General features: G+C 43.3%; 5 protein-coding genes and 1 pseudogene across 7 annotated transcripts; 4 read left to right on the top strand and 2 right to left on the bottom strand.

Annotated features, from left to right (window-relative positions):
* Positions 1–11,938: 11,938 nt before the first annotated feature.
* On the bottom strand, positions 11,939–19,109 carry LOC123995180 (terminal nucleotidyltransferase 5A-like). Its single transcript, XM_046298593.1, has 2 exons — positions 17,849–19,109; positions 11,939–15,128 (listed from the first exon to the last, which is right to left on the bottom strand). The coding sequence occupies exons 1-2, from the start codon at positions 18,284–18,286 to the stop codon at positions 14,262–14,264; spliced, it is 1,305 nt and encodes a 434-aa protein (XP_046154549.1). The 5' UTR covers positions 18,287–19,109; the 3' UTR covers positions 11,939–14,261.
* A 46,492-nt stretch (positions 19,110–65,601) lies between these two features.
* On the top strand, positions 65,602–69,548 carry LOC123995179 (inactive serine protease 35-like). Its single transcript, XM_046298592.1, has 3 exons — positions 65,602–65,857; positions 66,599–67,313; positions 67,486–69,548. The coding sequence occupies exons 2-3, from the start codon at positions 66,860–66,862 to the stop codon at positions 68,151–68,153; spliced, it is 1,122 nt and encodes a 373-aa protein (XP_046154548.1). The 5' UTR covers positions 65,602–65,857; positions 66,599–66,859; the 3' UTR covers positions 68,154–69,548.
* LOC123995177 lies at positions 68,701–112,371 on the bottom strand (annotated as a pseudogene). Its single transcript, XR_006831787.1, has 27 exons — positions 111,500–112,371; positions 111,106–111,274; positions 88,389–88,531; positions 87,991–88,066; positions 85,268–85,370; positions 84,978–85,071; positions 84,508–84,619; positions 84,172–84,278; positions 83,973–84,014; positions 83,343–83,404; positions 83,090–83,095; positions 82,927–82,939; positions 82,735–82,829; positions 82,459–82,535; positions 82,309–82,323; positions 81,747–81,926; positions 80,460–80,552; positions 78,057–78,230; positions 77,656–77,730; positions 75,288–75,353; positions 72,226–72,345; positions 71,952–71,976; positions 71,698–71,764; positions 70,767–70,820; positions 70,543–70,623; positions 70,246–70,354; positions 68,701–70,128 (listed from the first exon to the last, which is right to left on the bottom strand). The product of XR_006831787.1 is annotated as a clathrin coat assembly protein AP180-like (transcript).
* A 436-nt stretch (positions 112,372–112,807) lies between these two features.
* On the top strand, positions 112,808–120,236 carry pgm3 (phosphoglucomutase 3). Its single transcript, XM_046298591.1, has 13 exons — positions 112,808–112,963; positions 113,459–113,667; positions 113,989–114,173; positions 114,646–114,713; positions 114,859–114,992; positions 115,220–115,415; positions 116,153–116,310; positions 116,807–116,890; positions 116,964–117,062; positions 117,156–117,275; positions 119,102–119,224; positions 119,370–119,543; positions 119,696–120,236. Exons 2-13 carry the CDS (start codon positions 113,461–113,463, stop codon positions 119,780–119,782), a joined length of 1,635 nt encoding a protein of 544 aa, XP_046154547.1. The 5' UTR covers positions 112,808–112,963; positions 113,459–113,460; the 3' UTR covers positions 119,783–120,236.
* Positions 120,237–122,782: 2,546 nt separating this feature from the next.
* On the top strand, positions 122,783–130,131 carry LOC123995176 (cyclin-C). Of its 2 annotated transcripts, none has more exons than XM_046298590.1 (12): positions 122,783–123,099; positions 125,321–125,427; positions 125,684–125,768; positions 126,146–126,215; positions 126,965–127,016; positions 127,172–127,227; positions 127,902–127,937; positions 128,033–128,124; positions 128,210–128,277; positions 128,382–128,461; positions 128,583–128,701; positions 128,810–130,131. In XM_046298590.1, the coding sequence occupies exons 2-12, from the start codon at positions 125,352–125,354 to the stop codon at positions 128,862–128,864; spliced, it is 789 nt and encodes a 262-aa protein (XP_046154546.1). In that variant the 5' UTR covers positions 122,783–123,099; positions 125,321–125,351; the 3' UTR covers positions 128,865–130,131. The 2 variants fall into 2 exon arrangements, with proteins under 2 accessions (XP_046154546.1, XP_046154545.1); XM_046298589.1 differs by lacking the exon at positions 122,783–123,099 and adding an exon at positions 124,725–124,881.
* A 591-nt stretch (positions 130,132–130,722) lies between these two features.
* LOC123995678 (failed axon connections homolog) lies at positions 130,723–137,197 on the top strand. The gene is made up of 6 exons (XM_046299337.1): positions 130,723–131,236; positions 132,795–132,930; positions 133,078–133,274; positions 133,913–134,130; positions 134,659–134,775; positions 135,024–137,197. Exons 1-6 carry the CDS (start codon positions 130,980–130,982, stop codon positions 135,320–135,322), a joined length of 1,224 nt encoding a protein of 407 aa, XP_046155293.1. The 5' UTR covers positions 130,723–130,979; the 3' UTR covers positions 135,323–137,197.
* The last annotated feature ends 6,982 nt before the right edge of the window (positions 137,198–144,179 follow it).

Raw genomic sequence — 144,179 nt, 5'->3', positions numbered from 1 at the left:
ACACACAATTATCAATATTCCTTGGGTGTCCCTCTCCTTGAAGATTTCACACATGCACGCACGCACGCACGCACGCACGCACGCACACACACACACACACACACACACGAGCGTAACTTGTGAGGGAGACGGAGGTGTCATGACCCCCTCAATATTAGGTACAGGCCAATTTGACCCCCTCAATAATATACCATGATGGATTTGATTGATTGGAAATTCTTTCCCCACCATAAAGCACCAGGCATCTGTGGCTTTGCACCACACAGTGATACTCAATCTCCAGCTACCCCAGTTTCGGAGCACAGCTTGGGAGAATGGAGAAACACAATCGCTCCTCTCTTTCCCTTTTGTGAATGTGACCAGAAGTAAATAATATGGTACTGTAGGAGAGTCAAAAAGGTTATTCCATCAAACTTCAAATGATTAGAATAGTACACAACGCAGAACAGAACAACCAGGTTAAGGGTCAGTGGCCCAAGCCCATGAACAGGAGTCAGACCGCTATGAACGCCAGGAACTTTACTTTTGGTGTCTATTTTAATTGTTGCACAACTAGTGCTGCCTGTTCCAAAAGGACCTGCGAGAGGCTGTCAGGATCTCTCAGGCCAACACCACTAAAGCTCAGAAAAAGCAAGCAAGGCAGTATAAAAAGAGAGTCAAAGGTTGGAGAGTCCCTGGAGATTGGAGACCAAGTTTTTTTTAAAGGAAAGAGGAAAATGTCAACTTTCCGAGTTGTGGGATTCAACCGTCTATATGATCACATGGAAAGATCCGTCTGTGCACATCTATAGTCAAATATCCTACTACCTACTATCCTACTAGAAGAGTAAGGTAGTTCATTGAAACTTCATACTGCCAGTGAACTTCCTGCCGGTGGGACAGACAGACGAGATGTCCACAGTAGTCGCTACTGCTTCAGAGGAGGACATAAATGCAGATAGCAGTGACGAAAGACCGGTATTCGATGTGGATGAGGATTCAGAGGATCGGAGAACTGCTGTCTGGATTCTTGAGGGCCAGAACCCTGAGGGGCCCACGGAAGCTGAAGCTCAAAAATCTTCGGGACTGGAAGATGGGGTAAACATGAGAGAAGCTGATCCTCAAAGCCCACGGAAGGACATGATCTCTGGAGAAGCAGCTAGCTCAAGCACAGGAAGCTCCTCAAGGATGCCTAGTGATGATTCAAGTGATCCTTCTGAAGATGACACAAGTAGAAAAGCAACATCAGTGAGCAGTCTAGATGGCATCAGCAGTAGAAGTTCATCAGTCAGTGGCTCTGGATGCATAAGATCTACTAAGAAGAGAATGAGTAACCAGAGAGAGGTAGAGATCAGAAACAGCCAGGTCTGAGTTCACTGATACAGTCCTGAGACCCAGTGAAGGCACCTTGAGAACTCGAACTGGAAAGGTTGTGAAGCCTGTCAGAATACTTTTAGAGTCAATGAGTCAAGTGATTACTGAGCTGGACAAAAGAGAGCATCTAGCTGCCCTGATTCAAGCCCTATCAACTTTTGTTGAAGTGACAGTACCCCAGTGAAACAGAGGCAAGAGGATAGATTAAGGAAATGAGAAACACTTTATTAGGGGGTCATAGGTTGTATGTATATCAGCATATTTCTACCTGGCAAAGTCTCTTTGCTGTCCTTCTGGACGACTCTTGGTCAAGGTTACCCCTGTGGAGGAAGAACACTTACCTTATGTCTTAAAGTTTGCTGAAATAAAGAAGGGGTGTGTAGGAGAGTTAAAACGGTTATTCCAACAAACTTCAAATGATTATAATAGTACACAACGCAGAACAGAACAACCTTCTTATGGCTGCAGGGGCACTATTGAGTAGCTTGGATGAAAGATGCCCAGAGATGGCCAGAGTAAGCGGCCTGCTCCTCAGTCTCAGTTGCTAATATATATTATTTATTATTATTATTATTATATGAAAATTAATAGTATTGGATAGAAAACACTCTGAAGTTTCTAAAACTGTTTGAATGATGTCTGTGAGTATAACAGAACTCATATGGCAGGCAAAACCTGAGAAGAACTCCAAACAGGAAGTGAGAAATCTGAGGTTGGTGGATTTTCAAACCAGGCCCAATTGAATTCACATTGGGATATGAATGAAGTTGCACTTCCTAGGGCTTCCACTCGATGTCAACCGTCTTTAGAAACTTGAATGAGGCTTCTGCTGTGTTGTGGGACTGAATAAGAGCTGAATGAGTCAGCTTACTGGCAGAGAGCCATTTCCTGGTCACACGCATTCCACATGATATCGACTTGCATTCCATTCCTCCTTAAGACACAAAGGAATTCTCCGGTTGGAACTTTATTGAAGATGTATGATAAAAACATACCAATGATTGATTCTGTACTTAGTTTGAAATGTTTCTTCGAACTGTAATATAACTTTTTGAAGTTTTTGGTTTTTGTCCGAAGAAATACACAAGCGTTTGGATATGTATACCAAACGAGCTAACATAAGTAGCTAATTGGACATAAATAACTGACATTATCGAACAAACCAAGCATTTATTGTGGACCTGGGATTCCTGGGGGTGCATTCTGATGAAGATCATCAAAGGTAAGGGAATATTTATCATGAAATTTCTGGTTTCTGTTGACTCCAACATGGTGGCTAATTGTATTATATTTCTGAGCGCCGTGTCAGATTATTGCATGGTATGCTTTTTCCGTAAAGTTTATTTAACAAACTGACACAGCGGTGGCATTAACAGCTTCTACACCCAAGCCATAAGACTCCTGAACAGCTAATCAAATGGCTACCCGGACGATTTGCATTGTACCCCCACTTTTACGCTGCTACTACTCTCTGTTTAATATCCATGCATAGTCACTTTACCTCTACGTACATATACATATTACCTCAATTACCTCGACTAACCGGTTCCCCCTGTACAGTATATCGCCTCACTACTGTTATTTTATTGTTGCTCCTTAATTATTAGTTATTTTTCTATTTTCTTATTTCTTATTTTATTTTTAATTTAATTCGTTTTTTTACTTCAGTTTATTTTAGTAAATACTTTCTTAACACTTCTTAAAACTGCGTTGTTGGTTAAGGGCTTGTAAGTAAGCATTTCACTGTAAGGTCTACACCTGTTGTATTCGGCGTATGTGACAAATACAATTTGATTTGATTGCAACATGCTGCAGGCCAGTAGTTCACAATCTTTTTTGTTTACTGAATTTGTCTCTGCCCAGAGTACCCCTCATACTCATTTTACCAGTAGGCCTATGGTCTCTTGCATCTTCTCAAGTACCCCCTGTGGGTAGGCCAAGTACCCCCAGGGGTCCTAGTATCCTTTGGGAACACTACTGTAGGCTATGTCTGAAGAAACACTTACCACTCTTCACTAATGTTAAAATTGTACTTCTTAGTTCCTGATATCTATAAATCTATCAGTGCATGAAGAGACATTGCCAATCATATACGACTGATCTCATTGCTGATGTATAGTTTTTCCCCACTGTTGTTTGAGTGTTATTTTGACCTATTCTCTGAATTTCTCCTTTAAAGTCAATCCACAGAAGTGAGAGTTTCCAGTGCAATGGAATCTTCTTGTCTCTGTTTTATTTTCTCAGACACGTAAATCAAAGCATCTCTGAATCGGTCTATCCTGCATCCCGATACAGGAACTGAAAGTCCCAGCCGCGAATAGGGAGGCTCAGTTCTACTGCCGAGCATCTGGTAAGAGTTCATCCTGGCGAGTGAACATGAAACTGGCAGGCAGAAGCCTGTTCCCCCCACTGTTCTTGAGGAGTATACATGCCCACGGAAATATGATGAACTGCTTAGAAGTATTTAAGAAGCAGCCTCTAATAGTCATCATATATGGTCAGTTCTGAATAGGAAACCTCACAATAGATTCACAATTGGTTGACTCCATTAATGAAATCGCAATAAAGTACCCTCATTATTGTCTTTGTGTCAGCACAATATATTTTGAGGCAAACAAATGAGGCAATCTAATCACCGTCTTTGCGACCTCAAAATGAGGTATTATCATTACGGTCTTTGTGACATCACAATAAGGTATGCCCTCTTACTCCGGTCTTTGTGACATCACAATAAGGTATGCCCTCTTACTCCGGTCTTTGTGACATCACAATAGGTTACACATATCTCTCTGTAAAATCATAATCCACTTAAAATACTGTCTTCAAAAACTCTAATCAAATTTTATTTGTCACATACGCCATATAAAACAGTTGTAGACCTTACCGTGAAATGCTTATTTACAAGTTCTAGAAATAGAGGTAATAAAATATTTACAAAAAAATGTAATCAATCAAAAAGTAACACAATATATGTACATAACAATAACGACACTATATGCAGGGGGTACCGGTACCGAGTCAATGTGCGAGGGTACAGGTCAGTCAAGATAAGAAACAGCGAGTAGCAGCAGTGTAAAAACAAAGGAGGGGGGGAGTCAATGTAAATAGTTGTTCAGCAGACTTATGGCTTGGGGGTAGAAGTTGTTAATAAAGAGCCTTTTGGTTCTGGACATGGCGCTCTAGTATCACTTGCCATGTGGTAGCAGAGTGAACACTCTATGACTTGGGTGACTGGAGTCTTTGACAATTTTTTGGGCCTTCCTTTGACACCGCCTAGTATAGAGGTCCTAGATGTCAGGAAGCTTGGCCCCAGTAATGTACTGGGCTGTACGCAATACCCTCTGTTGTGTCTTATGGTCAGATGCCAAGGAGTTGCCATACCAGGCGGTAATGCAACCAGTCATGATCTCGATGGTGCAGCTGTAGAACTTTGAGGATCCATGCCAAATCTTTTCAGTCTCCTGAGGGAAAAAATGTGTTATCGTGCCTATGACTACTGTAGGTTGACTGGAGTCTGACAATGTTATGGGACTTCCTCTGACCCCGCCTGTTATCGTGCCCTCTTCACAACTGTCTTGGTATGTTTGGACCATGATAGTTTGTTGGTGATGTGGACACCAAGGCACATGAAACTCTCGACCCGCTCCACTTCAGTCCCGTCGATGTTAATGGGGGCCTGTTCAGCCCTACTTTTCCTATAGTCCACGATCAGCTCCTTTGTCTTGATCACAATGAGAGTGAGGTTGTTGACCTGGCTCCACACTGCCAGGTCTCTGACCTCCTCCCTATAGGCTGTCTCATCGTTGTCTGTGATCATGCCAACCACTGTTGTGTCGTCAGAAAACTTAACGATGGTGTTGGAGTCGTCCTTGGCCACGCAGTCATGGGTGAACAGGGAGTACAGGAGGGAACTAAGCACGCACCCCTGAGGGGCAACAGTGTTGAGGATCAGCGTGGCAGATGTGTTGTTGCCTACCCTTACCACCTGGTTGGCAGCCTGTCAGGAAGTCCAGGATCCAGTTGCAGAGGGAGGTGTTTAGTCCCAGGGTCCTTAGCTTAGTGATGAGCTTCGTGGGCACTATGGTGTTGAACGCTGAGCTGTAGTCGATGAACAGTATTCTCAGATAGGTGTTCCTTTTGTACAGCTGGGAAAGGGCAGTGTGGAGTGCGATTGAGATTGTGTCATCTGTGGATCTGTTGGTGCGGTATGCGAATTGGAGTGGGTCTAGGGTTTCTGGCATGATGGTGTTGATTTGAGCCATGACCAGCCTTTCAAAGCACTTCATGGCTATCAACATCAATGCTACGTGGCGGTAATAATTTAGGCAGGTTAACTTCACTTTCTTGGGGACAGGGACTATGGTGGTCTGTTTGAAACATGTAGGTATTACAGACTCGACCAGGAAGAGGTTGAAAATGTCAGTGAAGACACTTGCCAGTCGGTCCGCCCATGCTTTGAGTACACGTCCTGGTAATCAAGTCTGGCCCTGCGGCTTTGTGAATGTTGACCAGTTTAAAGGTCTTGCTCACATTGGCTACGGAGAGCATGATCACACAGTCAAACAGCTGGTGCTCTCATGCATGCTTCAGTGTTGTTTGCCTCAAAGTGAGTATAAAAGGCATTTAGCCCATCTGGTAGGCTCGTGTCACTGGGCAGCTCGTGGCTGTGTTTCCCTTTGTAGTCCGTAATAGTTTTCAAGCCCTGCCACATCTGTCGAGCATCAGAGCCTGTGTAGTAGGATTCAATCTTAGTCCTGTATTGACGCTTTGCCTGTTTGATGGTTTGTCTCCCCTATGACGTCACAACATGTTATTTGGATTGGTGTCTTTGCAAGATAGTAGAATGTTCACACCATCTTCACTGTGACATCACAATAGGGCATACCATCACCTCATTATTGCGGCATCACAAAATGGATGGCTACTTTGATTAGTAACGTTATCACGGTACTATGTAAGCCACACACAGTATTAATCTAGCTAGGTCAGTCCTGTGTTGGGCAACATTAGAAACACATCCGGCTATTTTTCTAAAAGTGTTTACCAGGACCCAGAGAAGGAATTGAACTGGTTCACTCAGCAAGGAGGACTGGGTGACTTAACAGAGTGATGGTCATCCTCATTGGCATTGGGGTGTGTGTTACAGTACAATGGCAGTAAATCCCCCTGCAGTAACTACAGTAGACCCATGAGCACATGCTTATAAAGCAGCTTTCCCCAGACAACAGGGTAATGTCCTTATCATGGCCAGCACTATATTTAGCTACCACTTTCTCCCTCTTAGCAGGGGATAACATGGTCCTGGTTCCCTTCCACCACCGCTGGTTATCATCCACACTAATGCCCCAAAGGGACCACACACACACAGAGAGAGAGAGAGGGGGAGGGAGAGAGAGAGAGAGAGAGAGAGAGAGAGAGAGAGAGAGAGAGAGAGAGAGAGAGAGAGAGAGAGAGAGAGAGACCAAGCAACAGGTGTGAGAAATTCCCTTTGTCCTTTCCTCTGAGAAATTACAGAAAGACAGACAGAAAAGGGGACAGTGAGGCATATGACAGAGAGGATAGAGAAGGGCACAGAACAAGAGTAGAGAGGGAGAGGGCCAGTTGGTCACCAGGGAGAATGAAATCTGGAGTCCTGGTTACATTAGTATGACGCAGGCCTGGAGCAAATCCACTCATTCCTCTCCTTTACTCTGCTCCTCAGCTCCTAGCTGAGCTCACTGTGGGGACAGGGCTCTGCCGGGAGTGCCACAATCTAAAGTACATATCACCCGCACCTGGCGGGTAGACAAACACCTGGCCCATGTCTGGCAAACACACAGTAACTGTTGGTGACGGTGGGTGACGCTTGGTGACGTCTGACTGTGACGTCTGTAAAAGGAAATCCTACAGGATCAGCTTGCTGCGATCAAATCAAATTGTATTTGTCACATACACATGGTTAGCAGATGTTAATGCGAGTGTAGCGAAATGCTTGTGCTTCTAGTTCCGACCATGCAGTAATAACCAACGAGTAATCTAACAACTTCACAACAACTACCTTATACACACAAGTGTAAAGGAATGAATACGAATATGTACATAGAAATATATAGATGAGCGATGGCCGAACAGCATAGGCAAGATGCAGTAGATGGTATAGAGTACAGTATATACATATGAGATGAGTAATGTAGGGTATGTAAACATGATATAAAGTGGCATTGTTTAAAGTGACTAGTGATACATTTATTACATCCAATTTTTTATTATTAAAGTGGCTAGAGATTTTAGTCAGTATGTTGGCAGCAGCCACTCAATGTTAGTGATGGCTGTTTAACAGTCTGATGGCCTTGAGATAGAAGCTGTTTTTGTCTCATTTGAAACTCTGAGAGTTGACCCAATACCCACGTTTTGGATTATCTCCAAACTCACAGCTAAAAAACATTTCCCTTCATTTCTGCTCCTGCCTGCAAAGTGTCCAGTTGAGAGGTGCTTTGACCTTAACCCCTATCTGAAGGGCACAATCTCCAGGTTATATGACATCATAAAGAACATTAACCCGCCTTTCTGGTCAAATACCAAATCCGCATGGGAACAAGACAAGCTACCCGATGACAGTATGGCAACGTAGTACAGAGCTTATCGATACCTCATCATTTTGCATACGGCACGTGCTCATTCAGTTCAAAGTCTTACACCGTCTCCATTACTCAAATGACAGACTAGCAAAACTATATCCAAATGTCGACCCAAAGTGTATGAGATGCCATCATCATCATCATCAGTCCAGCAACTGTGGGGCATTTGTTTTGGTCATGCCATTCTCTGAGTGTTTTTGAGATCTGATATTTGAGGCATTTTCACATCTATGTAACAAAACTGTTGACCCAATCCGTTCACTGCTATTTTTGGCAAACCACCTTTGCATTGTACTGCTACCACCCACCAGGCGAATGCAGTAGCATTTGCTTCACGTCTAGCTCGCCATCTTATCCTCTTTAATTGGAAGACCTCGGCAAGACCTCCTTCTCTTACACAATAGGTTAAGGAGGTGATTTCATCTCTGCCACTTGAAATGGATAGATACACTATGCGGGGGTCCCAAGAAAAGTTTGGCCTGACATGGTCCCCTTTCATTGAACATGTAGAGAGCCTATCTCTCACATTTAAGTATAGGCAGTCATGTCCTGTGTAAGTGGAATGTAATGTGTTAATAGAAATCGACTGTAATTATCATACCGGTTTTATTATCTTTGTTATTTTTTATATTCTGTCATCCTAGCACTGTTGCTTTGATGTTTTCTCCAGCCACTGTATGGACCAGATTCTCCTGGTCCTGGGGTCCCGAGGGTTGCAAGTTTTGTACTTGCCGTAGCGCCGGCACACATGATTCAATGTACCTGTCACGACTTCCGCCGAAGTCGGCCCCTCTCCTTGTTTGGACGGCGTTCGGCGGTCGACGTCACCGGCCTTCTTGCCATCGCCAATCCACTTTTCATTTTCCATTTGTTTTGTCTTTGTCTTACACACCTGGTTTCAATTCCACAATTACTTGTTCATTATTTAACCCTCTGTTCCCCCATGTTTGTTTGTGAGTAATTGTTTATTGTATTGCGGGTGGTATTTGTGACCTTGTATTTAAACAACGTGTATTGTTATATTATTGAGTAAATTGCTTTCATTACTCATATCTGCTGTCCTGCGCCTGACTCATCTCACCAGCTACACACAGAAGCATTACATTACCAAACTTCTGACTGGAGTCGAGTGCGTTGGATGAGGAGGCGGGGATGTGTGTCCCCTCAGGTCCCGGGGCCAGGACTGGGGGACACTGTCATGGGCCAGATGGTATTTGAGCTACTAATAGAGAACTGCTATTGTTTTTTTCAGTATACGCAGTTATGTAATATGTCAGTGTCTACAGTGTACAAATCGGATTCCATTGTGATTGTGAGACCAATTTATTTCATTCATTGTAATTTATTTGACCTTTTGTGTATCTTATTTATTTGTAAAAACAAAATATGGTTTGTGATTTATTTTGTTTTTGTTTTGTTTCTATCATTGTTCTTGTGCAGTTTCTTTGTATAATGCCTTGGTGTTTGGAATGGGCTGGGTGGATAAAGGAATGGGGATGTTGTATTGATGTCAATGTCTCTATGTTCTCAAATTTTAAAACGTACAAATAACAAAAATGATATTTGCATATGTCTTTCATTAGTCCACTGTTAATACAGACCCAAAATGTTTTGGATGTCAGCAGTAAAGTTTACAAGATATTAAGCAGTGGCACTTGCCACATCATCATGATGATGCAAAATGCATCATTATGAGGATGACACTTTGCAAATTACACTTTACTTCTTGAAAATCCCATATCTTGAAAACTTGACTCATGAAATGGGAAAAAATGGGATGAATGAAAGAATATCAAAAATATAGTTTTTAAGTGGATTTTCCTTTCAGAGCATGAGTCATGAGAAAGTACAGTTATTTATGAGTATTTAAATACTGTATATACTGTATATACAGTTGAAGTCGTAAGTTTACATACACTTAGGTTGGAGTCATTAAATCTTGTTTTTTCAACCACTTCACAAATGTATTGTTAACAAACTATAGTTTTGGCAAGTCGGTTAGGACATCTACTTTGTGCATGACACAAGTAATTTTCCAACAATTGTTTACAGACAGATTATTTCATTTATAATTCAATGCATCACAATTCCAGTGGGTCAGAAGTTTACATACACTAAGTTGACAGTTCCTTTAAACAGCTTGGAAAATTCCAGAAAATGATGTGATGGCTTTAGAAGCTTCTGATAGGCTAATTGACAGCATTTTAGTCAATTGGATGTGTACCTGTGGATGTATTTCAAGGCCTACCTTCAAACTCAGTGTCTCTTTGACATTATGGGAAAATCTAAAGAAATCAGCCAAGACCTCAGAAAAATAATTGTAGACCTCCACAAGTCTGGTTCATCCTTGGGAGCAATTTCCAAACGCCTGAAGGTACCACGTTCATCTGTACAAACAATAGTACGCAAGTATAAACACCATGGGACCACACAGCCATCATACCACTCAGGAAGGACTCCTAGAGATGAACCTACTTTGGTGCGAAAAGTGAAAATCAATCCCAGAAAAACAGCAAAGGACCTTGTGAAGATGCTGGAGGAAACAGGTAAAAAGTATCTATATCCACAATAAAACAAGTCCTATATCGACATAACCTGAAAGGCCGCTCAGCAAGGAAAAAGCCACTGCTCCAAAGCCGCCATAAAAAAAGCCAGACTACGGGGGAGGGAGGCTTGGAAGCCGAAGACACCATCCCAACTGTGAAGCACGGGGGTGGCAGCATCATGTTGTGGGGGTGCTATGCTGCAGGAGGGACTGGTGCACTTCACAAAATAGATGACACCATGAGGATGGAAAATTCTGTGGATATATTGAAGCAACATCTCAAGACATCAGTCAGGAACTTAAAGCTTGGTCGCAAATGGGTCTTCCAAGTGGACAATGACCACAAGCATACTTCCAAAGTTGTGGCAAAATGGCTTAAGGACAACAAAGTCAAGGTATTGGAGTGGCCATCACAAAGCCCTGACCTCAATCCTGTGGAAAATTTGTGAGCAGAACTGAAATAGTGTGTGTGAGAAAGGGGGCCTACAAAACCTGCGTCAGTTACACCAGCTCTGTCAGGAGGAATGGGCCAAATTTCACCCAACTTATTGTGGGAAGCTTGTGGAAGGCTACCCGAAACGTTTGACCCAAGTCTAACAATTTAAAGGCAATGCTACCAAATACTAATTAAGTGTATGTAAACTTCTGACCCACTGGGAATGTGATTAGAGATATTAAAGCTGAAATAAATCATTTTCTCTACCATTATTCTGACATTTCACATTCTTAAAATAAAGTGGTGATCCTAACTGACCTAAGAAAGGGAATTGTTACTAGGATTAAATGTCAGGAATTGTGAAAAACTGAGTTTAAATGTATTTGGCTAAGGTGTATGTAACCTTCGACTTCAACTGTATTCTGTACTTTACACTTTTGGAAAAACTGAGAAGAGAATAAATTCATCATTGACTACAGGAGTGTATAACTGTTTTTCCTTCCTTCTTAATGGTAAAGCAATTCATCTTAGACAAATGTGTTCACACATTCTTTTCACATTTTTGGCCAATCCCATATTGGTTGGCAATCAAAAATAGTCATTTACACAACAATAACACATTGAGAGAAACTCAAAAAAGACATTATATTTCTTGGAGAATAACGTTTCGAAAACAAAAAAGAAAGAAAACAAAAGAAATTGCATGAGCAATGCCATGGACACAAGTGAGTCTGCATTTGAAAGTTTCCCACTGGGCAAAAACTGGTTGAATCAACATTGTTTCCACGTCATTTCAACCCAAACAATCTATGTGATGATGTTGAATCAATGTGAAAAACTGATTGCATGAGGGCATTTCGTCTCTTTTCACCCAACTTTTAAGCTAAATCCAATGACATGGGGAAATGTTTTGTCGATTTCAAGCAGAATTGACGTTAGTTGACAACTCAAAACTAGACATTGAACTGACGTGTGCAAACACACACACACACACACACACACACACACACACACACACACACACACACACACACACACACACACACACACACACACACACACACACACACACACACACACACACACACACACACACACACACACACACGCACTTGCATCAATACTCTTTACAACCTCTTGGAACGTGGCAATCAACAAGACTATGGCATGAGCCGAACAACATGTACAAAAATAGAGAGATTGATAGAGAAATATAGAAAAATATGAGATCTGAGAACAGGTTTAATAGAAGGATGTGAGATCTGAGAACAGGTTTAATAGAAGGATGTGAGATCTGAGAACAGGTTTAATAGAAGGATGTGAGATCTGAGAACAGGTTTAATAGAAGGATGTGAGATCTGAGAACAGGTTTAATAGAAGGATGTGAGATCTGAGAACAGGTTTAATAGAAGGATGTGAGATCTGAGAACAGGTTTAATAGAAGGATGTGAGATCTGAGAACAGGTTTAATAGAAGGATGTGAGATCTGAGAACAGGTTTAATAGAAGGATGTGAGATCTGAGAACAGGTTTAATAGAAGGATGTGAGATCTGAGAACAGGTTTAATAGAAGGATGTGAGATCTGAGAACAGGTTTAATAGAAGGATGTGAGATGTCTGCATTGATCGGGTTAGATTTACTCAAAGTTTTCACCTGGTATCTTTATAAGGGAACAAAAAACAACCATTATTGATACATCAACTTAGTTATTATCCTTCTCTTAACCTTTACCTTTTGTTCATTATTTTAGGTTTCATTACTTAAAAATAACAGGCGCACACTTTGCAAAGGTGCAAATGCTTGAACCTCCCCCCCTTACTCACATCCCACATGGAATTTCCTCACAAAAAAAACATAAGAAATGTAACAAAGAAGAATAGATCAAATGAGGACAATTTCCACCTTTTTATACCCAAACATATACTGCCCATACACACACACAATGAAATATCACAAATACATCTCTCAAGCAACACTTTCAGACCTCTCTCTCTCTCTACTGGTAAAAACACTCTCTAACAGTATGAGTCAGGCCTGTAAACTACTGCACACTTGTGTGCACGAGTTTACAGGCGTGTCCCCAGACACTACACGTTTGCAGGAGTGTAAAGGCTTGACTCATACTCTAATCCTCTCCCTTTGTAACCTCCTCACTCACTCAGGACCCTCTCTCACTTTCTCCTTCCTTTCTCTCTCACACTATAACTCATCTCCCTCTCTCGTCATCCAATTCGAATTCTGGGAGATATGAGACACAAACCTGGTTCCTCTACTTCAATAACAGTTCACATTGTGTCCCTCTCTGGTCTAAAATACATTCATTTACACAAGTAACACACCATCATCCTTCAAAAGGCTCATGGTCCTTTGTCTAAAATGAACAAGTCTGGGTTTATTCACAAAATATTCACAAAAACCTGTTTCTTCCTTTTAGACATGTAGGCACTTAAAGCAAAAATATTCACATCAACATATTGCATTTTTTTGTTGCTTTTTCTTCTTCTTCTCCTTGATCAGCCAAAACGTGGGTCTCTAAAAGATAGATCTTTGGTTTGTAAACAATGTCCAGTTCTTCTTTTGCATTGTCTGGGGTAAGTCTTACTTCTTATTTTCACTGTCCAGAAAAAGGTCAACGCAAGGTCTTCGTAGCCAATCAGGACGTGTCCACATCTTCCCGAAGTCTCTCACTTTCCTATACAATACACTCTGTGTTTGCCTATGTACTGTACATGTCTCATGTATGCACTGTATGGTGTGTGAGAGTGTGTCCTTGTTTTTATGCATGTATGAGTGTTAGGGAGTATACTGTAGGTGGGTGTATATTTAAGAGTGAGTCTCAAATTCAAGCCATTGCTTGCAAAAACATAACCACTAACACATTGGTTACATACATAATTTCACCTCATCATCAACACTGGTAGTATTCAGCCCTAAGCCAAATGCTTGGTTGTCCAGCAAGGTGTTTAGCCTGGTCTCCTAGGACTGGCTAGTCGCCATGGACCGACTGGCCTCCTGGGTTCAACCTCAGCCTCATCTTAGGTCGGCCTTCTCCCTTCCCTTTTGCCCTCCTCTCCTCCACCACTGGTTTTCTGCCTTGGAGGAAAGCCTTCGCTCCAGGGTCAGACCACATCCAAGTGGCCTCTCTCCTTCTCTCCTCTCCATCCTGCTCATAGCTAAAGCAAGAATATGCCTCTCTTTGAGTCTCTGTTTGAATAAAGAGAGGATCCACCATCATCCTGTGATCCATTCATTAGTTAGGATGAGAATTCCATTGTTCCATAAGTGACTGTGTGTGTCCACTATCTCACACTCAGTTGCAGGGCATCCATGCAGTGTACATGGGGTGGTGGGGAGGCGGTTGGTGTGGATTGGGGTATTGCTGAGTGGGGTATTGCTGAGGGGGGTACTGTTGATGGGGGTACTGCGGAGGGAGGTAGTGAGGGTAAACAGGCTGCACCTGGGCCACGTAGTAGTTGCTGAAGTTGCTGTCGGCCACATAAGGGGCAGGCTGGTAGTAGCAGGTGACGTTGGCCGTGTTAGGGATGACGTTCTGCTCTGCAAGGACCCGAAGGGCCAGGGAGGAGATGAGGCCCAGTGTCTGTCTCCTCTCGTGGCCCATCAGGCACACTGTGCTCTCCTGCACTACCCCATGCAGAGTGGCCAGATAGTCGTATTTCCTGTCTTCGAGACCCACAAAGTGGTTCTGGAGGTAGGATTCCAGCTTCCTCCTCTGCTCGCCCAGCTCTGGGAAGTCTATGAAGAACCTAGAGCACATGTAGCGTTGCAGAATTTTCATTTCGGGTCCGGAAGCGGCGCAGAAACCCCGGACCAGCAGATGGCAGTATTTCAGAAGACCACCACCACGAATCTCCTCAGGGTTCCTCGTGCAGATGAGGCGTTTGCGTAGATGGTCGAGGGCCGCGGGGAAATCCCCGTACACACTTTCTCCCAGGATGGTGGGGTGGAAAGTGTCAGCCATGGGGTGCTCGGAGCACTCGTAAAAGAGGAGAAGGGAGTCCAGGCGAATCTGGAAGGAGTCCACACTGAACTCAAACTGGCGACGCAGAGAGTCCACAAACTTGAGCTCCACATTCTTGCCTTTGTTGTTGGAGAGGGAGATTAGGCTCCAGCGGTCTGAGTCATTACATACTTTCACCATCTTCTGCACATAGGCCTCCTGAAAACACAACAACACAGACATAAAAAAACATGTCTTAGTCACACATCTGACATCTCTATATCTACATGTTTTGTCTATGGTAATAGGTCATTCATAAATTAATGATTAGATACAGATGTAGAATATTAATTTGAGCCAGTTTGCTAGCAAGAGGAAATTTGAATTATTATGTGGATTATAATTAATTGATATTATTGTAGGCGTTAATGCATTTTTGTAAGGGAAAAACAAGTGGAAATGTCAAACTTCAGAAGACCTTTAAAACTACAATTAGACTACACATTTAAAATATCCTACATTGCAGGAAAGTTCTCCTGCTACAGGGCGATCAAATTAAGATCCTAGACCTGTACATTAAATATATCAATGAAATGTTTCATTGTATAGAATTATCAGCATATTCATCATAATTTAACCAAACATGTTAATAGATTAAAGTGTTTGTTATGTCACTTGGTGCATTTCTGCATTTATTCTCAGTACATGTATCATCCTCTGTATCTAGGTCTGGCAATGTGTCTGGTGACGGGGAGTAATAATACACTATATTAAGAAATAAAGCATGTCAGGGGATCATTTGAGTGTGGTAGATGATTTTCTGGTGTCATTTTCACTTTCTGTTCAATATTCAATTAATGGACCGTACCAGTCAAAAGTTTGGAAACCCATACTCAATCAAGGGTTTTTCTTTATTTTTACTGTTTTTTACATTGTAGAATAATAGTAAAGACATCAAAACTATGAAATAACCAAAATAAATGTTCAAGTCAAAATATATTTGAGATTCTTCAAAGTAGATTCTTCCACGTATGATGACAGCTTTGCACACGCTTGGCATTCCCTCAACCAGCTTCACCTGGAATGCTTTTCCAACAGTCTTGAAGGTCTTGAAGTTCTCACATATGCTGAGCACTTGTTGACTGCTTTTAATTTATTCTGCGGTCCAAAACATCCCAAACCATCTCAATTGGGTTGAGGTCGGGTGATTGTGGAGGCCAGGTCATCTGATGCAGCACTCCATCACTCTCCTTCTTGGTCAAATAGCCATTAAAAAGCCTGGAGGTATGGCATGTCATTGTCCTGTTGAACATTTTTTTTATTCCCACTTAGCACAAACCAGATGGGATGGTGTATTGCTGCAGAATGCTGTGGTAGCCATGCTGGTTAAGTGTGACTTGAATTCAAAATAAATCACAGACAATGTGACCAGCAAAGCACCCCCACACCATCACACCTCCTCCTCCATGCTTCACGTTGGGAACCACACATGCAGAGATCATCCGTTCACCTACTCTGCGTCTCACAAAGACAGCGGTTGGAACAAAAAAATTATAATTTGGACTCATCAGACCAAAGGACAGATTTCCACCGGTCTAATGTCCATTGCCCATGTTTCTTGGCCCAAGCCAAGTCTCTTCTTCTTATTGGTGTCCTTTAGTAGTGGTTTCTTTGCAGCAATTCGACCATGAAGGCCTGATCCATGCAGTCTCCTCTGAACAATTGATGTTGAGATGTGTCTTTTACTTATTTATTTTGGCTGACATTTCTGAGGCTGGTAACTCTGCAGCAGAGGAAATTCTGGGTCTTCCTTTCCTGTGGTGGTCCTCATGAGAGACAGTTTCATCATAGCGCTTGATGGTTTTTTCAACTGCACTTGAAGAAACTTGAAAAGTTCTTGAAATCTTCCAGATTGACTGACCTTCATGTCTTAAAGTAATGATGGACTTTCGTTTCTCTTTGCTTATTTTAGCTGTTCTTGCCATAATATGGACTTGGTCTTTTACCAAATAGGCCTATCTTCTGTATACCATCCCTAACTTGTCACAACACAACTGACTGGCTCAAATGCATTAAGAAGGAAATAAATTCCACAAATGAACTTATAACAAGGCACACCTGTTAATTTAAATGCATTCCAGGTGACTACCACATGAAGCTGGTTGATAGAATGCCAAGAGTCTGCAAAGCTGTCATCATGACAAAGGGTGGCTGTTGTGAAGAATCTCAAATATAAAATATATTTTGATTTGTTAAACACTTTTTTGGTTACTACATAATTCCATGCACATTATTGAATAGTTTTGATGTCTTCACTATTACTCTACAATGTAGAAAATAGTAAAAATAAAGAAAAAATATTAAATAACACACATGGAATTATGAGTAGGTGTGGAAACTTTTGACTGGTACTGTATATGTTTTGCATTGAAGGGAGGCTAATCCTCTCCCCCCAGCGCTGGGTCATGCGTAAATACGTAACCATGTAACTGAGAAGCGACCATTAATGCGGTTCCCCTTCCGATTGGATTAGCGTGAATCCTCTTTGTAGTGGAAACCACTGTTTCTACTATCTGCAGCCCTATCACCATGCAGCTTAGAATGCAGGGAAGAATTCTGAATGCACTATTTTACACATAAATTAATGTTGATACTGTGCGGATTGGCATAAATGTAATTTATTGGCTGCTGTAGGGTGCATAATATATTGCAGTAAGCACTTTGAGATGGAATGAAGATATGAAAGTAACGTGTAATCGTTATGCATTCTCATACTTGTGCATAACTTCCACTGGTTGCATTAGAATCCAAGTCTTGATACGACGCTTGCAATGAATATAGAAACATTTGTGCACCTAAAATGGTGCGTAATAAACTACATAAACCTGCATTATGAATGTCAAATGATAATGTCAAATAAAACAAATAAGTTATGTTACCTTTAAGGTCACTGGCGTTATCTTGTCCTTGTTCACTCCCTCGGGTAAGAAGTCTAGCAGAGCGTCCAGAACTATATCCTTCACCGTCTGGAACTCCATCTCACTTTTCAGGTCAGCACAGAATATCAAGTCCAGATCCTTCCATCCTAACCCGCTGTCCTCATGTAGAACATGGCTCGCCGCGGAACCGTTCAGACGGACCTCTCGGACATGTATCCGTTTCTCCTCCATGCGACTCCGGACCACTTTGACGATGTCCCGCGGTTTTATCTCCAGGGTAGGGAAGTTCCAGCGGCCGTGGATGGGGATGGACCCAGCCAGGATGACGTCCAGGCGCTGCACTTGTTCCCAATTGAGCACGCTGAGGTTTCTGCTCTCCCCGTCCACCAGACAGCCTTCCACCGGAGTCGATCGACTCGAGTCTACTTTCTCGCCCATATTGGTAAGAGGTAGATATGAAAATGTAAACGTTGAAAGTGTCCTTTCGTCTCCTGCTTCGCTGTGAGATAAGGCGGCCGTGTTGCCGCTGGGGTAGATTGACAGAGTGCTTTGGCCACATTAGCTGGCTGTATTTATCAGTATCGCCGACCTTTAGATAACGTATCTTTATCACCGTCCTTTAGATAACGTTGTTTGCCATAACTAGACGGAGCATCTCTCATTTAAACACAGTATACGTGTGGTTGCACTTCTCTGTTGCTTGTAGCAGAGATGAAGCATATGGTCAGCCAGTTGTCCTGCGTAAAGCTAGATGTCCATTGTCTTCCCTTTCCCCAAGTTCAGTGGGGATATTATTCGATTGCTGAGCGGGTCTAAAGGGCTTGTCCAGCCGTGGGGTTCACACACTATCATGTATTATTTACCTCACTGTGCGCTTTCTCTTCCGTCTGTGTCGCCGTCGCTTAAATGTGCGCCTGTCGATGATCATCAATACAGAATAGCGTCTTGCACTTCCTCAATGCGCCTTTTCTGTTCGACTTAAAACCATTTTTGCACCTTTTTGCACCTCCCAAAGTTGATTTTCCTTTCACTTTTACGCGCAGAAAGTTTCACGGATCTTGGTATTTCTCCTCTGCGTCTATTTTACGCATCATATTTAACCCACGAAATACGTATTCCTATACACTTTCTTCACCTACCATTCACAGAAAATGGTGTATGGCTTCTACTTGCATGTTACATTTTGCCAGTTTTTCGCTTGACGGCAGTGCGTCATGCCACAGAGGACTCGCGCTACAGATGAGAGGTTCTGACGAGTATGCTTTCCCCAGCAAAGGAATGGCGGGGCGGGTTAGTTTGAGTGGCAGCTCGTTCCATCAATCCTTGTAATCGGTATGATTATAGATCTGTCACTATAGGCTAAATCTACATGGACACTTGCAGACCAACCGTGGTTTTATAGACGCAACACCTTCTGCAAAGTTTTTTAAATATATACTTTTCACAGTCATTTTACACCCCAATTATTCACTACTACAGCCACATACATTTGTTGTTGAGGAACTCAAATGTGCACATCATACCCTTCACACGTGTCACAGAGAGTATCGTTAATGATGTGTAGATATTATATCAGATATGTAGATACATGTTATTTATACAAATATTAATGTTAACTATCAGTCACTCATATTCATCTTTTCTTTAAATCTAAATTAGACTATGCTAGATCCTTGCATATATCACTATCTAGGGGTGGCAAGAGCAACACCTCTCTCATGACATGAACATTGCATGTACAACCTTCTTCAAAAAGTAAGTGTTGGAATCACAGTGCTAAAGTCAATTCAAGGTGTATTAGGTGTGTGTATAGTAACAGTACTCTGAGTAATGGTACAATATGTAAGCTATATTCCATAGTGTCAGGATGTGCTCCTTATCACTCAGAACCCATCAGATAGAGCTTCACTGGCATATCTGCGTCACTGTTGACTACCTCATAAACCAGCTTAATGCAGATTACTCTGTATGTACAGTAGCACACACACATATACAAACACAGCCACACACACATACTGTAGGTGTGCGCCCATGTTGACTCCAATTTTTCCCACAGTTGTGTCAAGATGGCTAGACCATTGTTGGGACATACTGTATGGGAAACTGTATGGGAAACTGTATGGGAAACTGTATGGGAAACCCAGCAGTGTTGCAGTTTTTGACACAAATCAGTGTGCCTGGCCCCTACTACCATACCCAATTCAAAGGCACTTATATATTTTGGCTTGCCCATTCACTCTCTGAATGGCACACATACACAATCCATGTCTCAATTGACTCAAGACATAAAAATCCTTCATCTACACTGATTGAAGTGGATTTAACAGGTGACATCAATAAGGGATCATAGCTTTCATCTGGATTCACCTGGTCAGTCTATGTCACGGAAAGAGCAGGTGTTTATAATGTTTTGTACACTCATTGTACACACACACACACACACACACACACACACACACACACACACACACACACACACACACACACACACACACACACACACACACACACACACACACACACACACACACACACACACACACACACACACACACACACACACACACACACACACACACACACACACACAGCTCATACTACTGTTTCTAGTAGGCCTGTGTTTTTTCCCATGACTATTAACCTAACTTGCTCTTTTACAGTGGTATAATTAAAACATATTGGCAGAAACAAGGAAGGAATGACCACCCTGCCAAATGACATGTGACCTGGACCTGTGCAGGCTCTGCATTGTAAAACCACTATTTTACTGCCACAGAGCCATTTTGGGTCTATAAACAGTGACCTGAAAAATAAACCTTTGCACAGTCTCGCTATGAAACCACCCACTTTTCCCCTGGGCTGGCCTGTTGAAAAGAGAGGTGTGTAAGAGGAGAGGTGGTGAAAGAGAATACTGATAATCCTACACTTCTCTGAAAAAGAGGTCTCGATCCAGAAACAGAATGGAAAATAGTTTGATTAGTAATATTTAGACACACAGTTACACAGTGTTTTTTAGATGAGTTATTTGAGATAGTATCTGGAATATAGTCCATGCAGAAAGAGTGGCTGCAATTTCAATCCACCATTTCTGTATGGTTACTTTGTCAGACTTACAAATGGGTCATGTTAGAATTGACCATTGAAATGACTCAAGAAATTCATCATAGTGGCCTACCCTCACCTCCAACCTAACCGTTTTACCCCAGAATCATAATGGATTTAGGAAGATGGTGGTCAACGTCTGGGGAAAGGGGTGCAACACAGGACTAACATATGTGTCATACTCTGAGACTTAGTCGTGGAGGTAATAGGTTAGGGGTCAGAGTGCAGCTATACGCTTCCGGCTGAAGTTATACATAGTCACGTTCACACAGGAGGGAAGAGGGAGGGCAGTTGAGTGATCTGATTGGTTTATAGAGGCTGATTTGACCCAGAATAACAAAAGTCTTTTTGAAGACGTACAGTAACAAGAGATAATTGTCAATCCTCTATCAGCTACCCATGCAATTTCACTATGAGTTAGTTCCTGTTTATCCTACAAAGAATCTTGCCATATAATATAATGAAATGCATGCAATATTAATCAATGCAAAGCAACACAGTAAAACTGTATTTGTTCAAGGATTCATCTAAAGCACAATATGCTACATATCACACAGCTTTTGTGTAAATTACAAATAGAGACATGATGTAGCTGTATAAGAGAGCAGCTCATTTCTATAGGTGAGAAAGAGAGACCAGTGAACAGTCTCCATTCAGCTATTGACTCCATGTCAGGCTTAGGAGACCATCCGTATGATACAGCTACTTACATTAGCTTTGACACTAGGACACTGCAAGTGGATGATAGCTTGCCCCCAAGACCACTCCTTAAATCATGTGGTTAAATGAAAGGCACACTCAATACAAAGATGTGTTTCATGCTGTCTGCTAAATGACTTAAATGTAAATGTAAATATTGAAGTGTAGGATTTGCAGTTGTGACACAAACATGTGAGTGCAGACAGGAAGTTGGGCACCGTGGGACGTCATAGGAAAGCAGATGAAGGCTGTAGGTAGTAGTAAATCAATTGAGAGAACGGGCAACCAGCGGCTACCTTTGCCCTCCCCCCCCTCTCTCCTCCTCCTCCTCCTCCTCCCTCATCCACTTTTCCATCTCCATTTTCACCAACTCCTCCTCCTCAGGAAGTACATAATAAGATTACCATGAGCCTGGGAGCCGAATATACACCCCCTCCCTCTCTCCCACTCTCTCTCTCCCTTCCTTCCTCCCACTCTCTCTCCCTTCCTTCTACTATTCCTTTCTCTCCTTCCTCCCTTGCCCCGTTTTTCTTCCACTCCCCTCCCTCTTCTGCCACTTTCCTCCCCCATCCCTCCATGTCTCCTCCCCCACCAGCTGTAGCAGCTATTAGCAGGTTATGTCAGGTATGCTCTGAGCAGGCCCAGAAAAGACGTATTGAGCAACTGTGCTTAATTGATGCTCATATATAGAGAGTACTTAGAACTCACTGGACATGAGACCTTTTGGAGAAGTAACTTCAGTTGCACTGCAATTGCACAAGTCTGTGAAATATAGATTCTAGCAAGGATAAATAGATTCTGGTTTGCCCATGGTTTGTGGAATAGAAGTGCTAGCACAGGTGGAGAAATGTCCTTTCTAGACAAGGTACAAATGTAGGATCTTAGTTTGATCACCCTGTTGCAGGAGAACTTTCCTGCAATGCAGAAAATGTCAATCTTGTAGTGTAATTGAGGTTTAAAATGGCTTCTGAAGATTGTCATTTCGATTTATGATTTTTCCTTACCAAAAATGTATCAACTCTACGAAAATGTCCATTATTTATATAATCCACATAATAACTCACATTTCTTGTTGCTGCAGGATTATTTTCCTGCAGCAAACTGTCTTAATCTGTACCTCTATGTGAACTGCCAGTCATTTTGTGGAGGTTACTTTGGAATTATACAGCAACTGCACCAATTCTTGTATATGTTGAATTACAAGCAGGACCATGGTACAGTATGTGTAAAATGGCGGATATATTTCCATTCGATAGGTTGTATTTCTTTATGGCCACTCCCACTCCTCCCTATGGCCCTGACCTTAGTGAGTGACCGCTCCAGACCACAGCTGACCTACTGGAGCTCTCTCAGTAAGCCTGCTAAACAGCTCCATTGCTCCTAATGAGATCGGTGACTCGCCCAGCCCGTTAAGCCAAAGATTCACAGCTTCCATCCCTACAGGGTACTATCTAACAGTGTGTGTGTGTGTGTGTGTGTGTGTGTGTGTGTGTGTGTGTGTGTGTGTGTGTGTGTGTGTGTGTGTGTGTGTGTGTGTGTGTGTGTGTGTGTGTGTGTGTGTGTGTGTGTGTGTGTGTGTGTGTGTGTGTGTGTGTGTGTGTGTGTGTGTGTGTGTGTGTGTGTGTGTGTGTGTGTGTGTACATGCTTTCCTACCTTATCAGGACCAAATTTTCTGTCTGTCTGTTTGCCTGTCTGTCTCAATTAATTAATTAATTGTTAATTAGGCTATTTAAAGCATTGCTTTTCACAACGCTAGATCCTGCTTCAATGAAAGCTATAAAGGTGATTGGTGTTAATTGTTTAATCACTGGGAAGGGAAACACGTACAGTGAGAGACTGACTATTGAAATTAAATTCATGGTGCCAGCAGTTGTACAGTAGGTATTCATATAGACATGCATATTTGGGCCTGTACAGGGATGCATAGAACCATACTAGACAAGCCTATTTTTGCAACTGCAGGGGGATGATTACTCAATATTCTTCACCGTGAACAGCTAAATTTGCTTTAAAAAATGAATAAAACAACACCTCATAACACAACGCCTCTCCCCTATCTGACCTATCTGATCATACAAGATGGCGCCGTCAGAGAGGGTCGCCTCGTTTCTAGTCCTTAGGAAACTATGCCATATTTAGTTTTTAAAAATATATTATTTCTTACATTGTTAGCCCAGAAAATGTTAAGTGTTATAACATACAGCCGGGAAGAACTATTGGATATCAGAGCGAAGTCAACTTACCAGCACTACGACCAGTAATACGACTTTCCCGAAGCGGATCCTTTGTTCAAACCACCCAAGGCATTCAAACTGATTCCAGAGGCTGACCCAAAACAACGTCACCGCATAAGAGGTAGATTGAGCATCCTTCTGGTCAGACTTCGGGGACGTGCACACAACACACCGCTTCCGAGTATATTACTCGCTAATGTCCAGTCTCTACATAACAAGGTAGATGGAATTGGGGCAAGGGTTGCTTTCCAGAGAGTTATCCGGGATTGTAACATACTCTATTTCATGGAAACATGGCTCTTTGGGAACATGCTGTCGGAGTCAGTACAGCCACCGGGATTCTTTGTGCGTTGCGCCGACAGGAATAAACATCTCTCCGGGAAGAAGAAGGGCGGGGGTGTATGTTTCATGATAAACGACTAATGGTGTAATTGTAACAACATACAGGAATGCAAGTCCTTTTGTTCACCTGACCTAAAATTCCTTACAATCAAATACAGACTGTATTATCTCCCAAGAGAATTCTCGTCGGTTATTGTCACAGCCGTGTACATCCTCCCTCAAGCCGATTCCATGACGACCCTCAAGGAACTCCAATCGTATATCCCGATGCTGCATTTATTGTAGCTGGGGATTTTAACAAAGCAAATTTGAGAACAAGGCTACCTACATTCTATCAGCACTAACCACTAGGCAGGGTAGCCTAGTGGTTAGAGTGTTGGACTAGTAAAATAAAGGTAAAATACATTTTTTTTTAATTAAAAAAATGTGTAGTACCCTGGCTGGCAAAACACTGGATCACTGCTACTGTAACTTCCGCGATGCATACAAGGCCCTCCCCCGCCCTTCATTCAGCAAATCTGACCACAATTCCATTTTTCTGCTCCCCTCCTATAGGCAGAAACTCAAACCGGATGTATCTGAGACAAGGACCATTCAACGTTGGTCTGACCAATCGGAATCCACGCTTCAAGATTGTTTTGATCATGCGGACTGGGACATGTCCTGGGCAGCCTCAGAGAATAATTTTGATTTATACAGACAGAGGTGCAATGGCTCTGCTTTGAGTTAAGGCATCCACATGCATAGTTTTGGTTTGTTCCTGGCAGAACTCGGCTAGATGAAGCCAACGTCTGTGCTCGCATACTCCCTAAAGACCTTTGCTTGAAAAAAGAGAACAAAGCGGCAATATTACTATTGTTTGTCACTCTTGAGCCACCATAGCAACAACTTAGCCATAACACTTCCTTAAAATAGTTAGAATTAATCTAAGATAAATCAAGAAATCTGTAATTAATTTGATGTTTTTGTCGGGGTCTTAGTCAAGCAATTTTACATCAAGCTAAGAGATTTGGTGCAGTTCTTCTTAAGTCAAAAAATGTGCATGAAAACTAGCAGTGCACTACTGACAACACTGCTGAGCTGCTGCTGCGCTCCCCTCGCTCTCATTGAACCGTTGAATGACAGTAAACATTTCACTGAAGAATCCCATCCATAGTTCCCAACCCTACTGTTGGCCAATCACCGACAAAGGGGCTGAACACCAAAACAAACCAAAACTTTACAAAATGTTAATGACTGTCAAAACTATAGGTCAGTGACTTCCAGCAGTGGTTAGCAGGGGTACTGCAGGTGTTTAGATTACTTTCATTATTGTATTTTTAAAAATGTATATATATCAAAACATATTAAAAACTGGGAATATTAATAGTACTAGAAAATATTTACATTACCTTACACAATGCAAATTGTTTATAATAATACTCCTTTAATTTGTTACACTCAATGCTAAAATTGACAACAAAAAAGTCTACAAGGTCTGCAGCACTTTTAGCTCCCCCTCCTGTCCAGCTCAGGCGTTTGGTGTTGCCGGCCTTCTAGCCATTGCTGAACCTGCTGCTGGCGAACGCCCTTCACTCATCAACCCCGGACTTGTCTCATTACACACACCTGGTTCCAATCCCCACTCTATCACTGTATATATACTCACTCTGTCATTTGTCTTTGTCGGTCATTGTATATGTTGCTTGTTTTCCTGAGAGGAATCTCTTCTACTATGAGTATTGAGTATACCTGAGTATTTTATTTTTTTGCACTTTAGGTTTCGTCCCACTTTAATATATGGTGCTTTAATAAATTCAGTATTTCTAAACCTGCGACTGGCTCCTGCCTACTCCTCTCTACACTTGTGACAGGTTGACCTTAAAATGAGGAACAAATGTAAATGAATCACTAATCACATAAAATAAATACAAATCTTCAGTGCCATGTTCAGAAATCACTGTCAAAGCAACCAAATAACTAGGTTTTTACAATGACGGTGGAAACTTAGAGAAATGTTGGGTTTAAGTGAGTTAAAATCTTCCTCGAAGTCACAGAGGGTGCCCTGAGGGATGTCAAAATGCTGCATTTTTCACAGTAAATTCTCCATGTGGTCTATATTAAAGAGCACTTGATTTAATATAAAAGCTTTTAAAATTAAATACTGGTACACAATTTCTACTTAAAATTTTGAAAGGGACGCAAAAGGCACTATTGTCATGGAATAACCCCTCTATCTATGCATCTAACAAGTGTGATGTTTTGTTATGAATCCTCACAGATATACACTTTGGTTAGAACAATGGTTGATCAAGGCTGATCACACACACATCCAAGCGTGCACGTACACACACACATACACACACACACGTACACACACACACACACACGTACACACACGTACACACGCACGCACGCACGCACGCACGCACGCACGCACGCACGCACGCACACACACACACACACACACACACACACACACACACACACACACACACACACACACACACACACACACACACACACACACACACACACACACACACACACACAAGGTATAGCTTGACATTGCATTGCATTTGGAATTGAGACCCAAGTCCATTCTACTTAATCTATTTCCATTGCTGGTTGTCTTTAATCAGACTGTTTCCCCCTCATGTTGAGGGACCTTTCACAGTGTGTCCCCTATAAGCATTTAGCAATGTTTTCAGTGTAACATTTCAATGGCAAACACCAGATATAAAGTATGTAGAAAATATATATTTTTAAATAAGATCATCTTTGAGAACTAACAATCATCAAAATAAAAACTAAACTGTCATGGAGAATCTGAAATTCCAAACATCTCATGGCATATGGCCCCCATTGATTTTGTTATAATGTTTTAGTCACTCAGACAGCATAAGAACAAGGCATAAGCCATGGTAAAATGTGTAGAATTACAGAAAATTAGCTTTAAAACTACAAATGATCTCAGCCCCATGGCAAAATGTGTAGAATTGCAGAAAACTCGCTTTAAAACAACCCCCCCCTAACTTTGCCACCGCTACTTTAAAAAATCCTAGGAGAAACACAGAATTGTCTGAGGACTGAGCCAGAGCGACATAAACAGGAAGTGAGGCGTGTGGTGTCAGTTAGGCTGAGAAGAGATCGGATCAGTTTCCTGTTTATAAATGTGGTGATCACATCTCCTACCACATAATCATTCTCAATATCTTCACACAGGCACACTTCACCCAGCAACACCCCTTAAAGCCACAGATAAATGGTCCACATATTCCCTTGCTGCTTATACCCACAATATCTCTTCTTAAGATATAGTCTTTCACACCCTCACACACAAGCTGCTGTCTGATTCTTTACCCTTCTCCCTGAAGTGTACAGGGGCAGAAAGGTAAGGAATAAGAACAGCCTTCTCTCTCCCTGTCACTCACTGTCTAATGCTGTCATACAACTAAAAGGTACCGTTCTGCCATCTGCTGGACAGAGCTACACCAGGTCCATCAGCTGGAGACGTTCTATCATTGGAGAAGGCCTCCTCTCCAAGACGTCTCCCTCTTAGCTGACACTAGGTGGCAGTCTTTACACAGTTACAGTTATCCCAGCTGTCATTTACTGCACCCAGAACAGACAGGAGGGGACAGAATGCTTGAGTTCCTTTGAGTCCTTTCCAGTCAAACATTAAGGAAGTCTCAAATGATATGTAGGTCCTCTTCTGCTGGTTTTCAAACACAGCGTTTTGATTTAAACATAAGTTCAAAACAGAAATGAGAATAAGAATGTCAACTAAGTGTTTGTCATTATAGTGACAGCCGCTTTTAGATGCAAATCGCTTTTTATACAACTAGAGAATAAGTGATTTATCTAATCTTATGTAATTCCCCCAATATCTGGTAGTAATTTATACGTTTTATTCTTCAAGGTTCAGGGAGCAATGCAGTGCTCCCTCGTGTCATGTGGATTTCAGTGTGACCAATAGGATACAGGCTACCAAGGCTACAGTAACATAACAGGAAAGGTCTCTATCTGTATGATTGATTATATGATTGCACATGATTGTATGTGATTGTATATGATTGTGTGTGATTTTATGTGATTGTATGTGATTGTATATGATTGTATGTGATTGTATGTAATTGTATATGATTGTGTGTGATTGTACGTGATTGTATATGATTGTATATGATTGTGTGTGATTTTATGTGATTGTATATGATTGTATATGATTGTATATGATTGTATGTGATTGTATATGATTGTATATGATTGTGTGTGATTTTATGTGATTGTATATGATTGTATATGTTCTGGAGAATCATTTGAAACTCTGACTCCATTAGTCATGGTTAATGTTCCACATCATCTTAATGATTTTGACTGGAAAGAACTTGATTTCGAACAGAGAGAGAGAGAGAGAAAGACAGAAAGATACGAGAGCAATGGACAGAGGGTTCAGATCAACCATCTCTCTGTAGTCTGGAGTATTGAATAGAATACAACTTTACTGTCGCGGTTGTAAAGCAGTTCCGTTGTTATGGTTCTGCATTTGGTGTCTACAGGCTACCGGCCCTGATAATGACCTGTCAACCCCTCATACACCTCCGACTGGGATTTATCTCTGCTAACACCAACACTACAGAAACATACTGTGGGGTTAAATAAGCATACAGTATCTGGGGTTTCCCACAGTATACGAACCTTCAGGGTCATCCCTGTAGGATCTCTATCCAATTTCACTCTCATAAGTGAAATAGATAGACCTGTACAGACCGTTATATAATGATGTAGTGTATACTGTGCTATGGCCTATTATCTCTTTCAACAAGTCTGCTAACAGACATTATGAAATTAAATTCTTGTCTTGTTGCATGGGAAGAATTCTGTTTTGCCTCATCCGGAAACTTTTGATTGAATGGGTCCAATTATTATAAAAACATTTAATGACCATAATTTCAATCAAATCTCCTTCTGTGAACATCCTCCAATCCTCTCTCTGCTTGTACTGCATTTATTTATGTTCCATTCTGTATCAATCACTGTTCTGGTGGTTTTTGGGGGGACACAAAATGCTGACACTTACGGTCAGTGAGTCTGAGCTAGCTGGTTTGGAGTCTGGCCATGGTTGATGAGACCACTAGCGCTCTGTCTGTCTCTGTGTCTCTGAGCAGTCGTGTGCACTGAAGGGTGAGTCACAGTCAGGATTGAAGTGGTCATAACTACTACGGTATATAATGCTGTCTATATAGGAATTACCTATTGTTCTTGACTCCTTCATGATTGATGATGACAACAATCTTTACGTTAAGGAACTCTAGCATGCTCTATTGATGTGTAGAACGCAACATGGTAAGTGTTGGAAACATGGCTGAACAATTTGCTGTTCTATCTGCCTCAAGGGAGAGTGGTGTGGTCAGCGGGATGGTTTGGACCGAACATAAATGACGAAACTCTGAACTCCAATGAATGATGAAACTCCAATGAATCCAATTAAAGCCTCACAAAATGAGCACAACCTGAGGGGTTGAGAGAATACCACAGTTATTCAATCATTGAAATATAGTAGAATGTGCTGAATAGACTTGAAGTACTGTAGTATGTGTCTCATTGCAGAAGAAAAAGAGAGACACAGCATGGTGGTTGTCATGGCAAGGGGCGTGCCAGTCCTGTGACATTCCCTGAGTAAGCAGAGTTACATAGCAGTGGAGGCTGGTGTGAGGAGCTATAGGAGGATGGGCTCATTGTAATAGCTGGAATGGAATTCATGGAACGGTATCAAACAGATCAAACATATGGAAACCACATATTTGACTCCATTCCATTCCAGCCATTACAATGAGACCATCCTCCTATAGCTCCTCACACCAGCCTCCATTGTTACATATTGCTTTATGGTGTTACTTTATGTGGGAGAATAGTTGTGCAAGGCTTTATTTTTGTAATTTACAACCACAGTGATGCAAAGGTGAAAGTATCTCCTTTGAATCCAGTGCCAACGTTTGTGTGTGTGTGTGTGTGTTTGTGTACAGTGGGGCAAAAAAGTATTTAGTCAGCCACCAATTGTGCAAGTTCTCCCACTTAAAAAGAAGAGAGACGCATGTAATTTTCATCATAGGTACACTTCAACTATGACAGACAAAATGAAAAAAGAAAATCCAGAAAATCACATTGTAGGATTTTTAATGAATTTATTTGCAAATTATGGTGGAAAATAAGTATTTGGTCACCTTCAAACAAGCAAGATTTCTGACTCTCACAGACCTGTAACTTCTTTTTTAAGAGGCTCCTCTGTCCTCCACTCGTTACCTGTATTAATGGCACCTGTTTGAACTTGTTATCAGTATAAAAGACACCTGTCCACAACCTCAAACAGTCACACTCCAAACTCCACTATGGCCAAGACCAAAGAGCTGTCAAAGGACACCAGAAACAAAATTGTACACCTGCACCAGGCTGGGAAGACTGGATCTGCAATAGGTAAGCAGCTTGGTTTGAAGAAATCAACTGTGGGAGCAATTATTAGGAAATGGAAGACATACAAGACCACTGATAATCTCCCTCGATCTGGGGCTCCACGCAAGATCTCACCCCGTGGGGTCAAAATGATCACAAGAACAGTGAGCAAAAATCCCAGAACCACACGGGGGACCTAGTGAATGACCTGCAGAGAGCTGGGACCAAAGTAACCAAGCCTACCATCAGTAACCCACTACGCCGCCAGGGACTCAAATCCTGCAGTGCCAGACGTGTCCCCCTGCTTAAGCCAGTACATGTCCAGGCCCGTCTGAAGTTTGCTAGAGAGCATTTGGATGATCCAGAAGAAGATTGGGAGAATGTCATATGGTCAGATGAAACCAAAATGGAACTTTTTGGTAAAAACTCAACTCGTCGTGTTTGGAGGACAAAGAATGCCGAGTTGCATCCAAAGAACACCATACCTACTGTGAAGCATGGGGTGGAAACATCATGCTTTGGGGCTGTTTTTCTGCAAAGGGACCGGGACGACTGATCTGTGTAAAGGAAAGAATGAATGGGGCCATGTATCGTGAGATTTTGAGTGAAAACCTCCTTCCATCAGCAAGGGCATTGAAGATGAAACGTGGCTGGGTCTTTCAGCATGACAATGATCCCAAACCCACCGCCCGGGCAACGAATGAGTGGCTTCGTAAGAAGCATTTCAAGGTCCTGGAGTGGCCTAGCCAGTCTCCAGATCTCAACCCCATAGAAAATCTTTGGAGGGAGGTGAAAGTCCGCGTTGCCCAGCAACAGCCCCAAAACATCACTGCTCTAGAGGAGATCTGCATGGAGGAATGGGCCAAAATACCAACAACAGTGTGTGAAAACCTTGTGAAGACTTACAGAAAACGTTTGACCTCTGTCATTGCCAACAAAGGGTATATAATAAAGTATTGAGATAAACTTTTGTTATTGACCAAATACTTATTTTCCACCATAATTTGCAAATAAATTCATTAAAAATCCTACAATGTGATTTTCTGGATTTTTTTTCTCATTTTGTCTGTCATAGTTGTAAGTGTACCTATGATGAAAATTACAGGCCTCTCTCATCTTTTTAAGTTGAAGAACTTGCACAATTGGTGGCTGACTAAATAATTTTTTGCCCCACTGTATATGCAATTCTAGGTTTGTATGTAAGGGTTCAGGGTTGTGTGTATTTCCAAGTGTGTGTGTGTGTGTGTGTGTGTGTGTGTGTGTGTGTGTGTGCGTGCGTGCGTGCGTGCGTGCGTGCGTGCGTGCGTGCGTGCGTGTGTGTGTGTGACTGCATGTGGATTTTAAAGTCTGGAAGCATATAAAAGTACTGTATGTATAAATATGAGTGTCCACGACATTGCATCTAATATGGAGAGTTAGCTGGTATCCCTGTGTGTATGAAGGTGTGTGTATCCTGACATTTCTATGTGTCCTATAAGCTGAGTGAAAGCTGATATTTCCATTGTGCTCAGCACACTGACAGTGCTCTGGAGGAGTGTGTGTTGGCTGCTGTCAGACCTGCTCCAAGCAGCACACATCTGGAACCAGTTAACAGCTCTCCCATGTTCAGGAGAGGAGAAGGAGGAATACATTGTCCCCATCTGAAGGCATGTTCAGAGGAGACACACGTCTCTCACCCCTCCCTGCTCTCCAAAGGTAAATCCACTGTCCCCCTCAGGTGAAGGACTGCACCATGGGCCTCCCTAGTTGAGCTGATGTGTCATTTTGTGTGATGTGTATGTAGTTATCTTCTTGTTGCGCATCACTTTTTGTGCTGTGTAGTTTTCTGTAACTGTGCATAACTTTGAGTCACCATGGCCCGATGCGTAAGGTGATGTGGCAGTATGGATGTTCTAACGTCAGCGCTCTTATTTAGAAGGTTCTATTGGCATGACAGGTCTAGACTAGGGTGGAGTCCCTTTCTTCTTCTGCTTTCTGCCTGCTTGGTTTATGTGTACAGGGTCATTTAGGGAGAGGCTTTTCTGCTGAGGGGGAGGAGTGAGAGAGAGGGAGAGAGAGAGAGAGAAAGAGAGAGACAGAGAGAGAGAGAGAGAGAGAGAGAGAGAGAGAGAGAGAGAGAGAGAGAGAGAGAGAGAGAGAGAGAGAGAGAGAGAGAGAGAGAGAGAGAGAGAGAGAGAGAGAGAGAGAGAGCGAGAATAGAAAAGCAGAAGAGTGAGATATACAGTCCTCTGAGTTGTGGTCAGTTCTCCTCCCTTCTCTTGGCTAGTGTTAGACGTGTACCTTAAGCCAGGGATAGTCTTGTGGAGGTGGGAGTAGAATATGAGAAGGTGCAGCAGGGAGAAGGAATGAGAAAAGTAACAGAAAGGGGGAGAAATGAGGGGGAGGATAGGCCTGAGGTGGAAGAGGAGAGGAGAAGGTGGAATGAGTTGAATAACTAGGAGAAAAGGGGCATGGGAAAACAGAAGATAACACTCAGATGATCCATGCTCTGAGTCATCCCTTCTATGAGATCTTACAGTCTGGGATCCTCCAAAACAATGATGTCACTAAGAAACATATCTCTCTCTCTCTTCCCTTTGTCTCTGTCTCTTTTCACTCTCTCTTCTGCATTTTCATTCTTTTTTTGTTTTCTCTGTTTTGCATTGGAAGTTCCAGCATGTAATAAACAAACAAACTAAATCAAGCAGATACAAGTTAAGAATCCATTCCTGAGACACATGCTGTCTGAAGACGTTTCACATGCAGATCCTAGAGAGAGAGAGAAACTTGAAGCGAGAGAGAGAGAGAGAGAGAGAAACTTGGAAGCTCATCTCTGAAACTGCCTCCAGACTTTGGAACAGCCAGGACACCATCAACAGTCTTTATTTATTATATGCACTTTACGTGCACATTATTAGTGTTTATGGCGTTGTTTTCGCTACGGAGTTCAACTCGTTCCGCTCCAATACACATAGCAAATATCGAGATAGAAAAACTTCTTGGCCTTGGTTTTAGTTGCCTTGTAAATATTGTGTGTGTTTATAGTGCACCTTTCAAACACGGACAGAAGGAATTATCAACATCAATTGAGCCAGATTAACTATGCACTTGTTCAACATTGCAGCCAGCATTGCAGGCGACTGCCGACTCACTGATCTACAAATCACCTTGCATCAATAAGTACAACTCATTATTATTGATTATACTGTAGCTCTCCAACACAGCATACTGTCTTTGTTCCTGATCAATTGTTAATCCATGGGTGCATGGAACCAGTTGGATGACTCATTGTCTGTTAACTAATATGGGGTGCCGGGGTATGTTATGGGTGTACCCAGCACCCAGGTCATTTCCACCCTGACACCAGGGCTTAAGGAACTATTTGCTCTCACCCTTCCAGTCCTCCGTAGTGAAAACAACGCCATAAACAGGGAAGACTTCTTATTTCCTACCCAGATCAATTATTCATTGGAGATCCAGCAATTTTCTGACACACACTCTGGACTGGCTGGTTCTGGCGGTCCCGTGGGTCTCCACTGACCTAGGGAGAAATGCTTTTAGTTTCAAATAAAATAATCATTTTATGCCCCCAGATAATGGAATAGCCTTCAGGCCACCTTGAAATTTGACTCACACGTCTCTATTGGAAAGTTTAGATTGAGTTTAAGGGAGGTGATATCTGACAGTTGTGTTTATTTTGATTCATCTTGTTGTATTTATTGTATCGCATTTACATTTTTTATCTGACGTGTATTAAACATGAGACCCTGGTCTCAATGGTGACCCATCCTGTATAAAGAAAAGTTCAACAACAACAAAAAATAACGTACGTCACACTGCTTGATTAGCGAGTACTGCTTCCACATGGTTCGGCTCACACCGAGGCTCCAGCCCAGGACCTCTGCTTTGTTAGCACACATGACTGTCTCCTGAAGAGCCTTGCCACTCAGCGCAACCAAAACATTAACAATTTGGTGGCGCAAAGCCAATGAGAATTCAGGTTCCCTCTTTCCTACATAACAATGCACTCTGGAAAACCAATCAGTGGAAGAACAGATGGTGAACATCAGAGAAGCATATTTCAGCCCTTTGGTTCACACAGAGAGAGAGAGCGGGTCAAAGTAGTTCATTTCAATATGAATTTAATTCATACAGAGGGAAAATATGGAGAGAATGTTCAGGATTGAATAATTATTATGGTAAATGCATATGATTTGGATTTGAACTTGTGTTCAGCTGTGTTATTTGACTTCATACTGTATTGGTACCGTCTCCAAAATAACTGCCTACACTCTCCCTATCTCTCCCTTTCCCTTTGTCTCTCTCCTCTCTCTCTATTTATCTCTCACCCCACTGACCCTATCTCCTTGAATAAGGGAGATTGATAGACACTCAACTAAGGGAGAAACCATGAATTCACATCATTACAGACTGAATAAGACAATGATGATGGATATTGACAGTCATCCGGCATTTAAGCTGAAGTAAAAGGGAAATAAAAATGAGAATGAAAATATAAAACAGGGATAAAATGGTCGATAGAGTGGAGGGGAATGTGATGACTTCATCTTAGGGGAACTCCAGGCAGATAAAATGTTGGCATACATGATTTAACTTGATGTGGATTAGCAGTTTTTTTAAAACTCAATAAACAGAAAGAAATGATGGATTTCCCTTTAGTGTTGGACAGAGAGAGAACATCAAATATATCCTGCATCCCCAGTTGTTTATGTGTTTACTAAACAGGCAGAGATGCAGCATTTCCCTTGGGTAGACATACAGAGACAGACAGACAGACAGACAGACAGACAGACAGACAGACAGACAGACAGACAGACAGACAGACAGACAGACAGACAGACAGACAGACAGACAGACAGACAGACAGACAGACAGACAGACAGACAGACAGACAGACAGACAGACAGACAGACAGACAGACAGACAGACAGACAGACAGACAGACAGACAGACAGACAGAGCAAAAGGAGGGGGGTGGGAAAGAGAGGCAGAAAAACATACAGTAGAGAGTTGAATGATTTACCCCTGTCATGCTGTTTAAGTATACAGGGTCCACAGTGCCAACTCTCTCCCACTGTCTGAGATTACACTGTGTTTTCCACAGCACTCCTACATGAGTCCCCTATCTGACAGTTTCTACAGATTTATAGTCGTTATTTAACCCATAAAACAACCCATCCATCCTCCCCCTCTGGCTCTCGGTCTCTACGTGGTTTGCTTGATGAGAGTGTTGACCTTATAGGGAATACCTCGTAGTTCACCACACCCTGTGCATGTGAAAATCAACAGGAGAAATCACTAGTAAAAACGGGTAATAAAGCAGTGCACGCGAGAACCTGTATTATCTACAAGTTTGTCTTCCGCTCTTCATTTTAACACTAATTACTTGAGAGGATAACTGATCTGACATGATCAGATAGGTGAAAGCATTATGGTAGAAAAGCCTGATTAAACCCATCTCTGATGCAAAGGAAGCGTCTTAAGCGTGTGATCAAGCCTCCAGATGACATGGTGGTCTGTGTTTGTTTAGGGGACAGTAAATATAACAACAGCACAAACAAGTGACGATTATCATAATAACAAGTGTAAACAGGACCACACACACACACACACACACACACACAAAAATGTTTGAATCCCAACAACATCTGGATTGATATATGAAATATTAACACAATAAAACTATTGTAATAGTGTGGTAAATGTGATTACACTAACACAAAATAATCTGTGTTTATACAGATTCTGCCAGAACTGCTGAATAGTACTATCAGCTGAAGAAAACAACATGACAGTTGGTTAGACTTGAATGTCGTTAGACATGCAGTACACTGTACTTGAAATGGGTGGTCATTATAGGATTTGGCAGTACGGTGGGGTTTGGTGGTGGTGCTTGCATGGGATCAATATCGTTGGCTTTGGTACAGTTCTGTGTGGTCTCCCTCCCTCCATCTCTGCTTACAGTATATTCGGAAACTATTCAGAACCCTTGACTTTTTCCACATTTTGTTACGTTACAGCCTTATTCTAAAATGGATTAAATTGTTTTTTTCATAATCAATCAACACACAATACCCCATAATGACAAAACCGTCCTGTTGGAAGGTGAACCTTCACCCATAGTCTGAGGTCCTGAGCGGTCTGGAGATCTCTCCGTACTTTGCTCTGTTCATATATCTCTCAATCCTGACTAGTCTCCCAGCCCCTGTCGCTGAAAAACATCCACACAGCATGATGCTGCCACCACCATGCTTCACCGTAGGAATGGTGCCAGGTTTCCTCCAGACGTGCCGCTTGTCATTCATGGCAAAGAGTTCAATCTTGGTTTCATCACACCAGAGAATTTTGTTTCTCATGGTCTGAGAGTCCTTTAAATGCCTTTTGCCTTTTGGCAAACTCCAAGTGGGTTGTCATGTGACTTTTACTGAGGAGTGGCTTCCGTCTGGCCATTCTACCATAAAGGCCTGATTGGTGGAGCACTGGAAGGTTCCGACTTCGGTGGAAGTCGTGACAGCCCCCCCCTTGAAGTGCGGCTCCAGCTGCGCGCCGACACCGGCCCCTTGGGACGACCCGGAGGACGAGGCGCAGGGCGATCCGGATGGAGAGGGTGGAACTCCCGCAGCATCAACTGGTCTAACACGTCCTTCACCGGCATCCAGCATCTCTCCTCCGGACCATACCCCTCCCACTCCACGAGGTACTGAAGGCCCCTCGCCCGATGCCTCGAATCCAGTATGGATCGAACTGCATACGCCGGGGCCCCTCGATGTCCAGAGGGGGCGGAGGAACCTCCCGCACCTTAGACTCCTGGAGTGGACCAGCCACCACCGGCCTGAGGAGAGATACATGGAACGAGGGGTTATAATCGGTTCTTATCATCGGGGGGAAGCTGTAACCTGTAACATACCTCGTTCAGCCTCCTCAGGACTTTGAATGTCCCCGCAAACCGCAGGCCCAGCTTCCGGCAGGGCAGGCGGAGGGGCAGGTTTTGGGTCGAGAGCCAGACCTGGTCCCCCGTGGCCTCACTGCGGGCCTCACTGGGCCGCTCTAGGCCCGCTGAAGGTGCACATTAGCGGCGTCCCATGTTTCCTCAGCGTGCCTAAACCACTCACGATGCCAACGAGCCAGAACCGGCTGGTACCCCAGTACACACTGGAAGGGGAAGAGGTTAGTGGAGGAGTGGCGGAGCGAGTTCTGGGCCATCTCTGCCCAAGGCACGAACACCGCCCACTCCCCCGGCCGGTCCTGGCAATAGGACCGCAGAAACCTACCCACATCCTGGTTCACTCTCTCCACCTGCCCGTTACTCTCAGGGTGAAAACCTGAGGTAAGGCTGACCAAGACCCTGTGACGTTCCATGAACGCCCTCCAGACCCTTGACATGAACTGGGGACCTCGATCAGATACTATGTCCTCAGGCACCCCGTAGTGCCGGAAGACATGTGTAAACAGTGCCTCCGCAGTCTGTAGGGCCGTTGGGAGACCGGGAAAAGGGAGGAGACGACAGGACTTATAAAACTGATCCACAATGACCAGGATCGGGGTGTTACCCTGTGATGGAGGAAGATCCGTTAGGAAATCCACCGACAGGTGCAACCACAGCCATTGTGGAATGGTTAGGGGTTGTAACTTCCCTCTGGGCAAGTGCCTGGGGCCTTGCACTGGGCGCACACCAAGCAGGCAGAGACATAAACACACGTCCTTAGCCAAAGTGGACCACCAGTACTTCCCACTAAGACAGTGCACCGTCCGGCCAATGCCCGGATGACCAGAAGAGGGTGACGTGTGGGCCCAATATATCAAACGGTCGCGGACAGCAGACGGAACGTACAAACACCCAGCTGGACATTGGGGGGTAGTGGGCTCTATACGTAACACCCGCTCGATGTCCACGTCCAGCTCCCACACCACTGGTGCCACCAGGCAAGATTCCGGGAGTATGGGAGTGTGATCCATGGGCCGCTCCTCCATGTCATACATCCGGGACAGTGCGTCTGCCTTTGCGTCCTGGGAACCTGGTCTGTAGGGCAGGGTGAAAACAAAACGGGTAAAAAACATGGCCCACCTTGCCTGGCAAGGATTCAGTCTTCTCACCGACCAGATGTACTCCAGATTGCGGTGGTCAGTCCAGATGAGAAAAGGGTGTTTATCCCCCTCAAGCCAATGTCTCCACGCCTTCAAGGCCTTGATAGACAACAACTCCCGGTCCCCCACGTCATAGTTTTGCTCCGCCGGGCTGAGCTTCTTTGAAAAGAAGGCACAGGGGCGGAGCTTTGGTGGCGTACCCGAGCTCTGAGAGAGCACGGCTCCTATCCCAGCCTCGGCCACATCCACCTCCACTATGAACACCAAAGAGGGATCCGGATGAGCCAGCACGGGAACCCGAGGTAAACAGAGCCCTCAGCTGACCAAAAGCACTGTCCGCCTCAGCTGACCACTGCAAACGCACCAGTCCCCCCTTCAGCAGTGAGGTAATGGGAGCCGCTACCTGACCAAAGCCCCAACCTCCGGTAGTAGTTGGCAAACCCTAGAAACCGCTGCACTTTCTTTACCGTGGTGGGAGTCAGCCAATTACGCACAGCTGAAATGCAGTCACTCTCCATCTCCACCCCTGAAGTGGAAATTTGGTACCCTAGGAAGGAGACGGACTGTTGGAAAAACAGACATTTCTCAGCCTTGACGTACAGGTCATGCTCCAACGGTCGACCAAGCACCCTGCGCACCAGGGACACATGCTCGGCGAGTGTAGTGGAGATCCCTGAAAATCTTGTCTACAAAGGCCTGGAAGACTGATGGAGCATTCATCAAACCATACGGGATGACGAGGTACTCACAGTGCCCTGAGGTGGTACTGAAAGCCGTCTTCCACTCGTCTCCCTCCCGGATACGTACCATGTTGTAAGCGCTCCTGAGATCCAATTTGGTGAAGAAGCGCGCCCCATGCATTGATTCAATCACACTGGCTATGAGAGGTAGCGGGTAACTATACCTAACAGTGATCTGGTTGATACCTCGATAGTCAATACACGGTCGCAGACCTCAATCCTTCTTCTTCATAAAAAAGAAACTCGAGGAGGCTGGTGAAGTGGAGGGCCGAATGTATCCCTGCCTCAGGGATTCGGAGACATATGTTGCCATAGCCGCCGTCTCCTCCTGTGACTGGGGATACACGTAACTCCTGGGAAGTGCTGCGTCCAATGACAATTAGGGATAGATGATATCTGACACAAACATACAGTATACTATGTTGAAGTTTGAACAAGCCAGACTAAACATACCTAATTCTGCTCTCCCCATCGTCAACAGTTGGTGAGCAGGCAAGAGGTGAGGTCTTTCCCAGGGCCCTATTGATGGGCATATCATCATAGATCAGCTCCTGGACCCTCATCAAAGATACTGGTCTCTCTCTCTCTCACTCAATCATTCACACACACGCACACACACACACACACACACACACACACACACACACACACACACACACACACACACACACACACACACACACACACACACACACACACACACACACACACACACACACACACACACACACACACACACACACACACACACACACACACACACACACAGATTACAATATTAATGGTGGTTATGATTAGCCTGGTGGAAACAATCTGATTGCTGCATTCACCTTTTCTATTTCACTTCAGTTATCATAAAATACTGAAGTGAAATGAAATGGTGAACACAGCAATCAGGCAGGTTCCACCAGGCTGGGCTATGCCCTGACCATGACATGCATCTAAGAAGTAGAAAATAAGAAACAAATAATGCCAGTTTACATCATTTATGTTTCACAATTGGGTTATCAAATGTTTCAAAGTAATGAAATGGGTAATCTTCTGTACAAATTATGAGTCTGTGAAAGCCGTTGCCACTGACAGGTGAAGGTTGCTGGCTGGATACTTGCCAACATGTGTCTGACTGTTGCATTCATAGGAATGCTCACAGCAAGGGAATATCTGCATGATGCTGATGAGGGCCCCCCTGCTGGTCTTCTCTATGCTGCATGTTCGGCTGCAAACTGGACATCTATCGAATAACTGCAGCAGACAATCTTATGAGTTGGTATTGACTGGGAGGGCTCATTGAGTGACGTCATTTCCGCTCACAACTTGTGGATTTGTTTAGGTGCTGCTGTGCGGTTTGTTGCAAAAATGACATTGCTATCTGTGAACTTTACGTTTTTTACTTTTTAATTACCAATTTATATATTTTTTTTTTCCCTCGCTCAACTTTTGTCATTCAACTTTTTCACCCAGGACGCTTTATCTGGACATGGTTCTACAGGACCTCCATCAGCCAAAGCTAAGATGTAACATTAACATTATTCCTTCTAATTGTAGTCGCTGTACTCATAATATACAATGCTCAACCGGTGTAGCTCATTCAGCCGACAGAAACTTTCAACCGGTTCTCCCCATTAAGCAAAGAGTCAGAGTCAGAGGCAGAGTCTTCTCTGGTCTCTTCTCCATAAGTTACGGGGTCTGAGACACCGAAGCCTTCCACCATTAGTTCTGACAAATTGAAAACCCTAGTCATTGGCGACTCCATTACCCACAGTATTAGACTTACATAAAAATAATAATACAGGGATCATACACTGTTTTTTCATCCACGTCGACACCAATAATATTAGGATGAAATAGTCAGAGGTCACCAAGCGCAACATAGCTTCAGCGTGAAAATCAGCTAGAAAGATGTCGGCATCGAGTAATTGTCTCTGGCCCCCTCCCAGTTAGGGGGAGGGATGAGCTCTACAGCAATATCTCTCAACTCAATTGCTGGTTGAAAACTGTTTTCTGACACTCCCAAAAGATAGAATTTGTACATAATTGTCCCTCTTTATGGGACTCACCCACAAACAGGACCAAGCCTGGCCTGCTGAGGAGTGACGGACTCCATCCTAGCTGGAGGGGTGCTCTCATCTTATTTAATAACATAGACAGGGCTCTAACTCCTCTAGCTCCACAATGAGATAGCCAGCCTGCCAGCTTAGTGGAGTCTGCCATTAGCACAGTCAGTGTAGTCAGCTCAGCTATCCCCATTGAGACCGTGTCTGTGCATCAATCTAGGTTGGCCAAAACTAAACATGGCAGTGTTCGCCTTTGCAATCTCACTGGAATAAAGACCTCCCCATTCCTGTCATTATTGAAAGAGATTGTGATATATCGCACATATATCGCTCAAAATAGGGCTACTTAACATTAGATCCCTCACTTCCAAAGCAGATATAGTCAATGAACTAATCACTGAATGTAATCTTGATGTGAGTGGCCTGACTGAAACATGGCTGCAGCCTAATGAAATTACTGTGTTAAATGAGGCCTCTCCTCCTGGTTACACTAGTGAGCATAACCCCCGTGCATCCTGCAAAGGCGGAGGTGTTTCTAATATTTACAAATTTCAATTTTGAGCTTCTAGTCATGAAATCTATGCAGCCGACTCAATCACGTTTTTACAGCTACTGTTTACAGGCTTCCTGGGCCTTATACATCATTCCTCACTGAGTTCCCTGAATTCCTATCGGACCTTGTAGTCATGGCAGATAATATTCACATTTTTGGTGACTTTAATATTCACGTGGAAAAGTCCAGAGACCCACTCCAAAAGGCTTTTGGAGGCATCATCGACTCAGTGGGTTTTGTCCAACATGTCTCTGGACCTACTCACTGCAACAATCATACCCTGGACCTAGTTTTGTCCCGTGGAATAAATATTGTGAATCTTAATATTTTTCCTATATTGTGGATCTTAATGTTTTTCCTCACAATCCTGGACTATCAGACCACCATTTTATTATGTTTGCAATCGTAACAAATATCCCTCTAGTGGTGTGGGGCTGTGCTTTGGCAAAGTGGGTTGATTATATCCTGTGGGGGGCTAGGGTCAGTCTGTTAAATCTGGAGTATCCGGTGTCGTGTGAATTTAAGTATGCTCTCTCTAATTCTCTCTCTCTTTTTCTCTTTCTTTCTTTCTTTCTTTCTTTCTCTTTTCTTTCTTTCTTTCTTTCTTCCTTTCTCGTTTTCTCTCTCTCTGAGGATGTGAGCCTTAGGATCATGCCTCAGGACGACCTGGCCTGATGACTCCTTGCTGTCCCCAGTCCACCTGGTTGTGCTGCTGCTCCAGTTTCAACTGTTCTGCCTGCAGCTATGGAACCCTGACCTGTTCACCGGACGTACTACCTGTCCCAGACCTACTGTTTTTAACTCTCTAGAGACAGCAAGAGTGGTAGAGATACTCTGAATGATCGGCTATGAAAAGCCAACTGCCATTTACTCCTGAGGTGTTGACCTGTTACACCCTCTACAACCACTGTAGGTTTCTTCCTAGGTTCCGGGCATTTCTAGGGAGTTTTTCCTAACCACTGTGCTTCTACACCTGCATTGTTTGCTGTTTGGAGTCTTAGGCTGGGTTTCTGTACAGCACTTTGTGACATCAACTGATGTAAGAAGGGCTTAATAAATACATGTTCCTGATTGATAACCGGCACTCAATGGTCTAGCTATACTCACCACCACTCGGGACCAACAAACTCCAACCATCTATTCCACGTGATAGGGTCCTTGGCCAGGTTATGCAAACCAGTTGTTGACTGTGCATCCTGCTGGAAGATTAGGTTCAAAATATTCCCACCTTCAACCTAGATGGAAGCATGCATTGTATGGTGAATCCGTATATGTATTTTCCATCTCAAATGACCGTGATCCTTTGAACATGTTGGTTTGGGGCGATGAAACATCGGAGCCCCATTCAATGAAGGGAAGAGAAGTGGGCAGGGTGGCGATTTGCACGTGGAATTTGGCAAAAAGTGGCATGATTTGTTGACGTAATTGCAATCCAAATCAAACCTTAATTTACTCGTTGTGAAGCACGGAGGTTCCAAACATCGTTTTAGACAAGACTGACCAAAATTATCCTATTTATACTTTGTAGTCAATTTTAATACTAGAATAAAAATGTTTCTGACTCATATCAATGCTACATCGGCTGTTTTCAAAGGGATTAGTTGTTTTTTAGGGGAAGTCACTCTTTAAGTATAACCATGAGGAGATATTATGCTAAAGTCACGAAATTTCCACCGAAGAACGTTGTTTCTTAATGTTCTCTGGACTATTTGAGAACATTCCCAATGTCGAACCAGTTGGCGAAGGTTCCAATAACATTTGAATTAAATGTAACCATGTTAGAACATTTAGGAAACATTCTGTTAAAGTAATTAAATAGTAATGAAATAGCAAAATAATTATGTTTTTTTGTGGTCACGTTCCCTAAATGTGCTGAGAAAGTTTCTTGGCTTTGGAACAATCCTACACCATTTCCAGAAAGCTGTGGGAAGGTTGAAGGCAAAATAATCAATGAACAACCACACACTCACAACCAAGCTCTAAGAAACATAAGGTTCTCAGAATGTTATGTGCTAGCTAGGATGTTCATGTGAGAGTCCATGCTTCATTGGTCTCATAGGACTGTCCGTCCTGGATCTCCTCCTAAGGCAACATCCCACAGGCCAATCTCTCATTAAAACCCTGAGAAGAAAGAATGGAACATGTTTTTCCTGTTCTTCTGGTGTGTGTTGAAGTTACAAGTGACGTGACACATCACCATAAAACAGAAATATTCCAATAAAATAGACGTATAAAATTCATGGTTGAGCAAGTTGTACTTGTGCCCATGACAATAGCCCAGAGGGTTCCAGTAGGCACTTAATAGTATGATATAATTGTACCCTCCAACCTGACCTGTTAAATATCTGGCAGACTGGCACACTATAACTTGATTAACATCATTTGGTATGTTATTGAACACCTCCCCGTTCCCCTCCCGCACAAACTGCTCACATCTATAATGTATGTCAGTTCATCACAGACATGCATTCCTTTTATTTCACCTTCATTTTAGCAGGGAGTCACATTGAGACCAAGGCCTCTTTCCCAAGGGAGTACAGCAATTTATCAAATGTACAACATTCAACATACAATACTACAAGCAATTTAAGAAGTAGAAACATTTCTCAACAATGAGGTCCTCCATTAAGTTGAACTGCACTAGACACACCAGAGCGTCAAGGTGCAGAGAGCTCTGCAGATCATTCCATACAGGGGGCACAAAAAAACTCAATGCAGATTTACCTAATTCCATAGAGATCAACAGGACCTCGAGAGTATTTCTGCAATTTAACAATGAAGTAAGTAAGGTATGGCAGACGTTTGCACAAGTGTGCTTAATAAACGAAAAGAGAGCAGGTGCATTGATCTACAAAACTTAAGACAGGGCCAGCCTACTTTCTGATACAGAATGCAATGATGTGTACTGAACCAATCGCCCGTAATAAAGTGTAGTGTGCTATGACAAACAGTGTCCAATGTCTTCAATACAGTGGCAGCCACATCCATATAGACGATATTGCCACAGCCTAAAGCCAGGAATGAATGTCGACTGAATGATTTGTTTTCTGCTATTTAACGAAAGGCATTCTCTATCTCTATAAAAAGAGCCCATTTAAATTATTGTATGTATAGTGTCAGAAAGTGTGACCGGTCCACCCTATTTAGAGAGGTGAGTCATGTTAACAACATGTTTACGTATTCTTGTGTTGAGCTGTGGAAAGCTAATCAAGACCAGATATATTAAAGATCATATCTGTGTGTTGTTAACATTTGCCAGCTGGTCATCAACAGCTCAAGGCTACGTCAAAAATCGGACTACTAAAACACTGAGCACTTTGATTAGATTATCGCTCCAAGGGAACTTCCCACTTACAGTAGCTCCGCATAAGAATAAAGGGGGATTAAAAGTGGACAGGAAACTGTAAAGCTCTCTGTTACAAGGCAGATGTATAGAGCCAAGACAAACCCACCCACCTCCTCCTCCTGCTCCTCCTCCTCAGCTGGCCTCAGCAAGGTCTCTCTCCTCCTAAAGCTACTCCTCTTTATGTTCCTCTGCCAGCTGGCCTGAGAGAGACCTGGTGAAGGAGGGTAAAGAATCAAAGAGAAAGGGATGGAGACAGACAGAGGTGGACAGAGTGAGATGGCGAATACTCTACAAGTTTGCATTCCCTGCGGCACAGGACAATTCTCTGTGAAAACAGAGTGATATAATTAAGAGGGCACAACTGTAGAAATGTGAGAGAGTTAGACGAGGAGAATGCCCAGGTCCTGTTGATGACTCATCTCATAGACACCGGCAATATAGTGCTGTTATCACAAGCCCACTAGGGACCAGACCTATCCACCAAAACAAATAAAAACGCATTAGATCAAATCAAATCAAATGTATTTATATAGCCCTTCGTACATCAACTGATATCTCAAAGTGCTGTACAGAAACCCAGCCAAAAACCCAAACAGCAAGCAATGCAGGTGTAGAAGCACGGTGGCTAGGAAAAACTCCCTAGAAAGGCCAAAACCTAGGAAGAAACCTAGAGAGGAACCAGGCTATGTGGGGTGGCCAGTCCTCTTCTGGCTGTGCCGGGTGGAGATTATAACAGAACATGGCCAAGATGTTCAAATGTTCATAAATGACCAGCATGGTCCAATAATAATAAGGCAGAACAGTTGAAACTGGAGCAGCAGCATGGCCAGGTGGACTGGGGACAGCAAGTAGTCATCATGTCAGGTAGTCCTGAGGCATGGTCCAAGGGCTCAGGTCCTCCGAGAGAGAGAAAGAAAGAGAGAATTAGAGAGAGCACACTTAAATTCACACAGGACACAGAATAGGACAGGAGAAGTACTCCAGATATAACAAACTGACCCTAGCCCCCGACACATAAACTACTGCAGCATAAATACTGGAGGCTGAGACAGGAGGGGTCAGGAGACACTGTGTCCCCATCCGAGGACACCCCCGGACAGGGCCAAACAGGAAGGATAGAAACAGGAAGGATTAGATCACATTATAAGCCTGGATCCCCCCACACACCCTGTTCAACTCAAATAACCACACCATACAAGGGTCTAAAATCATACAAACCGTCTTCATGAGTTCAAAACAAATGTTCTACATTTCCACAGTGGCGTAACTGGTGATTCTGAGCCTGAACCATCCCTGGTAAGAAGACGGCCACTGTACTTACCCTTGTTTAGGGGGGAACATACAGTATGTGTTCATTCGTAAACCCTTGCTACTTGAATGGCTGAACCCACCTACCTGCATGTTCATTATTGCTTTGTCATGTTTAAAACCACAGTAGTGCATGCTCATCACTGTGTGTGCATAATAACCTGACCCTTACCATCATCATAACCATAATTATGATGGCTAAAACCATGATTGTGTCATCATGCATGTCAATAAACACTGCCTCTCTGGACATACAGTCAAAACATGTTATGCTGCACTAGTATTAGAAAATAAAACTATATGGTGATGGCATTTTATCTGTGATAAATATAAAATACATCATAGGCTTCAACACAACAATACATTCCCATAACAAATAAATGGTTCTTCGAATACTGGGTACCTTGCCAATGTTGGTTCTGTGTTAAATGTCTTTGACACAGCTGGGTTAGTGTGTATTGTTACAGTATATGATGAGAAAGGAAAATAAACTGTGAGTGATTTGTAAATTGTTGAGCGGATCCATTTGAGTGATTAAAACTGTGTGGTTGCTAGAATAAATATGTGCTTATTGATGGTATCTAAGATCCTAGTGCTGTTTACTGTCCAGAGAAAACATAACCCACTCCAAACTCAACTTGATTTATTTGCAAGAAGAGAAGGGAGAGAATATTTGTTCACAGGCTTACATTTACTCACTCACAAAAACCTGTTTACAGTCTGTACAGTATATACAGTACAGTCTAGCAGAAATGCTCACACACACACACACACACACACACACAAAAGTGTAGAGTTGGGAATTGCCAGGGACCTAACAATATGATATTATATCAACACTTTGGTGCCAATATGATATGTATTACGATTCTCACGGTTCTACATGTATTACGATTCTCACGGTTCTACATGTATTACGATTCTCACGGTTCTACAAGTATTACGATTCTCACGGTTCTACATGTATTACGATTCTCACAGTTCTAAATGTATTACGATTCTCACGGTTCTACATGTATTACGATTCTCACGGTTCTACATGTATTACGATTCTCACGGTTCTATATGTATTACGATTCTCACTGTTCTACATGTATTACGATTCTCACGGTTCTACATGTATTACGATTCTCACGGTTCTATATGTATTACGATTCTCACTGTTCTACATGTATTACGATTCTCACGGTTCTACATGTATTACGATTCTCACGGTTCTACATGTATTACGATTCTCACGGTTCTACATGTATTACGATTCTCACGGTTCTACATGTATTACGATTCTCACGGTTCTACATGTATTACGATTCTCACGGTTCTACATGTATTACGATTCTCACGGTTCTACATGTATTACGATTCTCACGGTTCTACATGTATTACGATTCTCACGGTTCTACATGTATTACGATTCTCACGGTTCTACATGTATTACGATTCTCACGGTTCTACATGTATTACGATTCTCACAGTTCTACATGTATTGTGATTCTCACAGTTCTACATGTATTGCGATACTCACAGTTCTATGTATTTTTTTTTATATATGGAGACCATGCTGTGCATGCCCTGCCTGTGCCATTAAACCCCTACAACTCATCCAGAACGCCGCAGCCCGTCTGGTGTTCAACCTTCCCATTCTCACGGTTCTCCACTCTCTCCACTGGCTTCCAGTTGACTCGCATTCGCTCAAGACCATGGTGCTCTACGGATGTATTACCTCCAGGCTCTGATTCACCCAAATAAGGGCACTGGTTCATCCACCTCTGGCCTGCTCGCCTCCCTACCACTGAGGAAGTTTCTCAGCCCAGTTCTACATGGCTATTGTGATTCCCTCACAGTTCAATCACCACCTTCCGTGAAACCCCACCTCTTTAAGGAATACCTAGGATAGGATAAAGTAATCCTTCTCACCCCCCCCCTTAAAATATGTAGATCTATTGTAAAGTTTTTGGATGTCATAAGGTGAATGCACCAATTTGTACCTCTGGATAAGCTGTGCTTAAATGTAAATGTACAGCCAACTAGCGCAAAAATAATATTGAATTATTGTCAAAGCGATACAAAATATCGTAAAAAGTTATATCCCGATATCTAACTGTATCGATCCCTTCAGTCTGTATTGGGTCAAAATAACCTTTGCTGAAGGACAAAAGACAAAAATATAAATACAGAAAAGTGTATCCAAGCCTATTGGCTGGAGTACAGACTGAGAACAGAGGGGAAGTCATCCTTGTATGAGAACTGGCTGCTTTCATTGACTGAAATTGAGCCAGAGAAAACCCAGGCATAGCCTAAAGGGCCAGCTGGGGGAATTACTGACTCATGTCAGCCCCCCCCCCAACACACACACACACACACACACACACAATATTCTTCATTGTGACCCTTGTTGTATCTGTTTTATTAATAGTGAAGTGTGTGTCTAGACAGAGGGAGCACACAGGGTTATGAGCTGACTCTCTCTCTCACCCAGTTTGCTGTCCAGAGGAGGGGAGAAGGTGAAGGATGGTGAGAAATGGGAGACAGAGAAAGACACAGCAAAAGACAAAGAGAGGGAGAGACGGAGAGGAGAACATAGTCCGAGACATAACTTTGTGCCAATATCAGTAGTGCGGTAATCATTTGAGGAGAAATAGAGACAGAAAAACACAGACACAAAGCCCTGCGCTTCTACCACTAGTTTTCTTTGGAGCAATGTGCAGAAGCCACAGTGATCCTCCGAGCTGTGAGGAGTTATACACTCTGCGCGACGACTGAGAAGTGCTAATGACCAACATATGAGAGGAGAGAGGTACTTTACTCTGAACATCTAGAACAACTAGAATTCCTTAGTGGAGTTATGCTGGAATACCCCAGAGTACTAAAACAAATATATCCTCCACACAGAAGAATAATTTTAAGCAGAACATATGACGGTTTAATACATAGTTCATCACCTACTATCGCATAGCTAAACAGATGAATGACTTTTAGGTGGTGTTGAAGAGAGTTCAACAGAAGGCTTCCAAAGACCATGGTGGATTCGTGAGACAATAAATTAGTGGAACAATAATAATGTCCACTGGTTTTACAGTAGATATTGACAGGAGTTGAAAGGTCTGTGTGAAGTCCCAATCCATCAGGGGTGCACTCAGAATGCATAATGCTCAAACTAACAGGCACACATTCTAATCTAATAAATAGGGCCATTCTTCCAACTGGAAAGACTCCAAATCAAACACATCTCTAACCAATTTGAATCAGCTGTGCAGTGTTAAGGCAAAAACCCTTGGGATCCCGAGGACCGATTTCGGGAAGAGCTAGTTTAGCTCTCTCTCATTGGCACTTTGAACATGTAAACTGCTCTCGCTTCTGGACATATGTATACAACTAATTCAGAAAACTTCATTATGTAGTCAGAGAATGCTTTCTTACATTTATCATAGGACTCTAATATCAAAAACACTGTAAATGATGAAAGTGGAATCGTGTGAGTTTTGCATTTACTACATTTTCCCTGTTTTGCTTGAGAGGCAGAAAGCCAATCGCAATCAGCAAGGGTGATTCCAAATTCCTAAACCTCCAACATGAAGAATATTACACCACAAATCAAACAAACCCAACTCAGAACATTCCCTCTCTCAATGTGTTAGTTAACAAGATAACAAGATGGCGCCGACAGACACGGTTACCCTGTTTCTAGCTCCAAGCCAACATGGCAATATTTAGCTTTTTTGTTGTTGTTATTTCTTACATTATTTGTTTCTAGTATTATTTCCTACAAACAAAAATAACTTTTGGACTCCTTTGTTTAGACGTCCCGAGACAGCCCCATTCACCAAAACTTCGATGCCGGAGGAGAGGTGGGGTTCTAGCCATGCTTAGGCGGCAAGCAAACCATTCACCTCTTCAGAGTATATTACCCGCTAACGTATAGTCCCTGGACAACAGCCCCTGGACAAGTAGACGAGCTCAGGGCGAGGATCTCCTTTCAGAGAGACATAAGTGACTGTAAAATACTATTTTTTACGCAATCATGACTCTCTCTGGGTATACAGCCAGCGGGTTATCCATATTTTGCATGGACAAGAAGAAAGAACTCTCCGGAAAAAACAAAGGTGGAGTGGAATGTCTCATGGTTAGCAACTTATGGTGTGATTGTAGTAATGTGCAGGTACTCAAGTTCTTTTGTTCTCCCGATTTGGAATAGCTCACCATCAAATGCCGACCGCATCACCTGTGGTTATTGTCACCGCCGTGTATATTCCCCCCCCCAAGCCAACATTGCAACGGCTGTCAAGGAACTACACTGAACTGTGCAAACTGGAAAGTGCATATCCTGAGGCTGCATTTATTGTAGCTGTGGACTTTAATAAAGGCCATCTGAGGAATATGCTCCCAAAATTCTACCAACACATCTCCTGCGCTACACACAGAGAGAACACTCTTGACCATTATTACTCTTCCTTCCAGGATGGGTAAATCAGATCACGCCTCCATCCTGCCCCTACCCGCCTATATGCAGAAAATTAAACTATAGGTACCCGTGGATTTTTAAAATAGGCAAGTCAGTTAAGAACAAATTAATCTTTACAATGATGGCCTACCCTGTCCAAACCCAGACAACACAGGGCCAATTGTGCACCACCCTATGGGACTCCCAATCATGGCCAGATGTGATGAAGCCTGGATTTGAACCAAGTACTGTAGTGACACCTGCACTGAGATGCAGTGCCTTAGACTACTGTGCCACTCGGGAGCCCGAAAAGGGACTCTCAATGTTCGTCTGACCAATTGGAGTCTATGCTTCAGGATTGTTTTGATTACGCAGCTGTGAAATGTTCCGGGTCACATCCGGGGATAGTCACGACGTACAGTGCATATGGAAAGTATTCAGACTCCATGACTTTTTTCACATTTTGTTACGTTACCGTCTTATTCTAAAATGGATTAAATAGATCTTGCCCCTCATCAATCTACACACAATATCCCATACTGATTCATCAAAAACAGGTTTAGAAATTTTTGCTAATTTATTCAAAATAAAAAATGGAAATATCACATTTACATAAGTATTCAGACCCCATACTCAGAACTTTATTGATGCACCTTTGGCAGCGATTACAGCCACGAGTCTTCTTGGGTATGATGTTACAAGATTGGCACACCTGTACTTGGGAAGTTTCTCTCATTTTTCTCTGCAGATCTTCTCAAGCTCTGCTAAGTTGGATGGGGAGTGTCGCTGCACAGCTATTTTCAGGTCTATCCAATGATGTTTGATAGGGTTCAAGTCCGGGCTCTGGCTGGGCCACTCAAGGACATTCAGAGACTTGTTCCGAAGCCACTTCTGAGTTGTCTTGGCTGTGTGCTTAGGGTCATTGTACTGTTGGAATGTGAACCTTTGGCCCCAGTCTGAGGTCCTGAGCACTCTGGAGCAGGTTTTCATCAAGGATCTCTCTGTACTTTGCTCCATTCATCTTTCCCTCGATCCTGACTAGTCTCCCAGTCCCTGCTGTTGAAAAACATCCCAGCAGTATGATGCTGCCACCACCATGCTTCACCGTAGGGATGGTGCCAGGTTTCTTACAGATGTGACGCTTGGCATTCAGGCCAAAGAGTTCATTCTGTTTCTCATGGTCTGAGAGTCCTTTAGGTGCATTTTGTAACAAACTCCAAGCGGGCTGTCATGTGCCTTTTACTGAGGAGTAGCTTTCGTCTGGCCACACAACCATAAAGGCCTGATTGGTGGAGTGCTGCAGAGATGGTTGTCCTTCTGGAAGGTTCTCCCATCTCCACAGAGGAACTCTGGAGCTCTGTCAGAGTGATCATCGGGTTCTTGGTCACCTCCCTGACCAAGGTCCTTCTCTCCTGATTGTTCAGTTTGGCTGGGCGGCCAGCTCCAGGAAGAGTCTTAGTGGTTCCCAACTTATTCCATTTAAGAATGATGAAGGCCACTGTGTTCTTGGGGACCTTCAATGTTGCAGACATTTTTCGGTACCCTTCCCCAGATTCATGCCTCAACACAATCTTGTCTCGGAGCGCTACGGAAAATTTCTTCAACCTTATGGCTTGGTTTTTTCTCTGACATGCACTATCAACCATGGGACCTTATATAGACAGGTGTGTGCCTTTGTAAATCATGTCCAATCAATTTCATTTACCACAGGTGGACTACAATCAATTTGTAGAAACATCTCAAGGATGATCAATGGAAACAGGAAGCACCTGAGCTCAATTTATTTATGTAAATAAGGTATTTCTGTTTTTTATTTGTAAGAAAAATTTTCTAAAAACCTGTTTTCGCTTTGTCATTATGGGATATTGGGTGTAGATTGATGAGAAAAAATATATAATGAATCAATTTTAGAATAAGGCTGGAAAATGTGGAAAAAGTCAAGGGGTCTGAATACTTACCGAATGCACTGTATACACGGCCTCTGTGACTCGGTTCATCAAGAAGGGCATAGAGGATGTTGTTCCAACTGTGACGACTGTGACGAATAGAACTCATCTAAACCAAAAACTGTGGATAGACGGCAGCATTCGCATGAAACTAAGAGCGCAAACTACTGCATTTAACCACAGCAAGGTGACTGGGAACATGGACGTGTACAAACAAACCAGCTATGACCTCTGTGAGGTAAAGGGGAGTAACAATTCAACAGCTCAGACTCAAGACGCATGTGGCAGGGGCTCCAGACAATCATGGTTTATGAAGGGAAAGCCAGCCACATCGTGGACACCGACGCCTCACTCCCGGACAAGCTAAACACGTTCTTCGGCCACACACGAGGAAAACAACACTGATGTGGGCCCCCAAATCAAATCAAAGTTTACTTGTAACGTGCGCCGAATACAACAGGTGTGGATCTTACAGTGAAATGCTTACTTACAGGCCCTAACCAACAATGCAATTTTTAAGTTTAAAATAGGTATTAGAAGAACAATAGATAAGTAAAGCAATAAAAAACAACAGTAAAAAGACAGTGAATAATAACAGGAGCGAGGCTATAACAGTAGCAAGGCTATAACAGTAGCAAGGCTATAACAGTAGCAAGGCTATATACAGTAGCAAGGCTATAACAGTAGCAAGGCTATAACAGTAGCAAGGCTATATACAGTAGCAAGGCTATAACAGTAGCGAGGCTATAACAGTAGCAAGAGTAGCGAGGCTATAACAGTAGCGAGGCTATAACAGTAGCGAGGCTATAACAGTAGCAATGCTATTACAGTAGCGAGGCTATAACAGTAGCGAGGCTATAACAGTAGCGAGGCTATAACAGTAGCGAGGCTATAACAGTAGCAAGAGTAGCGAGGCTATAACAGTAGCGAGGCTATAACAGTAGCGAGGCTATAACAGTAGCAATGCTATTACAGTAGCGAGGCTATAACAGTAGCGAGGCTATAACAGTAGCGAGGCTATAACAGTAGCGAGGCTATAACAGGAGCGAGGCTATAACAGTAGCGAGGCTATAACAGGAGCGAGGCTATAACAGTAGCGAGGCTATAACAGTAGCGAGGCTATATACAGTAGCGAGGCTATAACAGTAGCGAGGCTATAACAGTAGCGAGGCTATATACAGTAGCGAGGCTATATACAGTAGCGAGGCTATAACAGGAGCGAGGCTATAACAGTAGCGAGGCTATAACAGTAGCGAGGCTATATACAGGCACTGGTTAGTCGGGCTAATTGAGGTCCTGATCTCTGTGGCCGACGTGAGTAAGACATTCAATCATGTTAACCCTCGCAAAGCTGCCAGCCCAGACGGGATCTAAAACAGCGTCCTTAGAGCATGTGCAGGCCAGCTGGCTGGAGTGTTTACGGACATATTCAATCTCTCCCTATCCCAGTCTTCCTCTCCCAAGAAAGTGAAGGTAACTGAACTAAATGACCATCGCCCCGTAGCACTCACTTGTCATCATGAAGTGCTTTGAGAGGCTAGTTAAGGACCATATCACCTCCACCTTACCCGACACCTACCGCCCAATTGCTATTGAACTGCACCCTGCCCTGTCACACCTGGGCAAGCGGAATACCTATGTGAGAATCCTGTTACTCAACTACAGCTCAGCCTTCAACACCAAAGTGCCCTTTAAGCTTGTCACTAAGCTCAGGGCCCTGGGTCTGAACCCCTCCCTATGCTACTGGGTCCTGGACTTCCTGACGGGCCGACCCCAGATGGTGAAGGTAGGCAACAACACCACCACCACGCTGATCCTTAACACGGAGGCCCCGCGTGCTCAGCCCCCTCCTGTACTCCCTGTTCAACCATGACTGCGGGCTATGCATGTCTCGAACTCAATCGTTTGCTGATGACACAACAGTGGTAGGCCTGATTACCAACAGCAACGAGACAGCCTACAGGGAAGAGGTGAGAGCCCCGGTGGAGTGGTGACAGGAATATAACCTCAACATCAACTAAACGAAGGAGCTGATCATTGACTACAGAAGACAGCAGGGAGAGCACACTCTCATCCACATCGATGGGCCACAGGTGAGAGGCTCAAAAATGTAAGTTCCTCAGCATACACATCACTGTTCTATCTAGCACCGGGGGGGGAATCTGTGCATATTCGTAAACAACAGCTGGTGCACGAAATCTAAGGAAGTCTCTAGATTTTGCTTGCCTGAAGCAGAGTATATTGTGATAAATTGCAGGCCACATTACTTACCTAGAGAGTTTTCAGCTATACTTTTCGTGGCTGTTTATTTACCACCACAGACAGATGCTGGCACTAAGACCGTACTCAATCAGCTGTATAAGGAAATAAGCAAACACGAAACCACTCACCCAGAGGCGGCGCTCCTAGTGGCCAGAGACTTTAATGCAGGGAAACTTAAATCAGTTCTACCTCATTTCTATCAACATGTTAAATGTGCAACAAGAGGGAAAACCAATTCTAGATCACCTGTACTCCACACACAGAGACATATACAAAGCTCTCCCTCGCCCTCCATTTGGTAAATCCAACCACAACTCTATCCTCCTGATTCCTGCATACAAGCAAAAATGAAATCAGGAAGCACCAGTGACTTGTCTATAAAAAAGTGGTCAGATGAAGCAAACTACAAAGGGAAGCACAGCCTCGAGCTGCCCAGTGACACAAGCCTACCAGACGAGCTAAATCAGTTCTATGCTCGCTTCGAAGCAAGCAACACTGAGGCATGCATGAGAGCATCAGATGTTCTGGACAACTGTGTGATCACGCTCTCTGTAGCCAACGTGAGTAAGACCTTTAAACAGGTCAACATTCACAAGGCTGCGGGGCCAGACGGATTACCAGGACATGTGCTCCGGGCATGTGCTAACCAACTCGCAGGTGTCTTCACTGACATTTTCCACATGTCCCTGATTGAGTCTGTAATACCAACATGTTTCAATCAGACCACCATAGTCCCTGTGCCCAAGAACATGAAGGCAACCTGCCTAAATGACTACAGACCCGTAGCACTCACGTTGGTAGCCAATAAGTGCTTTGAAAGGCTGGTCATGGCTCACATCAACACCATTATCCCAGAAACCCTAGACCCACTCCAATTTGCATACCACCCAAACAGATCCACAGATGATGCAATCTCTATTGCACTCCACACTGCCCTTTCCCACCTGGACAAAAGGAACACCTATGTGAGAATGCTATTCATTGACTACAGTCCAGCGTTCCACACCATAGTACCCTCAAAGCTCATCACTAAGCTAAGGACCCTGGGACTAAACACCTCCATCTAATACTGCATCCTGGACTTCCTGTCGAGCCACCCCCAGGTGGTGAGGGTAGGTAGCAACAAACCTGCCAACCTTTCTGCATTGTGTCCTGTCACCCGCCAACACCTATTTTATGCTACTGCTACTCTCTGTTCATCATATATGCTGTAGAGTCTTTGCTTTTCTGCTCTCAATCTCTCTGTGTTTTGCCTGTCTGACTCGCCATTTCCTTCGCCCCTGTCTTTTTTTCCCTTTCTGTGAGATCCTTCACTCTCTTTCTTTTTTTGAATCTCTAAATCCTTTAAGTAAGTCTGGAGTTTTTGTTTAAGGTAGGCTGCTCTGTGGTGTGGGTCAGCATGCCTGCGATGTCTGTAGAGTCTTTGCTTTTCAGCAGCACCTAATTTCACTATATCCGGCGCCGACTGAGATGGCCGCCTCGCTTCGCGTTCCTAGGAAACTATGCAGTTTTTTGTTTTTTTACGTGTTATTTCTTACATTAGTACCCCAGGTCATCTTAGGTTTCATTACATACAGTCGAGAAGAACTACTGAATATAAGATCAGCGTCAACTCACCATCAGTACGACCAAGAATATGTTTTCCGCGACGCGGATCCTGTGTTCTGCCTTACAAACAGGACAACGGAATGGATCGCATGCAGCGACCCAAGGAAACGACTCCGAAAAAGAGGGAAACGCGGCGGTGTTCTGGTCAGACTCCGAAAAAGGGCACATCGCGCACCACTTCCCAGTATTCTTCTTGCCAATGTCCAGTCTCTCGACAACAAGGTTGATGAAATCCGAGCAAGGGTGGCATTCCAGAGGGATATCAGAGACTACAACGTTCTCTGCTTTACGGAGACATGGCTTACTGGGAAAAAGCTATCCAGGGCGGTACAGCCAACGGGTTTCTCCACGCATCGCGCCGACAGAAACAAACATCTCTCTGGTAAGAAGAGTGGAGGGCGTATGCCTCATGACTAACGGGACATGGTGTGATGAAGGAAACATACAGGAACTCAAATCCTTCTGTTCACCTGATTTAGAATTCCTCACAATCAAATGTAGACCGCATTATCTTCCAAGAGAATTCTCTTCGATTATAATCACAGCCGTATATATCCCCCCCAAGCAGACACATCGATGGCTCTGAACGAACTTTATTTAACTCTTTGCAAACTGGAAAACATTTATCCGGAGGCTGCATTCATTGTAGCTGGGGATTTTAACAAAGCCAATCTGAAAACAAGACTCCCTAAATTTTATCAGCATATCGATTGCGCAACCAGGGGTGGTAAAACCTTGGATCACTGTTACTCTAACTTCCGCGACGCATATAAGGCCCTGCCCCGCCCCCTTTCGGAAAAGCTGACCACGACTCCATTTTGCTGATCCCTGCCTACAGGCAGAAATTAAAACAAGAGGCTCCCACGCTGAGGTCTGTCCAACGCTGGTCAGACCAAGCTGACTCTACACTCCAAGACTGCTTCCATCACGTGGACTGGGACATGTTTCGTATTGCGTCAGATGGGAATATTGACGAATACGCTGATTCGGTGTGCGAGTTCATTAGAACGTGCGTCGAAGATGTCGTTCCCATAGCAACGATAAAAACATTCCCTAACCAGAAACCGTGGATTGATGGCAGCATTCGCGTGAAACTGAAAGCGCGAACCACTGCTTTTAATCAGGGCAAGGTGTCTGGCAACATGACTGAATACAAACAGTGCAGCTATTCCCTCCGTAAGGCTATCAAACAAGCTAAGCGTCAGTACAGAGACAAAGTGGAATCTCAATTCAATGGCTCAGACACAAGAGGCATGTGGCAGGGTCTACAGTCAATCACGGACTACAAGATGAAATCCAGCCCAGTCACGGACCAGGATGTCTTGCTCCCAGGCAGACTAAATAACTTTTTGCCCGCTTTGAGGACAATACAGTGCCACTGACACGACCTGCAACGGAAACATGCAGTCTCTCCTTCACTGCAGCCGAGGTGATTAAGACATTTAAACGTGTTAACCCTCGCAAGGCTGCAGGCCCAGACGGCATCCCCAGCCGCGCCCTCCGAGCATGCGCAGACCAGCTGGCCGGTGTGTTTACGGACATATTCAATCAATCCCTATACCAGTCTGCTGTTCCCACATGCTTCAAGAGGGCCACCATTGTTCCTGTTCCCAAGAAAGCTAAGGTAACTGAGCTAAACGACTACCGCCCGTAGCACTCACTTCCGTCATCATGAAGTGCTTTGAGAGACTAGTCAAGGACCATATCACCTCCACCCTACCTGACACCCTAGACCCACTCCAATTTGCTTACCGCCCAAATAGGTCCACAGACGATGCAATCTCAACCACACTGCACACTGCCCTAACCCACCTGGACAAGAGGAATACCTATGTGAGAATGCTGTTCATCGACTACAGCTCGGCATTCAACACCATAGTACCCTCCAAGCTCGTCATCAAGCTCGAGACCCTGGGTCTCGACCCCGCCCTGTGCAACTGGGTACTGGACTTCCTGACGGGCCGCCCCAGGTGGTGAGGGTAGGCAACAACATCTCCTCCCCGCTGATCCTCAACACGGGGCCCCACAAGGGTGCGTTCTGAGCCCTCTCCTGTACTCCCTGTTCACCCACGACTGCGTGGCCACGCACGCCTCCAACTCAATCATCAAGTTTGCGGACGACACAACAGTGGTAGGCTTGATTACCAACAACGACGAGACGGCCTACAGGGAGGAGGTGAGGGCCCTTGGAGTGTGGTGTCAGGAAAATAACCTCACACTCAACGTCAACAAAACTAAGGAGATGATTGTGGACTTCAGGAAACAGCAGAGGGAACACCCCCTATCCACATCGATGGAACAGTAGTGGAGAGGGTAGCTAGTTTTAAGTTCCTCGGCATACACATCACAGACAAACTGAATTGGTCCACTCACACTGACAGCGTCGTGAAGAAGGCGCAGCAGCGCCTATTCAACCTCAGGAGGCTGAAGAAATTCGGCTTGTCACCAAAAGCACTCACAAACTTCTACAGATGCACAATCGAGAGCATCCTGGCGGGCTGTATCACCGCCTGGTACGGCAACTGCTCCGCCCTCAACCGTAAGGCTCTCCAGAGGGTAGTGAGGACTGCACAACGCATCACCGGGGGCAAACTACCTGCCCTCCAGGACACCTACACCACCCGTTGTTACAGGAAGGCCATAAAGATCATCAAGGACATCAACCACCCGAACCACTGCCTGTTCACCCCGCTATCATCCAGAAGGCGAGGTCAGTACAGGTGCATCAAAGCTGGGACCGAGAGACTGAAAAACAGCTTCTATCTCAAGGCCATCAGACTGTTAAATAGCCACCACTAACATTGAGTGGCTGCTGCCAACACACTGTCATTGACACTGACCCAACTCCAGCCATTTTAATAATGGGAATTGATGGGAAATGATGTAAATATATCACTAGCCACTTTAAACAATGCTACCTTATATAATGTTATTTACCCTACATTATTCATCTCATATACATATGTATATACTGTACTCTACAACATCGACTGCATCCTTATGTAACACATGTATCACTAGCCACTTTAACTATGCCACTTTGTTTACTTTGTCTACACACTCATCTCATATGTATATACTGTACTCGATACCATCTACTGTATGCTGCTCTGTACCATCACTCATTCATATATCCTTATGTACATGTTCCTTATCCCCTTACACTGTGTCCAATTTGTAAGTCGCTCTGGATAAGAGCGTCTGCTAAATGACTTAAATGTAATGTAAATGTATAAGACAGTAGTTTTGGAATTGTTAGTTAGATTACTTGTTGGTTATCACTGCATTGTCGGAACTAGAAGCACAAGCATTTCGCTACACTCGCATTAACATCTGCTAACCATGTGTATGTGACAAATAAAATTTGATTTGATTTGATTTTGATTTATATCTATCAAAAGTAAAGCCATATTATGTGATTACAATATTGAAACAGTAATAAAATGCTAATAGTCTTTTTTTTATAAAATTGTTAATGGTTTTATGAAACATTCCATTGAGACAAAAGTTTGTGGTATTATTGATTGTCACTGGCATTATCGTCATGTCACAGATGTTACCAGCAAGAACAGTAACAACAGTTACGATAACACCAGTGACAAATCTGCAGACAAGATGACATATCTAAAGATGGCAGCCAATTAGCTCAATCCACAAATCTTAAATTGTAAATAAATCACTAAATCATGCAATTTTATCAATAATTGTAACCCAATTTCCTCTCCCCTTACTATAAACTGTATAACACCAGTGACACAAGTCCTTGCATGAAATTACCAAGTTAATCATCAAATTGTTAACATGTGAAGAGAGAGTGCACACTCATCATGTGCTTTTCAAAATAGTTCAGTCTCCAATGAACATGTGACCCAGGAAGAACTTGGCAAGGATGTTGCATTTTTTCAAAGTGGTGTTTAAAAAAATACATTTTAACACCAGTGACATGAAATTGAGGGTCAGCTATTATTGTAAATTATTTGTTATATTTATTTGATATTTTCGTTTTTTTAGTAGTCCACTAAATAACATACTTTCCATTGTATTATGACGTTTAACGAGGGAGAAAAATATATTTAAAAAAATGTTTTGCAATATAACTTTCTTATATGTGTTTTATTGATAATAAAACACTTCAATTAAAACCAAAAATATATATTTTTGGTGTCATTATCTCACACTTGTAAGTGTTTTTCCTGGTGAATAAGGCCTGGGACAGGAAAGACACCATTTTCGTAGAATGACCCAAAAGACCATTTTAGGTTGAATGTGTTCAGTAGTGTAATTGACTAAATTATCCCCAGCATATCCTTCTCTTTCAAAAATCCTGTTCTGTCTTTTTCTCTCCAGTGCTCTTTCTACATCCCAATCTATCCCATTTTTCCCACACCCTCCCCCCTGTCAAACATGCATATTACTTCCTCAACCTCTTGAACTTTATTTAGATGTCTGTTCCATTTTCCTTTAAACCTCTACACAAAACTTTTACTCAGAAATCCTCCTTTTCTCATTTCCTGAATAACTGTCCAAAACTGTTCTGTATTTTATTCTCCTCACACCATTTGTTATCTTCACTGTCAAAGTGGAGGCACTTTTCTTAACTGTCCCAATTAGAATGCTTTATTTCCCTCAAGCGAACTAACCAATAACATTTACTCACATCCATGCGCCAGGATGGAATCAACATCAACATCTTTACAGCAGGAATTACTTACTCTGAGTTTAGATTGCACGAGGAAAGCGGTAGACGGCAAATTGGATGTCATTGTTTTCAATGAGAGAACGAGTGTAAATGCTGTTAAGGTTGGCTGTGAATGCCATCAGCAGCCACAGTAGACGGGAATGGCAGCCAGAGATCAAATATTTACATTTATTCTGTCTGCTATAGCGTGGTTTTCTACCGGATGTTGATTTGCACTGTTTGTTTACTGAAATCACCATAGCAACACATACCGTTGTGCTGGCTAACTTTTGTAGTCACTGTCTTTCTTACTTTCTTGTCCCTATATGCCGATTGGTATGACCGTTTTTGCGTCACATTGACTCTTTTACCGCATCTATTGTATGTGGAGCCCACAAAGGGCTAAACCTCTAGAATGGGGTGTGAAATTCAGAGGAGACTGTTATAATAGTGTTTAACATGCATATTTGCACATTGTTGTTTGAAACCCACACTGGAGTGATTATCATCTCTCTCTAATCGCAGAGATAATCTGGCACATCTCACTAGGGAGGGAGAGAAGAAGAGAAAGAAGTTCTATATTACATAAAGAGAAGAGACACAGAATGAACACACACACACACACAGTGTTCTCTCTACTCCTCTGCTTTACCTCACTTTTACATTTACATTACATTTAAGTCATTTAGCAGACGCTCTTATCCAGAGCGACTTACAAATTGGTGCATTCACCTTATGACATCCAGTGGAACAACCACTTTACAATAGTGCATCTAAATATTTTAAGGGGGGTGAGAAGGATTACTTTATCCTATCCTAGGTATTCCTTAAAGAGGTGGGGTTTCAGGTGTCTCCGGAAGGTGGTGATTGACTCCGCTGTCCTGGCGTCGTGAGGGAGTTTGTTCCACCATTGGGGAGCCAGAGCAGCGAACAGTTTTGACTGAGCTGAGCGGGAACTGTACTTCCTCAGTGGTAGGGAGGCGAGCAGGCCAGAGGTGGATGAACGCAGTGCCCTTATTTGGGTGTAGGGCCTGATCAGAGCCTGGAGGTACTGAGGTGCCGTTCCCCTCACAGCTCCGTAGGCAAGCACCATGGTCTTGTAGCGGATGCGAGCTTCAACTGGAAGCCAGTGGAGAGAGCGGAGGAGCGGGGTGACGTGAGAGAACTTGGGAAGGTTGAACACTAGACGGGCTGCGGCGTTCTGGATGAGTTGTAGGGGTTTAATGGCACAGGCAGGGAGCCCAGCCAACAGCGAGTTGCAGTAATCCAGACGGGAGATGACAAGTGCCTGGATTAGGACCTGCGCCGCTTCCTGTGTGAGGCAGGGTCGTACTCTGCGGATGTTGTAGAGCATGAACCTACAGGAACGGGCCACCGCCTTGATGTTAGTTGAGAACGACAGTTTGTTGTCCAGGATCACGCCAAGGTTCTTAGCGCTCTGGGAGGAGGACACAATGGAGTTGTCAACCGTGATGGCGAGATCATGGAACGGGCAGTCCTTCCCCGGGAGGAAGAGCAGCTCCGTCTTGCCGAAGTTCAGCTTGAGGTGGTGATCCGTCATCCACACTGATATGTCTGCCAGACATGCAGAGATGCGATTCGCCACCTGGTCATCAGAAGGGGGAAAGGAGAAGATTAATTGTGTGTCGTCTGCATAGCAATGATAGGAGAGACCATGTGAGGTTATGACAGAGCCAAGTGACTTGGTGTATAGCGAGAATAGGAGAGGGCCTAGAACAGAGCCCTGGGGGACACCAGTGGTGAGAGCGCGTGGTGAGGAGACAGATTCTCGCCACGCCACCTGGTAGGAGCGACCTGTCAGGTAGGACGCAATCCAAGCGTGGGCCGCGCCGGAGATGCCCAACTCGGAGAGGGTGGAGAGGAGGATCTGATGGTTCACAGTATCGAAGGCAGCCGATAGGTCTAGAAGGATGAGAGCAGAGGAGAGAGAGTTAGCTTTAGCGGTGCGGAGCGCCTCCGTGATACAGAGAAGAGCAGTCTCAGTTGAATGACTAGTCTTGAAACCTGACTGATTTGGATCAAGAAGGTCATTCTGAGAAAGATAGCGGGAGAGCTGACCAAGGACGGCACGTTCAAGAGTTTTGGAGAGAAAAGAAAGAAGGGATACTGGTCTGTAGTTGTTGACATCGGAGGGATCGAGTGTAGGTTTTTTCAGAAGGGGTGCAACTCTCACTCTCTTGAAGACGGAAGGGACGTAGCCAGCGGTCAGGGATAAGTTGATGAGCGAGGTGAGGTAAGGGAGAAGATCTCCGGAAATGGTCTGGAGAAGAGAGGAGGGGATAGGGTCGAGCGGGCAGGTTGTTGGGCGGCCGGCCGTCACAAGACGCAAGATTTCATCTGGAGAGAGAGGGGAGAAAGAGGTCAGAGCACAGGGTAGGGCAGTGTGAGCAGAACCAGCGGTGTTGTTTGACTTAGCAAACGAGGATCGGATGTCGTCGATCTTCTTTTCAAAATGGTTGACGAAGTCATCTGCAGAGAGGGAGGAGAGGGGGGGAGGGGGAGGAGGATTTAGGAGGGAGGACTCTCCATTCAGCTGTTGGTATATCAATATGAAAAGTTGTTGTTATTATGGCTATCTTAAACAAAGCATTTCCGTCCTGTCATGATGATGAATGACAATGACCATTTTTGGCTCTTTCATTGACCTCTGTTCCATGAGGCTGCTGGGGGGAGGACGGCTCATAATAACGACTGGAACGGAACCAATAGAACTGCATCAAACACATGGAAGCCATGTGTTTTATGTATTTGATACCAATACAGTCATTCCTCTCCAACCATCACCACGAGCACATCCTCCCCTATTAATGTGTCAGCAACCTCCTGTTCTCATCAACCAATGGAAGAGTTCTACCAGGCTGCCAATTTACACAGAAGGGGGAAAGGCAAACAGTTCTTATATCCTTAAAAGCCATATAATGGCATGCATTGTTGCATCTTCTATGGGACCCATATAGAAACAAACACAGCGTAGGAACAGAGAGTCACATATCCACAGGAAGTCACATGTTAAGGCAGACGTATATATGGTAACATGAACCAGCCAAAGCTCTCTGTTAATGACTGAAATATTTAGATATTTGACTGTGAATACTGCTATTGCTATTCTGTGTATTAAAGAGGAAAGGATAAGGAAGGGGAGTGGGGAGGATGGAGGGAGAGGGGGGAGAGAGGGAGGAAGAGAAAGAGATAGTTCATTTGGTGAATGAGTTGAGTGCCTGTGCAGCCAGGAGGCCAACCCGTTGTCAAAATAAACCTGCTGGAGTTGAAATGCAGGTTGTTCCTTAAAGGTGCACTATGCAAAAATCGCTCCGGCAATTCCTGGTTGCTAAAATTCCAACGGTTCACATAATTTTAGATTGTGACAAAACAAGCGAATATTGTGTAAAGAATAATTGTTCCATCTAAACCGCTTTTAAATATATTTTCCATAACCAAAAATATTGTATTTTCAGCTATTTTATGCTGGTGTACAAAAACGGAAGTAAAAGACAAAAACGAAACTTAAGAATGGGATGCATAGAAATAGTGCACATAGAACAGATCTATCCGCTTCTTAGACTTGATTTCAATGAGAATAACAGATAAACTCACATTTCTATGTGCATTTGGTGGGGTCGCCCAAAAACATACATATATAATGCAGCTTTAAGATCTATGAAGGTCTAGAGTTGAATCAATATGTGCCAGCCTGCTGTTATTTTGTCATAAAACAATATAAAGCAACACCAGTAGATGTGTGAGGTGGGCAATGCAAATAAGTATATGGGGGCAAAAAAAGGTCTAAAATACAATAACACGTTTTATATAATTTGCCTGCTTTTGGACATAAATTCCACAGTTCGCATACTGAAGAACTTCATTCAACTTCAGTCAGTCCCCCTCCTTGCTTTCCGCAAAAGCAGGCAGTACCTCCCCCGGTGTTGCCTTGTAACGTGAACGAGCCGCACTTTGTTATTCCCTTTTTTTTCTTCATCGTGGACAAATCTCGGTGAAGATCTCGCGAACGGCGTTCCATTGCGTTCCGTTTGTTTGATGCGCTGGTGATGATGGGACGCGGTCTTTCACTCACTGAATCAAAGCCGACTGGATGAAATACCGATTTATATATTTTAAAAAGGCATTTTGCTGACTTCTGCATTTCTTGCCAAATGCTTGCAGGTATGATTGTTTTGTTTACTCTCCGTTTCAATCAGTTCAAGTGTTAAGCAGGAATGTATAGACACAGGCCAGGCATTACTAATCAATGATCATCAACTTCAATTTCGATTTACAGTTGCATTATTTACTTTGCATTGTGATTTTCTATGAGTGATTAGACTACTACGACCATTATGAGAAAATGTAATCGTTGTATCACCATTACGCATCACACTATAGCCAATAGGCCTATGTACAGTATTTCCATTCATTCATCATCGTTTCCATATGAATAAAATCATATTTCTGGTCAGGTTCATACCTATGTTTTTCTTTTATCAAGCTGTTTCTTTTGTAGTCTTGCTGCATTAAAATAAATATTTCGTTTAATGTAGGCAAGTCTATGACAATATTTATAGTTGAAAAACAAATATCAAATGGCCTTAGTTCCATTTTTCAATCATGGTATCATCAAGTGAAAGTAGGCTATTGTTGGAGCCCAACGTTAGTTAGGCTACTACTTGTCTTAATAAGCCAGTTCCTATGCCACATAACTGTTCCAAACGTATAACGGACTTCAGTACCAGCGGCATCTGCCGGTGAGACGCTATTGCAAAGATAAGCCTTCAATAACACTAAAGCACTTTGTGATGACTGTTGGGGATAGAGCACCCTCTGCTGGCCTGAGCCCTCATTTTAAACACCAGTCACCTATGTCTTTCTTTTAGCTTACTCTTCCCTCCTCTCTCCTCTGTTTCTTAGGCCCTGGTGGAGCAGTGTGATGGGCCCCATTCCCCTGTGTCTGCTGCTCTGTGCCCTGCCCCTGTGTGTTCCTATCTGGGGGGCCACGGTGACGATGACGACGATAAAGAGTATGGCTGGTCCGTGCAGAGTATCCCGTTGATTCTGGACAGGCACACAGTGCATCTGCGGACTTCCAAATTTGGGGGGAAGGGTGATGGGGCATGTGGGGATGCTCCCACATTTGGGGGGAAGGATGAGGGGGCAGATGGGAGGGAGGGGATGTGTAGGATAGAGTGTCAGAGCGCTCTCTCCCCTCCCGACCAGGCCACGGTGGAGAGCATGCTGGGATATGAGACAGTGTACGAAAACGGCACGCGCACATACACCGATGTCACACTGCAGGGCCTGAATGAGACGACTTCACGCACACCCTCACACACTCGCAGGAAACGTCAGGTGTACGGCTTAGACGGGCGCTTTGTCATCTCAGACAGCCACTTTACCACCAACTACCCGTTCTCCACGGCGGTCCGCCTGTCCACGGGCTGCTCCGGGGTCCTGGTGTCTGACAAACACATCTTGACGGCAGCCCACTGTGTCCACGACGGGAAGGACTACCTGCAGGGGGTCCGCAGGCTGAAAGTCGGGGTCCTACAGGTCAAATCTAAACGAGGTAGGGGGGGGGGAGGAGGAAGGGGGGGGGAGGAGGAGAGGTGGGAGGAGAGGAGGAGATGTGGAAAGGGTGGGAAAGGTGGAAGGAGAGGAAGAGGTTGGAGAAGAGGAGGAGGATGGGAATGGGATAGATGAAGAAGGACCGAGACAGGAGCAGAGACGGAGAGGAGGGAGGCGGAGAGGAATGAAGGGAAAGGGGGAGATACAGAACGCGGTTGATGGGGAGACCGGAGCAGAGGGAGGTGAAGAAGGGAACACAGAGAAGGAGAGGAGAGAGGGAGGGGGTAGGCAGAGAACGAGGGGTAGCAGAAGTAGCCGTGTACAACGCAGCACAGAAACTAAAAAGCAGCCCTCCTTCCGCTGGACACGTGTGAAACAAATCCACATCCCCAAGGGTTGGATACACACAGGGGACGATGACAGTAACGCCGTCACCCCTGACTATGACTACGCCCTCCTAGAGTTGAAACGGCCAATCAAACAGAAGCACATGGAGCTGGGGGTGGCGCCCGCTGCAAAGCCCCTCCCCTTGGGTCGCATCCACTTCTCAGGGTTTGACAATGAGCCAGAGGGAGGACAAACGGAGGGAGAGAAAGAAAAGGTGGTCTATCGCTTCTGTTCAGTGACGGAGGAGTCAGACGACCTGTTGTATCAGCACTGTGACGCCCAGCAGGGGGCGTCAGGTGCTGGCGTATACATCCGGCTCAGACAGGAAGTGGAGGGGTCCAATAAGAGGAAGTGGCAGCGGAAGGTGATTGGAGTGTTCTCAGGGCACCGCTGGGTGGAAGGGGACCGGGGTGAAAAGAGGGATTATAATGTGGCGGTGAGGATCACTCCACCTAAATACGCACAGATCTGCCACTGGATCCATGGGGATCCCAGCATGTGTACGAAGGCCTGAGAAGTCAGGGATATGCTGGATCTGTCAGACTGAGGAAGAAACACATGTTCATCTAGCACTTTTCACTGAGACCTCAAAGTGCTGAAATGGTGGTCAACGAACTATCAAATGGCCAGCACAGACAGATCAGATGGAATAGGATTTTGGAATATGGGATGATTTTCATGCTCCAGTCAATCAAACAGATTCCTATCCAGAATGCCAAAAAATGATTTTGAGGTCTCAAAATTCTATGGTGCTCTCCATACACTAACAGGTTTTTCAGTCTTATATGCCTTGATGTGTTGCTTCCAAGAAATGCCCATTGTGCACGTAATTACGGGGGGGCTAAGATGAATTCCATTGGTGCTCATTTTTACCATCTCTGCATGATTCATAGTTTTGCTATCTGGATTAAATGTAAACGTGTTTTCTTGAGTATTTCCTAAATATAAATGTAGCTTGTTAAAAATCATTTTGTATTTCTTTATATAAAAGCCTACCATTGAATACGAAAGAAAATGTGTGATGGACTGAACATGGAGCATGAATGACAACAGTGAAGACATCAGCGTATTTGAATTTTATTGCATCTCAATGGGACTCACATGCAAGTGGGGGACAGGAGAGGAGTGATGCCATCCAAGAACCAAACAACACCGCCTTCAACCAAATATATAGCAAACATTGTTATCCACATTATTCTATATGATACATGTTCTGTATCTTTTTCTTTCTCAACACATTAAGATAGTCACTTTGGAAGAGAAACAACACATGGAACATCCAGTGTATATATGAAACCTTTACAGCCAATTAGTTCGCAACACCCCTGGAGTGTTGCTACAGGGGACGATACAACCGTACTGATCACTGCATCACAATGACCTTGTGGAAGTGCCCCAATAATGTTTACAAACATTTCCTTGTCTCATTCACTCCATGACCACTGATAGGTGTAAGGACTGCCTTTCATCTATCGATTCAATTCAGATAATTGGCCGTTAAGGAAAGGAGACAAGTATATTTTGATTTTTTAAAGTATTTGGATGATCAACTTCACTTGACATGCTTAAATGCAGTACCACTTCACACCACCAGGGAGTGCAACAGTAAACACTGGGACTGAGTTTGCATTCAATACTGCCTTCAAATACAGATAGGGAGATACTGTACAAGGGAAAGGATCTTTTTTGAATCTTCTTACATTTTTTTCAATCTTACAATTCATAGACATAATTAAAATATACGATACATTTTCTCTCAAAATAAAGATTAAAGAAATATATGTATAATCTATCATTTAAAATATTCAAAAACGCATATGTCAATTTGAACATAGTCAACAAATGTTGCATGTAACACACAATTTTAAAAAACGGACAAAATAAAAACAAATATGAATTGAATGGAAAATGGAAGTTGTCATATGATTCGTCATCTCGTAAACCCAGATTTGTGATGATACATATTTGAATTTTCATCAATATACACCCATAGAACTGTATAAGAGGCTGGATGGATCAATGAATGGAGAGAAGTACAACTAAGTGTTGAATAACCTCAGCAACACAGCTCAGTACAGAATTTGATTGGACAGCAAGGGAGGGGATAGGGCAGGGATTGGCCAGTGAGGTTTACACACACCGAACACACTCCATGTTTAACAACACATTCCAACTCAGCTCTTTCAGGGAGTACCAGAATGATTCAAAATACAATATCATTTTTTATGTTACATTTTTTGTCTTAATTTAAGTAAAGGATAACATTGAAGTACACTCACACACATACACATTTTTGTTTTCTGTATTTATGATTCACATCCACGGTTTGTGCTAAAACATCAGACAGAGAGGGAGGGCGGGGTTACGGGGAAGTCAGAGGGCAGGGGTCGTAATGCTGATGGCTGATTGGCTGAAGGGACTTGGGCGTGACAGGAAGGCGGGGAGTGCACACATCCACATCCATAGAGCTCCAGACACAACGACAACCTCTGGAGAGAAGAGAGAGGAGAGAGAGAGTTGATTACCACAATGTTATTCTGTAACTCTCTCTTTTCATTGCATTGCGTGTATGTAGTTTGGTGCCGCTGTGAGAGAGAGAGCCCTACCTTGGAGGGTTAGAGGGGTTTACATGAAGTCCTTGATGTTGAGGTCATCCAGGGCATTCTTGGGGGGCGGAGGCCTCCTCGGACTCCCGGCCATCCCTGGAGATCCCATCTGTCACAGGAAACACTGTGTCATGGAATAGGTGTGTGTGTGTGTGTGTGTGTGTGTGTGTGTGTGTGTGTGTGTGTGTGTGTGTGTGTGTGTGTGTGTGTGTGTGTGTGTGTGTGTGTGTGTGTGTGTGTGTGTGTGTGTGTGTGTGTGTGTGTGTGTGTGTGTGTGTGTGTGTGTGTGTGTCTTACCGGTGCTCCTGGGGTTGCAGGGGCTCCAAAGCCTGGCCTAACCATGGGCATCATGGGAGCTCCAGCCCCGACCGCTCCGCCCTGAGACAGAGAGAGGAGACAGTCAGACGCTATGGCAGGTACTATCTCTCACAGTGGCACCAAACTAAGTGGGCCACCTAATGGGGTCATTGGCCATCTTAGGTTCTCCTAATGGTCCTAGACCGAGGGCGGGGTGGTCTTACCATGCTGAATCCTTGGTTAGACCCCATAAAAGAAGGGGACCCCATTGGAACGTTCTAGGGGTGTGGAGGGGGGGAAGAGGAGGTGGGATGTTACTACACTACATACAACATAGGCACAACAAAGACAACACTGCAACAGCAAACACACAGACATATCATTGACATACACATAACACAGACAAAGACATCATTAAAACAGAATCAACACAGAGTGAGAGAGAGAGATCACATTGAAAACCTAGTCTCTAAAATCAGTTTCAGGTGATTTGCTCAAGCAGAAGCAATTGAAGAGCACAGGGTCAATTATTGGAACAAATGATCAGGCAGACCAGTTTAATATCTGATTTTTATATCAGTAGTGAGGCTTTGGCTAAATTAACAGCTGAAGCCATGGGGTAATACAGCAACTATAGACCCTATAGCGAAAGCTTTTTGGCCAAGTGAAGCAATGGTAAGTGCAGCTTATTAAATTATGAAGCTAAAGTGATCTAAATGCGACTGTTTTGTAGTGTGTTTTGTTTGGACCCTGGGAAGTGGAGCTGTTGCTAAAGAAAGCCAATGGGGATAGAAATAAAGATATATGCAGATGAGCAGGGCATTTCGGGGTCAGCGAAGGGTCATGTGGCTTGCTCGAGGTCAGAACCATAAGAGAAGAAACGGGAAGTGGTTTTCCAAGCAGCTCTTTAGTTTGAGACAAACATCAGCCCTCTCAGAGCTCTCCAGGGGTTATTCCCAATCCAACCCATAGTTTTCCCACAAAATGTTCACCCCTTTTAAACCGAACACCAAACTCCAAATTTCAATTTTCCCAGTGTTGTGATTGGACCACCCTGGAGAGTCAGAGAGGAACGGCGAGTGTAATTGGTTCCATTCCCTGCCCGTCACTGCCATGTCACTGCACTCCATGCTATATGAACCAGACAACATTTACCATGGGAGCGCCCCAACTGGGAGGAGCTACCTGAGGAGTTGACCAGCCTCCCATCGTGTTCTCCCCCCTGCGGAAGAATGTCAATCAGTCAGTAAGCCAATAGAAAAAGAGAAAGAAAAGACAGCTATAGCCTCCCAACCTTTTAAAATGTAAAGCTCGTTGAGCACATGGAAACAGCTATGTGATTGTAATCCATGGCATTAAGTGACATTTCAATACACAAAAAGACACAGACTCAAAACAGGAAAACGTACGGTTTTTGGCTCCCCATTCCCAGATCTGAGAGAGAGAAAATAAGACATCGGACAATGAATATTTCCCAGTCACAGAATAATGTCCATTCAGTATGTTATCACATTTGTAAGTACTATGTAACATGATGTACAGTCACTGTAATGACAATGTACCTAGCAGCGATATGTAACTACCATGTAAATTCATGTCTATGCATAGGTGGGCAGCACCATGATGCTGAAATGCTTCAGGCTAAATAGAGGACCACTGTCCTTCGTCTGCTCAGAGACTTACTGCTAGCCATGCTAGCCATGGTGGCGTCCAGGTCTCCTCCCATAGGTTTGACTGGAGACGAGGCTGCCCCGGCCTGGGGCGTCATAGAAGGCATCAACACATCCCCTAGACCATCAAACGCTACAGGAGACACGAGGAAGGGGGAGAGAGAGATAGCAATGGGGAGGGGGGAGAAGAGGATGGAGAGGGGGAGAGAGAGAGAAAAGGAAGAGAGAGAGAGAGAGAGAGAGAGAGACAGGTTTAGATCAAACAGTCACAATAATGCTCTCAGATCATGACAGGAGGGGTCCTCCTTACGAGTGGGATTACCATGATGACATATTGCTACGGTCTCCATGTCAACAGTGATCAGAGACGAGTATAGCAAGCCCTCGTACTGATACTCACCATGACTGTGAGGACGTACTGTGTCTTCACACAGACACACACACAAATATGCAATATACAGTTTAAGTAATGCTCTCCGTGTACATGTAATATCAATAAAGAGCATTCATATTTTTTAACTTAACACTACTCAATAGTGTTACACTCTTGTGGTGTTATCTAGAATCTAAAAAGGTTTCTTCGGCTGTCCCCATAGGATAACCCTTTGAAAAAACCTTTTTGGTTACAGGTTGAATCCTTTTGGTTTCCATGTAGAATCCTTTCCACAGAGGGTTCTACATGGAACCAAAAAGGGTTATCCTATGGGGACAGCCGAATAAGCCATTTGGAACCCTTTTTTCTAAGAGTGTAGTATCTTAATAGCTAGATTGTTTGAGACAGGGTATCACCCTCTGTATCCAGGTGACAGTTAGGATGCAGCCTCTACTCTAGAGTGAGAAAGCACTGCAGCCGAGCCAGTACAAAGCTAAATGGGCATTGTGATGTGAGCATTAAGCATTTGTCAGAGCAGAGGGAACAGAACAGCAGCAGTGGCTCTTCTACTGCAATGCAGCAATGCACTGTGGGAAACCAGCACATCAATAGGCCAGAACACTCACCCAATCAGAATGCAGGAAGCAAGCAATGAGCCAGCCCCAGAGCCAGATGGAGAGAGGGTGGAGAGAGAGAAGAGAGAATGAGAGGATAGAGAGAGTGTGAGGGTGAGTGATTGAGAGCGAGAGACAAAGTACAGAAGGAGAAAAAGGGGGAGGGAGAGGATGGAAAGGTAAGAATAAAGGGAGAGAGTAGTGAAGGGAAAAAATAATGGAGTGAGTTAGATGACAAATGTTGCGAGAGAAAGAGAGATGAGGAGAAAGAGTTAAGCCTTAAGCAGTAGTATTTGCAGATTGTCAATAACATAGCATGCAGGCTTGTGACAGCCATGGCCATGAAACAGGGAACATTGCCACGGTAACACAGTTACCAGGGTTACCAAGTGAAAAACACTCAGTTGTCTCACACTTAGTTGTCTCTCTCATCAACGGAGTGAGAGAGACAACTAAGGACATAAGCTAGAACAATAATGTCAATACAAAACAGCAGTATGCATGTGGAATGGCCATAAAACCAAGTTACATACAATCAGGATGTATTCAGTCAGACAGACACATGTTCATATACATGTGTGCTGTCTGTTGTTACTAATACAAGGGTTATTAAAAAAGTCAAATCAAGGAATGATCACTGTATACAAAATATGGATGTGAAATAATAAATCTAGATTGTCAAAAACACACACACAATAAGCTTTTAATATATCCACTCTAACTTTATAATGTCAGATATATTTGGCGATGTGGTTACATATTACAGTACAATGGAAAATATTATGTTGTACAGTTGAAGTCGGAAGTTTACATACACTTAGGTTGGAGTCATTAAAACTCGTTTTTCAACCACCCCACAATGTTAACAAACTATAATTTTGGCAAGTCGGTTAAGACATCTACTTTGTGCTTGACTGTCACTGACCTTAGTTCCTTTTTTATGCCTCTGTTTTAGTTTGGGCGTGAGTTGGGGTGGGCATTCAATGTTTTTGTTCTATGTTTGGCATTTCCATGTGTTTGGCCTGGTATGGCTCCCAATCTGAGGCAGCTGTCAATCGTTGTCTCTGATTGAGAACCATACTTAGGTAGCCTGTTTTCCCACTCTTGTTTGTGGGTGGTTGTTTTCTGTTTAGTGTATGTCACCTTGCAGAACTGTTTTGTTTCTTCCATTCACTTTGGTATTTTGTTTTGTGTGTTCAGTTAATAAATTTCCATGGACACTTACCACGCTGCGCATTGGTCCGATATTTCATACTCATCGTCAGACGACGAAGAGATCCGTAACATTGACACAAGTAATTTTTCCAACACTTGTTTACAGACAGATTATTTTACTTATATACCTAACTCAGTTACACCAGCTCTGTCAGGAGGAATGGGACAAAATTCACCCAACTTATTGTGGGAAGCTTGTAGAAGGCTACCCGAAACGTTTGACCCAAGTTAAACAATGTAAAGGCAATTCTACCAAATACTAATTGAGTGTATGTAAACTTCTGACCCACTGGGAATGTGATGAAAGGAATAAAAGCTGAAATAAATCATTTTCTCTACTATTATTCAGACATTTCACATTCTTAAAATAAAGTGGTAATAAAGTGGTGATCCCAGGGAATTTTTACTAGGATTAAATGTCAGGAATTGTGAAAAACTGAGTTGAAATGTATTTGGCAAAGCTGGATGTAAAACTTCAGCCTTCAACTGTATATTTAAGCAATAATGCCCGAGGGTATGTGGTATAGGACCAATATACCCTGGCTAAGGTCTGTTCTTTAAGCACGACTCAACGTAGAGTGCCTGGATACAGTCCTTAGCCGTGGTATATTGGCCATATACAAACCCCCGAGGTGCCTTTTTGCTATTATAAACTGGTTACCAACGGAATTAGGAGAGTCAAAATAAATGTTTTGTCATACGGTCTGATAACACGGCTTTCAGCCAATCAGCATTCAGGTTTTGAACCATCCAGTTTATAATTACTGTTATGTGTCTTGCGTACAATGTGAATGGGTCATGCCTGGTGCGTGTGTCGTGCATGGTGGGTGTGTCGTGCATGGTGGGTGTGTCGTGCATCGGTAGGTACATTACCTGCCATCAGCTCAGCACCAGAGGCAGCTGGAGGGGCAGCAGGCTTGGTCTCTCCACCAGTGGAGTCTGATGGGTAAAACCAAACCAAGCCAAACCATACCAGGCCAAGGTGGGCCAAGCCATTAGCAGTGCAGCATGAGGGCAGAGAAGGGTTAAGAAGTCAGCCATCCGCTCCACACTAGGAACGCCAAACAGATAGAGCAGCGTTATCACTGTCAGATAGGACAGTGGACATACACAGGTATACACACATACAGTACACACCAATAGAAACTCCTTGGATCCCAATATGCTGCAGCACATCTACATCTAACGCCTAAGACAGCGCTACAGGGAGACAGGATGGACAGCTGATCATCCTCACAGTGGCAGACCACGTGTAACAACACCTGCACAGGATCCGAACATCAAACCTGCGGGACAGGTACAGGATGGCTAAAACTGCCTGAGTTACACCAGGAACGCACAATCCCTCTATCAGTGCTCAGACTGTCCGCAATAGGCTGAGAGAGGCTGGACTGAGGGCTTGTAGGCCTTTTGTAAGGCTGGTCCTCACCAGACATCACTCGCTACAATGTCGCCTATGGGCACAAACCCACCATCACTGGACCAGACAGGACTGGTAAAAAGTGCTCTTCACTGACGAGTCAAGGTTTTTCCTCACCAGGGGTGATGGTCGGATTCGCATTTATCGTTGAAGGAATGAGCGTTACACCGAGGCCTGTACTCTGGAGCGGGATCAATTTGGAGATGGAGGGTCCGTCATGTTCTGGGACGGTGTGTCACAGCATCATCGGACTGAGCTTGTTGACTTTGCTACCAATCACAACAAACTTTGCATTACAGGGAAGACATCCTCCTCCCTCATGTGGTAACCTTCCTGCAGGCTCATCCTGACATGACCCTCCAGCATGACAATGCCACCAGCCATACTGCCGTTCTGTGCATGATTTCCTGCAAGACAGGCATGTCAGTGTTCTGCCATGGCCAGTGAAGAGACCGGATCTCAATCCCATTGAGCACGTCTGGGACCTGTTGGATCGGAGGGTGAGGGCTAGGGCCATTCCCCCCCAGAAATGTCAGGGAACTTGCAGGTGCCTTGGTGAAAAAGAGGGGTAACATCTCACAGCAAGAACTGGCAAACCTGGTGCAGTCCATGAGGAGGAGATGCACTGCAGTACTTAATGCAGCTGGTGGCCACACCAGATACCGTCTGTTACTTTTGATTTTGACCCCCCCTCTGTTCAGGGACACATTATTCCATTTCTGCTAGTCACATGTCTGTGGAACTTGTTCAGTTTATGTCTCAGTTGTTGAATCTTGTTATGTTCATACAAATATTTACACATGTTAAGTTTGCTGAAAATAAACGCAGTTGACAGTGAGAGGACGTTTCTTTTTTTTGCTGAGTTTACTTAGCAACACAAACTCAATATGCTCTAGAGAGGACATAGAAAAGTCACTGTGTCCTGCCTGAATACCACACTTAACAACTTAACTACACTAACAAGATTACGGGTCACCAGAAATGAGCAATGTTGATGAAGGTGAATGATATGATGAAAATAATCAATTAAACAATCAAATAATAAATCAATATTATGGATTTTTTGATAAAGAGAGATATTCTTTCACAAAGGCTACTCATGTGAAGACCGTCGACCAGCAGCAAGAGGCATAGTGAAGGGTGGGGGGAGGGTGTACAGTTACCCACCCCCAAACAGGTCCATGATCACCCCCTTGTCCATTGGGGGGGCAGAGGAGAGGGGGCAGGGGAGGAGAAGGCATCTGTTGTAAGGGTAGGGTAGAGGAGGGTTAGATTGGTACACAATCAGTATCCCTGAAATACAATAATTCACATGCACGAATGTACATATAGAAATAGCACTCCAAACACATGCTGAGAAAGACGACAAGGTTTTAGTTTATAATAAATAAGCACACTGAGACACAAAGTAGAGAGGAGGAAGAGAGAGAGAGAGAGAGAGAGAGAGAGAGAGAGAGAGAGAGAGAGAGAGAGAGAGAGAGAGAGAGAGAGAGAGAGAGAGAGAAAGAGAGAAAGAGAGAAAGAGAGAAAGAGAGAAAGGAAAAGAAAGAAGGAAGGAAGGAAGGAAGGAAGGAAGGAAGGAAGGAAGGAAGGAAGGAAGGAAGGAAGGAAGAGCAGCTGAGGCCCTGCTAAATAGCCTGTCGCAGACCCATGGGAAATCATTCACAATTCCTTTTCTTCACTGATCAAGGACAACAAGACAACCGATGGAGAGAAATGAGATGGAGAATGGAGGAGAGGGGAACAGAGGGCAAAGGGAAAGAGGGAGAGGGGAGGAGAGTAGCAAGGAGGAGAGCAGTGAGATGGCGCTAGTCTGGGTACCTGCTCCAAACATGTCAACACTGGGGGTAAGGTCTGCTTTGGTGAAGCTTGGATCTGGCATGGAATCAAACATAGCTACAGGGCAAGAAAACACCCACCCACCCACACACACAGGGATGAGAACAGCAGAATACAAACATTGATTAATTAGATGAACAATTGTGATTGAAAGTTAATGCAGGAGCAGAGAGGCAGCAGAATGCATCCAAGCTGAAAGGAAACAGAGGAACAGAAACATGTGCAAGTTAGCCTCACAAAGAGAAAAGGACACCCAGGAAAAATGCAGTCGACTGAAAAAAATGCAGGAGAGGAGAGGACATGGATGCAGAGTAGAGGACAGAGACGAAAGGGGACAAAAGAAAAGGTTAAGAAGTACCACACACACATGCGTAAACATTTACCACTCAAGAGGTCTATCGATGGGGTGGTGGGGGTGATAGGTGCTGTGATGGTGGATGAGGGGGCAGAAGGGGGCGCCCCTGAGTTAAAGCAGTTGTTCTCCATAGGCATCATGGCAAACAGGTCCAGCCCTGGGCCTACTGCTTCTGAGCTACCACCAGAGGGGGCAAAGGGGTCTTTGGGAGGAGAGAACAGGGGGAAGGGATGACAAGAGAAGATGGGGATGTTACGCAATGACCACAACACAGTGTAAAACGAAGAGCTATATAAGAGTTCAGTAGGGAAGAGGAGTAGCTGCATTTGTCTGAGATTCTGAGGGAGAAGATACAAGCTCAGTTAGGAATTCACAGCTACATGTTCTTTAGAAACAAACCGTAAATGTAAAAAACAATGAAGTACTGTATATGATCAAGAGATCATCTGGAAAATATGCATGTCTGATGAAAAACTATAGGAAAAGAACATGATTTGTGAAGAAATGTAGCAGGAAACATCTTTGAAAAAACAATATTAGTAGTATTCACACTCTCTCAATATACCAATAACCAGTGGTGTATAGTACTTAAGTAAAAATACTTTAAAATACTACTTAAGTCGTTATTTGGGGTATCGGTACTTTACTATTTATATTGTTATCAACTTCTACTTTTACTTCACTACATTCCTGAAGAAAACAATATACTTTTTACTCCATACATTTTCCCTGACACCCAAAAGTACTTGTTACATTTTGACAGGAATATGGTCCGATTAACATACTTATCGAGAGAACATCCCTGGTCATCCGTACTGCCTCTGATCTGGTGGACTCACTAAACAGCAATGCTTGATTTGTAAATTATGTCTGAGTGTTGGAGTGTGACCCTGGCTATCTGTAAATTATGTCTGAGTGTTGGAGTGTGACCCTGGCTATCTGTAAATTATGTCTGAGTGTTGGAGTGTGACCCTGGCTATCTGTAAATTATGTCTGAGTGTTGGAGTGTGACCCTGGCTATCTGTAAATTATGTCTGAGTGTTGGAGTGTGACCCTGGCTATCTGTAAATTATGTCTGAGTGTTGGAGTGTGACCCTGGCTATCTGTAAATTATGTCTGAGTGTTGGAGTGTGACCCTGGCTATCTGTAAATTATGTCTGAGTGTTGGAGTGTGACCCTGGCTATCTGTAAATTATGTCTGAGTGTTGGAGTGTGACCCTGGCTATCTGTAAATTATGTCTGAGTGTTGGAGTGTGACCCTGGCTATCTGTAAATTATGTCTGAGTGTTGGAGTGTGACCCTGGCTATCTGTAAATTATGTCTGAGTGTTGGAGTGTGACCCTGGCTATCTGTAAATTATGTCTGAGTGTTGGAGTGTGACCCTGGCTATCTGTAAATTATGTCTGAGTGTTGGAGTGTGACCCTGGCTATCTGTAAATTATGTCTGAGTGTTGGAGTGTGACCCTGGCTATCTGTAAATTATGCCTGAGTGTTGGAGTGTGACCCTGGCTATCTGTAAATTATGTCTGAGTGTTGGAGTGTGACCCTGGCTATCTGTAAATTATGTCTGAGTGTTGGAGTGTGACCCTGGCTATCTGTAAATTATGTCTGAGTGTTGGAGTGTGACCCTGGCTATCTGTAAATTATGTCTGAGTGTTGGAGTGTGACCCTGGCTATCTGTAAATTATGTCTGAGTGTTGGAGTGTGACCCTGGCTATCTGTAAATTATGTCTGAGTGTTGGAGTGTGACCCTGGCTATCTGTAAATTATGTCTGAGTGTTGGAGTGTGCTTCTGGTGATCTGTCAATCTTTTTTTTTTAAAGAACATTGTGCCGTCTCGTTTGCTTAAAATAAGAAATTTGAAATGGTTTATACTTCCACTTTTGATACTTAAGTACATTTTAGCAATTCCATGTACTTGTAATACTTACTTTCTTAACTCTATTTCTTGAACTGCATTGTTGGTTAAGGGCTTGTAAGTAAGTATTTCACGGTAGTATTCGGTGCATGTGACAAATACAATTGGATTTGACAATTGAGTACTTTTTCCACCACTGCCAATAACACACCAGATTTGAGTGTAACCAAGGAGCTTGCAGATTCATTTTGGGATAGAGTTTACCAAAGGAAAGGAAGCCTCAGGCGAAATCTAGCATGTAGTGGTCAACCACTGTTCTCATAGCAGCTTCAGCACCAATCTCCATGGTAACAACATCAGCCATGCCTAGAAACAACCAGTAGCATCACATTTCTAGGGAAACTAGCTACACCCGCCCACAACAATGGAATCAACACACTCTCTATACACAAAAGCAAATATACAAATGGATGCACCGAGCACTGGAACACAGCCAAACACACACATACGAACATCCACACAAATATACATCCATTTACACAGACAGACGCCACACAGTCACATATAACCCACCGGCAGCAGCGTCAGCGGCTGGGGTTGGCGTGGAGGCCGGAGCTCCGCCCTCAGCAGAGGCATCAGAGGTGGGAACAGGGGTCGAAAATGCATCTGATAGCCAACACACACACACACACACACACACACACACACACACACACACACACACACACACACACACACACACACACACACACACACACACACACACACACACACACACACACACACACACACACACATGACAGAGAGAGAAGTAGAGAGAACAGGGAAACGAATCACAAGCCAGAGACAATAAGTCAGTCAAGGAACTTCAGAAAAGGAAGGTCAAGAAGCCACTTAAAAGATAGACTGTGCCTGTAGAGTTTAGAAATAGTCATTTTACTTTATTAAGGTATTTCATGTACTTAATATATGGTATGGTACTATACTGTAGATTAAATACTTATGTCATGTCACGTATACAATATTTAATATATTTGATTAATATACTTATTAACAAATTGAGTTTAGATTAGTTACAAAACATTTACTTTGTGGCATGAGTGATTGACAGGTGAAGGGGTGAATGAGAATACAGACAGGAGGCACAGCAGAGTGTACGGAAGGTAGGCTTTAGCTACAACTAAAGCGGTAACTAGGTATTTTACACTACATAACTGGACAAGCATGGCGCAGAGTGAACCCAGAAACAAAGCAAGATTTCTCTTAGGCTCGGGTTTCCCAAACTCCGTCCTGCCCCCCCCCCAAACCTAAAGATGACCCTCCCCCAACTGCACGTTTAGGTTTTTGCCCTAGCACTACACAGCCGATTCAAATAATAATATTTAGCCAATAAATAGCCAACTCATAATCAAGTTTAGATTATTTGAATCAGCTGTGTAGTTCTAGGGGGAAAAAACAAAACATGTACCCAGGGGGGAACCCAGGTCTGAGTTTGGGGAACCCGGTCGTAAGCGGTAATAAAGAACATGACTGATTGATAGACTGGCTTTTCTCTGAAGTTGAGGAAAAGCTTTTGGACTATCAAACAAAAAGAAGCATGTGAAAAAATGTATGAGTAGCATGTCTGAGTGTGAGCATGCTTGTCTCTGTGTATATGTACAGAATGCATATCAGTATGTGTATATGCATGTTGACTGACATGTTCTGCAAACATGGTGTGTTTGTTTTGGGGTATCTGTGTTACTGTGTGTATATGCATGTAGAGAACACTGTATGTTCTGTGTGCATGTGGCGGGTTGGTTTGGGTTGAGCTGTCCAGCAGAAATTCTGTTGTAGAGAATCCTCCAGAAGCCCACTAACCTCCCAGCAGATCCATATTCGTTGCGCCGGGGGGTGGGGGCAGCGGCCGCGGCCGCATTAGGGGGAGGAGAGCCAGAGAGACTCCTGGCTCCGCAGCTGCAGGGGTGGACGTTACACCAGCGGGAGAGGGGACGGGTTCTACAGCTAAGGTGGGGTCAGGAAGCATGGACTCGCCCATTTCTGCAGGTACCCAAAAGGCGTACCAACCAACCCCAAAACAAGGTACCAAAACAACCCCATGAATCAACCCAAAATACCCCATAGGATCCAAAGCAACCAAACAAATCCCATTAGAAAGAAATGAAGGTACCAAAACAACCCAATTTTAAAAAACAACCAACAAAACATCCCATTAGAACCAAAGCAACCAAAAACATAAAGTCCCCGTATGAACCAAAACCAATAAGGAGATGCGGGGGAGGGAAAGAAAGAAGAGAGAAAGAGACGGCTTCCTTAGACTAGAGCAGCACTATGAAACACAGTGGGAGATCTAGAGGAACTGACACATACTGTTAACACACTAAAGAGGTTAATACCAGAGGCACTGTGGGATAGCACTCACCTGATCCAAGGAGGTCTGTGGCAGCATCCCCAGAAGAGCATGGGAGAAGGTGATGGGGGGGAATTCAATTAGATGATTGTTAATTAGATAATGTAACTACGTTTTAATTCATAATCAAGCTATGTATCAAGTTTTGATGTGGGACATTACCTCCCCAGGACGTAGGGGCTGCTGAGGCTCCTACTGACGGACCAGAGGAGGAGAGAGGGTCCAGATCTAAGAGAGAACTAGAGCGAGACAGAAGGGTGGAGACAGATGGTGAAATGGTGGCAGAGAGAGAGAGGATGAAAGGGGAAACACCGTTTCCCTTATTCACCATTTTATGAAATAAAAATGGAACAGATAGAATCCTAAAATGCAAGAACTGAGGGAATCGCTGAGGAAATTAGGTAAATGCTGCGGGAGGCAAAGGAAGTAGACACTCACTCGGTGGCTTCTTCAGGTGGCGGTGCTAGGGTGGGCACGGCGGCTGCAGATTTGGCGGGGGTGGAGGTCGGGGACACGTTATTGGTAGGGGACCCCTGGAATACAGAGAGAGAAATGCCTATTTGTATCCATGTGTTGACATATGAGCAGAAACAGAAAGGCGGGGAAAATAATGTTTAATCTTCCACTCACCTTTGTTGGAGACCTGAAAGAGAAAATAAAAAGTTCATATGACAATTTCATCACAGCTAGATATCACCTTTCAGAGCTGAAATCATTTACATTGAAATTACTTATTTTCATGACTTTACAATAAACTCATCTGTCAGAACCCAAAGGAAGTGTTTATGCTCACCCTTCACTGTGATCCCCAATGATGAACAGAAAGGAACAAAGAGAGAATAACTATTCAAGTAAAAGATAATAACAGGAAACTGTATTCAGAACACTATAGTGCTGGGACAGTAAAAAGTTATGAGTTTCCCTCTAGTTTTTCTCATCCTGTCATTTCTCATGTACTATTTTCTCTGTGTAAAGATAACTATTGGGGACATTTCCACATTTGAGCTCTTTCAGAAATGGGTTGGTTAGAGACAGGGTCCTCTTACCCCTTCTTCCCCTCCAAACTGTTCATGTGTGTCTCCAGAGACTCCAGGATGCTGCTGGGAGCCTGAGGAGAGAAGAGAGAACCAATCAGAAACACAGTAACTGCAGGTTTATGGGACGAACTTCCTCATTCCGCCGCATGCCAACACTTCAAGTAAGTCAACACCCTATTCTATTTCTATGGCAGCACCACTCCAAACCTTTGGTTTTTAACTCACCACACTATACCACCTTTGTATAAACTCAATGTCCTGTAGAATGAAGTGTTCAGGAACATTTTACTTAAACTCTACCATCTTTTGTGCAAACGGAAGCACACACATATGCAAACACACACACAAACTGCAGTCAGAAGTGTCAGTCTGTAGAACCCCATGCCAACACCCCATCCTCCAAACAGGCACTCTGCCAAGCCATCCTGTGTCTCTATGGTTACCGGGTCCTCAATAGGCTTAAAGGGACAGTCCTCGTCATCCGAGTCTACTAGGTCCGTCACCACCCCAGGGTGCAGACACTGGGATCGCGGGGAGGAGGGGGGGGGGGATTATGATGGATGAAACATCTCTGTTGGTGGCATGTTACAACTATTTCATCATCCTTCCAGAGAGTAAGCACAAAAACAAGTGACTTACATAGTTGATGTCAGGAATATCATTTTTGTCCACTCCGACAGTCTGTGGAACAAAACACACACAAGACACAATTTCCCAACCATATCAGTGCATCGTTCTATTTGAAGTACAGACGGACACTGCATATGAGGAAGCACTGTGTTAGTTTCATTTGGAGTTAGTTAGAATACATCCTAATCCATTAGGAAGTTTCCTTTACCTCAGCGAGCTTCATGAACTCTCCGATCTTGGTGACCCTGGTCAGGAACCTCTTATAGATCTCCAAGGCCTCCTTGCAGTCGCTCTTCTTCATCTTAAAGTATTTCTCTACAGAAACAACCGTTGTTGTGAAGAAGAGCATCTGCTAAATGGCTACATGGTGAAAGGAAGTCATTTATCTATTAACTGTTGACAAAGAGTCTGTCTCAAATGGCCCCCTATTCCCTTCTACTTTTGGCCAGGGCCCATGGGGCTCATAAGGCTGTGGTAACAAGTAGTGCACTATTTAGGAAAAATGGTGGCATTTGGTATGCATCCAATGAAATGTCTAGCTCACCTAATAGATTGATGACCCCATCGTTATAGGAGGCAAACAGCTTGACCAGATCCTTGAAGAGCAGCAGGAACCCTGCGTTGATGATAGGGTTATTCAGCTCCTTGGGATGGACCTGGGAGAGAGACCTTTTTTATTTAACCAGTCATATAGTATAAAAGAGGAGCATCAATTAACTCAAGCAATTAACTCATTTATTAAACTCCAGCAATATTCTGCTGTACCGAAACATCACCAATTGTACACCCCTACAGAAAGATCAAGGTCAATAGAAGAGAGAAAGAGGGAAGAGAAGGTATTGAAGATAAGAGACGAGAAAAAGAGAGTAAAAGAGAATGTTAAACAGGAAAATAAACAGTATTCTTTGAGGCCTGACAGTTTTCAGCTAATGACCATCAGTCATCAGAACACAAGTCCCAGAGAGCCAGCCAGACAGACAGACAGAGACAGACGTGACCAGATGTCCAACTCACGTCAAACTCCAGCAGTGTGTCGATCTGGGTCTGCAGGACAGGCATGCCTTTCAACAGCTTTTCTGGAGTCATTGTCCTCATCACCCCCTCAGCACTGAGGTGGAAACACACAGGGAAGACCATAAAGAGGGCCTCATGGATGAGGTGAATGACAGTATGAGGTGGCCTCATGGATGAGGTGAATGACAGTATGAGGTGGACCTGAGGGATGAGGTGAATGACAGTATGAGGTGGGCATCCCTGATGAGGACCTAAAAGGATTTTGAGAGACAGGGAAGTGAGTGACGCACCCCTTTTTGACTTTGGTGAAGTCGAAAGCCATCTGGCGGTAGGCGAAGGCCCTCTCATTGAGGTAGCGGCCATAACGTCTGATGAACGTAGACATGTCATAGCCTGAGGAACATATTGAGCATCACATTCACATCACACCAAAAATACAGCTCCTGATAAATCCAATGGCTAATGACTAAATGCATGTGCTAAACTCATACATTGTTTCATTTAACATCCACGGTTTCATGTAACACATTAAAGACAGTATTTTATCTTATGATTGATCTTGTCGATCAGTTAACTTCAGGCTCTTCGGTTTTCTAAGTTATGCATCTGATTTGAGGGTTTTGAAGGGATTGAAGGGGAGGGATCTATAATGACCCCAGGGCAAGACACTGGAGACAAGTGCAGGACATCGGAATCCTAGGGACATGAAGCAGTTTAGTGTGTGTGAAGAAGTTTAGTGTGTGTGAAGCAGTTTAGTGTGTGTGTGTGTGTGTGTGTGTGTGTGTGTGTGTGTGTGTGTGTGTGTGTGTGTGTGTGTGTGTGTGTGTGTGTGTGTGTGTGTGTGTGTGTGTGTGTGTGTGTGTGTGTGTGTGTGTGTGTGTGTGTGTGTGTGTGTGTGTGTGTTGCCCTAGCAACTCCACATAGATACAGCATGTACACACTGCTCCAGAACCAGTCCTGTTCTTCCTGCTTGATGCCTCTCTCCACATTTGCTGTCCAAATGATGTCCAAACTCACCAAAAATGACATTAGGGAAGCTACTACCTATACTTCTATAACTTTATGAGCTCAATTGCCTGTCCTTGCAATCAGTTTATTTTTGTTTGCGATCATTAGCATGTTTAGCTAGCAGCCTCTATTGATATTCACGATAAGTTTGTGCTAATTTTGTTAGCATTCTGATAATACACGCCTAATGGGCTTTTTTGTGTATTTAGTTCCCCCTTGAATGCTAAAACGGTAATACCGTAAATCCCAGGATGAGAGTAAGAGGACGGTAGGATGATATGAAAATCTGGATACTGTGCAACCCTATTATGTGCGTGTATGCATGTGCTAGTGTGAGTGTTTGTGCATGTACTGACAGTACTAAATGTTTAGCGGGGGCACATTGTACGCTTGCTCCTATTCCTCATGTTATTAGCTGTGATGTCCTTTCCTCTTCCCAGACAGCTCCTGTCTCTTCCTATCCTCCTCTCCTTCTGCTCCTCTCACATCGGATCTACTACATCTGTTTATGCTCTCAACTGGAAGGGAATCCACCCGTTTCACACCCCCAACACACACACACACACACACACACACACACACACACACACACACACACACACACACACACACACACACACACACACACACACACACACATACTGTGCATTCGGAAGGTATTCAGACCCCTTCGGAAAGTATTCTGACCCACTTTTTACATATTGTGTTATGTTACAGCCTTAATCTAAAATGGATTAAATAAAAATAAACATCTTTATCAATCTACACACAATACCCCATAAAGACCTTATTTACATAAGTATTCAGACCCTTTTGCTATGAGACTCAAAATTGAGCTCAGTGAAGCCTGTTTCCATTGACTATCCTAGAGATGTTTCCACAACTTGATTGGAGTCCAACTGTGATAAATGCAATTAATTGGACATGATTTGGAAAGGCACAGACCTTGACAGTGCATGTCAGAGGAAAAACCAAGCCATGAGGTCGAGGGAATTGTCTGTAGCGCTTCGAGACAGGATTGTGTCGAGACACAATTCTGGGGAAGGGTACCAAAACATTTCTGCCGCATTGAAGGTTCCCAAGAACACAGTGGCCTCCATAATTCTTAAATGGAAGAAGATTGGAACCACCAAGACTCTTCCCAGAGCTGGCCGCCTGGCCACACTGAGCAATCGAGGGAGAAGAGCCTTGGTCAGGGAGACGACCAAGAACACAATGGTCACTCTGAAAGAGCTCAAGAGTTCCTCTGTGGAAATGGGAGAATGTTCCACGTCTGGAGGAAACATGGTGGTCACTACAGTGAAGCATGGTGCTGGCAGCATCATGCTATTGGGATGTTTTTCGGCAGCAGGGAATGGGAGACTAGTCAGGATTGAGGGAAAGAACAGAGCAAAGTACAGAGCAAAGCTCCAGAACGCTCAGGACCTCAGACTGGGGCAAAGATTCACCTTCCAACAGGACAACGACCCTAAGCATACAGCCAAGAAAACGCAGGAGTGGATTCGTGATAAGTCTCTGAATGTCCTTGAGTGGCCCAGCCAGAGCCCGGACTTGAACCCGATCGAACATCTCTGGAGAGACCTGAAAATAACTGTGCAGCGACACTCCCCATACATCCTGACAGTGCATGAGAGGATCTACAGAGAAGAGTATGATAAACTGCCCAAATACAGTTGTGCCAAGCTTGTAGCGTCGTACCAAAGAAAACTCGAGGCTGTAATCACTGCCAAAGGTGATTCAACAAAGTACTGAGTAAAGGGTCTGAATACTGATGTAAATGTGATATTTCCATTTTTATTTGTAATAAATTAGCAAAAATATCTAAAAACCTGTTTTTGCTTTGTCATTATTGGGTATTGTGTGTAGATTGGTGAGGGGAAAAAACGATTTAATCCATTTTAGAATACGGCTATAATGTAACAAAATGTGGAAAAAGTCAAGGGGTCTGAATATTTTCTAAAAGCACTGTACACAAACACATTTTTTGGAAAGGAAGTGCATTTACCGTTGGAACCTGTTTTGTCTATAAAGTTGCTGAGGTTGAACAGAGCGGTCCTGGAGGCCAAGTACTGGATGAACCTCTGAGGAAACAGAAGGAAATGGGCTGACATGGCAAAACCATTCTAAAAAACAACAGCAAGAAAATAAAGGCATATTCACTGAAATAATCAACTACAAATTGAATACTAGTATGTTAGTCCAAAATCGAGAGTATATATTGCAAAGTGTGGAAAAGCATGTAAAAATAGCTCTTGACATGCACACTTTTTTTTGATAACCATGTTTCAGAATGAGCAGCATTCCAAATAGCACTGTTTTCAGCACCATGGACAGCTGTCCGTGGTTATGAAACAGTAAAATGTTATTTTATTGTGGTGGTGTACTAAATTACTGTCCTCTGACCTCATTGCCATGGACACACATATGGTGTGTGGTGACGAGGGCCTTGAAGACGACAATCCAGCTGGCGTTGGTGGCCCTCTCAAACAGAGTGTCAGCCATCTGAGGGATGTTCACATTGGTCGCATTGGTGGCTGAGATCAGATCTGAAACACATAAAGAGGTTAGTTTGTATTGGGGGGAGGCTGTTAGGTTCAGAATCAGTGAAACTGTACTGTTATTGATTCACGAGCAGTGAAACAGTCAGCCATTTTGAGAGAGTGGAATATAGCAGGATTCATTTTGATCCAGAGTTGTAAAATCATGATGAGTAAGTATTTAAAGTCTTAAGACAAGCTGGCCCAAGAAATATGAAATGCGCTGCCGTAGCTGAATCCAGCCTCGCATCAGGTCAAATGAGTTTGCTTCAGTCTCCAGACTGCTCCATTCATACGCTTTGTGGATTTGGAGTATGAGTGCGGGCTGTGTATTATGTGTGCGTGTGTCATTACCTGTGTCTGTGTGTGAATGCATCTGTGTGTCTCTGTGTGTCCGTGTGTCCGTGTGTGTGTGTGCGCTTGGGTATGGATGTTGGTTCTGCTACTGGAATGTGTAAAAGCACTAAAATACCCTTGGAGTTCTTCACTTCAATATGTACCTCATGGAGCTAAGCATTGCAAACGTATATTTAAGAGTCAAGACACACATTCAAAGCCTAAAAAAAAACACACACACACAAGCAGTGGTAGAGAGGATCCAATACACAATGAGAAATAGTGCCTTGTCATCATGATCTCCCCCATAGAAGAGACACTGCCACTCAGACAGACAGACAAGTCTGACTAAGAGCGCAATTCCCTCTGAAACACGTCAACTCAGCACTCTGGGAGATAGTTTGTGACAGACTAGCTGCTCGGAAGAGAGAGAGAGAGAGAGGCGGATTGGAGATATCATCTGGCCTTTATTGTTATCTTAAGTTACATCTATAGCAATAAAAACAGGACTGTGTGTGTGTTCATGCCATGTGTGTGACTATGTGCGTGCGTGCGTGTGTGTGTGTGTCTCTTCATACTCAAACACCAGGGCCTCGTTCCACAGTTGCGATGTAACTTAAGAGTGGCAGGGTAGCCTAGTGGTTAGAGTGTTGGACTAGTAACCGGAAGGTTGCAAGTTTAAATCCCTGAGCTGACAAGGTACAAATCTGTTGTTCTGCCCCTGAACAGGCAGTTAACCCACTGTTCTAGGCTGTCATTGAAAATAAGAATTTGTTCTTAACTGACTTGCCTAGGTAAATAAAAATTCAAAATGATCACAAATGGCAACCCAGGGGCATCATGCACCTATTATGTTAGAGGGGGCACAAAGTACGAGAGGATGGAGGGGGCCTGGAGAAATTTGGAAAAAATGCTGTTGTCTTATTACAGACTATTCCTTATTGGTATTACAGAGAAATAACAAAAACATTTTAGTTGTATTTATTTATGAAGATGGAACCAATAGGCTACACAGCTTGATCACATTCATAAACAAACATACCTCCTGAACATCACCAGCAGCTCAAATGAAATCAAATGCTGTGTTTCACTCTACATTCTCACCTCCTCCACTGGTGATACCGCACAAACTAGAGTATCTAGCATCCTGCCTAGGCATCTCTGTTCTCCGTGCACCTTGGAAAGAACCACTTACTGTCAGGATTTGGCCAGGGTTGTTCCGGTTTTTGGTCACTAGATGCCCCCATTGTGCCTTTTGACCTTTTGTTTTCCCTTGATCCCCATTATTATTTGCACCTGTACCTCGTTTCCCCTGATTGTATTTAAACTCTTTGTTTTCCTCTGTTCTTTGCTCTGTGTTTGTATGTTAGCACCCAGCCCTAGTACTCTGAGAACTCTTGTTGATCCCGGTGGACTCTCTTGTGGAATTCTGTGTTTTTTTTTGTTCTTGTTTGTTTGTTTGTTTTTTGAGTATCGTTTGAGGCTTTTTGTGCTTTACCTTCCACCTTGTGGATTTACCTTTTTTGTCTTGGAGGATTACCTTTGTTCTTGTAGGATTCCTTTTGAGGTTGTGGAGTTACATGTTTTCCTGAAGAACTTCACTTTTTACTTCATTAAATACACAGTCTCAAGTACTGCTGTGTCTGCCTCATCTTCTGTGTTGTGCCGACTATTCGTGGCTCAGTTGGTTAAGTGACTGTTTCTCACTCCGGAGACCCGGGTTCGTAACCGGGTCCTGACACTTACTAGGGAGCATGGGGGGGTTCTAGCTGCCTGGTCCAGTCAGTGTGCCCCCTGCAAAATACTGCTGACATATAAAAAATAGAAAATTATAATACGTGGGTTTAAAAATTCAGTTAAGTAATTCATTTAACATCTGACATTTTTGAGGGGCCACGTGCCTTTGTGCCCCCTATGGGCATGATGTCACTGTGTCCACCAACCATCCATTCTAGGATAGGGAAGGTTGCTACAAGCATAGCCAAACCATGTTTCTGTCCTGTCAAAAGCTGGAAGGCTGCAATATAATACATTATTCTCCAATACTGACGATACTGCATGCATGAAGAGGTGTGCATGATTGAATGCATGAAGAGGAAGGCTTGTTGGTCATTTCAGGATTAAAGATAGAGGGGCAGGGACTTTGTCCACAGGATAATATCATTGGTGAGGGGACTGGTGTGGTGACCCCTCCCCCCACAGCCACACACACACACACACACACACACACACACACACACAAACCATGATGTGCTAATACCGTCTCCTGTTAACAGCTTTTGTGTCCAGTGTTTGTCTAATGTTGAAGGATGTACAGACTGTTTATAGAGTCACATCTGAGATATTTAGCAGATAATCTCTTTGTCACTTCCTAGAATGATCTTAATAACATCACAGTACAGTGACAGGACTGACAACTGATGTCATTATTCCTCTATGCACCTGACACGCTTTACATCATATCCTGTTTGGATAGTCCCTGTCCCTGCTCTGTTTACACCACAGCTCAACCATATACTCCATCTCAACAGACAGCCCTGTTGTGTGTTGTTTATGTGTGTATTGTTTAAATGTTAATGGAGAGCAACAAGAATATGTGTGGCCCATCACATTCACACCTGCACCACAGAGCAGTGTGTGTGTGTAAGTCTAATGATGATTGACTGATCAAAATAAAGACTACTTCAGTAATTCACAGCAGGCAGGAGTGTGTGTGTGTGTGTGTGTGTGCGTGTGCGTGCGCGTGCGTGTGCGAGTGTGTGTGTGTGTGTGTGTGTGTGTGTGTGTGTGTGTGTGTGTGTGTGTGTGTGTGTGTGTGTGTGTGTGTGTGTGTGTGTGTGTGTGTGTGTGTGTGTGTGTGTGTGTGTGTGTGTGTGTGTGTGTGTGTGTGTGTGTGTCTTCATACTCAAACACCAGGGCCTCGTTCGACAGTTGCGATGTAACTTAAGAATTACGATCATCTTACCGGATGCATCGTTATGTACAAACAAACTTTTTTAAGAGTGTTTCCCAAGCACATAGAGAGAATGTTTGCTAAGTGCGTCGTTAGACCATGTGTTGATACTGATAGGATGGAAAGAAAAGCAGTGCTGCTCTCTGATCAGCTTTATCCATTCAAATCTTACCTTAACATTAGAATGATTCCACAATACTGATGACAGATCAGCTCCTAGAGATATATGGAGGTTTGCTTATTATGCTTACCCAATAATAATGCATTAAAGCACAGATTGTGCACATCATTGCGCTCGTGTTGTCACACATCATGAAACACATTGAGGCAAAAATGACAAACAGTAGCTTAGTTGCTAAATATAAATCAATTGATTGAACATGAAATATATTTCAATATGATTGAAATAGCCTATATAGCCCATGTAGCCTATTTATACAATAAGTATTCCGAACATTAGGAACACCTTCCTAATATTGAGTTGCACCCTCCTCTTTTGCCCTCAGAACAGCCTCAATTCGTCAGGGCATGGACTCTACAAGGTATCGAAAGCGTTCCACAGGGATGCTGACCCAATGCTTCCTACAGCTGTGTCAAGTTGGCTGGATGTCCTTTGGGTGGTGGACCATTCTTGATGCACACAGGAAACTGTTGAGTGTGAAAAACCCAGCAGTGTTGCAGTTCTTGACTCAAACTGCTGAGCCTGGTACCTACTACCATACCCCGTTCAAAAGGCACTTAAATATTTTGTCTTACCCATTCACCCTCAATGGCACACAACACAATCCATGTCTCAAGGCTTAAACATCATTGTTTAACCTGTTTCCTCCCTTTCATCACTACTGATGGAAGTGGATTTAAAAAGTGACATCAATAAGGGATCATTGCTTTCACATGGTCAGTCTATGGCATGGAAAGAAGAGGTGTTCTTCAAGTTTTGTATACTCAGTGTATTTCAATGCAGTCATCTCGGTTTTCAATTGAAGCATAATTCCATCCTTCACTTGTTTGTAACAATTTCAAATACTTTGGCAACTTTGTACTTGTAGTCAACTTCGTCCTTCTGTAGCTCAGTTGGTAGAGCATGGCGCTTGTAACGCCATGCTAGTGGGTTCGATCCCCGGGACCACCCATACGTAGAATGTATGCACACATGACTGTAAGTCGCTTTGGATAAAAGCGTCTGCTAAATGGCATATATATTATATTATATATTATATATATATCGGCAGTCACAGTCAGACAGATAGAATCAATATCCAGAGGTATCAGCTCTGGACAAGCTCCAGCAACAATGACTGACTAATTCATTGACTGACTGGATCATTGAAAAGGCCTACACACATAAATACATCCACGCACAAATATTATGTGTCCATGCATAGAAACATGCCTGAGGCTACACTGACCACTACACCATTGATTCCTGTCACATCACAGACTACATAGGTCTACATCTTCAATGTCTTTGTAACCCCATATAGCTCAGAGTTGACTACAAGTCCAAGTCGACTACAAGTTGACTGCAAGTGTGCATCAAGGTTCAGAAACCACAGCACCACATCAGACAACGACTGGCTGTCAGTTTGAAGTTGGTCGGTGTGGATTGTGAAAAGCTCCAGCTACTTCACAAGCTGTTTTAGCCCAGCCATGCTCGCCTTCGGAATATCTTCCCTGTTAGCTAGTGAGAGCTAGTGATAGTGATGCACAAGTTAGGCCTATTTGAAACATCACGATCTCCTGGCAGCATTTACCCACCAGATTCAGAAGCACGAAATGTCCATTATAAAAAAATATGCATAATTACAAAAAAAATCTATAAAAACATAATTCATGATGGTTTTTATTTTTGTTCGTTTTGCTGTCAAATATATATTTAGAATACTTTGTTTTTCAAGTGCTTTTATTTCAGTTTCCTAAATAGTTTTTCTAATTTTAGTTGTTATTTTAGTTTCAGTTTTTGTTTACTATAATAACCTTGTTGCTGATGACACAACAGTTGTAGGCCTAATTACCAACACTAGACAGCCTACAATGTGAAGCAAAATAAGGAGCTCATCGTGGACGACAGCAGACAGAAAAGGGAGAACACCCCCATCCATGAGCCGCAAGTTCCTTGGTGTGCACATCATTGAGGACCTGAGATGGTCCCACCACACGGACACGGTGGTGAAGAGGCCGCAACAGTGACTCTTCAACATCGGGCAGCTGAAGAAATTTGGAATGGCCCCTAAGATTCTCACAAACTTATATACCATTGAGAGCATTCTGTTGGGCTGAATCCCTGCCTGGTACAGCAACTGCACCGCCCTCAACAGCATAGCTCTCCAGAGGGTGGTGGGGTTAGCCCAACGCATCACCGGGGGCACTCTGCTTGCCCTCCAGGACATTTACAGCACTAGTTGTCAAAGGAAGGTCAAGAAGATCATTAAAGGAGAAGTTTACCCAAAATACAGAAACTCCCAAGTGATTCCATACATTGAAACTAGTTCATGGAGCTTGGGAGCTTCCCCTCTCCCCCTCTCTCTCCCCGTAGTGCTATACTGAAACACTACAGTATAGCACTACAGGGAGAGAATTGAATTCACTGCTCCGTTGCCAGTGAATTCATGATTCAGAAATATGCGAAATATGGACAAATGTGTTGTTTTATTGAAAGTGTATGACCAAATAAGCAATTTTTGTCTAAAGTACTATTGGCTTTGAGTCGGGAAATGTGTTCTTTTCCACATAAAACATTTTAGATCATTATTTTATGTAGCAGACTGGCACAGCACCGGAGATGGGTAACAACTGCGCATGTGAGCCCTCGTGGCTTAGACCCTGCTACGTAAAAATATTACTATACATTTCTTGAATCAAAACTGACAGTACTTTTTTTTGTAATATCTCATTCGCTCATACGCTTTCAATAAAACAACGAATTTGTTTCTTTATCGTGAATTCACTGGCAACAGAGCAGAGCGAGGCCTGCATCTAGCAATGACACGAGTCACGTGACCCATTTTTCTCAGCTGTTTCAGTGCAGCACTACAGGGAAAGGGCAAACTCCATTGAACTAGTTTCAATGCACAGTGCATTCGGAAAGTATTCAGACCCCTTGAATTTTTCCAAAATATATATATTTTTAAATCCATCATCAATCGACACACATTACCGCATCATGGCAAAGAAATACAGTTTTTTAGACATTTACAAAAATGTATATAAAACAACTAAAAACTGAAATATCACATTTCAGTAAGTATTCAGACCCTTTACTCAGTACTTTGTTGAAGCACCATTGGCAGCAATTACAGCCTCAAGTGTTCTTTGGTATGAAGCTTCAAGCTTGGCATGCCTGTATTTGGGCTGTTCTGGAGCAGGTTTTCATCCAGGCTCTTGTTTCTTATGGTCTAAGAGTCCTTTAGGTGCCTTTTGGCAAACTCCATGCGGGCTGTCATGTGACTTTTACTGAAGAGTGGCTTCCATGTGGCCACTCTACCATAAATGCCTGATTGGTGGAGTGCTGCAGAGATGGTTGTTCTTTTGAAAGGTTCTCCCATCTCCACAGAGGACCTCTGGGGCTCTGTCACCTCCCTGACCAAGGCCCTTCTCCCCTGATTGCTTAGTTTGGCCGGGCGGCCAGCCCTAGGAAGAGTCTTGGTGGTTCCAAAGTTCTTCCATTTAAGAATGAATGGCAAATTTATAAAAGAATGATGGAGGCTACTGTGTTCTTGGGGAAATTCAATGCTGCAGAAATCATTTGGTAACCTTCCCCAGATCTGTCTCTCGACACAATCCTGTCTCGGAGCTCTACGGACAATTCCTTCGATCTCATGGCTTGGTTTTTCATCTGAAATGCACTGTCAACTGTGGGACCTTATATAGACAGGTGTGTGCCTTTCCAAATCATGTCCAATCAATTACATTTACCACAGGTGGACTCCAATCAACTTGTAGAAACATCTATGATTATCAATGGAAACAGGATGCACATGAGCTCAATTTCGAGTCTCATGGCAAAGGGTCTGAATACTTATGTACATAAGGTATTGTTTTTTTATTTTCCTAAATTTGACAAATTCGTCGACAGCAACAAGCATCTTTCTGGTAAGGAGAAGGGCGGGGGGGGGTATGCCTTATGATTAACAAGATGTGGTGTGATCATAACAACATACAGGAACTCAAGTCCTTCTGTTCACCTGACTTAGAATTCCTCACAATCAAATATTGACCACATTATCTACCAAGAGAATTCTCTTCGATTATAATCACAGCCGCATATATCCCCCCCAAGCAGACACGTCAATGGCCCCGAACTTCATTTGACTGTAAACTGGAAACCACATATCCTGAGGCTGCATTCATTGTAGCTGGGGATTTTAACAAGGCCAATCTGAAAACAAGACTCCCTAAATTCTATCAGCATATCGATTGTGCAACCAGGGCTGGTAAGACCCTGGATCATTGTTATTCTAACTTCCGCAATACATATTAGGCCCTCCCCCGCCCTCCCTTCGGGAAAAGCTTACCACGACTCCATTTTGTTGCTTCCAGCCTATAGACAGGAAGCTTCCGCGCTCAGGGCTGTTCAACGCTGGTCCAACCAATCTGATTCCACACTTCAAGATTGCTTCGATCACGTAGACTGGGATATGTTCCACATTGCGTCAAACAACAACGTTGACAAATACGCTGATTCGAGCAAGTACATCGGCGATGTCGTACCCACAGCAACTATTAAAACATTCCCAAAACAAAAACTGTGGATTGATGGCAGCATTCACGCAAAACTGAAAGCGAACCACTGCTTTTAATCAGGGCAAGGTGACCTGAAACATGACCAAATACAAACAGTGTAGCTATTCCCTCCGCAAGGCAATCAAATTAGCTAAGCGTCAGTATAGAGACAAAGTAGAGTCGCAATTCAACGGCTCAGACACGAGAGGTATGTGGCAGGGTCTACAGTCAATCACGGATTACAAAAAGAAGACCAGCCCCGTCGCGGACCAGGATGTCTTGCTCCCAGACAGACTAAACAACTTCTTTGCCCGCTTTGAGGACAATGCAGTGCCACTGACACGGCCCGTTACCAAAACCTGCGGACTCTCCTTCACTGCAGCGGACGTGAGTAAAACATTTAAACGTGTTAACCCTCGCAAGGCTGCAGGCCCAGACGGCATCCCCAGCCACGTCATAAGAGCATGCGCAGACCAGCTGGTTGGTGTGTTTATGGACATATTCAATCAATCCTTATCCCAGTCTGCTGTCCCCACATGCTTCAAGAGGGCCAGCATTGTTCCTGTTCCCAAGAAAGCTAAGGTAACTGAGCTAAATGACTACCGCCCTGTAGCACTCACTTCTGATTTCGCCTGGTATAGAAATTGTGCTCACTCGTCAGGAAACTGTTGTTCAGAGGAGCTAGCCAACAACACAAAACACAGCTAACACAATCATTTCAAACTGAAGCTGGAAAGACTGCAAACTAGTGACCTTCGTTTCATTTGCCCTTTTTTTCAATTGACATGTCTTTGTATATATCCATAAAAATGATGCCAGTTGTTTCATTATTTCGACTGGCTGAGAACGACACGTCCATTACTATTGGACAGCTGGAGATCGAATTGGAATATTGAAACAATGTTGCAAATGTCAGAGAGACAGACAGCAAGGTTATACAAATCTCTGCTGTTCAAAACTAAATGTTAGTCTAAAAGAAATGTGAGATAGATGCTTTTTTATAGTTGGAAGTCAAGTTTATGAATTGCCTGGTTGGGCTGATGAGACGGTGGATTGCGCAGTCAGATGGAACAGAGTAAATAGGCATTTTAATGTCATAGATTTAGCCAGTAGTAATTTATGGAATAGACACCAGCTGGAATACGGTTTTAACCTATCAGCATTCAGGATTAGACCCACCCATTGTATAAAGACTCATTGAACGTTTGTCAGCTCATATTCTGTTTATACTGTATATTGTTGTTTATGCTCTGTGTATGTATACTGTATACTGTATTCTCGACATGGCTCGTCCAAATATACTGTACCTGCAAAATTGCAAGTTGAACATGTGCTCTTTACGACAGAATGTTAAAATTGTCAGGACCCGGTTACGAACCCGGGTCTCCAGAGTGAGAAACAGTCACTAAACCAACTGAGCCACGAATAGTCAGCAGAACCCAGAAGATGAGGCAGACACAGCAGTACTTGAGATGGTGTATTTAATGAAGTAAAAAGTGAAGTTCTTCAGGAAAACATGTAACTCCACAACCTCAAAATGAATTCCACAAGAAAGAAAAAAGCCTCAAAAGATACTAAAAAAACAAACAAACAAGAACAAAAAACAGAATTCCACAAGAGAGTCCACCGGGATCAACAAGAGTTCACAGAGTACTAGGGCTGGGTGCTAACATACAAACACAGAGCAAAGAACTGAGTAAAACAAAGGATTTAAATACAATCAGGGGAAACGAGGCACAGGTGCAAATAATAATGGTGATCAAGGGAAAAGAAAAGGTCAAAAGGCACAATGGGGGCATCTAGTGACCAAAAACCGGAACAACCCTGGCCAAATCCTGACAAAAATGAGGTGAAATCAAAAGGTTACATTACTGTGCTTACCATTTTCTTTTCCTAATTATATACTGCCTCTATGTAACGGATGTGAAACGGCTAGCTTAGTTAGCGGTGCGTGCTAAATAGCGTTTCAATCAGTGACGTCACTTGCTCTGAGACCTTGAAGTAGTAGTTCCCATTGCTCTGCAAGGGCCGCGGCTTTTGTGGAGCGATGGGTAACGATGCTTCGGAGGGTGACTGTTGTTGATGTGTGCTGAGGGTCCCTGGTTCGCGCCCGGGTATGGGCAAGGGGATGGTCTAAAGTTATACTGTTACATCTACACATCACACATTAAATTATGGATTCTCACACCTGCCTACTTTAATATATCTAATTTGGATGCCTATTTCTTGATTTATTTGTTCTATTTGTTGTTTGTTTGTTTGTTTGTTTGTTTGTTTGTTTGTTTGTTTGTTTGTTTGTGTGTGTGTGTGTGTGTGTGTGTGTGTGTGTGTGTGTGTGTGTGTGTGTGTGTGTGTGTGTGTGTGTGTGTGTGTGTGTGTGTGTGTGTGTGTGTGTGTGTGTGTGTGTGTGTTGTATTTGCGAGACATTCTACTGTACTGCTAGTAACTAACATTTCGTTGCACCTCCTATAACACCTTCAAATCCTTGTAGCGACCAATAAACTTTGATTTGATTAGAAAATGTAATTCTAAGCATATGTATGTTTTTCCCTCAAATTACTATCTGTCATATCACTCTGGAGTCATTTGTCCACCACTGTTCCTACCCAGAACCCCCTTTGTCATTAGTATCACCCCCGGAGTCTCTGAGCCTCTCTCCAATCTGTTTCCACAGCAACCGGACTGCCCCTTAAGGGTCAGCAATCATGACACAATGACGAAGGAGAACAAGTTCTATATTCTCCAAAAGAATGGCTTCACACAAAGACTAGAGGGGTTGAGATGTTTGATGTATCATCACAGTGGCAAATTGATGTCACCGGCAAAGTGTCAATGAGATATACAATATTCTTATTCCATGTCCATGTCTTTGTCTAGGCCTAGGGAATTATTTGTGGAATGTGTGTTATGCAAACACATAAAAGTGCAAACTATATGTAATATATATAATATATAAAGTAGAGATACCCTTCCATATCATTATCCCTGAGGAGAAGACAAATAATATGCCCTACCAGTGTTTCCCTTGATAAACATAGGTTAAGCGGAGCCCTTGCCTAAAAATGTTGACCTAATTTAATGTTTGGTGTTTGAAGCCTTGAATTTTGCCTTGGGGGCATTAGCTACTTGGCAAGAAAATAATATAGGGAGAACAGGGTGCCCTATATTCATCTAGTTTGTTGAATGGCCCTGGAAAAGTCAAGAGCCAAAGCTATATATATGTCACAACAAAGGGAAGACATATACAGTTGTAGGATCTTAATTTGAACTATATTGTCAAAGAAAAATAATCCTGCAGCAACAGGATTCTAACGTTTAAGCTCAAGTGTTGGTCTTTCATCCCTTATCACCCCCTATTTTGTTAGAAAATCCAACTTTGAGAACTGTTTCAGATGCAATATGTTCGCCATCCCTCCTGATCAGCGTCTTTTAGTTAGCAGTAAAACAAATGTAAAGTACCAACGGGACATTCAAAACTGTAATATCTTATGCTTCACGGAGTCGTGGCTGGATGACGACATTATCAAGATACAGCTAGCTGGTTAAAAGCAGGACAGAACATTTTTGTAAATAACAACTGGTGTACAATATCTAAGGAAGTCTTGAGGTTTTGCCCCGCCTAAGGTAGAGTATCTCATGATAAGCTGTAGACCACAGTGTCTACCTAGAGAGTTTTCATCTGTATATTTTGTAGCTGTATACATACCACCACAGACTGATGCTGGCACTAAGACGGCACTGAATGAGCTGTATTCTGCCATAAGCATGTAGGAAAAAGCTCACCCAGAGACGGCGCTCCTTGTAGTCGTTGACTAGAATGCAGGAAAACTTAAACCTGTCTTACCAAATTTCTATCAGCATGCTAAATGTGCTACCAGATGGAAAAGAAACTCTGGACCACCTTTACTCCTCACACACAGAGATGCATACAAAGCTCTCCCTCACCCTCCATTTGGCAAATCTGACCATAATTCTATCCTCCTGATTCCTGCTTACAAGCTAAATTAAAACAGGATGCACCAGTGACTTGATCAATAAAACAGTGATCTGATGAAGCAGATGCTAAGCTACAGGACTGTTATGCAAGCACAGACTGGAATATGTTCCGGGATTCCTCAGATGGCATTGAGGAGTACACCACCTCAGTCATTGGCTTCATAAATAAGTGCATTGATGACATCGTCCCCACAGTGACTGTACGTACATATCCCAACCAAAAGCCATGGCTTACAGGCAAAATTCACACTGAGCTAAAGTGTAGAACTGCCGCTTTCAAGGTGCGGACTCTTGTAACTTATTTCTTATAACCCAGAAGCTTATAAGAAATCCTGCTATGCACTGCAACAAACCATCAAACAGGCAAAGTGTCAATACAGGACTAAGATCGAATCATACTACAATGGCTCTGATGCTCGACGGATGTGGCAGGGCATGCAAACTATTACAGACTACAAAGGGAAGCACAGACGATAGCTGCCCAGTGAAACAAGTGTACCAGATGAGCTAAACTACTTCTATGCTCGCTTTGAGGCAAATAACACTGAAACATGCATGAGCGCACCAGCTGTTCCGGAAGACTGTGTGATCACGCTCTCCGCAGCCAATGTGAGTAAGACCTTTAAACAGGTCAACATTCACAAGGGCGCAGTACCAGACGGATTACCAGGACATGTACTGCGAGCATGCGCTGACCAACTGGCAAGTGTCTTCACTAACATTTTCAATCTCTCCCTGTCCGAGTCTGTAATACCAACATGTTTCAAGCAGACCACCATAGTCCCTGTGCCCAAGAACACTAAACTAACCTGTATAAATGACTACCGACCAATAGCACTCATGTCTGTAGCTATAAACTCACATCCACAATGAGATGGCCAGCCTGCCAGCTTAGTGGAGTCTGCCACTAGCACAGTCAGTGTAGTCAGCTCAGCTATCCCCATTGAGACCGTGTCTGTGCTTCGATCTAGGTTGGGCAAAACTAAACATGGTGGTGGTTGCCTTGGCAATCTCACTGGAATAAAGACCTCCATTCCTGTCATTATTAACTCACATCTCGAAATAGGGCTACTTAATGTTAGATCCCTCAAATCCAAGGCAGTTAGAGTCAATGAACTAATCAATGATCATAATCTTGATGTGAGTGGCCTGACTGAAAGATGGCTTAAGCCTGATGAATTTACTTTGTTAAATGATGCCTCACCTCCTGGTTACATTAGTGACCATATCCCCCATGCATCCTGCAAAGGCGGAGGTGTTGCTAACATTTACAATAGCAAATTTCAATTTACTGCGGTTGAAAATTAGCCGGCTGGCTAAAACCGGGCACTTTTACTGAAATGTTGATTAATGTGCACTGTTCCTGTAAAAATAAAATAAACCCAAACTCAAATCTATGTACTCAACCACTTTTTATAGCTACTGTTGGGCCATATATGGCCTTACTCACTGAGTTCCCTGAATTCCTATCGGACCTTGTAGTCATGGCAGATAATATTCACATTTTTGGTGACTTTAATATTCACATGGAAAAGTCCACAGACCCACTCCAAAAGGCTTTCGGAGCCATCATCAACTCAGTGGGTTTTGTCCAACATGTCTACGGACCTACTCACTGCCACAGTCTGTACCTAGTTTTGTCCTGTGGAATAAATGTTGTGGATCTTCATGTTTTTCCTCATAATCACCATTTTATTACATTTGCAATCGCAACAAATAATCTGCTCAGACCCCAACCAAGGATCATCAAAAGCCGTGCTATAAATTCTCAGACAACCCAAAGATTCCTAGATGCCCTTCCAGACTCCCTCCACCTACCCAAGGACGTCAGAATACAAACATCAGTTAACCACCTAACTGAGGAACTCAATTTAACCTTGCGTAATACCCTAGATGCAGCACCCCTAAAAACAAAAAGCATTTGTCGTAAGAAACTAGCTCCCTGGTATACAGAAAATACCCAAGCTCTAAAGCAAGCTCCCAGAAAATTGGAATGGAAATGGCGCTACACCAAACTGGAAGTATTCCAACTAGCTTGGAAAGACAGTACTGTGCAATATCGAAGAGCCCTCACTGCTGCTTGATCATCCTATTTATCTAACTTAATTGAGGAAAATAAGAACAATCCAAAATTGATTTTTGATACTGTCGCAAAGCTAACTAAAAAGCAATATTCCCCAAAAGAGGATGGCTTTCACTTCAGCAGTGATAAATTCATGAACTTCTTTGACGAAGAGGTCATGATCATTAGAAAGCAAATTTCGGACTCCTCTTTTAATCTGCGTATTCCTCCAAAGCTCAGTTGTCCTGAGTTTGCACAACCTAGGATCAAGGGAGACACTCAAGTTTTGTAATATTATATCTCTTAACACATTGATGAAAATAATGATGGCCTCTAAATCTTCAAGCTGCATGCTGAACCCTATTCCAATTAAACTACTGAAAGAACTGCTTCCTGTGCTTGGCCCTCCTATGTTGAATATAATACACATCTCTCTATCCACCAGATGTGTACCAAACTCACTAAAAGTGGCAGTAATAAAGCCTCTCTTGAAAAAGCCTAACCTTGACCCAGAAAATATTTTTTAAACTATCGACCTATATTGAATCTCCCATTCCTCTCAAAACATTTTGAAAAAGCTGTTGCGCAGCAACTCACTGCCTTCCTGAAGACAAACAATGTGTACAAAATGCTTCAGTCTGGTTTTAGACCCCATCAGAGCACTGAGACTGCACATGTGAAGGTGGTAAATTACCTTTTAATGGCGTCAGACCGAGGCTCTGCATCTGTCCTTGTGCTCCTAGACCTTAGTGCTGCTTTTGATACCATTGATCACCACATTCTTTTGGAGAGATTGGAAACCCAAACTGGTCTACACGGACATGTACTGGTCTGGTTTAGATCTTATCTGTCAGAAAGATATCAGTTTGTCTCTGGATGGTTTGTCCTCTGACAAATCAACTGTAAATGTCGGTGTTCCTCAAGGCTCTGTTTTAGGATCACCATTGTTTTCACTATATATTTTATCTCTTGGTGATGTCATTCGGAAACATCATGTTAACTTTCACTGCTATGCAGACAACACACAGCTGTACATTTCAATGAAACATGGTGAAGCCCCAAAATGTCCCTCCCTGGAAGCCTGTGTGTCAGACATAAGGAAGTGGATTGCGGCAAATGTTCTATTTTTAAACTCAGACAAAACAGAGATGCTAGTTCTAGGTCCCAAAGAAACAAATAGATTGTCTATTGAATCTGACAACTAATCTTGGTGGTTGTACAGTTGTCTCAAAAAAACTGTGAAGGACCTCTGCGTTACTCTGGACCCTCTCTCTTTTGACGAACATATCAAGACTGTTTCAAGGACAGCTATTTTCCATCTACACAACATTGCAAAAATCAGAAACTTCCTATCCAAAAATAAGGCAGAAAAATGAATCCATGCTTTTGTCACTTCTAGGTTAGACTACTGCATTGCTCTACTTTGCGGCTACCCGGAGAAAGCACTAAATACATTTCTGTTAGTGCTAAACATGGCTGCTATAATCTTGACTATAACTAAAAAATGTGATCATATTACTCCAGCGCTAGCCTCGCTACACTGGCTTCCTGTTAAGGCAAGGGCTGATTGCAAGGTTTTACTGCTAACCTACAAAGCATTACATGGGCTTGCTCCTACCGATCTTTCCGATTTGGTCCTGCCGTACATACCTACACATACGCTACGGTCCCAAAATGCAGGCCTCCGTACTGTCCCTACAATTTCTAAGCGAACATCTGGAGGCAGGGCTTTCTCCTATAGAGCTCAATTTTTAGGGAATGGTCTGCCTATCCATGTGAGAGACATAGACTTGGTCTCAACCTTTGAGTCGTTATTGAAGACTCATCTCTTCAGTAGGTCCTATGATTGAGTGTAGTTTGTCCCAGGAGTGTGAAGGTGAACAGAAAGGCACTGGAGCAACGAACCACCCTTGCTGTCTCTGCCTGGCTTCCCCTCTCTCTGCCTCAAACCCTATTACAGTGGCTGAGTCACAAGCTTACTTGTGCTCTTCCATGCCGTCCCTAGGAGGGGTGCGTCACTTGAGTCACTGACGTGATCTTCCTTTTCGAGTTGGCGCCCCCCTTGGGTTTGTGCCGTGGGGGAGATCTTTGTGGGGTATACTCCGCCTTGTCTCAGGATGGTTAGTTGGTGGTTGAAGATATCCCTCTAGTGGTGTGGGGGCTGTGCTTTGGCAAAGTGGGTGGGGTTATATCCTGCCTATTTGGCCATGTCCGGGGGTATCGTCGGCCGGGGCCACAGTGTCTCCAGACCACTCCTCTCTCTCTCTCTCTCTCTCTCTCTCTCTCTCCCGGCTTTTCTAGGGAGTTTTTCCAAACCACCGTGCTTCTATACCTGCATTGCTTGCTGTTTGGGGTTTTAGGCTGGGTTTCTGTACAGCACTTTGTGACATCAGCTGATTGATTGATTGATTGATTGATTGATTGATTGATTGATTGATTGATTGATTGACTGATTGATTGATTGATGAAGTGCTTTGAAAGGCTGGTAATGGCTCACATCAACACTATTATCCCAGAAACCCTAGACCCACTCCACTTTACATACCTCCATAACAGATCCACAGATGATGCAATCTCTATTGCACTCCACACTGCCCTTTCCCACCTGGACAAAAGGAACACCCAGAGGTGAGGACTCGAGTCACATGACTTGGACTCGAGTCAGACTCGAGTCACAAATATGATGACTTGGAACTCGACTTTAATACCAATGACTGGTCACTTAACTTGGACTTGAGCCTTTTACTAGAACTGACTTGATACCCTCCCCAAGCCCAAATATAAAAAATGATGCTATTGAAAAAAAGTGTGCAGCCCATCAACTCTTCATTTAACTGATTACAGTTTGAATCGGACAGCAGCCAATCAAAATGTGCCAGCTGGCCAAAAGTTGCTCATGGCAGTGCAGAGGATCGCCGGCTGCTGCTCTATTTTACTGCTGCTCTTTAATTACCTGTTACTTTCATTTCTTATTCTTATTCATTTTTTAAAAACTGCATTGTTGGTTATGGACTAGTAAGTAAGTATTTCACTGTAAGGTCTACACATGTTTTATTCAGCGCATGTGACTAATAAAAAGTTGATTTGATTTGGGCAGATGACGTGTGACGTCCATAGGCATTTTTCCCATCACTTTTTTCACTTTTTTCACAATGAAAATGAATGGGACATATTGAGTATGTTTACATTCACAGTAATAATTTGATATTAAACTGATTATGTCAGTAAGCACATTATGCAGTAGTAATGTAAACACCTTACTCTGCTTATCCTAAATCGGCGTAAGGTCAAAATCAAAGGAAGCATATGCAGAATAAAACACCTTGTTTTCAGGGCAATCTTTTGAATTACTAGGACGTGTAAACACCTTCAATCGGTGTTCCAGCTGTGTATTTGATCTGCGCATGTGCTAGCACGTTAGGTTACAGATGTAACCTTGGTTCTCTGAGTAACGGGTTGCCAAACGACCTACAGGGAACTGCTTCCCCTTCACGCGATTTGATTGAGATGCTTAATATCAAAGATGTTTACAGCCACACCCCTACTTTACCCACATAACTTCACTCATAAAAAGGCTATTACTTCACTCGAACCCCATGGAGGTGGAGGAACGATATGAAAGCTTGGCGACCTGTTACTATACTCAAAGAATCAAGGTTACATCCATAAAAACGTGATTCACATCTATTTTAAATCAATAAAAGTTTTTTAAAAACAACAACAAAAAACGTTTTTTTCCTTCACATTTTCAAAAACAGTCCATTTATATTTTCCAATGGAGCCATACAATTGGATGAGTTTCTTTTCACGCCTTAGTAGCCTTGTTTCACTGCCAAAAATCAAATTAAACCATCTAGTGTTCAGCTAAATAACAACACAATGTCATACCTAGTCAAATAATTACCATCCAATCACATTCTGTTACTCTCTCGTGGGAATTCCGCTAATGGTTAATATGTAGCCAAACGTAGCTGCTGCTCATTGCATTTGCTAAAAAATTGATAAATGGTTGCATCCATAGAGACACGTATCAGCTCCACTGGTAGTATTGCTACTACCAGCAATACTACACCTGCACCTGTCGATGACACAAGTTGTTCTGCTTCCACGAGCACATCCAATGCTAGCATCAGTAATTCAAAATATGTTGTTAGCCCAGCTAGCATGTGAATCTGATGCAGCCGAAGAGCTACTGCCCCCTTTTTACCCAGGAAAGCACTGAACTACGGACAGGGATGTTGAACTATTGAAGAGGTCGTAAATATGATGAGAACTACATTGATTTGGGGTTCACTTATGTTGGGAGTAGTGCCTTTTCTCCGGGCGGCAGGTAGTCTAATGGTTTGAGCATTGGGCCAGTAACTGAAAGGTTGCTGGATCAAATCCCTGTGCTGACAAGGTACAAATCTGATGTTCTGCCCCTGAACAAGGCAGTTAACACACTGTTCCCTGGTAAGCTGTGATTGTAAGTAAGAATTTGTTCTTATCTGACTCACCTAGTTAAATAACTTTATGGGTGGTACTGGAAACCAGGACAACAGGAGAGGATATGAGTACTGAGAGGATATAAGTACTGAACAGCACTGAACTGAACAGCCTTATGACATCAAATGGACTACGGTGGTCAAGATGTGTTGGTATCTGTACTGATTGCGGAAAAGCCATGACAGGGAGACATAGTGGAGTGGTAACACGCATGCAAGCAGCTACTCCTTGCTCCCTACGCCACTTGGGTACACTGCAGCATCCACCGAGAGGCTCTTGCTGCAAGGGAATGCCTGACAGCTTGAAAGATGTTTTGGACTCTACAGTGAAAATGGTTAACTTTGTTAAAGTAAGGCCCCTGAACTTTTGTGTATTTTTGGCACTATGCAATGATACGGGCAGTGACCATGTAATGCTTTTACAACATACAGAAGTGTCCTGGTTATCAAGGGGCAAAGTATTGACACAATATTTTCTGGTCGACCCTGGGACATGATGGGACATGATGATGCTAGAGCTGACCTGTTGCACCCTCTACAACCACTGTGATTATTATAATTATTTGACCCCCCCCCCCACAATACACAGCTGGAAGACCGATTGAAGGTGACATTGTGTTGTTATTTAGCTGAACACTAGATGGTTTAATTTGATTTTTGGCAGTGAAACAAGGCTACTAAGGCGTGAAAAGAAACTCATCCAATTGTATGGCTCCATTGGAAAATATAAATGGACTGTTTTTGAAAATGTGAAGGAAAAAACGTTTTTTGTTGTTGTTTTAAAAAAACTTTTATTGATTTAAAATAGATGTGAATCACGTTTTTATGGATGTAACCTTGATTCTTTGAGTATAGTAACAGGTCGCCAAGCTTTCATATCGTTCCTCCACCTCCATGGGGTTCGAGTGAAGTAATAGCCTTTTTATGAGTGAAGTTATGTGGGTAAAGTAGGGGTGTGGCTGTAAACATCTTTGATATTAAGCATCTCAATCAAATCGCGTGAAGGGGAAGCAGTTCCCTGTAGGTCGTTTGGCAACCCGTTACTCAGAGAACCAAGGTTACATCTGTAACCTAACGTGCTAGCACATGCGCAGATCAAATACACAGCTGGAACACCGATTGAAGGTGTTTACATGTCCTAGTAATTCAAAAGATTGCCCTGAAAACAAGGTGTTTTATTCTGCATATGCTTCCTTTGATTTTGACCTTATGCCGATTTAGGATAAGCAGAGTAAGGTGTTTACATTACTACTGCATAATGTGCCTACTGACATAATCAGTTTAATGTCAAATTATTACTGTGAATGTAAACATACTCAATATGTCCCATTCATTTTCATTGCACTCAAATAAATGTGCATGCCTATTGGCGTGAAAAAAAGTAATGGGGAAAATGCCTATGGATGTCACACGTCATCTGCCCAAATCAAATCAACTTTTTATTAGTCACATGCGCTGAATAAAACATGTAGTCTCCTTCCGGGGACCACTCCTCCTCGGGAGTGAACTATACTCTCTGTCTCGAGGATTCATTGCCTTCTTCCTCTCCGGCCGGGCGGGTTCTTTTGTTAAGAATTGTCTGCTACGTAGACCTTACAGTGAAATACTTACTTACTAGTCCATAACCAACAATGCAGTTTTTAAAAAATGAATAAGAATAAGAAATGAAAGTAACAGGTAATTAAAGAGCAGCAGTAAAATAGAGCAGCAGCCGACGTTTTGTCTCATCGCTGCAACTCCCGTAAGGACTCAGAGAGGTGAAGGTCGAGAGCCATGCGCTCTTCAAAAGACGACCCTGCCAAGACGCACTGCTTCTTGACACACTGCCCGCTTAACCCGGTAGCAAGCCACACCAATGTGTCGGAGGAAACACTGCACGCGCCCGGCCGCCACAGGAGACTCTAGAGCGCGATGGGACAAGGACATCCCGACCGGCCAAGCCCTCCCCTAACCCAGACGATGCTGGGCCAATTGTGTGCCGCCTCATGGGTCTCACAGTCGTGGCCGGCTGCAACACAGCCTGGGATCGAACTCGGGTCTGTAGTAATGCCTTTGACTGCTGTGCCACTCGGGAGGCCTCATGCTAATTTCACTTGAGAAATACTGCACCAAATAGCTTAGCTATGTACAATTGCATGACTAAGACTTCCTTTGCAAAAATGTCTAAATTAATTAAAGATTTCTTAATTTATCTTGGATTAATTGTGACTATTTTAAGGAAGTGACTATTTTGAGGAAGTGACCATATTGTTGCTACGGTGCCAAGGTACGATATGTGAACATAACACACCCACATCAAACCACACTTCCCAAGACAACTCTCGTTTTTTGGCATCAGTCATATGGCCGCTAGCATTTCTTAATGAGCAATCTTCAAAACAAGGACAAATCAGGAAGTATAAAAGTTCTCCTGCAACAGGGTGATCAAATGAAAATCCTATAAATGTACAGTAAACATTCAAATATAATTTGTTGGCTAAAGAGCTCAGGTATTTCCCTTGACAGCCATTCTGTGAATTGTCTCTCTCTGTCTGTGCTATGCTAAACTAATCCCTAGCAGTCTCCTGCCTACTCTATCATTAGCATTGCCACCTTTGGCTGTGTAAATAATGCAGGCCAGACATTGGCTGATTAATGCATTATTCAGTGGAGAGCGGATCACACAGTACAAGGCATGAGTCCTGCTAGACCTAGCCTAAGACTAGGCCGGCCACCTGACCACACACACATAGCCAGGTGGAACACCACCCATCCACGCAACGGAGGATGACTGGTTTAGTCTGACTCAGGCTGCAAGGCCGAATGACAGTGATGAATAATGTCTTGTCATGAGGCAGACCTGTGTCTTTATAGAAACAGAGCTGTTTGGTATGAAGTTGCAATTCTGTGGTGATGCAGGAAATATTGTCTACTGGTTAATAAGCCAACTTGGATGTAAAGGCCTATCTATCTATAGTCGGGATACATATATCTGTGTTCTAGTTGTTGCCCGTGCATTGTCAATTGATGTACGGCATAGTGTGTAGGCTATACCTGTGAAACCAAGTAAGGGAGCTCTTTAGCTAATCAATAACAAAACTAGCAGACTCGGGACGGGTCCCACACCCTGCCCGTGGAGTGGGGGAGTGGGGGGTACCCATTTATTATCTTGTCTTGTCCCTGTGCTTCTCCCATTCTATTCGTTTCCCTCTGCTGGTCTTATTAGGTTCTTTCTCTCTTCTATCCCTCTCTCTCCCCTCCCTCTCTTCACTCTCTCTCGCTTCCTCTCTATCGCCCGCTCCTGCTCCCAGCTTTCCTATTCCCCTAATCAATCATTTAGTCTTCCCACTGCAGCCCGTGAAAACTTGAAGAAATGCGTTCCTGCCATAAGGATCTGTTAAGGGAAGTTTGGGAGGGGTAGTGTGCAAGGGCAAGTGAACAAGAGCATTGTGTATTATAACTATCGGCCTCTGTGTGTGTCAGCCTGTCTTGAATTATGACCACCTCTCTCTCCAATCACTATGGGCTGCACATGTGAGATGACTAGGGGTCACCATTGGGGTCATCTCCATGGAAACATCAATTAATGTTACCACTCTGCCCACATGCTGGGCAGGAACATAGAAATGTAATGCATTGGTTGAAGATTTGCCTAACATATAAAGTGACATTCTAATGAATGTCGAACAAATTGTCCATAGACATCTAATGCAAATGATGCAGTTTGCAGTGACATGTGTTCTACACTTGATATTGCCTTTCTGTGTGTGTGTGTGTGTGTGTGTGTGTGTGTGTGTGTGTGTGTGTGTGTGTGTGTGTGTGTGTGTGTGTGTGTGTGTGTGTGTGTGTGTGTGTGTGTGTGTGTGTGTGTGTGTGTGTGTGTGTGTGTGTGTGTGTGTGTGTGTGTGAGTGTGTGTGTGATTACAGTATGGGTGTGTGTTTCTGTGAGTTCTGAATAAACAAATGTCTATCCTAATCAAGTTGGAGAGTAGGCCTAAAGACCCGAAATATCAATATATGCAGAAAAGGGTGGGGATGGGAGTGCTCTTACATTCCAGGTGCTTTTTCTTGGGCGCCATCACCTCATGAGTGGTGGCTTTGCAGACGGCGCGAGATACCTCTGATCCGTCAACTGGTACTGCGCAGCGGCAATACGATCCGTGAGCGTCTGCCCCGACATTTTCTCCCCGTGTAGTCGACCACCTGAAGAACTTATTTCACTAATGAGAAAAAAATAATATGAAAAGGTGGTCTTCCTACAGGAATACGGGTATCAACGATGCCAGTGCAGTGCGGTCCTCTCTAAATCCCTCACGGATAGGCCTGTGACCTTCTGAATGGGTAACACATTTTCAAAATTAGCTCAAGTAAATAAATAAAGACATAATTTGAAATTAAATAATTAGGTTACGTTTATATGTGTGTTCTGACATGGTAAGACTTACGCAAGATTGCTCTCTTCCCTTGCCTTGTGTCCCGTTATAACGTCCAGTTCAGCACCTTGGATAACGCCACTCTTACGTAACACTACGCTGGTAATAGAATATATTTCCTCGCACCACAGCAATAAAGCAATAGGCCTAACAAAGAATCAACCAAGAGATCGAAAACGTTGCGACCGCGCAGCGCTTCTTGTCCTCGGAATGAATGGATTTGGCCAAATGTCCAAACTTCATCAGAAATCCACAGAATATTCTCTTATCCGTTTTGCAGGAACATCGAATTGACGGTCAAGTGTTTCCACTCCCCACGCAAAACGGTAAACCGGAGGAGGTAAATGCACGGGTAGAATGTAGAGCTTTCAAAATAACCGTTTTGTAGTAATGACGCACAGTGTCCTTGTCGGCTCGTGGGTTAAAATATTCCTACCGGATCTTTTTTTCTGATCAGGAATGTCTGATAGGCGCGTTGCCCTTCTCTCTTTGTCTACAGCAGTTGCGCCTCTTCCCCCTGTGGCAGTAGCCAACACTGACCGGCGCACCAATCCAAGGACGCGGAATAGGCTACTATATGAGATGGAGATGTTGGAAATAATTGTGTATTTAATCCACTCGTTCGTTTATTTAGAGTGTCTATCTGTCTGCGGTTCTGTCCTCTCTTCCCTCAGTGCAGTCAGTGTTAGGTCAGGGTCAGGTGACGCTTTATTAGCCGACACACGCCCAAGTCTACCACGCTCACGCTCGTGCGTTCTTAAAGGGGAGTATTCCTGTAGGCCTACAGTATATAACTCATATCGCTAATATGACAGTGTTCATTTTCAAGTGTGCACTGCTGCAAGGGTGCACAATATTAGAAGCCAGGTTCGAACACACTGCGCACAGGGATTAGCCTATATTTTCCAAATGGCAGGTGCCCTCATGACGCTACTCTCTCAATTAAACTACTTTCTCATTATTACTGTAGCCGTGCCTGGTCGTTGAAATTTTGACGCACACTGTAGCCTATAACGCAATATATTAGCATAATTGTATTGCCTCGACCACTTATAAGTAAAGTAGCGTTGTCTGCCGTTTGTTGCAAAGGCTATACAGAACAAGATAATATAATAGACAATAACTGCATTTTATTATATACATTTATTCTAGGCACTTTATTAAAGTCTCTATGATTAAAAGTATACCGTATTTATTTGTCTTGGGGAAAAAAACATTGGAAAAACAAACCTACTAATTGTTCTTGTTTGAAATCGTCGTCTAAAACGGTGGCCACTGAATAAATGCATCAAAACAGAATGTGTAATCCGCCCAGTTCATGTGCTCAGATTATTGGGTTCGTTCCAAGTAGCAGCGCACCACAGTTGAAGGGCGTGGTCACGTGACGTACCCTGAACCGCAGCCACGTCGCCAGGAGAATCAGGAAGCTTTCCATTCACTCCACTTCCTTGGTAGCTTCTTCTTGAACAACTGCAAGTAAGTGAAAGAAAAACAATTGATCAGTTTAGTAAGTATTTAGAAATGAATAGTATGTATTCTATTGATCGTTTAACAAGTAAATTACGCTGCACGTATGTCAGAGGAGCTCAATCATGTTTCTGCAGTAGCTAGCTGGTTGACATCAATGTTCAGCACAGACAACGTTACACCTTTGACCCGTAAATTATGTCCTAGTAGGGCATAGGTTTATGGTGGATTAACGACGAATGCATGATTAACATGTTTTCTCAGTCACCTCATTAAATTGACAGATCAAATATTGTAATAGTGTTTACAAAGGTGTATTGCTGTCGTCGTTATTATTGTAATGTGTTCAGAATGAATATCAGATCATGATGATTCTTTGGGATTCCTAACATGTTTAGCCCCTTGACGACTATAAACTACATGTTATGAAGGAGAGGAGCTGGAGAAAGGAACCAACTTCAGACTATCAGGACATTCCCTTTGTTTCCCTGTTATGTGTTTCAGGAATGGTCCAGTTTGAGGAAGTATCCCAGAAGTCTGCTGTCCACCCTAAACCTGTAGGGTTGGTCCTACAGTATGGTACTGCTGGGTTCCGCACCAACTCTAAGCAGTTAGACCATGTCATGTTCCGAATGGGTTTACTGGCCACACTCCGCTCCAAGAAGACTAAGGCCACCATCGGAGTCATGGTCACTGCGTCACACAACCCTGAGGTGAACAAAACATGAAGTGCATTCAGTAGCCTATTAATCATTCACTGTGTTTGTGTGGCTTCTCTTTAACTGATAGTCTCTGGTGTTTTATTCTGGTGTGCTCTCAGGGCCGATTTTCAGATATTATTAGAGGAAGGTTGTCTAGTATTGATTTGGTTTCAGGTAAACTATTGCTTTTCTGAATTACACAATATCCATGTTTCTCTCTCTCTCTCTCCCCCCCATTTACCTCACCCTCCATTTACCTATTCTTCTCATCATACCCCTTCTTTCTGTCTCTCCACCTCTCCCTTCCTATCCACTATATCACCCCCTCTCCAGGAGGATAACGGGGTGAAGCTGGTGGACCCCATGGGGGAGATGGTGACCCCTGCGTGGGAGGTCTATGCCACCCAGCTGGCCAACGCAGAGCAGGAGGAGCTACTCACCGCTCTGAAAGACGTCATAGAGAGAGAGGCCATCAGCATGGCCCAAGAGGCCAGCGTGTTCGTGGGCAAAGACACCAGGTACTGGGGTGTTTGCATTCTCTAGAAACTAAACTATAACCATGAATATCAATATAACGGGTGAGTTCCTTTTGCATCACCCGGTGTCCTGGGTGGGTGGAGATTTAACTTTAGGACCAATGGAATGGTCTTAAATATGTAAACTCTTTCCACATGTGGCACCGGGTGATGCAAATTAATGCAACCGTTCTGATTGGTCCCAGAAACCAATGGGTTGGGCCAGAACACACGTGGGTAAAGCGGCGTCTAAAAATGTGTCATTGGCTTTGATACTCTCATTGGTTAGATATGATCCAGTCACTGATGACTTTGCTTTGTACAACATTTTGACGTCACCACAAACAACTTCATAGATGGAATTCTCAGACTGAACTATGTAGCGAACATACAGCAGAGGAAGAATTCAATTTGAGTCGTCAGGCAACTCCGATATCTCCTTAGACGTTTAATCTGATTGGTTGTGTTACTTCAGGCCCAGTAGTGACAGCCTATCACAGGCAGTACTGGATGGAGTCCATGCCCTGGGAGGCCACAGTAAAGGTGCGTTAACTCTTAGGTTTCCTTAGCTGTCTATTATGTCAATCCTTCTGTCATTCTTATTCGACTACACCTTGGTGTGTGATTGATTATTGGTTATTATTTATTTTTTGTAAATGACTGATTGGTATCTTTCCCTGTCGATCAGACTATGGCTTGGTGACGACACCCCAGCTGCACTACATGGTATGCTGTCAGAACACCCAGGGTCGCTATGGTGAAGCCACTGTCAAAGGTTACTACCGGAAACTCTCCCAGGCTTTCATCCAGCTCACTAAGAACGTAAGACTACATCACCTCTCTGTCTGTTTGTAACACTATAATAACCTCCATTTAATAAGCATGACTATACATAAAACATTTGTATTCTATCATTTATAATCACATACACACATTTGTAAGCAGTTATAAGCATGTATATTATTTTATAAATCATGTATACACATTTTCAAGCAGTTAAATGATTGTTCATGAAAAATAATGTTACCCATTCCGCCCCCTCTCTCCAGGTGCCTAACCGTACAGATGATCAGAAGGCCCTGCTGGTGGACGGCGCTAATGGTATCGGGGCTCTGAAGGTGTGTGAGATGGAGACCTACCTGAAGAACGAGCTGCAGCTGTCCCTCTTCAACGACGGCTCCAGCGGGAAACTCAACCACCTGTGTGGAGCCGACTACGTCAAAGTACAGCAGAGAGCTCCCAAAGGTGCGACTGCAGACCAGCAGACCTCTCCTGGTCTCTTTTCTCTCCATGTGTGCCTCTCAATAGACCACAAATAGCATCCTCGCCCAGTTTCCAGTATTTTATTTGCATGGCATCTGTATTGCTGTGAAGAGATGGGGTAAGTCAAGTGAAAGCTATATGGAGAATATCCACTTGCCACTGTCACTTTACATTTCAGATCTGTATAGGGAAAGAACAAGAAACAAGGAGAGGAAGCTACTTAAGATGATTTACGTTAGTCATTTAGCAGACGGTCTTATCCAGAGCGACTTACATTAGCAAGTGCATACATGTTCATAGTTTTTTCTCAAACTGTCCCCCGTGGGTATTCAACCCACAACCCTGTATTTGCAAGCTCCATGCTCTACCAACTGAGCTACACAGGGACTGCTGTTATTGAGGTAGGGCTCACCTCTTGGTGTGTCCTAATGCACTGTGAGGCCGACACTGAACTTTGACTCATGAGTGTGTCTCAGACTACAGGTGACTGATAAACAGACCTGCTATGTCTCATTATGAAACGCAGGACAGTCAGGATTGTTATATTATAGTTTCCATGTTTGGCAACCAGAGGGAAGACATCTCAATGAGTTACATGTAATAAATACTGTAGGCCACAGCCAGACTCCTGAAGTGGATGGCTCTGACCCTTCTACTTCTCTATTTTTTCCTCTCTCTCTCTCTCTCTCTCTCTCTCTGTCGTCTCTCGCTCTCTCTAGGGGTGGAGATGACTGCTGGGGAGCGTTGCTGTTCCTATGATGGCGATGCTGATCGTATAGTTTATTACTACAGCGGCTCTGCAGGGAGATTCCATCTGCTAGATGGAGACAAGATTGCCACTCTCATCAGCACCTACCTCAAAGAACTGCTCACACAAGTATATGCACACACACTCACACACTTGTTATACTTACCTTGGATGCTTTAATCTCTGGTGGGCAGACTGCAGTAAACATAAGTGGTACCGTCGATCTGTCTCTATACTATGAGCACCGTTCGCTAACGAGCAGCAATAGTCCCGGGGCTTGGGTTTTTCATCACTGGTTATTTGGACAAATCACGATTTCGCAGGTGTTAGCATCTTTTGAAATTTGGAAGGGGAGGTGTCATTCGGCCCATAGCTTGCGAAGACAGAGGGTGGAGCTACTTGTTCCGGTTCTGCTCCTCGTTTAGCATTTCTTCATTGCTTCTGTATGGACTCAGAACTTAATCGAGCAGCTGACTAATTACGCAAGACATTAGTTCTGGGTTAACCAAGATGAATGATGCTTAAACACGCCCCTACATAACACACACGGACTCGGTACCATCCTCATTCAGAAGTGTGCACACACTAACCTGTGTTCCCCCTGTGTGTGTTTGGGTTTGTGCAGGCTGGTCTTGACCTGCAGATAGCCGTGGTGCAGACAGCGTACGCTAACGGCAGCTCTACACAATACCTGGAAGATACCATGAAGGTGTGGACACACACTCCTCAGTCTTTCCAACACACACATGCGATCAGTGCTGACCTCTCCTCCCTCTTCCCAGGTAATCGTGAGGTGTACCAAGACAGGAGTGAAACACCTTCACCATGCAGCCCAGGAGTTTGACATTGGTGTTTACTTTGAGGCTAACGGCCACGGGACTGTGAGTAAGCCACATACAAATACACACTCGCACTGAAAGCACGCAATCAATGGCCGCCCGTCTGACTATGGTTATGTTGTGGTCCCGTCTCAGGTTCTGTTCAGTAAAGCAGCAGAGGAGAAGATTCAGAAGCTAGCCCAGGACTCCAACACCAACGACGAGAGGAGGAGAGCTGCACTTCTACTGCAGAACACGGTCAACCTCATCAACCAGGTATGGCCACACATTGTCAGGTCAACACAGGATGTTTCTAAATATGCATAATACAGTACCACGGTCCGAGCACGGAAATTGGAGCATGCATCAGTCGGAGTCCAAATAAAAGCACGGAGGGCACTTCTTAGATGCGTAATCCGCTTGTGCACATTTCTAAGCATTATTATTTAACTAGGCAAGTCCGTTAAGAAAGATAACACAACCGCTGGTAGATATTATTTGGGCTGATGCAAGAGAAAATAAACTCTGACTTCTGAATGAAATATTGCCTATTCACATCTCATATGTTGCCTGACTACAGTATTTTATCTTGATATGTTAAAGGTCCAATGCAGCTGTTTTTATCTCAATATCAAATCATTTCTGGGTAACAATGACGTGCCTTACTGTGATTGTTTGTTTTTAACCATTTTCATTTAAAACAAACAGTTTCTTATCTAAGCAAATTCTCAAGATTTTTTTTTTCCGACTGTCTGGGAGTGGTCTGATTGGGGAGGGGAAAACTGACAGCTAGCTGTTATAGACGGCTTAGCTGAGAACGTCACAAAAAATGATGTGCATACTTCGATGGGGCGGCAGGTAGCCTAGTGGTTAGAGCGTTGGGCCAGTAACTGAAAGGTTGCTAGATTGAATCCCCGAGCTGACAAGGTAAAAATCTGTTGTTCTGCCCCTGAACAAGGCAGTTAACCCACTGTTCCTAGACCAGTTAACCCACTGTTCCTAGACCAGTTAACCCACTGTTCCTAGGCCGTCATTGTAAATGAAGAATTTGTTCTTGACTGACTTGCCTAGTTAAATTAAGGTAAAATACATTTTTTTTAAATGGGACAAAAGTCCATGTGTTGTTGTGATTCTGGATGACCAGATAGCTAGCAACAATGACAAGAAACTGCCATGTGGGAACGTAAGTGTTTTCTTGTTCTTGATACCTTGATTTGTTTTGAGGTGTTTTGACTGACGTCACCTCTATGCTAATATTTAAACAATTCACTTGCTAGCTAACCAACAACTGTAACAATGTATTTCATATAAAACAAGTGCTCATGTGCAATTTATTCAATAAACATTGGAGGCAAAATATAGTTTACATGTTGTCAACAATCTAAGCCAACCCTGTTGTTTTTGCCCCATATTTGCACACTTGTTGCTAAACAACCAACCCATCTATTGGCAGAGAGGTTTGGAATTGCCTTTATTATTGGTCCATTAACACATTTTCTGGTGATGTCACCAGGCAGGCCAAAACTCCATCCCACCAAAACAGGCTGAAATTTCAGTTCTTAAGGCTCACACACATCGTACCGAATGTGGCTCTAGCGTTGGTCTGCCGATCGTTCAGCACAACAGCGTTTTAGGGACCACCCGCTGTAGACGTCTGACTGTTGACATGTTTTTCACGTGAATAAACTTAATCTGGTTAGCTAGATTATTACTATTGACATATAGCTAGCTGATAGTTATAAAGTAAAACGTTTGCTTTGTGTATATCTTGTTTCATCTATTGGTGCCATTGTCCTGGCTGGAAGAAGGTGCAGTGAATGGGGGAGGGGCGGTGTGAGGTAATACAGTAGGGGAAGTGCGAGTGCTTCTCAAATGTAATGTTTCATGTATTCTCCACGCTCCCGTCCTCACAAGAACATACTCAAGAGAATGTCCTCTGAGAATGCACTCGGCACATGAGTGTGCAGCACTGTAATATGCATATTGCGAAACACCCACAGTCAACCATTTTAGCAATTCAGGGACTACACACAGTCATTGCAATGAAGGGTCAAATTCTGTGTGCATTATTTACATTTTTTTTCTCTCCCTCTCTCTGTAAGACTGTAGGAGATGCTATCTCTGACATGCTGCTGATTGAGGCTGTGTTAGCCATCAGAGGGATGACAGTACAACAATGGGATGCCATCTACACAGACCTGCCCAACAGACAGCTCAAAGTCAAGGTGTGTGTTTGTGTGTGTGCAGCACTCAGGGAGTTGCATCGTATGTTTCTATAAATGACTGTATATTAAAAGGAAACTAGTACATATGTTTTAACACAGTTCATCCCAGTGCCTCACAGTTGCAGTGTTGTTGTGCGGCCTATAGGTGGCAGACCGGCGGGTGATTGACACTACAGATGCAGAGAGGAGAACAGTGAGTCCAGCAGGTCTGCAGGAGGCCATAGACAGCCGGGTGAAGAAGTACAGACGGGCACGCTCCTTTGTCCGTCCCTCTGGCACAGAGGATGTGGTCCGAGTGTACGCCGAGGCAGACACACAGGTGGGACTGAGAGGCTGAGACATGGAGTGATAGTGAGCCACTCAATTCACCTTCCATGTTCACTCATTATGCCTTTAACTTTCTTTGCACTTTCTTTTTCTGTCTCTCACTGTCTGATGGTGGTGATGGTAATGTGTTTCTGTGTGTTTCAGGAGAGTGCCGATGCCCTGGCACATGAAGTTAGCCTGGCAGTGTACCGCCTCGCTGGAGGAGTAGGAGAGGAGCCTAAATCGTTATAAAACACACACACTATGCAATTTAAGTCTAATGAAAAATCCATTAATCTCCTGAAGATGGACCACACTTCCTGAATCCAGTCCCATTTTGTAGCCTTTTTATCAGGTGCCAAATCATTTTATACGGTATACTGCATTTAATACTGTATTATTGCTACTTTTCTATTAGTCTGGAAAATGTGATTGATTTCAGTAAATGTGAAGAGAGCATATGCTAAATAAGGTTAAATAAAATGTAACCCCCCTTCTTACCCAACCTTAATCCAGTCAATGTATTTGTTTTGTACTATTCCCATGTAATTATAAGTGTTTACATTACCGGTTATTATTGTCGATCAATTTAGCATTTCTGTTCATATCTGAGTAACTGCACTGCTATGAACAGATCTCAACTGGAAAGACTGTGCTGCTATGTAATTGTTCAACACCAAGAGTAAAGATATGAAAGTGAAACTGACATCAAACTTGTTCTGCATTTCTTTTTAGATCTTATCCTCACCCATACGTAGAATGTATGCACGCATGACTGTAAGTCGCTTTGGATAAAAGCGTCTGCTAAATGGCATATATTATTATTATTATTATAAAAACCCTCCAGTTACATGGAATAAATGGCATGCATTAGTACATAGACTTAATTGCCGTATTATTTAACAGAATAACCCAAATACAGGTATACTCTCTGAAATGACCACATCAAGAGAAAATATGGTAATTGCTTTTTTTGAGTGTTTTTTTTGTTGTTGTTGCTTATATAGAGAGATGGTTCTAAGACACAGGGAAGTTAAAGGCTAACAGAAAGGCAGTGTGAGGCTCAGAGAGTTTAGTGCAGCCAGAGACACACAGAAGAGGACCATAGGCGTCCTGATCCTGAAGACCATTATCCGAGGGGGTTGGTGTAGAATACATTTGTGGTTGGAAGCGCTAGGGCTTAGGTCTAAAGGGTCTTGGTCTAACATTCTAATCCTCGTCTGTGTCGTCAGCAGCTCCGGAGATGGAGATGGTGCATTCCTGTTTGTCACTCTCATACATGTCTTCTGTCTTAACTATTCTGAGATAAAAGGCCAGGACAAAAGTGTTTTGAAAATGATACTGGGTGACAAATATACAAATGTATACAAAAATGTACACAATTAGCATATTTTCAGATGACAAAAATGACCGGTATTTCATATTTTATCGATAGATCATAGGTTATGACCCAGGCTTGCCCTACCTGATGAGAAGAGTCTTCCGCTCAGTCATCTCCACTGACTGTTCCTCATAGCTCTCTGTTGATTTCACCTCCACTGCCCCGATAGGGGCCTCTTTGGTGTTTCCGTTATGTCCATTACTGGGGACTCTGCCCAGCACCATACCCATTCCCAGTGGCACTAACGGAGGCAGAGGCGGAGCAAGCACTCATGCTAGCACTGATGGCCATGCCCCCTCTTCCTCCACCCAGAGACATGCTCTGTGCCATGGTATTGAGACTGGTGTCCTGCCCTCGATCAGAGACCTGACAAATACACAACCACAGAGAAGCAATGACAAAACACACGTACACTTACTAACATCAAAAGAACAACCATATCAAAAGACATGCATTTCTGCCTTTCCTTGTCTTCTCTTTTAATCTCCTCCACAGATCTGACAAACCCAGGATAGGTGAAAGCAATATGGATGATTCCTACTGTGAATTTGCTTTCACCTGTCCACTTCTGTCTATTCAAGAAGGAGATAAGACGCGAGAAGAGCAGAAGCCTGTTTAGACTATTGGGGAAGGTGTGATGTCACCTGTAGGTGGTGATCTCATTCTCCAGGGCCATCTTGATGTTGAGCAGCTCCTGGTACTCCCTCAGCAGCAGAGATATCTTTTCCTTCATCACCTTCATCTCCAGCTTCAGCCCCTCAATACGCTCCTGTGGAAAACACACACAAGCTTTTAGGTCATAGGGATCCATCTCTAAGCGGCTGTTAGAGTCCATTTAAAAAAAACTCACTTGTTGCCCACTTTTAAAAGAGCTCTGACCTGTCGTGCTTCTTTCTACAGTAAAGATGTGTTGTGGGAGTTGCACTACTCACCAGATGTGTCTCTTCTCTCATGCGTCTCCCCACAGCATCACAAGTTGGCGAGGGGCTTGAGATCTGCACCTGATAGGAAGAGGAGGCGGCGAGGGGGCCCTCGAAGTGGCGGCAGTAAGAAGACATCCTTTCTGGGCTGCGACTCATGATGATTGCCTTTAAGTGTCTTCACCTTAACTCACCGCTGGAAACTAATCACAGACTTCGTTAGTAGATCAAAATAAAGGGTTGAATGAGTATACATTATTTATACAATGTGTTTTATTACACTGGGTTTAAAGAATGTTTACAGACAATAATAATCTAGACTAGCCTACTCTCCTAAATTAGTGGACCATTAGTGGATGGGTTGAATGAACTGCAAAATTAGCCCGCCTCACTTTCACCCCCCTCTTCACCTTCTTCGCTAATGGGACAACATTTTTGACGTCACTTGTAAGGTCATACGGGCTCTGAGGTGCTAAGTCCACTGCTGTGAAAGTTGTTTTCCATAATTTGACAGACACAATGTTGCGTCCTCTAACTATTTCTGTGTTAGGCTCATAGAAATATAATATATTTCCATTTTTAAGATACTTCGGTACAGTAGCAATATTATCTTTACTAGTTAATGTCATTGACGACAGGAGATGTGCCTTTCCCCACCATTTACTACCCCGGAACCTCTTCGCGGAACACAGGCATAGCAGGCCCAGTCACCGTCAGAACAGCATTGAGTGATGCCACTGCAAATTGATAAGCTGACAATTTTCTATTGGTTGTCACTAGTTACCACAGCCACAAAGTCAAAAGGCCCGCCTATTCGACCAATCAGATGAGGGAGTGTGATGACGCGTATGCCAGCGCAGAAGGCCCACCTATCCGACCAATCAAATGAGGAAGTGTGAAGACCCGTATTCCGGTTTGCGGGAAAATACTCGTTTTCGAAATGGCATGTCTTGAGTTTAAATTTGAGGGTCAAAATAGAGAGATCGACGGAGGAGGTGCAATGACGAAGTAGCGTAAGAATGGCGCTGTTAAAGTCAGAGATTAGTGTCCTGAGTATACACCTTCGTTGAGATGTAAAATGTTTTATTTAGACAAGTCAGTTGAGAACAAATTCTTATTTACAATGACGGCCTACCAAAGGCCTCCTGCGGGAACGCGGCTGGGATTTAAAAACAAATAGGACAAAACACACATCACGACAAGAGACAACAACATAGCATTTGGCGGCAACACAACATGACACCAACATGGTAGCAGCACAAAACATGGTATAAAGCTTTTTTGGGCAATTATGTGTACATGCCTACGTCTTCTAATTACGAAGTAATATTATTTGCAGGTCTTAATTCTATGTTGAGAACCTTGATGATCTTGAAATTGAGTCAGACTGCAGTTGTGCGGCTCGGGGCTCAATCTGTGGTGTGCTTTGCAGGGTGCTGTTAAGAGTGGTGATCAGAGGGATAGCGTTGAGTGTAGAGGTGGATCAAATGAAAGGGAATATTTCTAGTGTTTCTAACGCCCACCGTTTGGTGAGACGTGGACCCGGTGGCAATGGCGATTGATCTTTGACACCGAGTTTATTCCTGATAAGGTTACATTTACTATTCTGTGAGGGCCTATGCTCTGAACCCGCTTTGGTGCTCTAGGTTCCGAGGATTTGGACATGTTGCAGCAGAGTAGAAGGGAGATCCCACGAAGTGAGAAATGTGCTCATGCAAGGCATAGTCCGAGGGAGTGTACAGTTTGGATAGAGAAAGCACTGTGTGTCAACTGTGGGGGTGCCCATGCAACTGGGGATCTGAAGTGCACTGGGAGAGAGCGAGACTGGCTGAGATTGCCAGAGTTCAAGTGGGGCAGAAAGTGTCCTATGCTGATGCAGTGAAGAGAGTTGTGTATAGAGTAAGTCGACTGGGAGCCACCCAGTGAGTAGGCCTGAAGAGAGAGCCAATAACGTTAGATTTCATGCATTTATAGCCATGGTGATCAACTGCATTGCACTGATGGGGCAGAAATCACAGAAGACAGATGTGGTAGTTGCAGCAGCAGATAAATATTTGGGTGTGAGAGATTTTAGTGCAGAAAATCTACAGGGAGTTTTGAGAGAAGGGGTTCCATCCTCCCAGGAGTGTTGTTGGCTCGTTTAGGGCCCAAGTAGTGGGGTGTATAGGTGCAGGGTTAGTTGGTGGTGCAATTACATTTTTCCCATTCCCCTTTTCCTTTAATTTCTTTGTTTTGTCACAATGTGGAATGAAAAAAATGTGTTCGTTTCGATGCCATTTTAAAAACAATGCAGATATTGAAGTACACTTATTAGATGTAATAAATGTACCACTAGTCACTTTAAACAATGCCACTTTATATAATGTTTACATACACTACTCATCTCATATGTATATACTGTACTCAAAACCATCTACTGCATCGTGCCTATGCCGTTCGGCCATCGCTCATCCATATATATTTTTATGTACCCATTCTTAGTCATTCCTTTACACTTGTGTGTATACGGTAGTTGTTGTGAAATTCTTAGTTTACTTGTTATATATTACTGCATGGTCGGAACTAGACGCACAAGCATTTCGCTACACTCGCATTAACATCTGCTAACCATGTGTATGTGACAAATACAATTTGATTTGATTTTGACAAGTAACTATGAGTAAGGGCAAACATGATACGCTTGCAAGCTGAGTTTGATGAAGACATCTGATTACCACTTGCATTTAGAACGGTTGGTTTTAGAGTAATACATAGCCAAATCATTGATGGATCACTGGATAAAATAAATGGATCTCTCGTTTTCTCCTGCAAGCCGGTTCGCACCCTCGTCTGATTGGTCATTTCCCATTAACCATAAGCCGTCATCACACTCAGTCATCTGATTGGTAGGGTAGGCGGGCCTTCTGACTTTGTGGGTGTGGTACCTAGTGACACCCCCCATTTGGTCTTCGTTTGACAAATTTTTCAAGACAAATGAACAGAATTTAAAGTTGCGTTTTCTACCTCAACTATTAAGCCATGGCGGGGAACTTCTGGCAGAGCTCGCATTAGTAAGTGTTCTGGCCAAACGTGATGTATAAGGACTGTGCATGGCAAATAAACTCCTTTGTTTTGAGGACTAAGTAGTTGGCAAGCTTGCTAGCTTAGCCCGCTTCACAGTAGCTAGCTAACGTTAGCTAGCTAACAGCTAGCTAACGTTGTGTTCGCCCACTCTCATGTTAGGTAAATATTAGCGTAACGGATAAACATTTTCAATAGCTATCAATGCAATTCCAAGGGGTAATAAGCTACTTATGAATGCTAAGATTTCTTTCTTGAGCCAGCTAATTATTGTGCCTCTGTGACAGCCTAGCCACTGGTCGTCAAGGCATTTTGTGTTGATTCTTTCTGACGCACCGCTATCAGATTACCAATCTGCAGCGTTTTGTTATGATACTGTGTGTATGTGATCGCTCGTTGTGTAATTCATTGTCTCCTTTCTGTCATTAGTTTGCAGTGGGTCCTGGACAAACAGGACCTGATGAAGGAGCGTCAGAAGGATATGAAGTTTATGAATGAGGAGGAGTACTGGAAACTGCAGATCTTCTTTGCCAATGGTATCTAAAGAAGGCTATTTTAACTGTATTTCTTTTGATTCCACCTATTGTGATACATCAGTGTGGTGGGAACAGTTTTTTGTGATGGGAGAATTAGCCTACCGTTGGTACAATATCACATCACCCTGAGGTCTGGTCTTGTAGCACTCTGTTCAATAACCAGCAATGATCTTGTTTACATATCATCTTTTATATTCTAAATGATCTATTGTCTTTTATGGTTGCTTTTTGATATGTTTGACTTAATCTGTTCTAGTCATCCAGGCCCTGGGTGAACACCTGAAGCTCCGTCAGCAGGTCATCGCTACAGCAATCGTCTACTTCAAACGTTTCTATGCCAGGTGCTTATGCCATTTTCATGGCAAGAACACTATGTTCTATTCATTATGGAATTCTAAATGTCATTAGGGGAGCATCGGGCTCCTGAGAAAAAAATAATAAATCGGGCTCCTGAGTGGCGCAGCGTTCTAACATACGGCATCTCAGTGCTAGAGGCGTCAGTACAGACACCCTGGTTCGAATCCAGGCTGTATCACAACCGGCCGTGATTGAGAGTCCCGTAGGGCGGCGCACAATTGGCCCAGCATTGTCCGGGTTGGGCCGGTGTAGGCCGTCATTGTAAATAAGAATTTGATCTTAACTGACCTGCCTAGTTAAATAAAAAAATCAAACTTTTATAATAGCTCTTCCTAATATCTCCCTGTCTCTCTGTTTGCAGGTACTCCCTGAAGAGTATAGACCCGGTGCTCATGGCTCCTACATGCGTGTTCTTGGCTTCTAAAGTGGAGGTATATGGCCTGATTTCCCGTTCCACATTTCATAGTCTGTGGGAGTAGGGATGGGGTTAACTGCTGTGTAACATAATCTGTGTGGGAGTAGGGTTAACTGCTCTATAACATAACCCCAACGCTACTCCCACACAGATTAACTGCTCTATAACATAACCCCAACGCTACTCCCACACAGATTAACTGCTCTGTAACATAACCCCATCCCTACTCCCACACAGATTAACTGCTCTGTAACATAACCCCATCCCTACTCCCACACAGATTAACTGCTCTGTAACATAACCCCATCCCTACTCCCACACAGATTAACTGCTCTGTAACATAACCCCATCCCTACTCCCACACAGATTAACTGCTCTGTAACATAACCCCATCCCTACTCCCACACAGATTAACTGCTCTGTAACATAACCCCATCCCTACTCCCACACAGATTAACTGCTCTGTAACATAACCCCATCCCTACTCCCACACAGATGAACTGCTCTGTAACATAACCCCATCCCTACTCCCACACAGATGAACTGCTCTGTAACATAACCCCATCCCTACTCCCACACAGATGAACTGCTCTGTAACATAACCCCATCCCTACTCCCACACAGATGAACTGCTCTGTAACATAACCCCATCCCTACTCCCACACAGATTAACTGCTCTGCTCTGTAACATAACCCCATCCCTACTCCCACACAGATTATGTTACTGCTCTATGACAGCATCATCAAAGCCTCTGTCTCTTCCAGGAATTTGGTGTTGTTTCAAACACTCGTCTGATCTCTGCAGCTACGTCCGTGTGTAAGTCAGGAGACACGCTCAAGTGTTTCCATTTAGATATTAGCTTCTTTTGAAAATGACAAATACAGTAGTGCTGTGGTAGAAAGGCTACATTCATTCTGATGGGTTGTGTTCATGTGATTCCAAATCTAACAAGTGTTTTTTGTTTTGTGCAGTAAAAACCCGATTTTCCTATGCCTTCCCAAAGGAGTTCCCTTATAGAATGAACCATGTAAGTCTTACCTAACCTTACTATTCACTTAGGATGTGCTATATAAACAGTTCTTAGGTGTAATAATGTACTATTTATTATACAGTTATTAGATAGGATATCATTCATTGTTGGAGCTAGATGTTACGATCATGTTGCATGGTGGTGGGACCAATCTCTTACGCAACATACACTCACTATATTGTGGAATATTTATCCACCACTATGAGTCCATTACGGTGTGTGTTGTAGTTAGGTATCAGTATGTTGATGCCACATTCCACTAGCAATCACATGCCTATGGTGAAACTCCCATCGCTGTGGGAGGTGATTTTGACTGGTTGGTGGCGTGTGTCCTGGCCGGGGCACATTTCTCCCTGCGGTGCTAAGTGGAGAAGGTAAGGCAACACCGTTGGCAGCGCCAGTTATTTATCTACGGTCTTCAGAGTTACCAGAACCCCGTTGGAGCTGTCCTAACACCTTGCCTGTCCAAAAGCTGTGTAGACTATTATTGATTTGGTGTGGAGCGAGCGAGGAGATGATGGTGATTCACACTAGAGATTCAGTTAGCAGGATGCTGCTAGTACCAGATACTATTTCTCAAACTATAGAGGCCAATAGAGAGAAGGAGGGTTCTAAATTGTGACTATGAAACTGATATATTTACTAAACTTCATCTGCTTTCCTCATGACAGATATTAGAATGTGAGTTCTACCTACTGGAGCTCATGGTGAGTATAGAATGCTTTGTCTCACAATACACTCCATGCTGGATCATATCATCCATTTGTTGGATGGATGGATTTACTGATCTTGTGTGTTCCAGGACTGCTGTTTGATAGTGTACCACCCCTACAGACCCTTGCTGCAGTATGTGCAGGACATGGGGCAGGAGGACATGCTACTGCCGTTGGCCTGGTATGAGTTATTCTTTGTGGGAGCATGTGTTGATTTGATATGAACTGTTGGAACACTCATGGTTTCCCCTTTCTTCGTTCTAAAGGAGAATAGTGAATGACACGTATAGGACAGACCTCTGTCTACTCTACCCTCCCTTCATGATCGCTCTAGGTAAGACTCCCTATCAGACCACTCACCTTTACTACTGCTAGATATTCAGCTCAATAAAATATAGTTGAGGTGTTACACTAAATGTCTTCCTCCTGCATCCACAGCCTGTCTGCATGTTGCCTGTGTGGTGCAGCAGAAGGACGCCAGGCAATGGTTCGCTGAGCTCTCTGTAGACATGGAGAAGGTAAGGCAACACCATACAAATGGCTTATTTCAGAGGGGAAAGCTGATTGTATGTATGTATATAGATCCAGTTGCCTTAGGGATAATAGAGTACTGTGCGGTGACGTTTATTCCCTGCTCAGATTCTGGAGATCATCCGAGTCATCCTAAAGCTTTATGACCAGTGGAAGAACTTTGACGAAAGGAAGGAGATGGCTGTTGTGATCCACAAGATGCCTAAACCCAAGCCTCCTCCCAACAGGTACTGAGATCTTTCCTAACCCCACCTCAATGTCCTAGTTATTGGCTGTTTACATGACACATCCACTTCCTGCCTAAACTAACTGTTCCCCGTTTGTTTGTGTACCAGTGAGAATGACCAGAGCTCTAATGGGAACCAGAACAACTCCTACAGCCAGTCATAGGCAACGAGATGGTATCCATGGACAGGGTGCAGGGGGAAACTTATGTCGCACAATACCGTGGTGTGACATCAGAGACAAATCATATGTATTTCAACTGATAGAATAGCAGAAAAAACAGGGTACCAAAAAAGCCCAAACCCTCTTTTCTGATATGGTTATCCCAACCAGAAGACCAAGTCTGCACACGCTCAGTCCTCCTTTGCTCATACGATAACTCATCAGAGAGATGGCCACAGGAATGCTGGCATCAGTCAATCGGTGCCAGCAGTCATGTGTTGCCACGTTACTCTGTCTCTCAACAGTTAACTTTATGGACCTAAACAAAACTGCAAGAAACAGGAGGATGTAGGCAGGGATGGGGGGGACTTTGAGTTGTGATTATCCTGACATCCTTGAACTGTCTCAGGGATCAGTCATGTAATATGGAGCTCCCTGGGACCAGAGAACTTGACCATTAGTAGTGTGTGCGTGTTTGAGTTTCCCATTTTGATAGTTGCTTCATTCCTCAGGGATAATAGTAGTCCTTTATACTGGTATCTGTAAGATGATTGTACCCTGTACTGTTTTCGATGCGATCTGATAGGATGTAAGGCTGTTTGATTGTTACCCGATTGGATGTCCTGCTATCTGAGGTCTACATTGATTGGTTGCAGAGTTTAGCAGGTGAAGTCATGGGCGAGAATGTAATTTCCAGGGGTGCACACTAGATTCAGATGTCTTCATTTACTGTTATATCTCCTGCCCAGCCCATCTCCAACCTTTGCAAATAGCCTTACGCATATCTTTATTCCTTTTATGTTAATCTTTTGTGTTTCGCTTGATGAGCAAATTTGCATGGGTAGAAATCATGAACTGTATTAGCTAAGTCTGCTTCAAGTAAAAGTGCTCAAATGTGTTTACTATCATGATTAAAAAAACTAAAAAAAACATTGTCTAAGGACCACATTTATTTGTTTTTGGTGGGGAGGGAAGGTTGTATTTTAGCCTTGTTTTTTTATTGCATATTGAATCAGTCTTACATTTGCCAGGTCCAGTGTTACTTATTGTCTGCACCTGCTGTCTATTACATCAAATTTAAGTGTCACAATACCTTTGTGCATATTTACTTGTGGATATTGATATATTGTCTGTGCCGTAAATAATACAGTGGGAGTGGTTAGTGTTTGGGGTTGAGTTTCTCTTGTGTTATGTCTGTCCAGAACCAGGTGCTTGAATGCCTTACAAAATAAAGCTGCTTGTCAAGGGACTTCAGAGCACAACTGTGTCCTATTGCATGGAAGTGTAATGTTTTGGGGGGGTGTTCATTCTAATTAGTCCCCTCTCTTTGGGGGCATCCCCATAGTAAATTCCTATATTTTGCTTCATATACCCGATGTGAAAAGAAAGTCAAGATGAAGTCAGACGTGGTGGTCATCCTCCATATTACTTTCACTTACTGGCTGTTTGCAAAGCATTTACAGATGGAGAGAAATAATTTGAGGAAGACAGTTTTGAGATGATTGAGAGTTTAGGTTGGACTTGATTGAAATGTTTAATGGTCTGGAAGTTTCTATCACACTGCACTGAACATCTTGCATAAAAAATGTCAGTCTGCCAAAGTCACAGGCTACACCACCATTCTGAGGAAATAGGTATGTGGCTGTAGTGCGACATCTAGTGGTAAGCAGATGTAATGCAGATTAGTTACATATAAATGCTTGCAAAACAGACCTGTCCATTATACTGGGACTACTGGGGAAAAAAAAAAAGTAGCTTCGACAACTGCATTGACATTGGTAGGAAATGTAGTATAGTCCAACTTATTGCATAAACAGTCATTGTTGTTGGAGCAACATGGTGTATTTATTGATGTGTTTGCCCTCCGCCTCTAGGAGCTGGTACACAAAGGTACAGCCTTCGTGACGTCACTCCTCATCCGCGGCAGAGTGAGAGAGCCGCGGCGATCCGCTGCGGAGGATGCCTACCCCGCTGCGGGGATAACCGCCAGGCGAGATGGCCGTTACTTTTTTCCTCGTCACATCCCGCACCGCGACGACCCCTCGGCACCCATGAAGCCCCCGTTGATGAAGCCAAAACCGGCCAAAGCAAGGCGGAAAGAGGCCACTGAGCGAGAGAATGTACTGGCGCGTCGGGTTCGCCTGGACGCGCTCGTGTGTGGTTGATCTTGGCCGGAACCAGAGCTCCTTCGGCCTGGGCGGCTCCGATGAGCAGCTCTCGTTTTATGGGTACATCATCGCCTACCCTCTGCAGGACTACGGCGGGATCATGTCGGCCCTTGGGTCGGACTCGTGGTGGCGGAAAACGTTTTATCTTGCCGGGGGCGCTCTGCTCGCCACCGCTGCCTATCTATTGCACGAGCTGCTCGCCATCAGGTAGGCCTACCAAAAAACAGAGCCATGTCAATAACACTGTAGATGCAGAACACGCTTTTCTACAGTCAATTACTCGTGGCATTGATATCAATATGAATGGTTGCCGTAGTGCCTGGGCATTATTTAGGAACATCACATGTCTATATTATTGTTGTATTTTCAATATATGATATTACTTAATCTGGGCGAGTTGAGCGCTGCATGAGCGGAATCGGTTGATAATAAGGATTCGTGAGTGGGTGGATTGTGATGGTGATGTAACCGCCCTCTTGAATGAGATTCCATGTTCAGTCTCGTTATGGAAGAAAAAAAAGCGTTTTGCGGGCGTTATGGCTCTTCGTATTCTAGTGATGTGCCTATTAGACGCATGTTATTAGCGATTGTTCATTGTAATTACAATAATAATAAGATCATGTTTATTGCTGCAAAGGTTGTCTTCCAGTTATTTACAATTTCTCAAGGGCATGGTATGATAGTGCATGTGTGATATTAGTTATCTGGCTTTACCCAAGGCAAAGATGTCTCATCGTTGTCTGTCTCTTGCAGTAGAAAAACACTGCGGTTGTGATAAAATGACCTTTACTAACCTCACACGTGAGATAATTATTAAGAGAGAAGCCAGGCCCAAATAGACAAGAGCAAACAGAAATTGGCGATCTGTTATGAACTGCAGGTTCGCCGTAGAATCCCTAGATTGTTGCTGTAATAACGTATTGACTTTGGTCGCTGCTGTCCTTACAAAACATATCGGGTTACCTGCAGCAACAATCGCTTAAGGCCTACTCAGCAATGACGTGGCGTTTGTTTTTGTTCAGCCTGTGCTCTTTCATTCTTTAAAAAAACTGTCATGAAGATCCATTCTACATCGATCTCTAATTAGTTACTCTGTAATTTACTCTTCCTGTATGTCATTATACCGAAGCAATTTGCACTATAGATAATGGGATCAAAACGCTTTTTTGTTGTTGTTGGCATGTGGGCATTTCAACACCACAGCTCCTCGGAATTTCAGCAATGACGTTGCCCTCGCGTTTAAGCACCTTTATGAAGTTAACAACTTCCTCACATAGCGACTTAATTTCTGACCACGTTGGTTAGTACAAACGTGTAATATTATCTGCTACAGTGGCCATGTTAATGTATTGCAATATTTCATCCGGTTGTGTCCTAATTGTTTTGACATTGTAGTGTCCCGTTGGCAATGGGCGCCCTTGCCCGAAGCGAGCTTCAGCCTGGGTCTTGTGCAATGCTCTCTGTGCTAGATAGCTGTAAAACGTGACACACTATTTCACATGGGATTGATGCATAAGATCTAAGAATATATATATATATATATTACAATTTGATCATTTAATTTCCACTTATCCAATATAAGGATGGACATGCATGAGGAGTGCCTTACATGAGGATGGCCTTACTACATCAGTTGATGGTTTGTTTCCCACACACAATTCATGCATATAATTATGCCCTAACTGTAAGTTGCTTTGAATAAAATGTCTAAAGAGGAGTAATTAGAATGTGGAGCTCACACTGCCTTGTCCTGGCTGGTCCATAGGAAAGAACAGGAGCTGAACTCTAAAGATGCCATCATCCTTCACCAGTTCTCCAGGCCAAAGAGCGGAGTCCCTTCTCTCTCCCCCTTCTGCCTCAAGATAGAAACCTACCTACGCATGGTAGACCTGCCCTACCAGGTGTGTGTGTGTGTGAGAGATGTTTGGGTTGGTGCGTGTTTGAATTAGTGATTTTGATGTAATGGTTGTGTAATTTTCTATTGAAGAGGAATTGACCATTGGAATTCCTTCTCTCTTTCTCTCTCTCTTGCTCTCACTCTACTGCAGAACTACTTTGATGGGAAGCTTTCTCCCCAGGGGAAGATGCCATGGATAGAGTACAACCAGGAGCAGGTGTCTGGTACAGAGTTCATCATCGACTTCCTGGAGGAGAAGCTGGGCGTGAGCCTCAACAAGAACCTCAGTTCCCAGGAGAAGGCTGTGTCCCGGGCTGTCACGAAGATGGTGGAGGAACACTTCTACTGGTGAGACACTTCCAGACACTGCCGAAGGACATTCACTAGATACTGGGAAAGGATATATGATACACTGGTGAATGTGATTGTGTCCCAAACCATAACATCTAATCCGTCCCTTGAATGAAACACTGAAACCCTGGTGTTGCATGCTCCAACCAACTGTGCTGTCGGGAGCACACGTTATATCAGAAACTAGATTTGAGATACTGTGGTCTAGGGCTCCCCCACTGGAGAATTTGGCCATTTTATTATCCCTCCCTCCAAGAGTCCAGATCCCCAAAAAACTACGTGTTTAAAAAAAAAAATAATAATTGTTGGATATAAAAGACTGAAAAAACACAAGCAAATCAGCTCCAAGTGATTTTAATTTTGGAAATCTGTTCCAGAAATCTCAAGTATGATAGAGAGATATACTGTATGTGATCGTATACAAATAAAAGCAAGGTTTGAAACGATAATGTTTTATTCAAATATTATATCTGTTTGGACTTCTTGTTGTCAATTTGTAGTCTACAAATGATTTGTAATTATGTTCTGGCCCCTTGGCCATCCGCTCAAGAAAAAATTGTCCCGCTGCTGAATCTAGTTGATGATCCCTGCTGAAGGTCAAATGAAAATCTCTGCTGGTCTGTATGTGATGACAGGACCATAGCGTACTGTCAGTGGGTGGACAACCTGGAGGAGACACAGAAGATGCTGGCGGTGAGCGGGCCGCTGAGTGACCTACTCAAGTGGATCCTGAGTCACCTGACCGGCGGCATCGTGAAGAGAGAGATGTACGGCCACGGGATTGGACGGTTCACTAAGGAGGAGGTCTACACTCTGATGGAGAAAGACATGCGGACGCTGGCCACCCTGCTCGGTATGTAGAGTGCACTGTAGATAATCATTAAGATCACACTTAGTCCTAAAGATCATCATCCCGTCTCATTTCACAAGGTACAATCTGCAGCCTTAGAAGCACGCTTAATTTCATATCTAGGCCAGGCTTAAAGCCAGCTGTAGGTTCCTTTGTTGTTTTATAGATTATTCAGGTATCAGAGGAGGCTGGTGAGAGGAGCTATAGGAGGACAGGCTCATTGTAAAGATGGAATGGTAATCAAACATATGGAAACCACAGGTTTGACTCTGTTCAATGTATTCCACTCCAGCCATTACAATGAGTCCATCCTACTAAAGCTCCTCCCACCAGCCTCCTCTTTCGGGTATATAGTACTATGACCAGTTTCAAGTGCTAGATGGAACAGCCTTGTACAACTTTGACCTCTTCTGGTGAAAGATGGATACTACACCATATGGACTAATTTCGGGTACACATTTTACCCCATCGCTCTTGTTTCCATACAGCATTCTTTTCGCTCATTGATTCTTGATGTGTTTCTCTGGGTAGGTGATAAGAAGTACCTGATGGGTCCTAAGCTGTCCATGGTGGATGCCACTGTGTTCAGCCATCTAGCCCCTGCTATGTGGACCCTGCCGGGCACACGGCCAGAGCAACTCATCAAAGGTGAGCTAACCACCAACCACATTGCCTGTCATGGTTAACATCACTCCCCAGAAAGAACATCCCAGGCAACATGTTTTTTAAATGTGTTTTTATCTAGTTACAGCGATGAGGAAGAAACCTTGAGAGAAATCAGACTCTAGAAGAGACTCCATCTTTAATTATTAAAATAAATATTTTTGACCCATTCTCATCTGATCTTGTTGACCTTTGCCTCTGTGTTAACCTTTGACCCACCCTGTCCCCTCCAGGCGAGCTGATCAACCTGGCCATGTACTGTGAGAGGATCCGCCGGCGCTTCTGGCCCGAGTGGTTCGTTGATCTGGAGGACTTCTGTTACGATGACACCACAGAGGACGATGACTCCCTGTCCAAACTCCAAGACCTGGGGCTGTATTCCCGCACAGACACCTTCCAGGATGAGGCCAGTCCTCCTCACACACACACACACACACACACAATCTCCCCAGACAGTGACCGCACAGGCCACTCGCTCTACGACTCGGACATGGACACGGAGTGCTCCGAGATGGAGCAGCTCAAGTGTTGACCGCCATATGACTCACACACAACACACACACTCCGCCCCCATACAGTGCCCTCTCCCTGTTGAGGAGGGAATAACTACTGGGGAGCATTTCTATTGCCAGTGGCTGTTGTTGCCTGTGCTAATGAGGGATGGTAATCAGAGCTTCTACACACAATGTGATAGAGGAACAAAAGACTGAATATTGAGATAAAGGAATAGCAAGATAGAGAAAATAAGGGTAATATAGCAATAGAGAAAGAGCCCAAGAGGGATAGAGAGAGGAAAAGATCAACCTGGAAGAGATAAAAGGGAAAGAGAGAAGGATGGAGAACAGAGTTGCAAAAGAAAGATCAGGAATTAATGACGCAATCACTGAGAAACTCCTTCACCTGGGTGATGTCAACACCTGTCGCCCAGTTTCCTGTTGTCGAGTTGCTCTTCCCACGGCAACCGTGTGTGTTTGACATACTGACCCCTGACTTGCATCCTTGCAAAATATGAGTCATTATCTTGATATTATATATGATATGTGGGGAACTGTTCAGGCAAGATGTGAATGAGTACAGTTCAATATGAGTATAAATAGTATAGATAGCCTGCAAAATATATATTATCCCAATGTCCTATAATGTAAATACTCTGTGTGGTTCTTCTGTACAACCTCTCAGTGCTTGTTTGATATGACCAAACTTCCTGGTGACTTTCAACTAACCCCTTGTGCTGGTCTGGGTTTTAGGAATTCTAATGCATCTATTTCTACCCAGATGACTGACACTTTGCATCTGCAGTCAGGTCTTAACCCATCATTGAGTATTTCGTAGGTCCTTTGTAGAATGGTCATTGATGTTGAGGGCGAGTTTCAGATGCTGTGGATTGAGGGGACATCTCAATAATCTAAAGTGGATTCATCTCAATAATCTAAAGTGGCTTCCTTTCCTCATCTCCTCTCCTTCATCTGCACAGATCTGAAAACTTTGGATAGGTGAAAGCAATATGGTAGATGATTACTGGAACTTTATTTCACTTGTCCAATTCTTTCACATCAGATGAAGAAGAGGAGGAGAGGCGGCTACATGAGATCTTTAGTTGTGTGTATGTACATTCAGCCATTGAGAGCGGATGAAATAACCATGTAGAAATAGACTAAATAGACTAGATATACTTGGAGGTGCATGGCTAATAGGTGCCAATGAAAATCACACTACCCTGCTGGTTATCTGTTATCTACGTTTCTACGCTTCCCTGTTTTAATGTTTATTGTTATGCAGTGTGTGTGTGTGTGTGCCTCAGGCCAGAGAAAGCGAACAAAGATGCAATATATTGAAATAACTATTAGGCCTTTGCCCAGCCTCTCTGTTCTCATCAAATACATGGCGTGTCTACTCCCCTTTTAGAATTAATTGATTCTAGAAATAGAAGGAATAGAATGGCCATTGTTACTTATAGCATCAATTCACTCTGTGCTATGCATGAAACAACTACTATAATCCACAGTGTTGATTGCCAGTCTTATTTAATAGTAGGCTACAGTATGTGGAATAGTGAAACCGTTTACTCTAATCTTTCTATTTCTAGTGCATTGCTGATGTATGATGGTGAGATGTGGACATTACAAGTGTTTGTCATTCAGCGGACACTTCTGGGTCCTGTGTGTGCGTGTAACAGAGGGTGTAGAATTCTGTCCATATGGTGCATCAATGAGTCATCGTACCTTGTGAGTTGATTTTGAGGCATACACCATTTATTCATGCTGGGTGCTAACAGCTGACCCTATACAGATACAGACACAGATACAGCCAGATACAGATGCATACAGATACATACAGACACATATACATACAGACAGATACCGACACAGATGCAGACACGTACAGACACTGATACAGACGCAGATACACATACAGACACAGATACAGATACCGACACAGATACAGACACATACAGACATAGATATACATAGAGACACAGATACAGACACGGATACAGACACAGATACAGACACAGATATAGATACAGACACGGATACAGACACAGACACAGATATAGATACAGACACAGATATAGATACAGACACAGATATAGATACAGACACAGATATAGATACACAGATATAGACACAGACACAGACACAGATACAGACACAGACACAGATATAGATACAGACAGACACAGATATAGACACAGATATAGACACAGATATAGACACAGATATAGACACAGATATAGACATAGATATAGATACAGAGACAGAGACAGATATACATAGAGACACAGATACAGACACAGATATAGATACAGACATATATATAGATACAGACACAGACACAGATATAGATAGACACAGATATAGATAGACACAGACACAGATATAGATACAGACACAGATATATATACAGATACAGACACCAATATAGATACAGACACATATATAGATACAGACACAGATATAGATACAGATACAGACACAGATATATATACAGATACAGACACAGATATAGATACAGATATAGATACAGACACAGATATAGATACAGATACAGCTACATTTGCCACAGTAGAACACACAGAGACAGATATACATAGAGACACAGATACAGACACAGATACAGCTACATGGCCACAGTAGAACACACAGAGACAGGACGGTTGCAGCAGAGAATAGTAATGAATGAGTAGTGAAGTATTGGGTTCTCTTCAGGGCAGGTGTAGACGTTAGTATGGAAACGATGATGATTGTAATGGTTATGATGGTGATGTTTATGATGATACGATGACGATCCTCTGCAGACCTTATTAAGAAGTTTACTCTCCTGACCACATCTTACTACAAAACAGAGTCCTCCATGCGGGGTAAAAGAGTGTGAATGTACACAGTGATACATAAGCCTTTGTGTGTAGACGATGCATCAGTCTGTCACTGTCTGTGCCCCTATACCCTGCCTGCATGTTTCTTGCCTTCACTTATACGAGCCATGTGAGAGACACAGCCTTATGGATTTACTGTAAGGCCTTGGTGTTTTAAGCCAGTGAAAGCATATCATGTATGTATTTTATATGTACATGATTTATTTTCTATTTATTTGTTTTCTAATGATTTGTTTTCTATTTGTTTTGTGTATTCATGTTTATTGATTCTGTTGGTTTACATTTGGGGGTGATGTTATAATGAGGCATTATTTGACTCTATTAGTAATGTAGCTATTTATTTTCTTATATTTTTGTACTTTTGTTCTATTGCTGCCAATTATGGTTTTGTTTAGATTCTCTCCTATTTGAACATGGTAAAGAGTGGAGTGTGATTGTATGTCTATGTTGTGTGCGGTCCTCTTATTCTACTGGAACTGGGTGGCCATTGGTTTGTCAGAATTATGTTATAATCTAAATCTCAACCTGAAGCAAACCTCTCTTAATGGTTGCCAGAATCGAGACATGTTCAATGTTTGATGAATGCTGAACTAACAATGCTGAACTGTTTGGTGAATGCTGAACTAACAATGCTGAACTGTTTGGTGAATGCTGAACTTTGGTAGTTGGGTTTAGGCTTGAGTCTAAACCCAACTACCAAATGACCTGTGAGTTTCATTGGGGCATGCTTATGTCCCTTATCTAGTACACTGGTGTAGCAAACACACCTGCAGCTTGTGGATCCCCAATCCCCCCCCCTGCAAATTATTATTTTTGGGGGTACAAATCTAACATCTGAAATTGTTTTAAGATGGTCAAACCATGGATCATTCTAAAAAATATTATTTGATCAAATTTTACATTTGGCCTTTTCTACCATAGCCCATTGAAACAGATTAAATAACGCCTTTATAAATGACAAAAAAGTCAGTAAAAATATAAATAATAAGGATTTGAAGTGTCTTGTCCTACATCTAGGAGATATAAGGAAGCTCTGGAAATATATATACTTTATTTTCTTCACATATTTAACCCCTTATTTGTTTTGAGGCACAAAACTACCTTCATACTTCCATGCATTTGTATGGGTTACAGTCAGATGAGTGATGGTCCTAGAGCAAAACTGAGACACTGTCGTGTTCGTGAGAGTCTCCCCGTTCCATAGATTGGTCATAAGAGTTTGTAACCATTCGGACGCTACAGAGGTTTTCGTGAGAAAACCGATTTTTTTAAAGACGTTTCATGATCTGATAAAGATGGCTGTACCTCGGCCACCTTCAGTTGCAGGTGCGGAAGGCCGACAGGCAGATGTGGTTGATTGAGACGTAGCCCAGGCAGGAAACCTGATATCTCTATTTTAAACTGACAGATTTTGATGGGGATTTTTTTGATAATGTGACTTAGATTGATGCACGAGTCAGTCTGTATCATGGAAAGAGCGGTGGTTCTTAACGTTTTGTATGATCCGTGTATGTCAACTCTGTCAGACATCATAAAAGGCATTTCATTTTTACAACTATTGTCCGAAAAGTGTTTTAATTTGTAGGAAAAAACAGAAGGACGGGACGCGCTGCTAAGGTACACAATAGTACATTTTTGTAGACAGAAGGTGCTCTTTGGTAAAATGGGTAAATTGGTTATCAAAAAGAAAGGAGGACCAAGGCACTCTTCATATAATTATTTAAAATGCCTTCATTTGTATGGCATGTTCAATGGAAACAAAGATTAAATACTCTGACGCGTTTCGGCTGCATAGCCTTTCGTCAGCGAGTACAAAGATACGATAATACAATGTCCTTTTTTGAACAGCATTTTCCAATCAATCCTGATTTGAAAAGGGAGTGGTAGCACAATTCATTGGACAACAAATAGTAAGCAATACTATACACATTAAAAAGTCCAATCAAAATGCAAATCAAGGCTAGAAGCATCAGAACCCCTAGAAAAGTGGTTCTAACCTTGAATATGAGTCATCTAATTTATAGTACACTAGGTGATCTTTTTAATGTGTAAAGGATTGCATACTGGGTGTTGTCCAAGGAATTGTGTTACCACTCCCTCTGCAAATCAGGGTTGATTGGAAAATGCTGTTCAAATGAGGACATTGCATTATCGTATCTTTGAAGTTTTGAATCTTTGTTTCCATTAAACATGCCATACCAATAAAGGTATTTTAATGAATTATATGAAAAGTGCCTTGGTCCTCCTATCTTTTTAGTGTTTAACGGCCTTGATTGTTTAATTCTAACATTAGATTATTCAAATATGTAATACCAACCTCCAAAACTGTTTTGTTTTATAGCACTAATGCTTGGCTAATTTCATTAGCATTTTGGCATGTTTTTCTAGATTTAGAACATAAAACAACATTTCTAAAGCAAACATTATCCCTTAGGTCCAGCACAGCAGATGCATCAATTGTTTAAGCACATGTTGCAGAACAACGATACAAATATTCTTCCAGAATATTGATAAAATAATCATATTCACTCCATCAATGACGGAGTTGACAAAGCATTGACTGAGTTGAGAACAGATACTCAAAACAGACACATTTTTGTCTTTAGATATAAAAGCTCAAACATTTGTAAAATAATTGATTTGAAAATGCCCAATAAAAACACAACTATTCTATAAGATATTTCAGACTATGAGTGGTCCTGTTGCACTACATGTAATGAGGACATGAATAAGGGGTCCTTAAGGGTATCGCTGACCCTGCTCATTCCTGATTCATTTAGGATTTTAGACAAATCTGACTGAGTACACCACATCTCCGTACACATCTTTTAGGAATCACAGTTTTAGGAATCCCAGACAAATATTATTTAAAGTCACAGAGGGCTATTGAAAGAAACTACATAAGATCATTTTTCAGTTAATATCCATTATTGCCATTTTTATTTTAACCACTTTTTTTAGAATGTTTGAAATTGTAATAATTTGCTCCGGACAAGGGCATTTCCAGGCATAGTCGACATGGAAATTAACAATCTTAAAAGTATTTTGAAAATTCCCTAAACAAAATTCCCCTCAATGTACATTTTAAGCTCAAATAATGCAGTAAAACCTTTTTTTTCAGCTGCTAGCTTTCCAGGGTCCTCTTAAAAAAACAAAAATCACTTTTTACAACTCCCAAACGGGCTCAGGACAGGCGAAGGTTTATTCTTGCATCCTCTGATGACCTGCCAAGCCGTGCTTCTTAATACCTGCTCGCTTAACCCGGAAGCCAGCTGCCCCAATGAGTCGAAGGAAACACCAAAATCACCCTGCAGGTGCTCGGCCCACCACAAGGAGTCAATAGAGCGCAATGAGTCAAGTAAGGCCCCCCCGGTCTAACCCGGACGACACTGTGCCCCCGTATGGGACTCCCGGTCACGGCACAGCCTGGGATCGAACCCCAGGCTTCGGTGACACCACAACACTGTGATGCAGTGCCTAGACCGCTGCGCCACTCGGAAGACCCCTACAGATAACTCTTAAGGTAGAAGTTACCCATAGGCATAGATTTGGATCAGCTTGCCTCTTCTCCAATTCTTAACCATGAGGGATGGGAACGCAACCTTGAAAGTGTCTATGGTCAACTTTGTCCTTCTCCATTCTAGATAGTCAAGGTAAGGGGTTAGAGTTCAGCCCTATTGTGTCACTTCCTTGACGAGATCTGTACTATTAGATCACGAGCCATATGGACAGGTTGCCTGATTCTGAATGGTCAGATACCTACTGTAGCAACAATGACAAGAAGCTGCCATGTGGTCAATCTTAGGCAGATTGTTTCAGATAGTTGTATCTTGCTCTTGATACCATGTCTTGTTTTGAGGTGTTGTGACTTATGTCACATCTAAGCTAATACGGCTAAATTTAGCTAACCAACAATTGTAACAAAATATTTGATAAACAACAAGTGCTTCTTGTGCAAATGTATGTTTTCAATAAACATTTGGAGACTAAATATAGTTTACATGTTGTCAATAATCCTTTGGAGTTGACAGTTGTTTTGCCCCAGAGTTGTGCCCTCATCGGTTTTGTTGCTAAACAACCCAACCATCTATTACATAGTCAGTCTGTGTTGTGTGCTTAAACCAATGATGTATATCAACCCTGAATTGCTGATGCTATGTATTGGCCATTGAGAGGCTTTAAAGACACTGGTCGGCCATATTGGTACTCCCCAGTCGAAGCAGTCCTCCATAGGAATGAATTACATTCTACAATATTTCAATTAAATGTTTGAAGGGCAAAATTGCATGTATTTAAGTATTTTGATGTTGTAGTGGGGACATTAACATTAGTAATCTCTACAAATGAGAATTTAAGGAATAGGTTTTATGTACTTTTTTAACTAACATTTTTATGTTTAGCTCACATAATCTAATGTAAAAGTATGCCTGTAATAGAATAGATGTGGCAAAAACGAATGACATTAAGAAATGCATTTCTAGCTCCCAAAATATTTTTACAACGGTGGGGGAGTGCCAAGATGAAGGCACGGTGGTGTCAACACAGTCATCTTGTGTATTTTACTATTCTAGTCTGTTTATATAGATCATTAGTTGAAACCCTTGTGGACTCAGACTGTATACTGAGTAATGTAATAGGTGAGCGAGAAATAAAAACAAAACATGTACATGAGCTACAATGAAGTGTGTAACATAATAGATAATAACTTCCTATGAGCGTATGATAACTAGAGGTGGATGGCTGTGTGAAAATCTGTTATTCATAATATTTCATAAATAGCTGTGATAATTTGACCCTGTTTTTGTTTTTATTGTGTTTTACCTCTGTGTGACATCATATATAGGATTGCTTACTCTCCCTGAGTGTCTATCGGTACCGTACTGTCTGACTTTCGTTATCTCTGTCTCTGTATCTCTGCCAATCTCTCTGTATCTCGCTCTCTATCTCTCTCTCTCTATCTCTCTCTCTCTCTCTCTCTCTCTCTCTCTCTCTCTCTCTCTCTCTCTCTCTCTCTCTCTCTCTCTCTCTCTCTCTCTCTCTCTCTCTCTCTCTCTCTCTCTCTCTCTCTCTCTCTCTCTCTCTGTCAATGTCTCTCTGTCAATCTCTCTCTGTCTCTGTATCTCTGTCTTTCTGTCAATCTCTCTCTCTGTCTCTGTCAGTCTCTTTCTCTCTCTCTCTCTGTCTCTCTGTCAGTCTCTCTCTCTCTCTCTGTATCTCTCTCTCTCTCTGTCAATCTCTCTCTCTCTGTATCTCTCTCTCTCTCTTTCTCTCTGTATCTCTGTATCTCTCAATCAGCATCTAGGGATCAACATTGTACAACTCCATAGGTCCCGTAAACATGTCTTATCATCACTTACAGTTTTATACTTTGAGTCTATCAATGTGTGCTATCATCCACACACACACATCTGTCTCTGTCCCTCTCAGTGTGCTAAGACAATACTAAGCCAACCGAACAATAAGAGAGGATTAGCCTCTTTGCCCTTTTGTTTGTGTCTGTTTGTGTGTGTGAGGGATGGCGGGTGCAAGAGAGAGGGTAAAGACAGAGCAGGGGATAATGTAAAGACAGAGCAGGGGATAATGGAAGACAGAGCAGGGGATAATGGAAGACAGAGCAGGGGATAATGGAAGACAGAGCAGGGGATAATGGAAAGACAGAGCAGGGGATAATGGAAGACAGAGCAGGGGATAATGTAAAGACAGAGCAGGGGATAATGTAAAGACAGAGCAGGGGATAATGGAAAGACAGAGCAGGGGATAATGGAAGACAGAGCAGGGGATAATGGAAGACAGAGCAGGGGATAATGGAAGACAGAGCAGGGGATAATGTAAAGACAGAGCAGGGGATAATGGAAGACAGAGCAGGGGATAATGGAAGACAGAGCAGGGGATAATGTAAAGACAGAGCAGGGGATAATGGAAGACAGAGCAGGGGATAATGTAAAGACAGAGCAGGGGATAATGGAAGACAGAGCAGGGGATAATGGAAGACAGAGCAGGGGATAATGTAAAG

Source organism: Oncorhynchus gorbuscha, linkage group LG14 (assembly GCF_021184085.1).
Source record: "Oncorhynchus gorbuscha isolate QuinsamMale2020 ecotype Even-year linkage group LG14, OgorEven_v1.0, whole genome shotgun sequence".
NCBI lineage: Eukaryota > Metazoa > Chordata > Actinopteri > Salmoniformes > Salmonidae > Oncorhynchus > Oncorhynchus gorbuscha.
This window is presented reverse-complemented; position numbering and strand designations above follow the sequence as displayed.

What these genes read in the sequence shown, in the direction of transcription:
- LOC123995176 (XM_046298589.1), top strand. Translation starts at nt 124,850, where the DNA reads ATGGCGGGGAACTTCTGGCAGAGCTCGCATTA. An exon ending in TTCTGGCAGAGCTCGCATTA is followed by an intron (nt 124,882 to 125,320) that starts GTAAGTGTTCTG and finishes TTCTGTCATTAG; the next exon opens with TTTGCAGTGGGTCCTGGACA. An exon ending in TCTCTGTAGACATGGAGAAG is followed by an intron (nt 128,462 to 128,582) that starts GTAAGGCAACAC and finishes TTCCCTGCTCAG; the next exon opens with ATTCTGGAGATCATCCGAGT.
- LOC123995180 (XM_046298593.1), bottom strand. Translation starts at nt 18,286, where the DNA reads ATGGGCGAGAAAGTAGACTCGAGTCGATCGACTCCGGTGGAAGGCTGT. An exon ending in TAACGCCAGTGACCTTAAAG is followed by an intron (nt 15,129 to 17,848) that starts GTAACATAACTT and finishes TTGTGTTTTCAG; the next exon opens with GAGGCCTATGTGCAGAAGAT.
- LOC123995179 (XM_046298592.1), top strand. Translation starts at nt 66,860, where the DNA reads ATGTGTAGGATAGAGTGTCAGAGCGCTCTCTCCCCTCCCGACCAGGCC. An exon ending in GTGGGAGGAGAGGAGGAGAT is followed by an intron (nt 67,314 to 67,485) that starts GTGGAAAGGGTG and finishes GGGAGACCGGAG; the next exon opens with CAGAGGGAGGTGAAGAAGGG.
- LOC123995678 (XM_046299337.1), top strand. Translation starts at nt 130,980, where the DNA reads ATGTACTGGCGCGTCGGGTTCGCCTGGACGCGCTCGTGTGTGGTTGAT. An exon ending in TGGTAGACCTGCCCTACCAG is followed by an intron (nt 132,931 to 133,077) that starts GTGTGTGTGTGT and finishes ACTCTACTGCAG; the next exon opens with AACTACTTTGATGGGAAGCT. An exon ending in GTGGAGGAACACTTCTACTG is followed by an intron (nt 133,275 to 133,912) that starts GTGAGACACTTC and finishes ATGTGATGACAG; the next exon opens with GACCATAGCGTACTGTCAGT.
- pgm3 (XM_046298591.1), top strand. Translation starts at nt 113,461, where the DNA reads ATGGTCCAGTTTGAGGAAGTATCCCAGAAGTCTGCTGTCCACCCTAAA. An exon ending in CTGCGTCACACAACCCTGAG is followed by an intron (nt 113,668 to 113,988) that starts GTGAACAAAACA and finishes CCCCCTCTCCAG; the next exon opens with GAGGATAACGGGGTGAAGCT. An exon ending in AGGCTAACGGCCACGGGACT is followed by an intron (nt 117,063 to 117,155) that starts GTGAGTAAGCCA and finishes GTCCCGTCTCAG; the next exon opens with GTTCTGTTCAGTAAAGCAGC.